General features: G+C 40.5%; 1 protein-coding gene across 2 annotated transcripts; it reads left to right on the forward strand.

Annotated features, from left to right (window-relative positions):
* The first annotated feature begins 7,056 nt into the window (after positions 1-7,056).
* Positions 7,057-112,402, forward strand: LOC143041741 (methylosome protein WDR77-like). Of its 2 annotated transcripts, none has more exons than XM_076213754.1 (9): positions 7,057-7,163; positions 7,285-7,435; positions 42,844-42,943; positions 58,612-58,793; positions 60,530-60,684; positions 79,936-80,108; positions 98,336-98,519; positions 110,442-110,519; positions 110,797-112,402. In XM_076213754.1, the coding sequence occupies exons 2-9, from the start codon at positions 7,361-7,363 to the stop codon at positions 110,903-110,905; spliced, it is 1,056 nt and encodes a 351-aa protein (XP_076069869.1). In that variant the 5' UTR covers positions 7,057-7,163; positions 7,285-7,360; the 3' UTR covers positions 110,906-112,402. The 2 variants fall into 2 exon arrangements, with proteins under 2 accessions (XP_076069869.1, XP_076069868.1); XM_076213753.1 differs by having other exon boundaries at positions 7,285-7,468; positions 110,797-112,401.
* Positions 112,403-144,179: the final 31,777 nt, after the last annotated feature.

Genomic DNA, 144,179 nt, shown 5'->3' on the forward strand with positions numbered 1-144,179 from the left:
TGTGGTGACATCTTAATACATAGAATTATAGGGAAAAAAGGGAGGTGATTCAATGTATGAGTGTGTGTGGCCTTGGCCATACACACTCATACATACATTAGATGTGCATACGTATACAATATACGTATGCACATCACTATGAATTCACCCTTCCGCAGTAGAACATATATAAAATTATAAAAAGGGGGGGTGATTCAATGTATGAGTATGTGTGGCCTTGGTCACACACATTCATACATACGTTAGATGTGCATACGTATGCAATATACGTATGCACATCGCTGTGAATTCACCCTTCCGGACAAGGTTGAAACATGTATATATATATTAAACGGGGGGCTGACACTCCACCAGCCGACGCAGTTCGAACGGACTTAAGTGGCTGCATAGGCGGCGCACAAGACCCTCAGATGTTGTCGGAGGCCCTCTCCTCAGAAAAGCAGTTGCGGGGCAATGCTTGAGGTAGTGTTCAAGGGTAGCTTCTGGGTGGCTGCAATGGCGGCATCTTCTTTCTTCAGGTGAAGGGTTGTTCTTTATTTGCCAGAAGCAACGGTCCTCCAGCCGCAGACGGAAGAGCAGAGTTTCCACTTTTCTAGGTGTGGAGCGAGGAAGTACAAGGGGCTCATAGTCTGTGACTGCCCTGTACCACCTCGCCCTCTCTGACTCCTCTGCCTCCAGTCTGTGCTGAAGGAACCGTTGCACCTGATTAAGAGCCCTGGTGCGTAGGCGCAACTGATTTCTGTTAAGAGGGACGACAACATCGACTTCGGGTCTTTGGCGCGCCGCTTGTGCTGCGGCGTCGGCTAGCTCGTTACCTTGGACACCTACGTGGCTTGGCACCCAGTTGAGCGTAACACTTCTGCCTTGTTGATGCAGCTTCAGCAGGAGTGCTAGGATGGAGGTCAGTAGGCGTACATTGTCACTGGGCTGTGTCGATTCTAAGCTGCCTAGCAGAGACTGTGAATCCGTGTGGATCACCACAGGACCAGCTCGAGATATTAGAGCATGCTCTAACGCTCCTTGTACCGCTATGGCCTCAGCTTGGAGAGTGGACGCATGATCGGATACTCTCCTGCCGTAGGTCAAACCATCCGTCACGAAAGCAGCCCCCGCACTGCGAGGCCTGTTGGGGTCTACGGAGCCATCCGTGTAATAGACCGCCGTTCCAGGTCTCGACAGTGCGCGGACACCTTGTAGGGCCTGCGCTCGTACTCTTTCCTGGTCACATAACTTCTTCTTACTGGGAAGCTTTGTGACAACGAAGGTAGCAGGTATCGACAGCCATGGTGGTGGGGGCTTGAACTCTGGGTGTGGAGAGTCCCTACCCTTCTCCAGGAGAGTGCTGGTGAGCTTGAAGGAGTCCAGGATCCCAGCCGCTTGTGACAGCCAGGTATCAGAGTGGATAAAAGTACCCACCCGTCCCAGAGCTGTCACAAGGTTCTGACTCAGCTCAGTTATCCTGGGGCTCTGGACCAACTTGGCAAGAAAGTCGACCTCCAGCCTTCTGACCCGTGATGTTAATGAAGGCAGTGAAGCCTCCATTTGGAGGTTAACGATCTTAGTCCAAGGTTGAGCTCCCAGGATAATCCTTGCTGCGGCATTTTGGCAAGGCTCCAGGTCTTCAAGCTTGGCAGTCGCCACATTTATGAGAGCTGGGGCAGCGTAGTCCACCAGACTGCGGACTGCGTGCACGTAGAATGTGCGAAGGACCCGATGCGTGGCACCGAGTGCCTTCCCCGTCATTGCTCTCATAACTGTGGTTCTTGCCTTCAGTCTCTCCTTGAGATAGGTAAGTTCCTTCTGAAAGGTAAGCCTCTCATCAATCCAGACCCCCAGGTACTGATACTGGGAAACCCAGTCCAGCCTAAGGTCCTGGATGGTGAGGTGCTTCCCTTCTTTCCAGAGTCTCAATGCCATGGCCTTCGATTTTGTAGGGGAGATCTTTAACCCTAACCTGCTACATTCCGTCGCCACCGTGCTTAAACAGCGCTGAGCCCTGTTGAAGCACTGCCGCTTTCCAGTAATTATGAGCGCAATGTCATCTGCATAGCAGATGACCTTGCACCCACGTGGTAGAGGTAGTTCCAGAATGTTGGAGACGAGCACATTGAACAAAGTGGGGCTGAGGACCCCTCCTTGTGGAGTGCCATTCTCCAGCATTCTGGCCTCTGATATATGACCTTGAAATCGCACTTTCGCAGACCGGTGACTGAGATAGTCAGCAATCCAAGAAAGCAGCTTGCCTTTTACGCCCTTGCGAGCAAGGGTGTCCAATATCACAAGTGGACTGGCCAGCTCAAACGCCTTTTCCAAATCCAAAAAGACCACGATGGACGGTGTGCCACTGACAGCATTTAGGAGTGTTGCTATACTGTTTGCTGTGCCAGTGCCCTTGCAATAAGCATGGATATGCTCATGCAATGGGCCCAGTTTCCACAGCAGCCTGTTTAGCACCATCCTCTCCGCTGTCTTTCCCATCCAGCTTGTCAGGCTGATGGGGCGGTAAGCACTAGGTTCCTTTGGCTTTAGAATTGGCGTTATGATTGCCGTCTTCCAGGCTGTCGGTAGCTTGCCAGTCCTCCAAGACGCGTTTATCACCCTTAGAAGTGCCTCGTCACCCGCTGGCCCAAGGTGAGCCAGCATGGAATAGGTGACGAGGTCCTCTCCAGGTGCCGTGTCTGAGCTGGTCTTGTGCGTGACCCGTAGCTCCTGAAGCGCAAAGCTAGCGTCACTATCATCCGTCCGACTCATCATGTCCTCAACACCGTGGCGCCTCACTCCTTGGAGGTCCTGCAGTGTGTCTTGAACACACTGCGGGAGTGAGGTGCTGCTGGAGCGAGAGACAAACTCCTGCACCAAACGCTTCGCCTCAGCATCAGGGGCATGATGAGTGCGTCGTGGTTGAGTCCTGCCAGTAGCCTTACGGAGCTTAGACCACAGCTCTGCTAGGGAGGTGTGAGCAGTAAAGCCCTCACACCATTCAAGAAATTTGGCTCTTCTGGCATCTGCAGCTATGACGTGAGCGTCATGAACTGCAGCGCGCAAGTTGGCTAAATTGGTCTGAGTTCGGCGCCGTCGGAAAACACGCCTAAGCATGTTCACCCGATGGTTGGCCTCTCTCACCTCGGGGGGTATAATACCAGCTGTTCTTATGTTCTCTGGGGGACTGGCGAGTCTTTGAGATGGCTCTGTTGGCAGCCACCTGAATGTCTGCAGAAAAGTCAGCTTCCAACGTTTCCACGTCCTGTGGTGGGACGTAGGATGCTGCCCATTCTTCAACAGACTTCTCAAACACTGGCCAGTTTGCCAAAGCGGTCTTCCACCTGGGAACAGGTAATACAGCCGGTATGGGTGGTGAATCCCGTATGTGCACAGAGACACCGAAGTGATCGCTAATGACAATAGGATGCACCTCCCAGGTTACCCTAGGGAGGAGAGTGGCCGTCGCCAAGGTCAGATCAAGTCGTCCACGTGCGTCGGATTTCCATCATTCAACAACGCAATGTCAGGGCATTCATCTAATACTAAACTTAAGTGGCGCCTAGCGACATTGGGCCCTTGGGACGACATCAAAATTTCATGGTGGGCGTTGAAGTCCCCTCCTGTGATGAGGAGCCTGTCCGCAGCAAGAGTACACACTTCTCCAAGGTCCAGTTCCGCTCTCAGGCCCCTGTATATGTTGTAGGTGGTGTACGTTTCGTGGGCCCGATGGAGTCGAACCGCAAGAACTTCTACACCATCCCCACATGATACAGGGTCCGTGATTTCACTGCAGGGGATGGATGATTTGACTAAGATCATGCACCCCCTAGCAGTGAGTGAGCGAGGGAGAGAGAAGATGCAATATCCCGGAAATCGCACCTCGTCGCTCACCAATGCCTCCTGGAGAAGCATGATATCGTATTCATGCTCTTGCGCAAGCGCAAGGAGATACGAGCTTTTACTGCGCAACCTGTTTACGTTCCACTGTAGCAACCTTAAGTGATTATTGAACAGGGCGATCGTCTTCCCTGTCACTTTCCATGATGGTCTCATCTTGTTGTCCCCGGTCAGACGACGAGATGGGTTGCGACTTTAGAACAGTGGACGCCTTTTCCTCCTCATCAGAAGAGGAGTCTTCAAGCCTCAATGCAAGTTGGCGTTGGGGCCTGGCAGAGGACACTCTCCTGTGCTTGGAAGAAGTGGGTGTGTCTTACCCAATGGTGAAGGCGGGTGTGGCAGGCTTGGGGGAAGTGGAAGGGGAGGAGGAGGAGGTTGAGATTGAGGAAGAGGTGGTGGAAGAGGCGGGGGAGGAGGCAGGAGAGGAGGAGGAGGTAGAGGGGGAGGGAGTCCTCTCCTTTCGCCTAAGGATCCTCTTCTCTTTTAGGAGCTTGAGCACATTCTTAACAGACCTGTTTACCAACTCCAGCTTCTTGCCTGTGTCATCCTCGCCAAAAGTCGTGGCGACAGCAGACACGACGCCAGTCACAATCAGCTCGATGTCATCCTCCCTGAGGGGGATGACATCGGACGGATATTCAGGTGGAGAGGACCGTCGGTCCTGTGCTCGTGGGGTTGGTACGGGGGGCGTGGGTTTGGCTTTAGATTTAGGGGTGGGATTAGAGGCAGGTGTGGATTTGGAGATGGGTGCAGGTTTAGAGGCGGGCACAGGTTTGGAGGTGGGAGCGGCCTTTTTGGGAGCTGGTTGTGTCTGTATGGGAGCTGTCTTCAGTGTTGGGAAGTGCGCCTGATTGTTCAAATCAGGAACACTGTGTGTAGGTGGTGGTGGTGCAGTGGCAGGAGAGTGTTTCCCGCTGCCCCATACAAATGTTCCTGGGGGGACAGGTATGAAGTCCTGCCGCTTCTCAGTCCTCTCCTTTGAGGCAATGGCCTGCACTTGACGCACTGCGCACCCGGTATTCCAGGCGTGGTGCTTCTTCCCGCTTTTCGGACACTTTGCAACAGTCTCAGTGCCAGCTTTGAACTTGTCGAGACAAGTCTCAGTGGCATGAGGCATGCTACAAATTCCGCACTTGTGCTGTTTAGCTGTGCACCTCGCCTGGTGATGACCGTAGCGCTGACACTTGAAACAGCGGAGAGGATCAGGGATGTACGTTCGTACATCATACCTGCCATACCAACCCAGGTCAATTGTGTTGAAAGGTTCGCCTTTCACGGTAATGAGGACCTGGCGTGTCGGACGCTTGTCCCACCGACGCATTCTCGTGGCCGCGATTACCTGAGGATGGTCCTCAATAACCTCGGTCGAGAAAGAGGGGTGGTAATCGTGTACCACGAGACGATGCTTTCGGTCTTCCGGGTTAAGCCGCTCCAAGTTCAACGGCTTACCATCGAGCATCTTAGTCCTCTCCAACTCCTCGACGACGTCATAACTGCTCGGTAACAGAAGCACGTTACCGTCGCCGAGGGGTCGAAGGGACAAGAGCTGACCGCGGAGAGGGCCCTTCTCCAGTGCTCTCACCACTTCAAAGGCAGTGTCGTACCCCTCCGAGGGTACGACCTTGAAGGTGGGGAGCTTGCCACCCTTAGTGCTAGCTGGGACCATCACTACGGCATGCTACTCGGTGGAGCCGGCGAACTCGGAGCGCAGCGACGCTTCTTAGACACGCAGGTCCATGAGTCAGTGTCCGCCCAGACTGGCCGTCACACAACTCGAGCTAGGTCTATATACTCGCTGTAGTTAGCAAGACGTCTCGGCCAGTTTCAGCCAGCAGCCAATCAGAAACTCGGGAAAGCCCTCCTGGGACCTTCGCTCTCAGCCCACGACACTTGAAGAAGCCCGGACCTTCCCTCTACGTGACCCTCGTCCGTGACCTCCGAACCTAGAATTCATTAAATCTTGTGTGCCTTAGTGTTATTGTGTTTTATTTCCCTGGCTTGTCCGGCCGAACCTAACCACAACACAGGCAATAAGTGTCAGAATTCCTGCTACAATGCCGAAAACTACTAATGAGAAGAACTGTGCTGTCGTAATTAATTGAACAAAACAGAACGTTAGAGAACTTACCTGTTTCAGTTCTCTAACAAATCGTTAGAACTGAATATAAGCTTGAGGCTTCGATGGCTGTAGATCCTTGCTGAGGTTTTATTGTCCTTCTGGTGACAGGGTTAAAGCTTGTCACTGGTACCAGGGTTGAAACTAGTCTGACGTACCGGGACTGAAAGTTAGTCCTGTTCGGCAGTTCTAACAAGCCTTCAAAAAACGGTTTCGAAGCCACGGGACAACTGATACTTCAAGTAAGTTCTCAAGTTCCCGATTTGTTAATCTAATTACAACATAAGCTTAAATAATTAATAAAGAGGGAGGGGAGTTTAATAATATAAATTAAAATTACGATAGTGTGGTACGAAGTCACAGGAAAGATTCCAGATTCGAAAATTAAACAAGCTTTCGGGAAATTGCCGTAGCTCAAGGTAAACAATGCCATTCCCGTAACAACAATTACCACAGTGCAGTGAATCCATAATTATAAGCTTTCTGAAAGCAAAGTAAACAGATAACAAACACATGAAAAATGTATCCAGTAGGCCTATAATAGAAGAAAATATAAAAAACAGGAGTAAAATGATCTATAGATTCTAGAGAAAAAATGTAGTTCGGTAAGTATTTAGGTAGTTAGAAATAAATCACATCCTAGAATTAAGATAGTTTCAGTTGTAAGGCCAGAATCTTTTAATGAATGTAATATTGATTACAGTCAGTTAATGAACTTGTAATTTGTAAATAACATATACAAATTGTAAAATTATTACAGTGAAAATAAGATACAAAACATGTTTTCTAAGATACTTAGATTATTAAAGGATGGCGGAAATGTATTTATTGAGTATCAACATAAAAGAAACATTAATAAAGATTAACGTGGTTTATAAGTATGACAGTGTGATTACTAGGGCATAAAAACAAAATGTAATTATATAGCTTCCTTTCATTCTCACTGCATGTAATATATAAGTAGTTATGTTTCACAAAATTTCCAGATGCATTGATTTTTTTTATCACTTAGCCTCTTGTATGTGACAACATGAAAAAATAAATATATGAATAAAACACCTGTTTTCGATCAAAACGCAGTAAAAACGGTGTGTTCTTATACTAGTTTTAAGTAAGGCCCGTGTCTCTTAGTTAGGAGCCGCTACACCACAACAAATACAAACAAGAGGTAAGCTGGCTTATATTAAATGGATATTTTTTACTTAATTGTTGTTTTTCATTAATGTAAAAACTAGATGAATTGGAAGTAGATTATGAAGTAATTTTTAATTATCTTCATTTCATGATAGGAAGTGGAAGCTCCAGAACGTATAGTGTGAAACTTTGTATAAATTGACCAAGGAACCACATTGGATCTCCACAACGATGTCGGATTTAGATTCTTGTAATGATGTCAATGACGGGGATGAATCTGCAGTAAAACTTGCAGAAGTTGAGATGGCAAGTTCCCATTTAAATGCCTCGATTCCTGTGGTGTGTATGCTTTTGTTTTGCTTTGTTAGAGTTTAATGTTAGAGGTGTTAATGTGCCCATGCCTACATTGTAGGCATGGGCACAAAATTAAAAAAGAAAAAAATTATCTCTTAAATTCTTGTTGCCTATGAAATATAATTTCAATAGGAACAATATACTTTTTAATTTTTTATAAATAGCTTGTAAAATAAGGGAGATACGATTTTTTTTATTCTTTTTTATCCCGAATTTTTTGCGAGACTACCGTAACAAAAGGTTAGAATTAAGGGTGGTAATTTGTAAAGATTTTGGTAAAGAAATACACATAAAACTCTAAACCGCTGGTCCAATTTTATTGAAATTTTGAATACTTGGGCTTTATCATTTTATGGGTCAACAAATTACCTGAGCATGTCAAAAACAATGTGGAACATCTCCTTCATATAGGTACAGGCACAAATTTTTCATTTTTTTTTTTTAACCCTTAAATTATTGTTGCATATGAAAGGCAATTTTATTAGAAACAAAATGCTTTTTAAATTTTTGGTAAATTTTTAGTTTTGACCATGGGCGCTACATAGCAATAGAAAATTAATTATTAATTTTATAAATTATAATGTATCAACGTGATATGCAATTTTGTGAGTGGAAGTAAAAAACAAAAAGGTACTAAAATAGATTTCGTAAATAACGAAGTTGTGTCAGACGAATGGTACGCCATGTTTGTTATGATAGATGCCAACGTCGAAGAAATGAAAGGATGATGAATTTGTCCAGCCTAAACTAAACTAACCTAAACTGGGTAAATCTTTAGTTTCGACCATGGGAGGAATATAGCAATAGAAAATTAAGTATTAATTTTGTAGATTAAAATGTATCAACGTAATATGCAATTTTGTGTGCGGAAATGAAAATAAAAATACCTTGCTATAAGCTAAATATGCTAATGAACGAAGTCGGCAGCATAGGATTGGGACGCCATGTTTGTTATGGTAGATGCCGACATCAAAGAAATGAAAGGATGATAGATTCGTCTAAGGTAAACAAAACTAAACTAACCTAACCTAACCGGTAAATCTTTAGTTTCGACCATGGAAGGAATATAGCAATAGAAAATCAAATATTGATTTGTATACTCCGCAAGCTGAGAGAGTGGTTGAAAAGCCCGGCAACATCTCTCACGATGACGACAACGAGGACGAGCCGAATGACATCTAATTTGCAGGTAATGATTTAAACATAGGTTAGATTAGTTTAGTTTAGTTTACCTTAGACGAATTTATCATCCTTTCATTTCTTCGACGTCGGCATCTACCATAACAAACATGGTGTACCATTTGTACAACTTCGTTACTTAACCACTTCCATACGGTGAAGCCTACGGAGGCGTCATGAGGAGCAAGTGGGTACGCGATGATGCCGACGTCGGCGTCTTGATTTTATTCATTGTAGTCGTACCTATGTAACCTCCATTCTCTCTAAACTGGCTTCATCATATTTTCTATGGTTATCAAAATTCACAGGTGAAAAAACGAACGATTGAGCACTTACTTTATTTTTTATAATGCGATTATTATTATGCAACATCGCACGTCGGGCAGCTAATGCTGCCAGACGTGCGATGTGCCCCGGAGTGAAGAGGTTAAGAAATCTGTTTTAGCACCTTTTTTGTTTTTCATTTCCACACATAAAATTGCATATTACGTTGATACATTTTAATTTACAAAATTAGTATTTAATTTTCTATTGCTATATTCCTCCCACGGTCGAAACTAAAGATTTACCCTAAACTGTGTTTAATAAATCATTACCTGCAAATTAAATGTCATCCGGCTCGTCCTCGTTGTCGTCGTCGTGAGAGACGTTGGCGGACTTCTCAACCACTCTCTTAGCTTGCAGGGTATACAAAGTTCTTGCAGCTTGAAGGAATGCATGTATCTACGCTCTATAACATTCCTTCAAGAAAATGTACCTGGCGAGGTACTGTCGGAAGTACCGAGGCCGTCAATTGACAGATGACAAGATGGCGTCCCGATCCTATGCTACCGACTTCGTTCATTAGCATATTTGCTTGTAGCAAGGTATTTTTTATTTTCATTTCCGCCCACAAAATTGCATATTACATTGATACATTTTAATTTACAAAATTAATGATTAATTTTCTATTGCTATATTGCGCCCATGGTCGAAACTAAAAAAATAAAAAAAAATTAAATAGCTTGAAAAATAAGGGAGATAGAATTTTTTTAATAAGTTTTTTAGCCCGCATTTTTGGCTTGACTTTATCATAACAAAATGTTAGAATTAAGTGTGGTAATTTGTATAGATTTTGGTAAAGAAATACGCATTAACTCTAAACCACAGGTCCAATTTTCTTAAAATTCGGAATACATAGTTTTTATGGATCAACAAATCACATGAGTATGTAAAAAACAATGTTAGACATCTACATCATACCATATTTGCCTTTTCATGGCAACCATGAAGTTGTCAATTTTCAGATTATCATCAATAAAATCCAAACCACTGGTTTTATGGGTCAATAAATCACCTGAGCATGTCAATAACATTGCAGGACCTTCTTAAACCATTCTTATTAACACCTATCATGTTGCCATGGCAACTGTTGTCAATTTAGAAATAATAAAATCCAAACCGTTGGCACTATGGACATGCAACTTGGCATATGAAGGTTTTATGGGTCAACAAATCACCTGAGCATGTTATTAACATTGCAGGACCTTCTTCTTATACCATTCTTACGAACACCTTTCATGTTGCCATGGCAACTGTTGTCAATTTAGAAATAATCAATAAAATCCAAACTGCTGGCCCAACTGACAAGCAACTTGGCATGTGAAGGTTCTATGGGTCAACAGATCACTGGAGCATGTCATTAACATTGCAGGACCTTCTTCTTATACCATTCTTACTAACACCTATCATGTTGCCATGGCAACTGTTGTCAATTTAGAAACAATTAAATCCAAACCGCTGGCCCAATTGACATGCAACTTGGCATGTGAAGGTTTTATGGGTCAACAAATCACCTGAGCATGTCATTAACATTGCGGGACCTTCCTCTTATACCATTCTTACTAACACCTACCATGTTGCCATGGCAACTATTGTCAATTTACATACATATACCAAGGCTTTTCCCCCTTACAAGGGAGGTAGCCAAAAAGGAAGAGGCATAAAATCATTCCCACCCATTCCATCCCTGAATACACTCCACACCCCTCCACCCTCCCTCTTATCTTAGCACCTCCTGGATGACGGGTCATCCCTGCACCTTGTCCACTGCCCTGGGTCAGAAGCAGTGTCACAAGACACAGCACATCCACAGCATGGCCGCTTCATTAAATCAGTGACCCCCCCTCTTGATCCCCCCATGCATAAAAGGAGAAGACGGGGAGAAATCCCTTTGGGCTACGTCAAATTTTGCTCACACATACTACCTCACCCCCCATCCCCCCGCCCATTCCACCTCATGCATCACAACATCATCCATATACGACCATTCTCCATTCACCCCTGTCTTCTATCCTCTCCCGTCCTTCCTCAACAGACATTCCCCTCTTCCCCAAAGCCCCCTTCACCCCATCCATCCACCTCATCCTAGGACGTCCCTTCATGTTCACTCCCTCCACATCTGCCTTCCATACCTCTTTTACTAGTCTTTCTTCACTCATTCTTTCCATGTGCCAAAACCATCCTAATACTCTTTCATCAACCCTATCTCCCAACTCCCTTTCCACCCCTATTCTCCTCCTCACCTCCTCATTTCTCACTCTATCTAGCCTAGTAACCCCCATCATACTTCTCAGACACCTCATCTCAAACACATTCAAACTCCTCTCTTATGTTCCATGTTTCTGTCCCATACAGTGCTGTTGGCACAATCACTCCTTCATACAGTCTCCTCTTAGCATCCATTCCCAAATGTCTATTCCTCATTACACTCTTTAATCCACCAAGGCATTTACTCGCTTCTCTCAATCTACATTCTACCTCCACCTTCACTCCACCTTTTCCTGCCACATTTGCACCCAAGTATCTAAAACTATCCACTTCCTCCAGTCGCTCTCCCTTAATGCTCACTTCCAGTCTACTGCCACTTTCACCCCTTGTACATCTCATCACCTTACATTTACCCACATTTATCTTTAGCTTTTTTCTATCACATACTCTCCCAAACTCTGTCACCAACTTCCTCAATCCCTCCTCCGATCCTGCCACAAGCGCAATGTCGTCCGCAAACAACAGCTGGCTCACCTCCCACTTTTCTCCATTTTCTTTAACCTTCTCCAATCCCTGACCCACTACCCTTGCATTTACCTCTCGCACTACCCCATCCATATATAAGTTGAACAGCCAGGGCGACATAACACATCCTTGATGAAGTCCCACCTTTACCTCGAACCCCTCACTCTCTCCATTTCTAATCCTGACACAAGCTCTACTACACTCATAAAAACTCTTGACAGCTCCTAGAAGCCTTCCTCCTATCCCATATATCTGCATAACCTCCCACAGTGCCTTTCTGTCTACCCTATCGTAAGCCTTTTCCAGATCCATAAAAGCCCAAAAAACATCCTTCCCCTTTCCTATAGCTTTCTCACATATCTGTCTTACCACAAAGATCCGATCTACACAAACTCTACCCATCCTAAATCCACACTATTCCTCACCAATTACTCCCTCTGTTCCTCTCCTAATCCTCTCAATCAAGATCCTCCCATAAGCCTTCCCAACTACACTTAACAAGCTAATCCCTCTGAAACTACTACATTCACACTTGTTCCCTTTTCTCTTGTAAAGTGCAACTATACAGGCACTCCTCCAGTCCTCCGGCACTCTACCCTCTCTCCAGCAAACATTGAATAACCTCACCAACCAGTCCACCATCACTGTACCTCCTTTTCTTAGACATGCTGCATGGCATCCATCCAGACCAGGTGCCTTACCTGCTTTCTCTTAACAACTGCCTTCACTTCATCCTTCCTTAATTCTCCTCCATTTTCCTCACTCATCACGGTCATTTTCTTAGCATTTCCCACTGCAACTATCTTCTCCCTCCCTATCCTCCTTCACATTTAGCAACTTCCTAAAATATTCTGCCCATCTTCCCCTTATTGCCTTCTCTTCCATTATCATCTCTCCATCTGCACCTTTTACCTTTTAATCTCTACTTAATTCGCCTCCTCTTCCTCTCTTAATTTCTTTCCAAAACATCTTTTTATTACTTTCAAAATTTTCTGTCATACTCTTACCCCACTTCACATCTGCTCTCCTCTTTGCCTCCTTTACCTTTTGCTTTACTTCTCTTTTCTTTTCTTTGTACCTCTCATATGACTCCCTCGTCCTATTTTGTAACCAATCTGTGAAAGCTCTCTTCTTCTCTTCTACAACCTTCTTTGTTTCCTCATCCCACCATTCACTACCCTTCCTTCTATTTCCTCCTGTCCTTCTTGTTCCACAGACCATCTTTGAACACTTTGTGACTCCCTCCTTGAACCATCCCCATTCCTCCTCCACACCTAGCTCTACTCTATCCTTCACTCCCTCCCACTCCTCCTTCAGCTTCTTCTTGTACTCCTTCTCCTTTTCCTTTTCATTTAAAGAGTTCACTCTAAGCCACCTCCCGACCTTTTGTCCCTTTCCTCTTTCTCCATCTGTCCTCCACTCTCAACTTACCTTCCACCAAAAAAATGATCTGATATTCCCCCACCCTCTCCCCTTAGCACATGTACATCCTTAACTCTTCCTATCATAATCCTATTTACCACTACATAATCCATCGATGCTCTATCTACCACCCTTCCATCCACCACCCTCTCCCATGTGTATTTATGCTTGACTTTCTTCCGAAACACTGTATTAGCTATCATCAACTCTCTTTCTAGACACATTTCCACCATCAACTCTCCACTACGATTCTTTCCTGGAACTCCACATTTCCCAACCACTCCATCAATTGGACCATTTCCTACCCTAGCATTAAGGTCTCCCAGTACTATTACATTGACATTTCTCCCTAAATCCTCTATGCACTCATTTTAATCTATCCAAAAGGCCTCCCTTTCTTCTACACTCTTCTCACTGCCAGGCCCATATGCACTTACAAAGACCCACATATCCTTTCTCAGTTTCACCTTCATCCACATTATCCTTGAGGAAACCTCCTTCCACTCCACTACACGTTTACCTATCTCTTCACTTACTAGAATAGCCACCCCTTCCCTTCCTCGCCCTCTCTTCACTCCTGATAACCTTCCACTTACACTCCCAAACTTACACTCACCCTTCCCTTTCAACTTAGTTTCACTCAAAGCCAACACATCCATCTTTCTTCTCACAAACATACTACCTATCTCTTCCCTTTTACTCTCATCTGTACCACATCCATGCACATTAAAAGACCCAAACCTTAGGGTGCTGGTCGGAAAACTCCCAGACCCTCACATGCCTTTACTTTTTCGTTTAGGAATGTCCCCTGTGGGGCTACAAGGAGAAGGATGCCTAGTCCCAATCCCTGTCCCTTTCTTCTCGCCTGTTACGATCCAAGTGGAAATACTTGGTGGCAGTATTCTTTTCCCCCCACCAAACCGCTGGCCCAATTGACATGCAAGTTGGCATGTGAAGGTTTTATGGGTCAATAAATCACCTGAGTATGTCAATAACATTGCAGGACCTTCTTATACCATTCTTACTAACACCTATCATGTTGCCATGGCAACTGTTGTCAATTTAGAAGTAATTAATAAAATCCAAACCGCTGGCCCAATTGACATGCAACTTGGTATGTGAAGGTTTTATCATAAAGCCCAATTCTTCAAAAGCAAACAAATATTCACCGATTCAAAAGCAAATTTGGTTATCAACCTCAGCAAATTAGTTTTCCGAGTAAAAATATTAAGATAAGGCACCAAGAAACCAATATTTTAATGTAAGAAAACAATTTTTTAACCTATTTTCTCCCGAATATGAGCAGCTCAAGATCGTTGGGTATTATACACTTGGTGATTTGTTGACCCCAAACCTTCACATGCCAAGTTGCATGTCAATTGGGCCAGTGGTTTGGATTTTATTGATTATTTCTAAATTGACAACAGTTGCCATGGCAACATGATAGGTGTTAGTAAGAATGGTATAAGAAGAAGGTCTTGCAATGTTAATGACATGTTCAGGTTCAGATGATTTATTGACCCATAAAATTTATGGGTCAGTAAATCACCTGAGCATGTCAGTAACCTTGCAGGACCTCCTTATACCATTCTTACTAACACCTATCATGTTGTCATGGCAACTGTTATCAATTTAGAAATAATAAAACCCAAACCACTGGCCCAATTGACATGCAACTTGGTTGATTGATTGATTTATGGAATTTTTGGCTTGAAGGCCAAGCGCCGGAGCTGGTAGGCCATTCAGCGCACATGCAACTTGGCATGTGAAGGTTTTGGGGTCAACAAATTACCAAGTGCATAATACCCAACGATCTTAAGCTGCTCATATCCGGGAGAAAATAGGTTGAAAAACAGTTTTCTTACATTAATATATTGTTTTCTTGTTGCCTTACCTTAATATTTTTACTTGAAAAACTAATTTGCCGAGGTTGATAACCAAATTTGCTTTTGAATCGGTGAATATTTGTTTGCTTTTGAAGAATTGGGCATACACTTGCACAACAACCAGATAATTTGAATATCCTGCGCATGCACTGAACGCTCAAAGCATTCAAACTAAGCCAAATGAAATCCAATGGGTTGCAAAATATGGCATTGTAAACAGTACCAGCGCGATGGTGGCGCTGCGCTTGTTTTCACGCGTATCTACATCATATCAAATTTGCCTTTTCATGGCAACTATTAAGTTGTCAATTTAGAGATGATCATCAGTAAAATCCAAACCCCTGGCCCAATTGACATGCAACTTGGCATGTGATGGTTTTATGGGTCAACAAATCATCTGAGCATGTGAAAAACAATGCAGGACCTTCCTTTTATACTATTCTTACTAACACCTTTCATGTTGCCATGGCAACTATTGTCAGTTTAGAGATATTCATCCATAAAATCTAAACCCCTGGCCCAATTGACCTGCAACTTGGCATAGGAAAGTTTTTTGGGTTAACAAATCACCAGAGAATGTCAAAAACAATGCAGGAGCTTCCTTTTGTACTATTCTTACTAACATCTATCATGTTGCCATGGCAACTATTATCAATTTCGAGATAATCATCCATAAATTTCAAATGCCTGGCCCAATTGACATACAACTTGGCATATGAAGGTTTTATGGGTCAACGAATCACCTGAGCATGTCAAAAACAATGTAGAACCTTCCTTATATACTATTCTTACTAACACCTATCATGTTACCTTAGCAACTATTGTCAATTTAGAGATAGTCATCAATAAAATCCAAACCCCTGGCCCAATTGACATGCAACTTGGCATGTGAAGGTTTTATGGGTCAACAAATCAACTGAGCATGTCAAAAACAATGTAGGACTTTCCTTTTATACTATTCTTACTAACACATTTCATGTTGCCATGGCAACTATTGTCAATTTAGAGTCATCAATAAAATCCAAACCCCTGCCCCAATTGTCATGCAACTTGGCATGTGAAGGTTTTATGGGCCAACAAATCACCTGAGCATGTCAAAAACAATGTAGGACCTTCCTTTTATACTATTCTTACTAACGCCTATCATGTTGCCATGGCAAATATTGTCAGTTTAGAGATAATCATCAATAAAATCCAAACCCCTGGCCCATTTGAGATGCAACTGGGCATGCGAAGGTTTTATGAGTCAACAAATCACCTGAGCATGTCAAAAACAATATAGGACCTTCCTTTTATACTATTCTTACTAACACCTACCATGTAACATGTTCCATCATTGTAATGTATGTGTTTATGTAATGTATGCACAGCCAAAAGAACTCTACCATCACATTGAAAAGTGCATATATAGGTTCCTTAGCCCTTCCCCTTAGATTGCCTCTCAGTACACTAACCAGTCAGTACTGCAACTGTCCTAATACCTATCTTAAATTCATGTTGAAATTGGAGAATTATTTTTTACACCAATTTACTGAAATAAAAAAATGAATTAAATCTTTTTACTTTCAAGGAATTATTTTGTTTAATCATGTTATCTATAATCATGATGATCTGAATAAACAGCCTTATTTCAACAGCTCATATGTGTTATCATCATGAAACTAAGAGGAAAATTTAAGTCTAGCCTCTAGACCTCTACTAGTCTTGAGGCTTCCCATGGTCATGGACATGGTCCATGAGATGGAATACTGTACTTACCATATTATTAATGGTTATTTCATATACTTGCTATTATAGCTATGGCCGGCTATGTAATAGGTATAGCATAGCCTGTCCATCTTAAAATTCATACCATAACAATGTAAGTATTATTTGTGAACAACACCCTCTACGACTACTACGCGAAGTATCTCCCGACATGTTATGTGTTACCAAACACGACTAAGTATTGGAGAACATGCCTACATGTTAACGATTGAGGGACATCAGTTTCATTATCAATGATCTTAAAATTTTTCGTTTCCAAGAGAAAATAGGCTAAAAAGTACAAATATTACATTTAAATATTCATATATAGGTGTCTTATCTTTAAATTTTTACTCAAAAACTAATTTGCAACGGCTAGTAGCTAATTTATTTAATTATTTTTTATTTATTTATATATATATATATCTTTTTTTTTTTTTTTTTAGAAATAGGCGTACAATTGCAGAACAGAAAGACAATTTGACAATTCTGTGCATGCGCTGAATGCTACAAGCATTCAAATTGATGCGTATCCATTCGAACGGGTCACAAAAAGATGATGGTGTAAACATTACATCTGCGATGATGGCGCAGACCATTCTCGCATACCTACTTACATGTGGCACGCTTAGGCTCAGCTGCGCAAACTTCCTATGATCTTAAGTTGCCCATTTTCAAGAGAAAAAAGGCTAAAAAACATGAAAACATTTACCTAGTTCTACGTAGATGCCTTACCTATATATTTTTACTCGGAAAACTAATTTGCCAAGGCAAATAACCAAATTTGGGTTTAAATCGGTGAAAAATTGTTTGCTTTAGAAGAATTGGGCACACACTTGCAGAACAACAATACAATTTGAATATCATGTGCATGCGCTGAGCGCTCCATGCATTCAAACTAAGCCAAACAAATTCCAACGGGCTGCAAAAGATGGTGATGTAAACAGTACAGCCGTGATAGTGGTGCCGCACTTGGAATAGTACCTACCTAGGTAATGTCATTGCATCAGACCAGTGTTTCATCCTCGATTCTATGATAGCGCGATCCTTTGACTTCAAAAGTCCATCACTCATTAACAAGGTATATAAATTGTTAGTTCGTCCACATTTGGAATATGCTGTTACTGTGTGGTCACCGAATCTCATTAAAGACATTGACAAACAGGGAAAAGTACAACGGCGAGCCACAAAAATGAATCCAAATATAAAAAATAAATTGTATGAAAATTGACTAAAACACCTGAATCTGTTTTCCCTTAAAAAGCGTACTCAGAGGTAACTTGATACAGGTCTTTAATATTCTAAAGGGAATTGACAACATCAAAAGTAACAAATTTTTTTTTACACTGAATGAGAATCAGACAAGAAACAATGGTCTCAAACTGTCCGTAAATAGATTCAATTTGGAAGTGGGTAGAAATAACTTCGCCAATTGTGTGGTTAATGAATGGAATAAACTTCCTGCAGAGGCAGTGCAATGTAGTTCAGTTCGAAGCTTTAAAAATCATTTAGATAAACACCTAAGTAAGATGCTGTAATGATTATCATTTATTTTATATACTGTACTTTGTTTTTGTTTTGTTATCATTTGTCTGATTCTCATTTATTATTAGTTATATGTCAATTTATTATTATTTACTATTTACCTGTTTGTTTATCATTTAACTATACCTATGCATTTATTTATGTATTTTATTTGTTATTTACATTATTATAGTTTTTATATATACATTTATTAATATGATTTTTTCGCATCCGACCTAGATATGGACCAAAAGGTCTCATATCAGCATGCTCCGCCTTTGTAATCCTTTGACTCTAGTATTTTGCTTTCCACCTTAGCATCTAGAATGGTTATTAAAAATTGCAAGAAAAGCAATGTAATCAGTTTACTAAAATGACCTGGTAATTAGGTTCTGTTTCAGTATTGGCTAATATTTCTCTCTCTCTCTCTGTGTGTGTCTCTCTTTAGTAGTTGAAAGATTTTTTTTTTTTGGGGGGGGGGGGTGACTCTAATTTGCATCCAATTGCGTCCAGCTGCATTCAACGATGAAAACATGCTTCATATAGACATTAAATGCTAAATTATAAACAATAAACTGTTTTTTTAATTACAGGAGTCCCTCAAATAATGCGGGGGTTAGGTTCCTGAAATTACCGCGTATGACCAAATCCGCATATGCTGACTTTCCATATTAAATACCGAGAACCATATGTATGTGTACATATGTGTATTTACCTAGTTGTATTTTGCGGGAAGGGGAGCTATGCTCGTGATGTCCCGCCTTTGTATCTCGCAGTGTCTAGTTTGTTTTTAAACTCATGAATGGTTTTTGCGCATACTATTTCATTGTCCAGTTTGTTCCAAGTGTCCAAAACTCTATGAGGAAAACTGTTTTTCTTCAGTTCTCTTCTATAGCTATGTTTTTTTATTTTCTTTCCATGTCCTCTTGTGTTTCTTTTGTCCCAGTTTAGTAAGTTCTCTCTATCGAGTACCTCTGTGCCTCTCATGATTCTGTAGATGGTCAATAGGTCACCTCTCTCTCTTCTTTGCTCCAGTGTCGGTAACTCCAGTTTAGCCAATCTCTCCTCGTATGATAGGTTTGCAAGTGCAGGTGCCATTTTTGTAGCTGCTCTTTGGATTCTTTCTATTTTCTTTATATTCTTTTTGGTACAGTGTTAACACAAAGTCTCTTCATACAATAATCAAGGCATTATCAATGAAACCAAAATTTTTTTCATCATGTCTTCGTCCAAGTATGTAAACGCCACTTTTATTGATCTTAGCAAGTTGTAAGTCTCCCCGACAATTTTGTTAATCTGTATATCATAGGACAAGTCGTTCGTGATAATTACTCCCAAATCTTTTTCGGATCCTACTTTCTTTTTTTTTTTTGTGTGTGTGTATTTACCTAGTTGTATTTACCTAGTTGTATTTTACGGGAAGGGGAGCTATGCTCGTGAGGTCCCGTCTTCATATCTCATTTTATCTAAACTATTTTTAAATTCATGTATTGTTTTTGCACACACCACTTTCTCATCTAACTTGTTCCAACTGTCTATTGCTCTGTGAGGAAAGCTGTTCTTTTTCAAATCTCTTCTATAGTTGTCTTTTTTTTATTTTCTTTCCGTGTCCTCTTGTATTTCTGTCATCCCATTTTATCAGATTCTCTCTATCAGTAATTTCTATGCCTTTCATGATTCTGTAAATAGCTATCAAATCTCCTCTCTCTCTTCTTTGCTCTAGTGTCTGTAGTTTAAGTTTTTGTAGTCTCTCTTCATATGATAGTTTTGAGAGTGTTGGTGCCAGTTTAGTAATTGCTCTTTGTATTCTTTCAAGTTTTTTTATACATTTTTTTTTACTTGGTGACCATATCGTTGCTGCATATTCCAATCTTGGTCTTATCAGGGTGATTAGGATTTTCCTCACCATTTCTTCATCCAGGTATGTAAATGCCACTTTGATTGTTCTTATTAAATTATAAGTTTCTCCAAAAATCTTATTTATATGTTTCTCAGGTGACATATTATTCATAACAATGACTCCCAGGTCCCTCTCATTTTCTACTCTTTTTATTCCTTCTTCTCCCAAATTATATGATCCTGTTATTCTGTTTTTGCTTTTTCCAAATTCCATTATACTACACTTTTTGGTATTGAACTCCATCTCCCACTTCCTACTCCATTCTTGTACTTTATTTAGATCTCTCTGTAGTGATTCACAATCCTCTTCAGTTTTCACTCTTTTCAGTAATTTTGCATCATCTGCAAAGAAGCTCATATAGCTTTCAATTCCCTCATCCATATCATTAATATATATAGCAAACATTATTGGGGCCAGAACTGTTCCCTGCGGGACACCGCTTATTACTTCATTCCATTTTGAGTGCTGATCTCTTATCACTACTCTCATTTTTCTTTCTTGCAAAAAGTCTTCCATCCAATTTAGCAATTTACCTTGTATTCCTCCTTCATATTCTAATTTCTTAAGCAACTTCTTATGTGGTACTTTGTCAAAAGCTTTTTTTAGGTCTAGAAATGCACAATCAGCCCATCCATCTCTTTCTTGTATTATATCTATTAGTCTTGAATAGAAACATATTAAATTGGTGACGCATGATCGTCCTTGTCTGAATCCAAATTGCCTTGGATTTAGTACGTTGTTTTTTTCCAAGTATTTTACCCATCTACTTTTGATAATTCTTTCACATATTTTTGCTATTGTACTTGTTAGAGAGACTGGTCTATAGTTGGTAGGTTCTTCTTTATTTCCTCCTTTATATATAGGTACTATATTTGCTTTTTTCCAATCTTCTGGAACTTTTCCTTCTTTTAAGGAACTGCTTATTATGCTATGTATTTTGTCTGCCAGTTCATTCCTACATTCTTTCAGAATCCAGTTTGCTATTTCATCTGGCCCATGCGATTTCCTGACATCAAAATTACCCAAGTGTGTCAATATTTCATTCTTCGTTACTTCTATTTCTTCCATAGGGGGGACTTTTTCCTTCCACTCAATCTCTTCAGGTTGTATATTTTCCCTTGTAAACACTGATTTAAAATGTTTGTTCATAATTTCTGCCATTTCCATTTCCTCAGTGTATTCAACTCCTCCTTGTCTTAATTTCTCCAAGTCTTGTTTGTTTTTCAGTTTATTGTTTACAAATCTGTAGAATAGTTTTGGTTGATCTTTACACTTTTCTATAACATCTTTTTCATATTTTCTTTTTTCCTCTCTGCACTTTTGTACATATTCATTTCTATAACCAGTATATATTTTCCATTTTTCAGGTCTTCTGTCTTTTTTCCATCTGGTCCAGGCTTTGTCTCTTTTGTCTTTTAACTCCCTACAACTTTTGTTGTACCAGCATTTTACATATTCTTTTTCTTGTTTTTGTCTTGGGACATACTTTTCCACTCCTTCTTTGTAAATTTTTGTCAAAATATTCCATTTCTCTTCCACTGATGTTTCTTCTTTGTATATTTCTTCCCAGTTTTCTTGTTGGAAGAATTCTCTTATTTTATCAAAGTTTGTTTTTTCATACATCATTCTTCCTTTTCTATATTGTTCATTTCTTTTCATATATTTTTCTTCATTAAGTTCCAGTTCAATCAATATGTGGTCACTTTTACCTATTGGTGTTTTATATTCAATCTTGTCCACTATTCTAGGTTCAGATGTAATTATTAAGTCTAGCCTCGATGGTTCTTCTTCATTTCTATACCTAGTGTTCTCTTGTATCCATTGTGTCATTGAATGGTCAGTAATCATCTCAAGTAGAGCATTTCCCCATGAGTCATCACCACTCTTTACTGTCATTTCTTCCCAGCAGATTTCTTTGCAATTAAAGTCGCCCATCATAACTATTCTTCCTCCGTCTTCCATTATTTTAGTTAATGCTATCTTTGTGTCCCCTAACATACTTTTATGTTCACTCTCCTCCCATGAGGCTGTTTTCGGAGGCACATAATTGATCACAAATTTTCTGCTCTTCTTATCTCGGTCTTCCAATTCTATCATAATCATCTCTACTGTATTCTTTCCATATATGACACCTTTCACGTTTATATCCTTCTTTGTCAGGAACATAACTCCACCCCCTTGTTTTTTCTCTCTGTTTCTAATCCAATAATTGTATGTATCATGTCCTACACTGTTGGGTGGTAGTGGGCCTTTTAATTTTGTTTCTACAATTCCCATTATGTCCGGTTCTTTTTCTTTCAAATAATCATTCAGTTCATTCAATCCTGTTATCAATCCATCTATATTTGTGTAAGACACTCTTAGTTTTCTGCCACTTCCATTGTGTTCTCTGTTTCCCTTATGTTTTTCTTTAGTATGTCGAACTGCTTTATTTTCATGTTCACTACTCTCCAATAGAATCTCTCTTTCTCTGACTCCGTTCTTTCCTCGTTTTTTGCCTTAGCTTCAATTCTTTTCTGCTTTTCTGCCTCTCTTTCCTCCTTATTCATTTCTCTTTTTATCCATACCTTTTTATATTGATCATTTGTTGCTAGTTTCCCTGTCTTGGATAGAATTTTCTCTGCCGTTGTTTGTGACCTGAATTTAATCTTAATTGGTCTGGTCTTATCTGTACTATATTTTCCGAGTCTGAATTTTTCCTCAATTTCCTTTATAATTTCTGGTTCATCTTCCTGGACTAATTTTAATAAACTGCTTACCCTTTCATTTTCCTCCTTGATTCTTGCGGTTCTATCTGGGTTATGTTTCTCTTCCATTCCTAATATAATTATACATTTCTTTTTGTCAGCTAATTCTCTTACTATATTCTCCTTCTGTCTCATCACTTTAATAACTGAGTCTTCATTATGTTCTTTCAATTGCTGTTTGACTATGTCAGTGAATGAAACCTTATTCCCTTCTTGAGTTATTCTCCAATTTTTAGCTTCTGTAGCTATTTTCTCACTGTTTTCATTACTATTCTTCTTCAATTTCTCATTCTCCTCCTTTACATTTCCTAACTGTCTTTTTAGGTCCTCTACTTCTTCAGTTAAGTTTCTGTTAGCCTTCTCTAGTTGTTCCAATCTTTCAATTCTCTGGAAGATGGAGTCTACCTTACCTAACTTACGTTCCAAGTCCTCGATCACCTTATCAACTCTCTCCTCTAGTCTTATCAGTCGGGGGGGGGGTTGTGTCCCCCCCACCCTCTTTAAATCCCTGGAACATATTCTCGTCACTTTCTACTGTATTTCTCCTCTCTATACTTCTAATCTTTACATTTTTATTTGCCATTTCGTCATCCGGTGGTCGTTTCATGTTGACCTTACGCCCGTCTGCCTGGGCCAAGTCCTCCACATCCTCATTTCCTTCCATTTCCCCAGCAATCCCTCCCCTTCTCCTCTTTTCCTACTTACCTACTGCCTCACGAGCAATTTCCCCCCCCCCCTGCAAATACAAAAAGGCACTTCTCTTTGCGTTGGGATCCACAATCGGCACTTTTCTTCAGAACGTTCTTCAAGCCGTCCGTTCGTTGAAAGTGTGTGTGCGCGCGTGTATGTGGTGTATGTATGTGGCGTTTGTGGCGTATGTATGTGTTTGTGTGTATATACATGTGTGTGTATGTGGTGTATATGCATATGTGGCATATATACATATACAGGTATGTGTGTATGTGGCGTATACACGTGTGTATGTGGCGTATACACGTGTGTATATGTGGCGTATACACGTGTGTGTATATGGCGTATGTATATGTGTGTGTGGCGTGCATGCGTGTATGCGTCTGTTCACATGTACAAGTAAGCATGTACGTGTGTGTGTCTGTGTTCGTATTTATGTGTACACGCACGCGCATTCACAACATACACTGGTTGTCTAACACGTGTCTGCGTGTGCGTCTCTACACGTGTGTAAGCGTGTATATGTGTTTTTGATCTCCCAAACCACCACCGCCAGTAACAATAAGAACCTCATAAGAGAAATTAAGACACGACAAGCGCAGTCATTATCAGACTTATTAGTTGTGTTCCAAACAAAAGAAACATTACACTTCAACAGGTTAGGGTGGTAAAATTTCACGATAGCACGGCGCAGGTGGTGGAAGCGACAAGCTAAAGCTTGTTGGCTATGACAAGGAGGAGTTGAATACACATAGGAAATAGAAATGGCAGAAATTATGAACAAGCATTTTAACCCCTTCCATACGGTGCCGCATACGTAGGCGTCATGAGGAGCAAGTGGATATGCGAGGCTGCCATATCGGCGTCTTGATTATATTTATTGTAGTCGCCCCTGCGTTTTGACATTCTCTATAAACTGCCCTTAATCACATTCTCTATGGTTTTCAGAATTCACGGGAAAGAGAGAACGATCGATATAAGCGGTGACTATATTTTATGATGCGAGTATTATTACGACACGTCGTACGGCTGGCATTGGCTGCTGCCCGCGAGATTTAAGGCCCGTACTGAAGAGGTTAAATCAGTGTTTACAAGGGAGAACATACAACCTAGTGATATCAAATGGGAGGAGAAAGTCTCCCCTATGAAAGAAATAAAAGTAACAAGGAATGAAATAATGAAACACTTGAGTAATTTTGATGTCAGAAAATCGCATGGACCAGATGAAATTGCAAACTGGATTTTGAGAGAATGCAGGAATGAACTGGCAGACAAAATACATAGCATAATAAACAGTTCATTGAAAGAAGGAAAAGTTCCAAAAGATTGGAGAAGAGCAAATATAGTACCTATATATAAAGGAGGAAACAAAGAAGACCCTCCAAACTATAGACCAGTCTCTAACAAGCACGATAGCAAAAAATTTGTGAAAGAATTATCAAAAGTAGATGGGTAAGGCATTTAGAAAAAAACAATGTACTAAATCCAAGGCAATTTGGATTCAGACAAGGACGATCATGCATCACAAAATTAATATGTTTCTATTCAAGGCTAATAGATATAATACAAGAAAGAGATGGATGGGCTGATTGTGCATTTCTAGACCTGAAAAAAGCTTTTGACAAGGTGCCACATAAGAAGTTGCTTAAGAAATTAGAAACTACAGGAGGAATACAGGGCAAACTGCTGAAATGGAAGACTTTGCAAGAAACAAAAATGAGAGTGGTGATAAGAGACAAACACTAATTGGGATGAAGTGATAAGTGGTGTCCCACAAGGAACAGTTCTGGCCCCAATAATATGTGCTATATATATTAATGATATGGATGAAGGCATTGAAAGTTATATGAGCTTCTTTGTGGATGATGCAAAACTGTTGAAAAAAGTGAACACTGAAGAAGATTGTGAGTCACTACAGAGTGACCTCAATGAAGTATGGGAATGGAGCAGGAAGTGGGAGATGGAGTTCAATACTAAGAAGTGTAGTATAATGGAATTTGGAAGAAGCAAAAAAAGAATAGTGAGATCATATAAATTGGGAGAAGAAGAAATAAAAAAGTAGAAAATGAGAAGGACCTGGGAGTCATTATTATGAATAATATGTCACCTGAGAAACATATAAACAAGATTTTTGGGGAAACTTATAATTTAATAAAAACAATCAAAGTGGCATTTACATACCTGGATGAAGAAATGGTGAAGAAAATACTAATCACTTTGATAAGACCAAGGTTGGAATATGCAGCAACAGTGTGGTCACCAGGTACAAAAAAATGTATAGCAAAACTTGAAAGAATACAAAGAGCAATTACAAAATTGGCACCAACACTCAAAACTATCATATGAAGAGAGACTAGCAAAACTTGAGCTACAGACATTAGAGCAAAGAAGAGAGAGAGATTTGATAACTATAGAATCATGAAAGGCATAGAAATTATTGATAGAGATGATCTAATAAAATGGGATGATAGAAATACAAGAGGACATGGTAAGAAAATCAAGAAAGACAGTTATAGAAGAGATCGGAAAAAGAACAGCTTTCCCCACAGAGTAATAGACAGTTGGAACAAGTTAGATGAGAAAGTGGTGTGTGCAAAAACAATACATGAATTTAAAAACAGTTTAGATAAAATGAGATATGAAGATGGGACACCACGAGCATAGCTCCCCTTCCCATGAAATACAACTAGGTAATACACAAAAAAACAAAAATCTTGTTGCATCTGAAAGACAATTTCTTCAGAAACAAAATACTTTTTAAAAATTTTGAAATAGCTTGGAAAATAAGGGAGTATGTATGAGAAATAAATGTATGCACTGTGAAAATACAGTAAATTTAGGATTAGCACACCCTACAGAGCCATTACCTTGGCAACCAGTAATGCTGTTTTATCTTATCCAACATGTAAGACATGAAATTCAAAGCTTTCACCATGTACACTATCGTGTCATGTAGTATATCAAATTAAAGGGCTTTTCTTCCACATTTTGAAAATCTAGGAAATTTTAGAATTTGCACACCCTATGGAGCTGTTACCATGGCAACCAGTAATGCCTTTTACCTCATCCAATGTGTACCATGTGACAAACAAAACTTTCACCATTTACATAATCCTTTCATGTAGTATATCAAATTAAAGGACTTTTCATCCACATATTAAAAATCTAAGAAGTTTTAGAATCAGCAAACCCTACAGACAACAGAGTTTCAGGAATAATACAGTTGCTGTTACCTTGGCAACATGACTGACAATCACAACTGTCCCAGGAAAGAATCACTTGTACTCAGAGGGTTAAACTAGACTGTTCAGCATCAGAAAAGAAAATATTTCTCAGTTAAAGACATTTAAATTATTCTAGACCTCAGATCTCAAAGGGTTGTCTGTTCAGCATCAATGAAGAAAATATTTCTCAGTTAAGGGCACTTAGATTATTCTAGACCTCAGGCCTCAAAGGGTTAAAGGCACTAAAGTCATTCCAACCCTTAGTCCTGAAAGGGTTAAGCTAGACTAGCAACATCAGCTCTTAAGCATCAACGAAGAAAATATTTCTCAGTTAAGGGCACCTCAGGCCTCAAAGGGTTATTTCAACCCTTAGTCCTGAAAGGGTTAAACTAGACTAGCAACATCTGCTGTTCAGCATCAAAGGAGAAAATATTTCTTGGTGAAAGGCCATTGAATCATTTTAGGCCTTAAAGGGTTAAAGACACTTTAAATCCATTCTAGCCCTTAATTCTCTGGGTTAACTAGACTAGCAAGATCAGCTGTTCAGAATCAATACCTTCTAAATTACACGACTTAAACATTCTTTGAAGTGTCTATACAATCAAAATATGCTGACAAATTGCCAAAAAACGATATTTTTTTCTCATTTTAGAAGATGCTTCTGGTAGCGTTGCTATTCTAAAAATAAAACGCCAATGATGTAGGCTGATGAATCAGTGTGATATTCTAATCACGTGATCTTCCTGGCGGCCGCTTTTGTGACATTGGTCTGGCTCAGGTCACCTCGATCAAAACATGAGAGAAACTTCCAACAGCCACATGCAGCGGTAAATCATCATTGATTTCTACAAAATGTACCTCAGAATGATCGTTATAGTCTTACCTTTACTCTGATCTAGTCACATTTTTGAAAAACGGGGATTTCAGTGGGCTAGAATTGGAAAGGTTCAGCTGAATGTATCCCCAGTTACCTATATCCTAGAAAGATTGTTTTTGCACCGTAGTGGAGCTTAGGTCGAGCTCTGATTGGTCAGAAAATTTCAAAATATTCCTGTGCAACCACTGTGCATTTTTAATGAAAGACCTGCTCCAGCCTGTGACACTGCCAAAGTTGATCGGGATGCTAATTAGCATTCACAAGACAATGAAAGAACGGGACATTTGACTTCTAACGATAAGAAATGTGCTTTATTGATACTTTCATGGGGTAATATTTACATCAAAATGGAGCTTATTTCAAGACCTGTTCAGAGATATTATTAATGGAATTAATGAGACATATTCTTGCCGCAACGTTACGTTGCATCATGACTAATGCGCACTTGATGAGTGGGCTTTGCCAACAGTGGTAGCCTTGCTAGTAAGTCTTCTATCAAGGACTTCTATACCTCTCAAAAATCTGTAGATTGTCAACAAGTCACCTCTATCTCTTCTTTGTCAGTCAGTAATACCAGTTTTCACAATCTGTCTTCATATGACATTTTTGATAATGTTGGGGCCATCTTTGTAGTTGCTCTCTGGATTCTCCCAGTTGTCCTTATATTCCTTTTAGTACTGGGTGACCAGTGTTGCTGTGTACTCCAATAGTGGCCTTATCAGTGTGACTAGTATTTTCTTTACCATTTCTTCATCCAAGAAAGTAAAAGCCACTTTTATTGATCTCAGCAAGTTATAGGTTTTGCCAACAGTTTTGTTTATCTGTTTGTCAGTGGACATATCCTTTGTGATGATTACTTCCCATACCCTGTTCAGATCTCTCTGCAGAGAGTCACAGTCTGTTTCAGTACTCACTTTCTTTATCAGTTTTGTGTCATCTGCAAAGAATCTCATCTAATATTCCACAGCCTCGTCCATGTCATTTACATAGCAAACATTATTGTAGCCAATACTGATCCTTGTGGAACAACACAAATCACCTCTTCCCAAGTAGAACTCAAATCTCTGAGCACTACCCTCATTTTTCTTCCATACAAAAAGTCCTCCATCCATTTCAGTAATTTACCTTGTATCCCTTCTAGGGTGTCCAGTTTTCTTATAGTTTTTTGTGTGGGACTTTATCAAAAGCTTTTTGTAGCTCTAGGAAAGCACAATCAGCCCATCCATCCCTTTCCTATATTATATCTAGTAATCTTGAGTAAAACACATCATATTTGTGGTACATGATCTTCCCTGTCTAAATCCGAATTGTCTCAGATTTAGTATATTGTTCTCCGGATTTTTGTCCATTTACTTTATACAACTTTTTCACAAATTTTTGGCTACTGTGCTTGTAAGGGAAACCAGTCTGTAATTTGTTGAGTCTTCCTTATTTCTGCCTTGATAAATTGATATGATTTCAGCATTTTTCCAGTCTTCTGTTTTTTTTCCTTCTTTGAGTGAGCTACTTATTATGTTATATATTTTGTCTATTAATTTTTCTTTACATAATATTAATATCCAGTTTGCTATTCCATCTGGGCCATGTGATTTCCTGATATCAAGGTTCATTATTTGGACCATTATTTCTTTCCGTGTTACTATTATTTCCCTCATGGAGTGTGGGGTTCAATTCTCTTCCTTCATCCCAGTGTTGTACATTTTCTCTAGTGAAAACCGACTTGAAGTGTTTGCTCATGACTTCAGCCATTTCTGTATCTTCTTTGTATTCTATATTCCCTTGGCATAGTTTCACTATTTCCTGTTTTTTAGTTTACCATTTACATATCTACAGAATAATTTTGGCTGATCCTTACATTTTTCTATTACCGGTATGTCTTTTTCATAGTTTCTTTTTTCTTCTCTGCGTATTTTTACATATTCATTCCTTTGAATGAATATTAGGTGATGTGTCTGAGAAGTTTGATAGGGTTACTAGGCTGGATAGAGTGAAAAATGAAGTGAAGAGAACGGGGATGGAAAGGGAGTTCGGAGATAGGGATGGAGAAAGAGTATTGGATGGTTTGGACACATGAAAAGAATGAGTGAAGAATGATTAGTAAAAGAAATGTGGAAGGCAGCAGGATTGCGGAGTCGGATGGTTAAGGTCCGACTCCTTTGATTCCTCGGACTCCGACTCCGACTCCTTTGATTCCTCCGACTCCTTAACTCCTTGACCCCTATGTGGAAATCTATTCTGCAGATCCATATACCAGCCTCCCACACCTATTCAGCAAGCATTTTATAAATATTTTTCATGTATATTATTTTTTACGTGGAACATTCACTTGTATGATAAATATACTCACATATACACTCAACCAGCTTTATATATATATATATGCACACAAGCACATATATTCGTATAAACATATATTAAATATATAATGGTATTTATGCTCATGATCATCTACCAGCTTAGCACTTTCAAATCTGTCATGGCAGAGTTGCCACTTCAAGCTATATATTTTCTTTTTCCTTTGTGCCCCCCCCCCAAAAAAAAAATCTGTTATTTCATTTGTCCAATCTCATAAACCTATCACAATATTAGGAAAAAATGTGACAAATCATGATGAGGAAAGGTTAATGGAGGATGCCCTACCTAGTACTTACTGCAGATTAAATGAAGCGGCCTTGCTGTGGATGTACTGTGTCCTGCGACACTGCTTCTGACCCAGGGCGGTGGGCAGGGTGCAGGGATGACCCGTCATCCAGGAGGTGCTCAGATGAGAGGAAGGGTGGGAGGGGTGTGGAGTGTATTTAGGGATGAAATGGGTGGGAGTGTTTTTATGCCTTTCCCTTTTTGGCTACCTCCCTTGGAAGGGGGAAAAAGCCTTGGTATATGTATGTATGTATCATAAAAACCAGGAATCAGTTCAGGAAAGAGAGAGACAACCTTCCCCTGTGCACACTGTTCATAGCTGCTGTTGTTCCTCCCCTTTTCAGTCATCACCAAATGCTGTGACATATACTCTAATGTCATTCCTATATGGCCTCTGAGACTGGTCAAAGTTTATCTCAGGGCATTATCCCAGCATGACATAGCTCATACAAAACAGTAAACCACACAAAAACACTTCCATTGACTTTTACATACATGAAGACGTACGTGCATAGTGCATATGTAGTGGATATATACTATTGTCTACACTGTCATGTATGTGTGTACATGATGGAGTTCTAGATGTTAACAAAATTTGAATTAATTAGACTGTCAACAAAGGTAAAGTAGCTAGTTTAAATTATTTAAAGATAAAAATCATCTCTGTCACTTGACAGTTGACAAATTATTCAGGAATTTGAATTAATAATTATATTTATTGAGTATTTATTAAAAATAGAAATACATTCCACTGGCTATAACTCCCATAGTATAGAATGAATGAAACATTAATACAAACTACATTCTGGAAACTTCTATAAATGGTATATATCCTGTAACTAGCTATAAAACTATTCTACACTGGATGGTTATTAAATTTTCTCAACACAAAACATATCAAATTTTTTAGATTTTTTAAACTTGGAATAATGAGACCTACTACTTTCTATTTGCACAATAGCAACAAATTATTTCACAGTGCACATCTATAGACAGTACCAGTATTTTACAGCTTTTGTTGGCTTGCCAATTACTGTAATGGTAAAAATGCAGACAAAGCTTTCAAGAATATAACAAAATATATGTACTGTACCTTGAATAAACCCATATTATTATGTTAATAACTAGGTTAGAAATTCAATCTATAAAAATTTCTTATAATAAAATATTTTATATGTTCCTTGAATCTACCAGCATTATTACGTTAATAACGAGCTTAAAGCTTAAATCTATATAAATTTCTTATTTGTAAACAAAAAATAGGCTTTATTCATAATTATAGAGCTTATAGACTACTCAATTGAAATTTGCAAATAAAAAAAAAAATAGTAGTTTGTACTTTATATAAGTAGGGTAAACTGATATCTTAATGTGATGAAATGGTTGGTTAGACTAGCCTATGAGAAATATAGGTTAGACTCCTAGACTACCCTATGAATAGAGGCAGCCTATAGTCTAGGAAAAACAAATTCGACCCTACAATTTATGGTAAAAAGAAAGGTATATGTGGATTATAAGGTTATTTTGGGATTATCCTTTTCTTTTTTTCTTTTTTGATAAAAAACGAAATAAAACAACAAAAAATTATAAAAAAAAAAATTATTATTGCATTATTTTTATTTTTTATTTTCTTTATTTTCATTTTTTCTATTTTTTTTTTTTTTTAAGAACCCGATAATCAACATGTACCAAAAGAAATAGGTTTTATCTGTGTATATATATATACATATATATATATATATATATATATATATATATATACTGTATATACACACTCATCAAAATTTTAAAAATAATACAAACTGCTAATGATTGGCTAGGTTAGCCTATGGAGATTGCCTAGGCCAACAAACTGAGAGGCTAGTTTAGTCTATCTCATAATCAGCATTAATCATACAACAGGTAGGACCTTACAAGTAGCCTAGGCTACATCACTGGTAAAAGTTGGAAACTTTGGCAAAGTAATCTAAATTGTTCTTGCATCCAATGCTTATTGTTTACCAATTCCTACAAAAAATAAATAAATAAATAAATAAATAAAACATAGCCAAATCATGCAAACTGTATATCTTGTAGGTAATATTTTAGGTCCAGTAGTCACTCAATAGGCTACTATCAATAGTAGGGTTTTCCAGACTATTCCGTATACCAGTATATCAACATTTGTCTTTACCAAGGTCACATTACACAATGTACAAGATTTGGCCTAAATATTTTCTTTTTAATATTATTAAAAGATTAAAAGAAGAAGGGAAGTTGATTCAAGTAGGGAAGAAAAGGTAAAAAGGCAAAGATGATAATGAAAGAGGAAGCGATAAGGGGAAGATGGGCAGAATATTTCAGGGAACTGTTGAATGTAGAGGAGGAGGGAGGGAATGGTGATAGCAGTGGGAGGCGCAAAGAAAATGACAGTGATGGGTGAGGAGAAATAAGAAGAAATGAGGTGGAAGTAGCGATTAAAATGATGAGAGCAGGTAAGGCACCTGGGTCAGATGGGTGTCATGTGGAGTGTCTGAAGAAGGGAGGTAAAGCAATAACAGACTGGTTAGTGAGGTTGTTTAATGTGTGTCTAAGGGAGGGTAGAGTACCAGAGGACTAGAGGAGTGCATGTATAGTTCTGCTTTTCAAAGGAAAAGGGATCAAGTGTGAATGTAGTAGTTTCAGAGGGATCAGTTTGTTGAGTGTAGTTTGGAAGGCGTATGAGAGAGTTATAATTGAGAGAATTAGAAGAGGAACAGAGGAAGTAATTGGTGAGGAACAGTGTGGGTGTAGGAGAGGTAGGGGCTGTGTGGATCAGATTTTTGTGATAAGACAGATTTGTGAGAAAGCTTTAGGAAAGGGTAAGGATGTCTTTTGGGCCTTTATGGATTTGGAAAAGGCTTATGATAGGGTAGACAGGAAGGCACTGAGGGAGGTTTTGCAGATATATGGTATTGGGGGAAAGCTGTTATGAGCAGTCAAGAGTTTTTATGAGAGTAGTAGAGCCTGTGTTAGAATCAGAAATGGAGAGAGTGAATGGTTTGAGGTAAAGATGGGACTACGTCAGGGATGTGTCATGTCGCCATGGCTGTTCAATGTGTATATGGATGGGATGGTACAGGAGGTAAATGCAAGAGTAATGGGCAGGGGACTGGAGTTGGTTGAGGAAAATGGAGAAAAGTGTGAGGTAAGTCAGTTGTTGTTTGCTGATGACACTGCACTTGTGGCAGGGTCAGAGGAGGCATTGGGAGAGTTAGTGACTGAGTTTGGGAGGGTGTGTGATAGGAGAAAGTTGAAGGTGAATGTGGGTAAAAGTAAGGTGATGAGGTGTACAAAAGGAGAGGATGGTGGAGAGTTGGAAGTCTTAAAGGGGAGAGGCTGGAGGAAGTGGATAGTTTTAGGTACTAGGGGTCATATGTGGCTGCAAAGGGAGGAGTAGAGGTAAGCTGTAGATTGACAGAAGCAAATAAATGCCTTGGGGGATTTAAAAAAGTAATGAGAAATAGACATTTGGGAATTAGTGCAAAGAGGAGATTGTATGAAGGGGTGATTGTGCCGACAGTGCTGTGTGGGGCAGAGACATGGAATTTGAGAGAGGCAGAGAGGAAGAGTTTAAATGTGTTTGAGATGAAATGTCTGAGAAGTATAGTGAGGGTTACAAGGCTGGATAGAGTGAGAAGGAGAGCTGGGGTGGAAAAGGAGTTGGCTGAGAGGGCTGATGAAAGACTATTAGGATGGTTTGGATAAATGGAAAGAATGGATGAAGGAAGACTAGTGAAAGGGGTATGGAAGGCAGAGATGGAGGGAGTGAATTTGAGAGGACGACCGAGGATGAGATGGATGGATGGGGTGACAGGGGCGTTGAGCAAGAGGAGAATGTCTGTGGAGCAGGGAAGGGAGGTGGCAGAAGATAAGGATGAGTGGAGAAGGGCTGTGTATAGATGATACTGTGATGAAAAGAAAGGGAAGGGATGGGGGGTTAGGGGAGTGGGGAAAGTGTGAATGATACTTTGACGCAGCCTGAAGGGACTTCTCCCCGTCCTCCATTTTCTATGTGAGGGGACGGAGAGGGGGTCGCCAATTAAGTGAAGCGGCCTTGCTATGGATGTGCTGTGTCCTGCTGCATTGCTTCTGGCCTAGGGTGGTGGGCGGGATGTAGGGATGACATGTCATCCACGAGGAGCTAAGATGTGAGGGTGGAAGGGATGATGGGTGGGAGTGGGTTTATGCCTTTTGACTTGGCTACCTCCCTGATAAGGGGGAAAAAGCCTTTTGTATATAGATAGAATTATGGTTATGGGTTAAAGCATAAATATCTGGTACACTTAGGCCTAATTTGCAATTGTCTTATAACATAATCAGTTTTAAATTAGATTAAAATGGTTCGTGATTTTCTTTACTCTGATTTCTATTTTTCATTGCTTCACTTGTAGGCCTATCGTATTCACTAGTAACCATGATCAGTAGCCTGTTTCTATTTCGTATATTTCAAACCACTAAATTTCTTTGATAAATGTATGATTTTCATATTCTGAAGTAGCTTTATCATAATCTAGCATATTTCTATTAAAGGAAAATGTGATAAAACTACTGAAAATGAAGTAAAAGAAAATTCACTGGGAGACACTGCTTCATGCAGAATCTGCAGCTGTTATTTGTTTACATTAGTTAGTATTAGTAGCACACCATGCTGTCACATGGTGGCAGCACGAATTGATGTTTATTTATGTTGAAGTAGAAGCATTGCAGTATAGTACAAAATATGATATATATATATACAGTATATATATAGTTTCACTCTCCTTACAGGAAACAACTACAAATACATGACCACAAACACTTCTACCCAGACTGACAACGATAGCTTGTCAGTATTGTGTATTTATTTTTTTTTATTTTTTATTGATGGGTTGTTTTTTGTTTCCATCTGGAGAGACCACTTAGTGTACATATACACTGCACACACTCACTATTGCCTCCAAAAGTAAAAGCAAAACTGCTGAATTGTGCAACTGGTAAAACCAAACAGGGAAACCATGTTAAAGAAATAATTTTATTGAACTTAAGGAGTCGGAGATGGATAAAAAAATTCCGACTCCGATTCCGACTCCTAGTACTCTTAGAAATCCAACTTTGACTCCAGCTAAAACCTCCGACTCCCTCCGACTCTGACTCCGACTCTGCAACCCTGGAAGGCAGAGGTAGGAGTGAACATGAGGGGACGACCAAAGATGAGATGGATGGATGGGGTATAAGGAGCATTGGGAAAGAGGAAGGATGGGAGAAGACAGAAGATATGGGTGAATGGAGAATGGTTGTGTATGGATGATACTGTGATGCATGAGAGGGAGTGGGTTGGGGGATGGGAGGTGAGGGAGCATGTGTGAAAAAATAATTTGACACACCCCAAAGGGATTTCTCCCTGTCTTCTCTTTTTCTGCATGAGGGGATGGAGAGGGGAAGTTCCCAATTTAATGAAGTGACCTTGCTGTGGGTGTGCTGTGTCTTGCAACACTGCTTCTGACCCAAGGTAGAGGGCAAGATGCAGGGATGTCTTGTCATCCAGGAGGAGCCAAGATAAGAGGGAGGGAGGGGGATAAATGGGAGTAGAGTATGTAGGGATAGAATGGGTTGGAGTGGATTTTATGTCTTTGTTTTTTGTCTACCCCCCCTTGTAAGGGGGGAAAAAGCGTTTGGCATATGTATGTATAATTTGATGATGATATGGTTTAACATCACAATACTCTCCCTATGAGGATGTATAGGTAAGATTACAATATCTATGGTGGTGCATTTTATTCTGAATACTTCATTAATGAGGCAGTGTTCATGTTTTTAAAGGAATAGGAAAGTTTTAATGATTTAGTATTGAGGAAAGCATTGTCATCCGTAATTCTAGTTTATTGATGTATATAAGGGGGGAAAAGCTTTGGTATATGTATGTATATATATATATATATATATATATATATATATATATATATATATATATATATATATATATATACACACACACACACACACTTGCAGAAACCACTTGGAAAATAAGAGAATTAGATACCAAACGTTTTCGTCTATTCAAGACATCATCAAGGTACAAAGAATACAGAAAATGACCAAAGGTCATGCTGAATATACAGGGTCTAACAGATAAATCCGTACAACTTCTTATCACATGTTTTAAGATTAATATCTCGGGTTATGATAAACAGAGTTATGAAATTTTCAGTATATTTAGAAAAGGCAAAAAGAACAATGATTTCATTCAATGTAACCACCTTCAGCTGTTATGACGCTTTCAACGCGTTTACGAAACTAGGATACATCGTTGATGATCACAGACTTTGATCATGACCCCACAGCCTTCTTTATGTCTGACTACACGGTTGTTATACTTCTGTGTGGATTTTCACATGCCTTGGCCTCAATTCGCGCCCAAAAATAATAATTAAAGGGTTTAGGTCTGGCGAATTTGAGGGCCACAACTCTTTGTTCCAGAACTGCACATTTGACCCTTCGAGAAGGTTGGTGGTCCTCTTCGCTGTGTGGGCTGGAGCCGAGTCTTGTTGGAAGACAAACTGGTTGCCACTAGCCTTATCTTTCATCCAGGGTATTATTTTCTCTTCTAGAACTTTGCAATAGACAACGGCATTGACTTTCTCCTTGTTGTTGAAGAAGTGAGTGAAGACGTCCCCCTCAGTTGACACCACACAGAGCACCATGACACTTGCTGGTTTCTTCGTCGTTGTCTTGTGTTGAACCTCTGAGGATGAGGAGGCTATCCAGCGATCATTCCGCTTATTGAAAGTCGCATCAACCGTGAAAATCTTCTCGTCGGAAAAAAACTTGATGACTGAGCCATTCGACTTCTTCCAGTTCAACAGCTTTTGGCACCTGGTCAAGCGGATTTCTTTCATTTTTTGTGTCAAAAGATGTCTTTTTCCTTGTGAGAATGAGGTTAATCCCAATTTCTTTAATGCTCTGTGAATTGTCATTGTGCTGACACCTCTCTTCTTTGCCAATGTCGATAATGGTAAGGCTGGATTTGCATTGACACTTCTCTTGAGACCAGCTAAAAAGCGAGGTGTTAGAATTCTGCCCCTTCTGGGCTTGTGAGCAGCTCGTTGGTCTTCGCCGGTCTCATCAAAACGTTTACAAACATCGTAAACAGTTTGTCTGGAGTATTTTAGCATCCTTATTATGGCGCTAGGAGTGTGACCCGTGCGACGAAGTTCGCATATGGCTGAACGTTTGGCTTGTTCCATTGCTTAATGTTTATTGCACCGGTGCTAGTATACAACTGGCTAAATTATTAGACAAATGGAAGTATCTGGAAACAATCAGAATTGCCATATGTTACTTTTTAAGTGCTTAAAACCTCTTCAAAGTTTGTACGGATTTATCTGTTAGACCCTGTATATTGGCAGAGAAACTAGGAAAGGTCCAATGTTACCCAACTCCAGAAGAATTATTTACAATCATAAAGTATGTGATTTTGAATACATAGGCCAAACAGGAAAAGACTTAATCAAAAGGATTAGTCAACATAAATACAATATAAGAACAAGTCAAATGTCAAGTGGACTTTTCGTCCACCAAAAAGAGTTTTCCCATAATATTGATTGGCAAAACACAAAACTTATTGCATCCTGTCACAACATTGTAGAAAGAAACATAATTGAATCATGATACATCAAAAATAATTTTGAAAATACATACATACATATACCTAGGGAGGTAGCCAAAAAGGGAAAGGCATAAAATCATTTCCACCCATTCCATCCCTGAATACTCTCCACACCCCTCCACCCTCCCTCTTATCTGAGCACCTCCTGGATGACGGGTCATCCCTGCACCTTGTCCACTGCCCTGGGTCAGAAGCAGTGTCGCAAGACACAGCACATCCACAGCAAGGCCGCTTCATTAAATTGGCAACCCCCCCTCTCCGTCCCCCCATTGCATAAAAGGAGAGGACGGGGAGAAATCCCTTCGGTCTGCGTCAAATTTTGCTCACACATACTACCTCACCCCCCATCCCCCACCCATTCCACCTCATGCAATCACAACATCATCCATATACGACCATTCTCCATTCACCCCTGTCTTCTATCCTCTCCCGTCCTTCCTCAACAGACATTCCCCTCTTCCCCAAAGCCCCCTTCACCCCATCCATCCACCTCATCCTAGGACGTCCCCTCATGTTCACTCCCTCCACATCTGCCTTCCATACCTCTTTTACTGGTCTTTCTTCACTCATTCTTTCCATATGTCCAAACCATCCTAATATTCTTTCATCAACCCTATCTCCCAACTCCTTTTCCACCCCTGTTCTCCTCCTCACCTCCTCGTTTCTCACTCTATCTAGCCTAGTAACCCCCATGATACTTCTCAGACACCTCATCTCAAACACATTCAAACTCCTCTCTTCCTCTCTTATGTTCCATGTTTCTGCCCCATACAGTGCTGTTGGCACAATCACTCCTTCATACAGTCTCCTCTTAGCATCCATTCCCAAATGTCTATTCCTCATTACACTCTTTAATCCACCAAGGCATTTACTTGCTTCTCTCAATCTACATTCTACCTCCACCTTCACTCCACCTTTTCCTGCCACATTTGCACCCAAGTATCTAAAACTATCCACTTCCTCCAATCGCTCTCCCTTAATGCTCACTTCCAGTCTACTGCCACTTTCACCCATTGTACATCTCATCACCTTACTTTTACCCACATTTATCTTTTGCTTTCTTCTATCACATACTCTCCCAAACTCTGTCACCAACTTCCTCAATCCCTCCTCCGATCCTGCCACAAGCGCAGTGTCGTCCGCAAACAACAGCTGGCTCACCTCCCACTTTTCTCCATTTTCTTTAACCATCTCCAATCCATTGCCCACTACCCTTGCATTTACCTCTCGCCCCACCCCATCCATGTATAAGTTGAACAGCCAGGGCGACATAACGCATCCTTGACGAAGTCCCACCTTCACCTCGAACCACTCACTCTCTCCATTTCCAATCCTGACACGAGCTCTACTACTCTCATAAAAACTCTTGACAGCTCCCAGAAGCTTTCCTCCTATCCCATATATCTGCATAACCTCCCACAGTGCCTTTCTGTCTACCCTATCATAAGCCTTTTCCAGATCAAAAAAATCCTTCCCCTTTCCTATAGCTTTCTCACATATCTGTCTTACCACAAAAATATGATCTACACAACCTCTACCTGTCCTAAATCCACACTGTTCCTCACCAATTACTCCTGTTCCTCTCCTAATCCTCTCAATCAAGATCCTCCCATAAGCCTTCCCAACTACACTTAACAAGCTAATCCCTCTGAAACTACTACATTCACACTTGTCCCCTTTTCCCTTGTAAAGAGGAACTATACAGGCACTCCTCCAGTCCTCCGGCACTCTACCCTCTCTCCAGCAAACATTAAATAACCTCACCAGCCATTCCACCATCACTGTACCTCCTTTTTTTAGACATTCTGCATGGCATCCATCCAGACCAGGTGCCTTACCTGCTTTCATCATCTTAACAACTGCCTTCACCTCATCCTTCCTTATCTCTCCTCCATTCTCCTCACTCATCACTCTCATTTTCTTCGCATTTCCCACTGCAGCTATCTTTCCTTCCCTATCCTCCTTCACATTTAGCAACTCCCTAAAATACTCTGCCCATCGTCCCCTTACAAAGGATTACAAAGGCGGAGCATGCCGACAGGAGACCTTTTTATCCATATCTAGGTCGGATGCAAAAAAAAAAAAAAAATTAATAAAATAATAAATATAAACTATAATAATGTAAATAACAAATAAAATACATAAATAGATGCATAGGTATAGTTAAAATAATAAACAAACAGGTAAATAGTAAATAATAAATTAACATATAACTAATAATAAATGAAAATCAGACAGACAAATTATAACAAAACAAAAACAAATAATATAAGATAAATTATAATCATTACAGCATCTTACTTAAGTATTTATCTAAATGATTCTTAAAGCTTCGAACTGAACTACATTGCACTACCTGTGCAGGAAGTTTATTCCATTCATTAACTACACGGTTGGCAAAGTTGTTTCTACCTACTTCCAAATTGAATCTATTTCCGGACAGTTTGAGACCATTGTTTCTTGTCTGATTCTCATTCAATGTGAAAATTTTGTCACTTTTGATGTTGTCAATTCCCTTTAAAATCTTAAAGACCTGTATCAAGTCACCTCTGAGTCTACGCTTTTTTTAGGGAAAACAAATTCATGTGCTTTAGTCGATTTTCGTACGATTTATTTTTGATATTTGGAATCAGTTTTGTGGCTCGCCATTGTACTTTTTCCAGTCTGTCAATGTCTTTAATGAGATTCGGTGACCATACGGAAACAGCATATTCCAAATGTGGACGAACTAACGATTTATATAGCTTGTTAATGAGTGATGGACTTTTGAAATCAAAAGATCGCGCAATGAGTCCCAGAATCTTATTTGCTTTCTCAGAGGCTGAAATACATTGCTTGGATGATTTGAGGTCGTTACTGATAATTACGCCGAGATCTTTTTCATTATCCACTTTTGTTAACGAATTTCCAAATAAATTGTAATCGTACTTACTGTTATTTTTACCTATGTGCATTACCTTGCATTTACTTGTGTTAAATTTCATTAGCCACTTTTCAGACCATTGCTGTAATTGATCTAAATCTTCTTGAATATCTAATTGGTTTGAGTGATCATTTGCCACTCCGCACAGTTTTGTATCATCAGCAAATTTGGAAACAGTAGATTTTAGTCCATGGTCTATATCATTTATATATACTATGAATAGAAGTGGCCCAAGAACGGAACCCTGAGGAACTCCACTTGCAACACTTTTCCATCCAGAAGTTTTTCCATTTAAAACAACTCTCTGTTTTCGACCATTCAACCAATTACTAGACCATTCAACCAATTACTAGTCCAACCACTATCATCTCTCCATCTGCACCTTTTACCTCTTCTTCTCTATGGGGATTGGGACTAGGCATCCTTCTCCTTGTAGCCCGACAGGGGACATTCCTAAAAAAAAAAATTAATTTAAGCTTAGGTTTGTATAAGTTAGGTAACTTTATTATTAAAAATATTATAAATAATTCTTCTGGAGTCGGGTGTCGCAAGACACAGGACATCCACAGCAAGGCCGCTTCATAAATTCGGTACACATAAAACTAAAAGATAGTCATCTGGGAATATACATAAAAATTAATATTCCTCTGAAATTGGCATTATACATCATAAAGTTAGTTAATGGTTATGCCACTACCAATAATTTTCCATGCTCTTTGTATGTTAAGGTTAGCAAACTGTCTAAGCTGTTTTTTGTTTTTATTACTAATCTTACACTGTTAAAATAAGTGAATTGGTCTTCACAATTTTATGTAGCATTTGTTTCTGAATTATCAGCCCCTTCAGTAGTGACTCCTGTAGGGGTGTTCTCATTAATAGGAGGCAGTTTTATTCAGCCAAAAGTATAACTTTGTACTGAAGTAGTCAAGGGTGTTTCAGTTAACCTTTTCACTATGGATTGAATTCTGAATGAAACAAGTTACCTTTTGCTGTGTGTAATGAAAATTTCTCACTATTGAATATCATCTGACAGCAGCCCAAATAGAATTGTTGTGTCACCATACTCTATCAAATAATGTTCAACTTGAAATATGTGACTACACAACTAATTATGTTTCTGTAAGAGGATATTTGTTTCTGTATCACTTTACTGGCCAATGACAGGTACCTTCAAGTGGTGGTCTTCCAAGACAGATGTCAAGGGAGGATTATCTCTATCCTACCTGTCTTTAAAACCTGTCAGCATCCTCATCTCCATCAAGGGGGACAGCCTCTTGCCTCCCCAGACTGGGCTCAGGGTTTGTCAACTTGAACTGTATTTCCACTACCTTTTCACCTTAAAACAAGTATACCAAGGTATCAACTCAATCATTTGACCTTGAGTTTCACTGATTGGAAACCCGGAGCCCCACAGCAGCTGGCAATGGTCCTCATGCCCTCCCATAATTCTCTGGAAAGAATTTGGGACTATGTTGTATTAGTGTGGTACCATTTCTCCTCTATCACTGGGTAAAAGTAGTAGTAGAGGAGTAGTTGCCATTTGTCAGCCCTCCTTATGTTTAAAATTGGAAATGCAAATTTAATCAAGAAAGATCTTGGCCCCAGTCCAAAGACTGTCATCAACTCAGGGCTGCATCTGTAAATGGATATGAGGAAGTTGATGAAGTTGGAAGGTGGGTGGCTGAAAGATGACTTTTAATGCCTTTCCTGTTGGACCACCTTGTATCAGTACCTATCATCAGCCCCTCCCAAAATATGGAGGGGATTAATTAAGATGTATTTAAGTCTTTCATTGCCAGGAGTAAAACAAAAAGTACCCTTCAGTTTGGAAGGGTAAAGAGGTTTGATAGTGCACCCTTGCTGATCTTCTTCATTTCAACAGGGAAATGGAACAGTAGAGGAGACAGAGGAAGGCGAGGAGCCAGACTACTCTGTTCCTGCCCAGGTGGAGCGGCATTTGGATTTCCTCACATGCAATTCAGGTTGTGTTTTTTTCTTTTCTTTTTTTTCTTTTTTTGTATGGGTGTGAGCAGAAGGAAGAGTAGTGAATGGTGGAATAAAGAGGTGATTGCAGTAGTGGCAGTAGATGGGTACAGGCAAGGAATGGCTGCAAAGAACAAACAAGGAAACATGTGAGAAATAAGAAGTGAAGAGGCTGAAAGGTGGGGAAAGCCAAGAGAAGAGTAGTTGTTAAGTGAAGTAATGCAGCCATCCATACTAACGGTGGACAAAATCCAACAATGTCTGCTTAGCATCGGCCACATGACTGAAGTCCTCCCCTGGTTCCTACATATTTATCTCACATCCTTGTATATCTACATGTCTTTTGAACTGAACTCCATATGCTGAAAAGGATCACAGATAGTGATTGAAATATACGGAACTCTCTACTTTCATCTCTTTTCCGAAAGTGAGTTTCGAGTCTAATTTTACTAAAGTGCTATGACATTACTTTATTGATATATATATATATATATATATATATAATGTATATGTATATATAAATATATAATTATATAAATATATATATGTATATATACATATATATATATATATATGTATATATACATATATATATATACATATACATACATACATATATGAGGGGATGGGGGGTAGCCAATTAAGTGAAGAAGCTTTACTGTTGATGTACTGTGTCTTGCTGCATTGCTTCTGACCCAGGGCAGTGGGCAGGAAACAAGGATGACCCTTCATCCATGAGGAGCTAAGATGAGAGGAAAGGGTGATGGATGGGAGTGGGTAGGTATCTTTTGACTTGGCTATCTCCCTTATAAGGGGGGAAAACCCATGGTTTGTGTTTGTGTGTATTGTTATGGGAGTAGTGGCCAGGTCTATATGGGGTGGAAACTGAAGGCATGAAGCAGCCATAACAAAAGTATGTTCACAATGGCTCTCGGATTAAATTTTTACACACGTAAAGGCAAGTCGAGAAGTCTTAATACCATAAAAATATTTAATATTCACCATCACCAATACATTTAAATATCCCGAGGGATGACATATTAGGTACATAGATACAATGTAACAAAACATATAAAAGAAAGAAACACTAGGGAAATATTCCCCAAAAACACAGTAAATACATAACTAGAAAAGACAAATAGAAAAGGGGGAGGATTCCACTTCTACCAGGTACAAGAGTAGGGGGTACTTATACAAGTTGTAGACGGAATGAGGCTTGTCTTGGGAGAGAAGGCTGGTGGTCGGACGGCTGGTGAAACAGGCTGGAACAGAGTGTATGGAGACCTTGAAGCCATGGTTCTTGGGTATCAGAGGGAGTCTCGGGGAGCGAGTCTGGGTTCCGATGGGGGTGACCGCCCTTAAGTAGTGGGTCAAAGTGGGCAGAGCTATGATGTGGCCTCGTCCTCATCGAGTCTGGCTTGAAACAGGATCGAACCAACAACCCATCGAAGCTGGTAGCAACTTGTTGACTTGGATGAGGGAAGGGGTTGATAGGTTGTTTAAGAGAGCCTTTGAATTGTGGTGGTTTGGGTGGTTGACAGAAGAAAGTAACAGTGGTGACCAGAGACTATAACACCCCCCCTTCCAGAAGTCCAGCGTAAAGGGGTGGAGGGCTAGAGGTCCTTTAGTCACTGGGAGCTGTCATCATTTTTGGAGGAAATTTCCTATCCCTTCTCCGGAGGCGTTTATTTGGAGGACGAAGGGGCGTGAGTAGTTGGGAGTCCTAAGTACGGGCTCGGTGCTCAGGAAACATTGGAGGGCTTCAAAGAAGTCTTGGCAGGCAGGGGACCAGACAAAGGATTACAAAGGTAGAGTATACCAACAGGAGATCTTTTGGTCCATATGTAGGTCGGATGCAAAAAAAATCATAATAATAAATTAATAAATAGAAACTATAATAATGTAAATAACAAATAAAAAATAAATAAATGCATAGGTATAGTTAGATAATAAACATACAGGTAAATGGTAAATAATAAATTGACATATAACTAATAATAAATGAAAATCAAACAGACAAATGATAACAAAACAAAAACAAATAATATAAAATGAATTATAATCATTACAGCATCTTGCTTACGTGTTTAGGGCTGGTCAGGGCTGTGAGGGGGGCCACTATTGCCAAGAAGTTGCAGCAAAAGCGACGGTAGCACCCTGCCATTCCCAGGAACCTTTGGAGCGATTTCCGGTTGACTGGGACAGGGAAGTTGAGGATGGCCTGGATATTGGCCATCTTGGGTCGGCACAGCCCGCGGCCAACCACCTGCCGTAGGTAGGTGATTGTAGCTCAGCCGAACTCTGATTTGGATAAGTTGACTACAAATCCTGCTGTGGAGAGGCGATCTAGAAGGGAGTTTAGTCTGGTGAGGTGGTCTTCCCACGAATCTGCCAAAACAAGAAGATCGTCAAGATAGGCAAAAGTGTTGTCTAATCCAGAGATGGTATGATTGATGGCCCGCTGAAAGGTGGCAGGAGCGTTACACAGGCCAAAAGGGAGGACCAGGTTCTTATATAGGCCAAGAGGGGTTACAGGAGGAGAGAGTTTGGGCTTCAGGAGTCAGTTTGATCTGGTGGTACCCCTTGATTAGGTCTATCTTGGAGATGAAACGGGAATTCCCTACCCGGTCGACTAGAGTGTCGATACAGGGTAAGGGTTCTTCACTGTAGTGGAGTTCAGTCTACGATAGTCCACACAGAGTCTCCAACTTCCATCTTTGAGGACCAGCAGAGCAGGGGATGCCCAGGGAGAGGAGCTTGGTTTTGCTAGATGATGTTCCACCAGGTAGTCCACCTCAGCTTTCATAATTTTGAGTTTATGGGGGTTGAGACGATAAGGGGCCTGGTGAATAGGAGGTCTTAGGAAGAAGTTTTATGTCGTGTTCAACAGTAGTACACAACCCTGGGTGGTCTGCGAAGACTGTAGGGTGTTTTTGGAGTAGAAGGGTTAGATCCTCCTGTTGTTTTTGGTTTAAGTGGGAAAGGATTGGGGATGGGTTAGAGAGGAGGGAGGAGTCAAGCTGGAGAATGGTAGGATCGTTATTTTGTACTGGGAGAATTGATTCGCCTTCTGAGTTTTGGTTACAATGGATAGGTCTCGGGGAGTCATCAGCAGGTTGTCTCCGTAGGTATTCTTTCGTCAGATTTACATGAACAAGTCTGGAGTCTTTTCGCCTGTCAGGAGTAAGAACAACGTAGTTGAGTTTATTAAGGTGGTGAGAAACTATATAGGGACCTTGAAACTTGTGGGTGAGGCAGGTATGGGCAGATACAGGAGTACTTTGTCACTGGGTTTAAAGGTTCGAACCTTGGCTTTCTGGTCAAAATGGGTTTTCATTTTGGCTTGAGACGCAGCTAAGGTCTCTAAGGCAATGTTTCAGGCTACTTTCAGTCTGTGTTTTAATTTATCAATATATTGGTTCACTGTCTGTTTGGGATGTTGAGGGGCCTCTTGATACCACTGTTCCTTAAAGATCTTAAGGGGTCCTCTTATTTGGCAACCGTACAGCAGTTCGAAGGGAGAGAACCCTAACGAGGACTGTATGGTTTCCCTTACAGCAAATAACATTAGGGGTAGTCCCTCACCCCAATCAGGTGAATTTAAGCAAAATTTTCGAAGCATGGCCTTGAGTGTCTGATGGAACCGTTCAAGAGCGCCCTGAGTTTCAGGATGATAAATGGTGGATAGGGTTTGGGTAATGCCTAATTTTTCTAGTACATTGGTGAAGTTGTTCCTATGTCAGATTGGATCTCTTTGGGTAGACCCACTTGAGTGAAAAAGTTTAACGGTGTTTGCTGTGACTCGAGCATTAATTTTCTTCAGAGGAAAAGCTTCAGGGTACCTAATTACCGGACACATTACAGTGAGGATATATTGGTTTCCTTTCTTTGTCTTGGGCCATGGCCCCACACAATCGATGATTACCTTTTCAAATGGTTCACCAGAGATGGGGATGGGGCTCAGAGGAGCTTGTGGGATTTTCTGGTTGGGTTTTCCCACCATCTGGTAACTATGGCAGCTCCTAACATAATCAGTGACGGTTTTCTTTAGACAGGGCCAGAAAAAGTGCTCATTGATTCGATCATAGGTCTTGCAAATACCTAGGTGTCTTTCAAAACTATCATGAGCAATCTGGATGATACTGGGTTGGATAGAACAAGGGATGACAATTTGGTATTGTTCGGCCCAAGTATCGAGATTAGAACGGGAAGGGAATTTGGTTATTCTCATTAGGGCTCCCTTTTGGCAGTAGAATCCAGCGAAGTGGTCAACTTGTTCTTGGGAACTGGCTGCTACTCTATGGAAGTTTTGGAGGGTGTTATCCTCAAGTTGAGCTCTTGATAGGTTTTCAGAGGATATGATTTGGGGAAGATCAAATGTACTGGGCAGTGGGGGTCTACAGGACGATTTTGTGAGCGGGTGACTGCACACACAGGAAAAATTTCAGGATGCAAGTGGTCTTCTACCAGAGTAGGGCCTAGGTCACAGGAAGGATTTACTATTTTGGGCGGAGGGACTACTAGGGAGCCAGCGAGATCGTTACCAAGGATGAGATCAACGCCTGGAATAGGAAGGGGTTTGTGCCAGATACTCCACTTCCTTTTGAAAGAATTTACTCTTGAGGAATACATTGATCAGTTCTATGGACTGAACCGAGGACAGATCACTTATGGTTACTTTGGGTCCAGTGATTCTGGTCCCAATGTCGGGTTGAGCAGAATTTATGATAATGGACTGAGCGGTACCAGTGTCTCTAAGAATAGTAATGGGGAGTAAAGGACCATTTCATGAGAGGGCGATTCCACCTTGAGTTTTGAAATCTTGGAAAGGATCTCTCTGGGACTGAGAACCAGCCTTTACAATATGGGACATGGGTCTTGGAGGGTCTTGTGAGTCAGACTTTTCCTTGAGGAGGATTTACTTTGACATTTATATGATTCTTTTTGCTGGTTAGTGAATGAGGAGGTTCTACAGCCTGGAGTTGGACATCAAGAAATATGGTGACCAGGTTTCTTACAGTAGCTACTGGTATCGGAGGAAGGAGAGTTATAAGAGGACTTATCCCTAAACCACTTATCATCCTGAGACGCGAGGGAATCTACTGATGACTTTACACATGGATGCTCGCGTTTCGATCCCAACCTGTGCACCACCGTAAATTGATCAGCCAACAGGGCAGCCTCATTCAAATCTAGTACATCCTTGTCAGTGATATACATCATTACTTGGAATGGAATTCATTGTTTGAACTTCTCAATGACCATCAAGTTTACCAATTGATCATGTGTTAATTTTACAGGAGAGCCATCGCTTGAAGAGCTTTAGCTTTTCAGCAGCAAATTCTACATAAGTTGAAGTTTAAGCTTTTAACAAGTTTCTAAATTTTTGCCTATAGGATTCTGGGGTAACTTGATAGGCATTAAGGATACTGGTTTTGACTCTGTTATAAGAGGTATACTCCTCAAGACTGTTAAAGACCTTGGCGGCGGTTCCTAATAGTTTACTTTGAATAAGCCATATCCGTTGTTCCTCAGGCCACTTGAGATGTACTGCGAATCTTTCGAACTGTCGAAAGAAGTACTCTGGTTCTGACTCGTCAAAAGGGCGGATAGAGGCTATGTTGTGGTGTTGTTGAAAGGAAATCTTTGTGTCTATTATATTGAGCTAATTCTACCTCATGTCTCTGTTCACATTCTTTCATCTCACATTCAAATTCTTTCATCTCACGTTCATGTTCTCTCATCTCATGTTCATGTTCATTTCATCTCACGTTCATGTTCGCGCTGATGTTTATGCTCTTGTCACTCATATTCAATTCTCTTTCTAACTTAAGTCTTTATAGTTCTAAGGAAACTATTGATCTATTTGTGTAGTCAGGGGTAGGGCAGATAATACTAGGATCTGGTGAGGGTTTTTAGTGTTTGGTAGTGTGTGGCTGTCTCTGCTGTTTCTACTTCTGTGTCTGATTCTACATTACATCCTGTGGTCCCACTAGCGCCGGGAAGTAATTGATAGGCGTCAACATCTAAGACTTCCATGTCATTGAGGCGATTTATGACAATGCTTTTAAGATCTGTTTTGTTAAGAGAATGAGGGACATTTATATGATAAGTTTGGGCCAAAGCTTGCCAGTCTCTTAGCTTGAGATCATCTGCTAGTTGATCCACAGAGGGATTCTCTGTGAAAGTGCCAATTTTGAATACCATTTTGAATGGTGGGTTAATTGATTATTTAGGAGAATGATCAAGAATTCCACTCCAATGAATTATGTTAACCAACTCTTGAATTTAACAAGGAATAAACGGGACATTATTCAGTGTTTGATTAGAAGTGGAATCAGTGGGTTTGAAGTACCCAGGTCAGAAAATAATTGTTCTGATGACTGTATGCTAGTTAGGATACCAGTGCTCAGGACTACCCAACCGAAACTACAGATAGCCTGCATAGAGAGAGTTCGCTTTAAACAAGGGTCGTGGGGGTGAACAATGGGTCTGGATTCTAATTAGCACGACTTACAGTGTGAGTATAGAAAACTTTGGAAATTGCTAGGAGCTAACAAACTCCTTATACAAATACTAGGAAGGTTTCTACAAGAGTCATAAGATTTGACTGAGGGCTTACAGTTAACTCGAGGATTGGGAGTTGAATACCGAGTGAATGGGTGAGTTATAGTGGTGCCAAGAATTGCCAGTTCTCCTTTGGAACCATAAAATAAAGAGGTGGCTTGATCGGACATATGAATGTTGAGTAGTCTGGAGGGGAGGGGGGAGGGAGGAGTAAGAGGTCTCACACTTCACAGATCCTGTTTTCTTTCACCACAAAAGAAAATAGCAATAAATTAGTTATTGTAGAAAATTGGTAACTTGTTGGAATGACAAGCGCGATGATATTGATCTGTATCATGATGGTTACTATGAGAAGAAATTGATAGACTTCTGAGAAAATAGAGAAAAAATTCCAAGTTCATATACATATGGTAAACTAATCCGTAGACAGGCCCCCATTTTTGCTACGGGCTTGCTTAAAATGTGCTTAAGTACTCCAGGACTCAGGAGTAGTGGCCAGGTCTATATGGGGTGGAAACTGAAGGCACAAAGCAGCCATAACAAAGGTATGTTCACAATGGCTCTCGGATTAAATTTTTACACATGTAGAGGCAAGTCGAGAAGTCTTATACCATAAAAACATCTAATATTCACCATCACCAATACATTTAAATATCCTGAGGGATATCATATTAGGTGCATAGATACAATGGAACAAAACATATACATAAAAGAAAGAAACACCAGGGAAATGTTCCCCAGAATTTTGGTGGCACCCTCATTTGATCTCATGGCACTCTTTGGTGCTGCGGCACACTTATTGGGAAACACTGAAGTAAAGAGGACAGAAGTAAAGCATAAGGTAAAGGAGGCAAAGAGGAGAGCAGATGTGAAATGGGGTAAGAGTATGACAGAAAATTTTGAAAGTTATAAGAAGATGTTTTGGAAAGAAATTAAGAGAGGAAGAAGAGGCAAATCAAGTAGAGAAGAAAAGGTAAAAGGTGCAGATGGAGTGATGATAATAGAAGAGAAGGTAGTGAGAGGAAGGTGGGCAGAGTATTTTAGGGAGTTGCTAAATGTGAAGGAAGATATGGAGGAAAAGGTAGTTGCAGTGGGAAGCGCAAAGAAAATGACCGTGGTGAGTGAGAAAAATGGAGGAGAAATAAGGAAAGATGAAGTGAAGGCAGCTGTTAAGATGATGAGAGCAGGTAAGGCACCTGGGTTGGATGGATGCCATGCAGAATGTCTGAAAAAAGGAGGTACAGTGATGGTGGACTGGCAGGTGAGGTTATTTAACCCCTTCACTCCGGGCCAAAATCTCGCGGTCAGCATTAGCTGCCAGACGTGTGATGTTGCGTCATGATACTCGTATTATAAAAGATAAAGTTACTGCTGTATTTAGCTCGTTCTCTTTCACCTGTGAATTTTGATAACCATAGAAAATATGATGAAGCCAGTTTATAGAGTAAGGGGGTCACGCAGGTACAACTACAATAAATATAATCAAGACGCCAACATCAGCATCCTTGCGTACCCACTTGCTCCTCATGACGCCTATGTCGGCATCATCGTATCAAAGGGGTTAATGTTTGTTTAAGAGAGGGTAGAGTGCCGGAGGACTGGAGGAGTGCCTGTATAGTTCCACTTTACAAGGGAAAAGGGGACAAGTGTGAGTGAAGCAGTTTTAGAGGGATCAGCTTGTTGAGTGTAGTTGGGAAGGCTTATGGGAGGGTCTTGATTGAGAGGATTAGGAGAGGAACAGAGGAAGTAATTGGTGAGGAACAGTGTGGATTTAGGACAGGTAGGGGTTGTGTAGATCAGTTTTTTGTGGAAACACAGATATGTGAGAAAGCTATAGGAAAAGGTAAGGATGTTTTTTTGGCTTTTATGGATTTGGAAAAGGCTTACGACATGGTAGACAGGAAGGGACTGTGGGAGGTACCGCAGATATATGGGATAGGAGGAAAGCTGTTAAGAGCAGTCAAGAGTTTTTACGAGTAGTAGAGCTTGTGTTAGGATTAGAAATGGAGAGAATGAATGGTTTGAGGTAAAGGTGGGACTTCGTCAGGGATGTGTTGTCACCCTGACTGTTCAATCTATACATGGATGGGGTGGTGTGAGACGTGAATGCAAGGGTAGTGGGTCAGGGGTTGGAGATGGTTAAAGAAAATGGGGAAAATTGGAAATAAGGCAGTTGTTGTTTGCTGACGACACTGCGCTTGTAGCAAGGTCAGAGGAGGGATTGATGAAGTTAGTGACAGAGTTTGAGAAGGTGTGTGAAAGAAGGAACCTGAAGATAAATGTGGGCAAAAGTAAGGTGATGAGATGTACAAAGGGAGAGAGTGACAGCAGGCTGGAAGTGAGTATTAAGGGAGAGAGACTGGAAGAAGTGGATTGTTTTAGTTATTGGGTGCGAATGTGGCAGGAAAGGGAGGAGTGGGGGTGGAGGTAGAATGTAAATTGAGAGAAGCGAGGAAATGCCTTGGTGGATTAAAAAGTGTAATGAGAAATAGACATTTGGGAATGGATGCTAAGAGGAGACTATATGAAGGAGTGATTGTGCCAACAGCACTCTACCGGGCAGAAACATAGATCATAAGAGAGGAGTTTGAATGTGTTTTGATGAAATAATAGGGGTTATTAGGCTAGATAGAGTGAAAAATGAGGAGGTGAGGATGAGAACAGGGGTGGAAAGGGAGCTGGGATATAGGGTTGATGAAAGAGTATTAGGATGGTTTGGACACATGGAAAGAATGAGTGAAGAAAGATTAGTAAAAGAGGTATGGAAGGCAGAGGTGGAAGGAGTGAATATGAGGAGGCGTCCTAGGATGAGATGAATGAATAGATGTGGTAAAAGGGGCATTACAAAAGAGAGGAATGTCTGTTGAGGAAGGACGGGAGAGGACAGAAGATAGGGGTGAATGGGGAAGGGTTGTTTATGGATGATGCTGTGATGCATGAGGGGGAGTGGGTGGAGGATGGGGGGTGAGGAAGTATGTATGAGAAATAATTTGATGCAGCCCGAAGGGATTTCTCCCCATCTTCTTTTCTGCATGAGGGGACGGAGAGGGGGGGGGTCGCTGAATTTATAAAGCGGACTTGCTGTGGATGTGCCGTGTCTTACGACACTGCATCTGACCCAGGGCAGTGGACAGGATGCAGGTATGACCCATCATCCAGGAGGTGCCAAGATGAGAGGGAGGGTGGAGGGGAGTGGAATATGCAGGGGATGGAATGGGTCGGAGTAGTTTCTATACCTCTTTCTTTTTGGCTACCCCCCGTGTAAGGAGGAAAAAAGCCTTTAGTATATGTAGGTATGATATTGATGTGAACTACAATCACTCTCTTGTACAAGAGTGTGTGGTATTACCAACTGATTCACTGGGCCCCTAGAAATCTCTATCCCACTTACAACTGTTTTTCTATACAAAAGTCCATTAGTCACATGAAATTCTTCTATCTTATAACATTTGGTAGTTTTGGAGGATTACCTCTTGGGTTCATCAAATATTGGGCTGCTGTTTCCCAAGTCTTATGTTTTCTTTGTTCCATTGTTATCATTTCCTCATCTAAGGTTACTAGCTCATCTATACTACAGACATAATTGATCAATCCTGTCATTGGTTTGCTAATATTTCTAGATAGTTCATCTGCTGCAACGTTTTTTTTCTACCCATGATATATTCAAACTTAACCTCAAAACACTGAAATAGCAAACCATCTGGCTAGTCTGCCCCTAAGATTTTCATGTTTAAATAAGTTCTGAATAGCTGTATGATCAGTCCACACTAATTGGATATCCCAGTATCATATCTAAAACTCTAATGAATATATCACTGCTAAGGTTCCTCTTTCTGTTATAGAGTAGTTTCTCGCTGCATGATTGCAAAGTACATGTAAGCTATTGGTTTCAAAGTTCCATTTCTCCCTTGCATCAGTATGCCCTCTAACACTATGTCAGATGCATTAGTACAAAGAATAAACTCTCTTATATCTGGAAATATGAGAACTGGAGAACTAGTAAGTTTATCTTTCAACTTGTCAGAAGCTTGCTGTGCAGGTCCCCACATAAACTTTGAATCTTTCCTCAACAAATAACTTAACCCCTTTGATACGATGACACCTATGTAGGCGTCATGAGGAGCAAGTAGGTACGCGAGGATGCCGATGTCAGCGTCTTGATTATATATACTGGCAGTGTTTCCTAACAACCCATCTAGAACTGTATTCATTAATTGCATGTAAGTTAATGGACTATTACATAACCCAAATGGCATTCTTTTGAATCTTTAGTGTACTGTTGGAATAGAAAATGCTGTGAATTCTTGTAATTCTTCATGCAACTCTAATCTGCCAGAAAGTAGACTTGATATCTATAGTGCTAAAGTACCTATTCTCAGTTCCTAAACTTCTAAGAATTTCCCCTGTTACCAGTAATGGTAATCGGTGGGGTATGCTCTGTTTATTCAATTCCCTATAATGAATAACTAGACAGATGGTACCATCTGATTTTGGCACCAGATTCAGAGGGAAGTTCCACTCACTTTTACTATGTTCAATAATATCCTGTGATAATATTTCAGTGATCAATTGATTAACAATGGCCAGTTTGGAATGTGGTAATCTGTGGGCCGGTATATAGATAGGTTGTGTCCCTGGTTTTAATTTGATCTGATGTTTTAAAACTGTTGTTTTGCCCAAGGTGTCCCCCGGCAAAGCAATTGCTTTATTGTGCTTCAAGAGCAAAGCAACTGAGCTTTCATCCAACTCAGGACAACTAATAGGTTCTAGTTTGTTCTTGTATTTCTCTCCCAAATCTGTTTCTCCCTAAACGGAACAGATTGATGAAATTGGTGATTCCACCTCCTCCGTACTCTCTTTTAAAATCTTAATTGGTTTTGTACAAACTTGAAAACATCCTATTTGTGTCACATTTTCTTAAGATGTCTTTATTCAAAGTACTAATCACTAATATTTCTACCATGTTTTTGTCTTATAAATCCCTGAATGCAATTTCAAACCTTTTAATCTAATTCATTCTGGGATGGTTAACCCCTTCCATACGGTGCCGCATAGAAGGCGGTATGAGGAGCAAGTGGATACGCGAGGCTGCCACATCGGCATCTTGATTATATTTATTGTAGTTGCCCCTGCGTAATGACATACTCTCTAAACTGTCTTCATCACATTTTCTATGGTTATCAAAATTCACGGGTGAAAGAGAGAACGATCGATATAAGCGGTGACTATATTTTATGATGCGAGTATTATTACGACACATCGTACGTCTGGCAGCTAATGCTGCCCGCGAGATTTTGGCCCGTACTGAAGAGTTTAAGAATTCAGAGTATACAGTGACTCCTTTCAATTTCACTGCTACCCTGTTAATTGCTCTGGTGTGTAATAACATCGACTTTATTACGCCACCTTCCTCAATTAGCAAAGCTTCATTTGAAGTTAATGAATTAGTAATTTCTGGGATTTCTTGAACATCTGAGTTGGGTTCACTATATGAGACTTTATTTTCTGTTTGTCTGGACCACTCTGCCCCGCTATCTAAACGACCATTGTTATCTTCCCTATCAATTTCAAGAGATTCTCTGATTACTGTTACTGGCTCTAGGTCTGGTTGATTTAAAAATGGGATTAAGTGTGATTTCATTAAGATCCCTAACTCAGCAAGACATATGACCATGCTCTCTTTATTCATAGTTGCAAATCTTATCAATAAATCTGGAAAAACAGATTTTTCTACAACTATCACTGGAGTGTGCAAATGCTCATTTTTATATAAGATGACCTCTAATTCAAACTTACCTAATGTTTTTAACAGACTTCCAGTTACACCTTGCAATAATGGATTGATTCTAAGATTTTCACTCCAGGTTTCAACTGGTTTAAAACTCTACTAGCTATAACATTAACTACAGATCCTGTATTAATATATATTTGAATAGGTTTATTAAACACTATCCTCAATGAGAGGTCCTACATAAGTCCTTCCAATTGTTATAGTCAATTTACAACTTTGATGTGTTTTCTTTCACCCTTCTTTCACTCTTGTCCCTACTCAGTACTGTCTATGTGTCTTTCTATGGATATCTTTGTAGTGTCATTTTGTGTCTGGGGTTTCCTCTTGTTTCTGGGTGAATACAAAATTTTGGTTTTGTTCTAAGCTCTTGTGTTCTGTGCCCTATCCTCTGATGATACAAACAGAAAAGTGGGTTTCTACAATTATATTCATCATGACCCTCATATTTGCAATTTCTACAAATAGTTTCATAATAACACTCTTGTGCTTTATGCCCCCAGGTATTGCAATTGTAACATTCAATTCTAGCATTCCTTGATGTGTTTCTAACTTTATGTTCAGATCCTCTATTTCTGTAATCACTTCTAGAGTTTCTAGATTCTGTTGCATTCCCACTGTCATCACATATGGACTAATTGCTTTAGTTTCACTATAACCTTGAAGAAGGTAATCTAACTCCTCTAAATCTATTGTTTAAGATCTTTATACAGCTTTTCTGGCATTGTTTATCAAATGCCCAACTCATAAAAATTAAATTCTTGCCACCTACTCCTCTGTCTACCTTACTTGTCTACCTTTATGAGCCTCATCAACAAGCCTCTTACAAAGATGGAGTAATTGGGTAAAAAGAGTAATGTGGGTTTAGGGGCATGACAGGTGAATATGTTATTGTTTCCTGATGGCACAGCACTTATGGCTCATGGTGAGGATAGACTGAAGCAGTTGGTAACTGAATTTGGAAGGGTGTGTGAGAGGAAGAAGTAGAGGCTGGATGTGGGCAAAATAAAGTGATATACAAGGAGTGAGGGTGGTGGCTGGTTGGGTGTGAGAGGCTGAAGGAACTGGAGAGTTTTAGATAGATGAAGTTGTATGTGGCAGTGAATTGGAGGAGAGGCTGTGGAGGTGAATTATAGTGTAAAGGAGACAAGTAAATGTCTGGGTAGAATGAAAAGTTTTATGAGAAATAGGTATCTAAGGATGAATGTGCACAAAAAGATGCTTTACAAAGGAGTGATATCACCCATAGCATTGAATAAAATAGAGACTCAGAATTGAAGGAAGGCAGAAGAGCTTAAATATGTTTGAAATTAGATATTTCAGTAGTATGGACATTGTAAGGATGTATAAAATGAGAAATGTGGAGGCAAGAAGAGTGGTGGGGAAGAGAATTGTTGGATACAGTAGATCAAAGAGCTGTCTGGTTTGGACATGTGGAAAGGATGAATAAGGAAAGACTAGCCAAAAGAATTTGGAAAGCAGAAGTAGGAGGGAATGAACTCAAGAGGAAGATCAGCAATGAAATGGATGGATGAGGTGAAGGAGACATTGAATGCACATGGAATGCGAGTTACCCAAGAAGAAAAAATGCAAAAGATAATAATGAATGGAGAGATTGTGAATGAATGAAGAAATGACATGGTGCAAAGGGATGTTTTTGTCTGTCCTATGAAATTTTTTGGAGTGGATGACTGGAGTTACCATGTAATGAAGTGGTGCATACATATACCAAGGGGTTTTCCCCCTTCACAAGGGAGGTAGCCAAAGGCATAAATGTACTCCCACCCATTCCATTCCCATTTCCATTCATAACCCCTCCCTCTTTTCTTGGCTCCTGGATGACAGGTCATCCCTGCATCCCTCCCACTGCCCTGAGTCAGAGGCACTGCAGCAAGACAGCACATCCACAGCAAGGCTGCTTCATTTAATCAGTGACCCCCTTCTCTGTCCCCTCATGCAGAAAGAGAATATGAGGAGAAATCCCTTCAGGCTGCGTCAAAATGTCATTCAAATATAATCCCTCCCCCCATCCCCCACCCATTCCCTTGCATGCATCACAGCATCATCCATACACAACCATTCTCCACTCATTCCTATCTTCTGTCATCTCCCTTCCTTCCTCAATAGACATCCCCTCTTTCCCAATGCCCCTTTTACCCCATCCATCTCATCCTTGGTTGCTCCCTCATGTTCACTCCATCCTCTGTCTTCCACACACCTTTTACTAATCTTTCTTCACTCATTCTTTCCATGTGTCCAAACCATCCCAATACTCTTTCATCAATCCTGTCTCCCAATTTCCTTTCCACCCCTACTCTCCTCCTCATCACCTCGTTTCCCACTCTAACCAGCCTAGTAACCCGTACCATACTTCTCAGGTATTTTATCTTCACATTCAATATAAGCTCTTCCTCTCTGATGTTCCATGTTTCTGCCCCATACAGTGCTGTTGGCACAGTCACCACTTCATACAATCTCCTCTTACCATCCATTCTTAAATGTCTTTTTCTCATTACACTTTTTAATCCCCCAAGGAATTTACTAGCTTCTCTAAGCCTACATTCCCTTTTGTGCCACATGCTCCCTCAAATATCTAATGCTATCCATTTCTTCCAGTCTCCCTTAATACTCACTTCCAGTTTACTGGCACTTTCTCCCCTTGTACATCTCATCACCTTACTTTTACTCACATTTATCTTCAACTTCCTCCTTTTGCACACCTTCTCAACCTCCATCATTAACCCCTTCCATACGGTGCCGCACACGTAGGCGTCATGGGGAGCGAGTGTATTCGCGAGGCTGCCATATCGGCGTCTTGATTATATTTATTGTAGTCGCCCCTCCATAATGACATTCTTTCTAATTCTTTTGTAATCGCATTTTCTATGGTTATCAAAATTCACAGGTGAAGAGAGAACGATCGATATAAGCGGTGACTATATTTTATGATGCGAGTATTATTACGACACGTCGTACGGCTGGCATTGGCTGCTGCCACCGAGATCTAAGTCCATGACGCCTACGTGTGCGGCACCGTATGGAAGGGGTTAACTTCCTTAATCCCTCCTCTGATCCTGCCACAAGTGCAGTGTTGTCAGCAAACAACAACTGGCTTATCTCCCATTTTTCTCAATTTTCTTTAACTATCTCTAATTCCTGCCTCATTACCCTTGCATTTACCTCTCACACCACCCCATCCATGTATAAATTGAACAGCCATTGTGGTTTGACTTAACCACCCCCTTATAAAGAGAAAAAGGTCTTTGGTATATATGTTATTTATTAACTTTTTACTCTTTGTTTTTCCTCAAGAGGGCCACCTGTTGATGGGCAGTAGCAATCTGACTGGAAGGTACTGGATTGGATCTATTTGGTACTATGAGGACCCAAGTCTGGCACCATGTGTGGAAAAGAGCACAACAGGATTTGAATGTTCCACAGGAGTAGCTGATGGTATTTTCTTGGAGGATCAGAAGACCATGATGATTGGACAGGTACTGTTGCAGATATTCAAAACTGACGAATGCAAATATATGGTCAGTTATTTTTGCATTAATATAATTTTGTGATCTAAGTTGTAATCACAAAACAAACACTCCACAGTAGAGCGCCAGAGGAATCACTCTCAAGACAAATTTTGCATTAGCATGCTTACATTCAGGGCACTACCCTACATTGAAATGGTACCAACATGGGATAAGTCTGGCAAGACTGTTGACCAAGATGCAGCCACCAAAGAGTAGACCCAGAGCAACTATAGTACACTCTCCAACGCCTAACCTTACCAAACAGCAACACAAAATATCTTCATTGCATTACTAGGGACCATTGACCATGGCCAGTTTCCTCAGGGATGCAGGTCTCATACAAAAAATAACTGGGGTTAGGAATTGACTGTTAGGTATAGTTTTGTTTACAGGAAGAAAAAGGTTAAAGAACAGCTATAGGTAGAATCATTAAATACTCAACAGTGAAAGATATATTTGCCTTGTCTTGATATATCTTGGGTTAGGTTAAGGTGTTCACAACTGTAAATTCGTGTTGCATGATTTTATTTTGACATTGGGAACCTGTATGTTGTGGTCTTGAAAGGATCATGTCCCACCCACTTTCTCTAAAGAATATCAACACTATTACCTTCATTAGTGCTCAATCTCCAGATCAGGTAATGTCTGGTGATAAACTGTGCTTCTACCATCTAACATAAGGAGAATCAACAGCTGACAACTGCTCCCCTTCTCTAATTAATTGGTGATATAGAAGCAATCCTGTTTTCATGCAGCATGAAGATGTCCAATGTATCATCTTGGTTACATGTATAGTGGGGCACAAGGACTTTGGGCACTTGCTAATTTCAGGTATGAGAAGCTTGAGGTAATAAGTTGGAATGAGCAGGGCCCATACATCTCATAGGTAAGATCAGGGGCCATTCTTGGGGAGAATTGTTAGCCTATATGTAGATATTTTAATTTGAACAAGGGCCAGTCAATCAGTAGGTTGCTCAGATCTCTCTTGCAGGAGACCCATAGCTCCCAGGTAACCAGCAGTAGCCACTGTATATAAGTCACTCAAGAAGGAGATATTGTGTTTTCTGGACTAAGGCTATGGTGGGGAAGTGTAAGATTGAGTATTCAATGTCCTTTGTGTAATGATTGCTTCTGGGGAAGTTTGTTTTCAGTGGCCAGGCCCATTCTGTATTGGTATTGATGACCTGAATGTAGTTGCACTAGTGTGTTTTCGTTTGTTATGAATTTGGATTTTTCTGTCACTGGCTGGTAGGAGGAGAGGAGGGCAGGGGAGGGGAGGAGTTGTCAGTTGTCAGCTCCTTATGTGAAAAAGTGTTGGAAAGATAATCCAGGTTGTTGGAGATCTTGAGCCCAGTCAGGAGATGGAGTGCAAGGGGAGGTGAAGATCTTGATGTGATTTGAAAACAGTGAGTAGAGAATACATTTTTATCCAACATTCATTTTGCAGGACCCTGACAAGCAGGTCTATCTATAGACCAAGGGCCTCTTCCCCTTATAAGGGAGGTAGCCAAGCCAAGGCACACTCCCACCCCTACCCATTCCACTCCCATCCACCACCCATTGTTTCCCTCTTATTTAACTCCTGGATGAAGGGTCATCTCTGTATCCTGCCCTTTCTACTGTCTTCAGCAGGTTGTTTGTTTTATATGTGTGTCGTGAGTCAACAAAGGCCATGTTTAATTTTGTTTGTTTGAATCTTCCAGGATGGAGGCTATGTTGAATTCCTGACAATTGTACAGGATGGCACAAAGACCAGAATCAACAGTGTGACACAATGTCATGAACACAATGACTCTGTGGTCTGCATTTCACACATGGCGGAGAAAAAGAAAATACTCACGGGTTCCCTGGACATGAGGTGGGGTGGTGGTTCTTTGTTAAATGTCAGGTAACATGTGCACACACACACGTACACACACACTTCATCGGATGGACGGTGTAGAGGATGTTCTGAAGAAAAAGTGAAATTTTCGTGGATCCCAAAGCAAAGGAAGTACCTATTGTATTTACAGAGCTCGTGGTGTAGTGGGAAAGTGAGGGAAAGGGAGAAGGGGAGGGATTACTGAGGGAAATGGAAGGAAATGAGGAAGGAGAGGACTTGGTCCAGGCAGGCAGACGCCATGTAAACAAAAGAGGGCCGGACCAATTTAGTGACGACGAAGGGTCTAACAAAAATGTAAAGATTAGAAACATAGATATGAGTAGCACAATAGAAGGTGAGGATAATAATTTCCATGGATTTAAGGAGGGGGGGGGGAGGATACCAACCTCCCCCGACTGGCAAGACTCGAAGAAAAACTTGAACAAATGACTGAAGATTGGGAGAGTAGGTTCGGTAGAATGTCATAAATGGCTGAAAGGGTTGAAAGATTGGAAGCATTAGAGAAGGCAAACAAAAACTTAACTAAGGAAATAGAAGAACTAAAAAGACAGTTAAAAGAAGTAAAAGAGGAGAATGAAGAATTAAAGAGGAATAATAAAGAAAACAAAGAGGCCATAGCTAAAGAAGCTAAGGGTTGGAAGACAATCCAAGAAAACAGTAAAGTTGCATTTACTGACATAATTAAACAGCAAATGAAAGAACAAACTGAAGACTCAGTTATTAAAGTGATGAGACAAAAGGAGAATATAGTAAGAGACTTAGCAGATGAAAAGAAATGTATAATTATATTAGGAATGGAAGAGAAACACAACCCAGATAGAACCACAAGAATCAAAGAGGAAAATGAAAAAGTAAGCAGATTACTAGAATTAGTTCAGGAAGATGAACCTGAAATTATGAAACAAATTGAAGAGAAGTTTAGACTCGGAAAGTATAGTACAGATAAGTCCAGACCAATTAAGATTAAATTCAGGTCACAAACGACGGCAGAGAATATCTTATCCAAAACAGGGAAACTAGCAGAAAGTGAACAATATAAAAAGGTATGGATAAAAAAGGAAATGAATAAAGAGGAAAGAGAGGAGAAAAAATGAAAAGACAACAAGCTAAGGAAAAAAATGAGAACAGAACGGAGTCAGAAAAAGAGAGATTCTATTGGAGAGTAGTGAATATGAAATTAAGGAAATTCGAAATACTAGAGAAAAACAAAAGGGAAACAGAGAACACAATGGAAGTGGCAGAAAACTAAGAGTGTCTTACACAAATATAGATGGATTAATTACAGGATTGAATGAACTGAATGATTATCTGAAGGAAAAAGAACCGGACATAATGGGAATTGTAGAAACAAAATTAAAAGGTCCACTACCACCCAACAGTGTAGGAAATGACACATATAATTATTGGATTAGAAACAGAGACACAAAGCAAGGGGGTGGAGTTATGTTCCTGACTAAGAAGGATATAAACGTGAGGTGTGTCACATATGGAAAGAATACAGTAGAGATGATTATGATCGAAGTGGAAGACAGAGATAAGAAGAGCAGAAAGTTTGTGATAGATTTTGTGCCTCCAAAAACAGCCTCGTGGGAAGAGAGTGAACATAAAAGTATGTTAGAGGACACAAAGATAACATTGAATAAGATAATGGAAGATGGAGGAAGAATAGTTATGATGGGCGACTTTAATTGCAAAGAAATCTGCTGGGAAGAGATGACAGTAAAGGGTGGAGACGCTCATGGGGAAATGTTCTACTTGAGATGATTACTGACCATACAATGACGCAATGGATACAGAACACTAGGTATAGAAATGAAGAAGAAACATCAAGACTAGACCTAATAATCACATCTGAACCTAGAATAGTATAAAAGATTGAATATAAAACACCATATACTGATTGAACTGGAACTAAATGAGGAAAAATACATGAAAAGAAATGAACAATATAGAAAAGGAAGAATGATGTATGAAAAAACAAACTTTGATAGAATAAGAGAATTCTTTCAAAAAGAAAACTGGGAAGGAATATACAAAGAAGAAACAACAGTGGAAGAGAAATGGAATATTTTGAGAAAAATTTATAAAAATAAAAAATAAAAAGAGTGGAAAAGTATGTCCCAAGACAAAAACAAGAAAAAGAATATGTAAAGTGCTGGTACAACAAAAGTTGTAGGGAGTTAAAAGACAAAAGAGACAAAGCTTGGACCAGATGGAAAAAAGACAGACCTGAAAAATGGAAAATATATACTTGTTATAGAAATGAATATGTACAAGCGTGCAGAGAGGAAAAGAGAAAATATGAAAAAGATGTCATAGAAAAATGTAAAGATCAACCAAAACTATTTTACAGATTTGTAAACAGCAAACTGAAAAACAAACAAGATTTGGAGAAATTAAGACAAGGAGGAGTTGAATACACAGAGGAAATTGAAATGGCGGAAATTATGAACAAGCATTTTAAATCAGTGTTTACAAGAGAGAACATACAACCTGAAGAGATCAAATGGAAAGAGAAAGTCCCCCCCCATGAAAGAAATAGAAGTAACAAAGAATGAAATATTGAAACACTTGAGTAATCTTGATGTCAGAAAATCGCATGGACCAGATGAAATAGCAAACTGGATTTTGAAAGAATGCAGGAATGAACTGGCAGACAAAGTACATAGCATAATAAACAGTTCCTTGAAAGAAGGAAAAGTCCCAGAAGATAGGAAAAAAGCAAATATAGTACCTATATATAAAGGGGGAAATAAAGAAGACCCTACCAACTACAGACCAGTCTCTCTAACAAGTACAATAGCAAATATATGTGAAAGAATTGTCAAAAGTAGATGGGTAAAATATTTAGAAAAAACTGTGTTAAATCCAAGGCAATTTGGATTCAGACAAGGACGATCATGCGTCACCAATTTAATATGTTTCTATTCAAGGCTAATAGATATAATACAAGAAAGAGATGGATGGGCTGATTGTGCATTTCTAGACCTAAAAAATGCTTTTGACAAAGTACCACATAAGAAATTGATTAAGAAATTAGAAACTGAAGGAGGAATACAGGGCAAACTGCTTAATTGGATGGAAGACTTTTTGCAAGAAAGAAAAATGAGAGTAGTGATAAGAGACAAACACTCAAAATGGATGAAGTAATAAGCGGTGTTCCACAAGGAACAGTTCAACACTAAAAAGTGTAGTATAATGGAATTTGGAAAAAGCAAAAACAGAATAACAGGATCATATAAATTGGGAGAAGGAATAAAAAAAGTAGAAAACGAGAAGGACCTGAGAGTCATTGTTATGAACAATATGTCACCTGAGAAACATATAAAGATTTTTGGAGAAACTTATAACTTAATAAGAACAATCAAAGTTGCATTTACATACCTGGATGAAGAAATGGTGAAGAAAATTCTAATCACTCTGATAAGACCAAGATTGGAATATGCAGCAACGATATGGTCACCAAGTACAAAAAAATGTATAAAAAAAACTTGAAAGAATACAAAGAGCAATTACAAAATTGGCACCAACACCCTCAAAACTATCATATAAAGAGAGACTAGCAAAACTTGAACTACAGACACTAGAGCAAAGAAGAGAGAGAGGAGATTTGATAGCTATTTACAGAATCATGAAAGGCATAGAAATTACTGATAGAGATAATCTGATAAAATGGGATGATAGAAATACAAGAGGACACGGAAAGAAAATCAAGAAAGACAGCTATAGAAGAGATCTCAAAAAGAACAGCTTTCCTCACAGAGTAATAGACAGTTGGAACAAGTTAGATGAGAAAGTGGTGTGTGCAAAAACAATACATGAATTTAAAAATAGTTCAGATAAAATGAGATATGAAGACGGGACACCACGAGCATAGCTCCCCTTCCCGTAAAATACAACTAGGTGAATACACACACACACACACTTTCGTCGGATGGACGGCGAAAATTGGAATTCTGAAGAAAAAGGAAAATCTACGTGGATCTCAAAGTCAAGGAAGTACCTTATTTTATTTATAGGGAAGGGGAAAGATCGTGGTGTAGTGGGAAAGTGATAAAAAAGGAGAAGGGGAGGGATTGTTGAGGAAAATGGAAGGAAATGAGGAAGAGGGTGACATGGCCCAGGAGGCCAGGCGTCTTGTAAACAAAAGACGGACCGATGATGACGATGATTTCAGTGATGACAGGATCAGCAAAAATGTAAAGATTAGAAATATAGATAAGAGCAGCACAGTGGAAGGTGATGATAATAGTTTCCAGGTATTTAAAGAGGGTGGGGGGGGAATACCAACCTCCCCCGATTAGCAAGACTAGAGGAAAAACTTGATAAAATGACCGAGCACTGGGAAAATAGGTTCGGTAATGTAGCCAAGATTGCGCAGAGAGTTGAAAGATTGGAAGAACTAGAGAAGGCGAACAAAAACTTAACTTTAGAAATAGAAGAATTAAAAAGACAGTTAAAAGAAGTTAAAGAAGAGAATGAGGAATTAAAGAGGAATAATAAAGACAATAAAGAGGCCATAGCAAAGGAAGGACAGGGCTGGAAAAAAATCCAAGAAAACAGTAAAGTTGCATTTACTGACATAATTAAGCAACAAATGAAAGAACAAACTGAAGACTCAGTTATTAAAGTGATGAGACAGAAGGAGAATATAGTAAGAGACTTAGCAGACAAAAAGAAATGTATAATTATATTAGGAATGGAAGAGAAATTTAACCATAATAGAACCACAAGAATTAAAGAGGAAAAAGAAAAAGTAAACAGTTTACTAGAATTAGTTCAGGAAGATGAACCTGAAATGAAACAGATTGAAGAGATGTTTAGACTCGGAAAATATAGTACAGATAAATCCAGACCAATTAAGATTAAATTCAGGTCACAAACAACAGCAGAGAATATCTTAGCAAAAACAGGGAAACTAGCAGCAAGTGAACAATATAAAAAGGTATGGATAAAAAGAGAAATGAATAAAGAGGAAAGAGAGGAAGAAAAAATGAAAAGGCAAGAAGCTAAAGAAAAAAACGAGAACAGAACGGAGTCAGAAAAAGAAGAATTCTATTGGAGAGTAGTGAATATGAAAGTGAGGAAATGGACCATAACAGAGAGAAACAAAAAAGAAACGGATAATAGAATGGAAATAACAGAAAGTTAAGAGTGTCCTACACAAATATAGATGGATTGATAATTCAGTCCTATTATAATAGGACTGAATGAGTATCTGAAGGAAAAAGAACCGGACATAATGGGAATTGTAGAGACAAAATCAAAAGGTCCACTACCACCCAACAGCATAGGACACAATGCATATAATTATTGGATGAGAAACAGAGGGATAAAACAAGGGGGTAGAGTTATGTTCCTGACTAAGAAGGATATAAACGTGAAGAGTGTCACATATGGAAAGAATAGAGATGATTATGATAGAAGTAGAAGACAGAGATAAGAGCAGAATTTTTTTTAATAAAGTACGTGCCCCCAAAAACAGCCTCGTGGGAAGAGGGTGAACATAAAAGTATGTAAGAAGACACAAGAATAACATTAAACTAGATAATGGAAGATGGAGGAAGAATAGTTATGATGGGCGACTTTAATTGCAAAGAAGTCTGCTGGGAAGAGATGACAGTAAAGGGTGGAGAAGACTCAAGGGGAAATGTTCTACTTGAGATGATTATTGACTACACAATGACACAATGGATTCAAGAGAACACTAGGTATAGAAATGAAGAACCATCGAGACTAGACCTAATAATCACATCAGAACCTGAAATAGTGGAAAAGATAGAATACCAGGCACCAATAAGTAAAAGTGACCACATATTGATAGAACTAGAACTAAATGAGGAAAAATACATGAAAAGAAATGAACAATATAGAAAAGGAAGATTGATGTATGAAAAGACAAATTTTGATAAGATAAGAGAATTCTTTCAAAATGAAAACTGGGAAAGAATACACAAAGAAGATACAACGGTAGAAGAGAAATGGAATATTTTGACAAAAATTTATAAAAAAGGAGTGGAAAAGTATGTCCCAAGACAAAAACAAGAAAAAGAATATGTAAAGTGCTGGTACAACGCAGCCCGAAGGGATTTCTCCCCGTCCTCTCCTTATATGCAAAGGGGGACGGAGAGGGGGGGGGTCGCCGATTAAATGAAGCGGCCTTGCTGTGGATGTACTGTGTCTTGCGACACTGCTTCTGACCCAGGGCGGTGGGCAGGGTGCAGGGATGACCCGTCATCCAGGAGGTGCTCAGATGAGAGGAAGGGTGGGAGGGGTGTGGAGTGTATGTAGGGATGAAATGGGTGGGAGTGTTTTTGTGCCTTTCCCTTTTTGGCTACCCCCCTTGGAAGGGGGAAAAAGCCTTGGTATATGTATGTATGTACAACAAAAGTTGTAAGGAGTTAAAAGACAAAAGAGACAAAGCTTGGACCAAATTTAAGAAAGACAGAAGACCTGAAAAATGGAAAATAAACACTAGTTATAGAAACGAATATGTACAAGCGTGAAGAGATGAAAAAAGAAAATGTAAAAAAGATGTCATAGAAAACTATAAAGACCTAAAAAAGCTTTTGACAAAGTACCACATAAGAAGTTACTTAAGAAATTAGAAACTGAAGGAGGAATACAGGGCAAACTGCTTAAATGGATGGAAGACTTTTTGCAAGAAAGAAAAATGAGAATGATAAGAGACAAACACTCTAACTGGGATGAAGTAATAATCAGTGTTCCCCAAGGAACAGTTTTGGCCCCAATAATGTTTGCTATATATATTAATGATATGGATAAAGAAATTGAAAGTTACATGAGCTTCTTTGCAGATGACGCAAAACTGTTAAAAAAAAGTGAACACGGAAGACGATTGTGAGTCACTACAGAGTGATCTCAATAAAGTATGGGAATGGAGTAGGAAGTGGGAGATGGAGTTCAATACCAAAAAGTGTAGTATAATGGAATTTGGAAAAAGCAAAAAAAAAAAGAATAGAAGGATCATATAAATTGGGAGAAGGAATAAAAAAGTAGAAAATGAGAAGGACCTGGCAGTCATTATTATGAATAATATGTCACCTGAGAAACATATAAACAAGATTTTTGGAGAAACTTATAATTTAATAAGAACAATCAAAGTGGCTTTCACATACCTGGATGAAGAAATGGTGAAAAAAATACTAATCATTTTGATAAGACCAAGATTGGAATATGCAGCAACGTTGTGGTCACCAAATACAAAAAAATGTATAACAAAACTTGAAAGAATACAAAGAGCAATTACAAAATTGGCACCAACACTTAAAACTATCATATGAAGAGAGACTAGCAAAACTTGAACTACAGACACTAGAGCAAAGAAGAGAGAGAGGAGATTTGATAACTATTTACAGAATCATGAAAGGCATAGAAATTATTAATAGGATCTAATAAAATGAGATGAAAGAAATACAAGAGGATACGGAAAGAAAATCAAGAAAGACAGCTATAGAAGAGATCTGAAAAAGAACAGCTTTCCTCACAGAGTAATAGACATTTGGAACAAGTTAGATGAGAAAGTAGTGTGTGCAAAAACAATACATGAATTTAAAAATAGTTTAGATAAAATGAGATATAAAGACGGGACACCACGAGCATAACTCCCCTTCCCATAAAATACAACTAGGTAAATACACACATACACACACACACTAATAATAAAAATATTAGTTACATTGATTAGACCAAAACTGGAATACACAGCGACACTATGGACACCCAGTACTAAAAAGAATATAAGGAAACTAGAAAGAATACAGAGAGCAACGACAAAGTTGGCACCGGCTCTTTCCAAATTAACATACAAACAATGATTATCGAATTTGGAACTACCAACACTGGAGCAGAGAAGAGAAAGAGGTGATCTACTGACTATAGAATCATGAAAGGAATGGAAATCCTAGATAGGAATGATTTACTAAATAAAATGACAATGGAAAAACAAGAGGTCATGAAAAGAAACTTTAAAAGGATAACTATAGAAGAGATCGGAAAAAGAATAGCTTCCCACACAGAGTACTGGATATCTGGAATAACTTAGATAAAGGAACAGTGTGTGCAAATACTATTCAAGATTTTAAGAAAAAACGATGCTGAAATATACAAAGACGAGTCACCACGAACATAGCTTCCTTCCCATATAATACAACAAACAAACACCAGCAAATTGTACAAAACACTCAACAGCATCACACTATCCAACACTAACACTACACGCTCTCACGCAGCAATAATCACAACAACAGATAATCTACCCTCAAACAGACAACAAGCAAACGCACTCATACGTCATTTTGCACAGATGAGCCATCTTACATCTCACCCTGATGACCGACGCACCATTCGACGTAAGAAAGACTTCCCCACAGACTCAGACTATACACCCTTCATAGACAGTCAGACAAAACTCATAATGCATAATCTCAAGCACTCATCTGCCTGTGGCCCTGATAACATAAGCAACATCCACCTAAAACACATTGGACCACAAGGTATACACACACTCACAAACATTGCAAACTACAGCTATTCACACAACACTATACCCGACATCTGGAAGCATGGTAAAATAATCACCATTCCAAACCCAAACAAAGACCCAACATCGCACCGTCCAATCACACTTCTCTGCACCCCCTCTAAAGTCATTGAACGCCTAATACTTAAACTTGTCACACCATATATTCCCCTTGCTGACTCACAACACGGTTTTAGGCCACTACACTCCACAAACACTCTTCTGACAAACCTCACACAAAGAATTTTGGATGGCATCAATTCAGATAGGCCCCACCACAGAACACTTCTTATAACATTGGACATTAGTAAAGCTTTTGATGCTATCCCCCGCCACAACCTAACAAATAAAATATATAACACAGACATGCACAATAACACCAAAAGATGGCTGGCCAATTATCTGGCAGGCAGGAATGCTCATGTGTCATATAATGGCCAATCATCGCACATCAGAAACATTAAGAACGGAGTACCACAGGGCTCAGTTCTATCCCCCACATTATTTAATCTATACATGCATGACTTACCCACACCAGACACCTCAGAAATACAAATCTCTTCCTACGCAGATGACGTAACAATCACATGCACACATCGTAACACAGACAAAGCTGCAGAAATAATCCAGCCTTACCTTGACACACTCAACACATGGTTCATCACAAACAGACTCAAAATAGCTCCAACCAAATCTACAGCAACACTTCTCACCAACTGGACAAAAGAACACAAATACATACCTCATCTCTACATCAACAACACTCTAATACCACACACAAACACACCGAAAATTCTTGGTGTAACATACGATACATCCATGTCTTTCAAACAACACCTCACAAACATAAAAAACAAATGCATACCTAGACTTAACGCACTTAAATCAATCACTGGAACAACATTTGGACAAAACAAAGAAACTAATATAACAATATACAAACAATGCATACGCTCAGTGATGAATTATGCGAGTCCTGCATGGGCTCCTAATCTCAGTGAGACACACCACAACACCCTTCAAATCATACAAAACAAAGCCCTAAAAACAATTACAGGCTGCACAAATACAACACCTACAGACCATTTACACCATGAAACAAAAGTCCTCAAAGTCAAGGATCACCTCGACATGAGAGGCACACACCCACACACACCAAGAAACATTAAAACTACACCCAAAGACCTTTATTATGCACAGATACTCTCTTCTCTTCCTCCGCAACCACCAAATACCAGCCTCCGGAAACATATTCATAATCATATCACTCACCGCTCCATTAACCCCTTCCATACGGTGCCGCATAAGTAGGCGTCATGGGGAGCGAGTGTATTCGCGAGGCTGCCATATCGGCGTCTTGATTATATTTATTGTAGTCGCCCCTCCATAATGACATTCTTTCTAATTCTTTTGTAATCGCATTTTCTATGGTTATCAAAATTCACGGGTGAAGAGAGAACGATCGATATAAGCGGTGACTATATTTTATGATGCGAGTATTATTACGACACGTCGTACGGCTGGCATTGGCTGCTGCCACCGAGATCTAAGTCCATGACGCCTACGTGTGCGGCACCGTATGGAAGGGGTTAACACACTGAAAGACAACACACTGCTGCATGCCAGACCCCCTGATATCCACCCTTCTGAATCCTCTCTCCCACGAAAGGACAGAGTCCACTTGGCCAGACTGCGATGCGGTCACCACCCAGCACTTCTAAGCTACCAGAAGAGGCTGGACGACCGTGTTGTGAACAGCTGCCCAGGATGTAACACTTCACCCCATACCATACAACACATAATGGAAGACTGCATTATACACAATCATGCACGCAAACAACACAACATACACTCTATAAAGGATTTGTGGGAAAACCCAGTTTCGGCTGTGGCCTTCCTTGGGGAGACGGGACTGCTCGGACAGACAGTCTAGGGAACAACAACAACAACAACTAGTTAAATACACACACATTGGACTAACAGCAAAGATTGGAACTCCGGAAAGAAACACAATTTTCGTGGATTACAGTGATGACAGAGTACCTGTGTTGTATTAATAAGGAAGGGGAAAGCACGTGGTGTAGTGGGCAGGTGAAGAAAAAGGAGAAAGGGAGACATTATTGAGGAAAATGGAAGGTAATGTGGAAGGGGATGAACGGGCCCCGGACCTCAGAAGGGGTGTCAACAAAAGGTGTGCAGAACACACAAGGTAGGACAGGGGAGCAGAGGTATCAAAAGCAGAAATATAGATAATAGTAGCTCAATGGAAAGAGAAGATAACTACTTTTATGGATTTAATGAGGGATGAGATGACAACCTCCCCCAACTAGTAAATCTAGAGGAGAAACTGAAAAAAATGAACGAAGCATGTGAGGTTAGGTTTAACCGTTTAACAGTAGTAACACAAAGAGTTGATAAACTGGAAGAACTAAAGGAGAATCAAAACCTAACTAAAGAAATAGAAGAATTAAAAAGACAGTTAAGAGAAGTAAAGGATGAGAATGAGGAATTAAAGAGGAATAATAAAGAGAATAAAGAGTCCATAGCAAAAGAGGTAAGTGGTTGGAAAAAAAGTACAAGAGAACAAAATTGAATTTAGAGATATAGTGAAACAATAGATGAAAGAACAAGCTAAGAACACAGTTATTAAAGTGATGAGGGAGAAGGAGAATATAGTAAGAGACTTAGGAGATAAAAAGAAATATATAATTATATCAGGGATGGAAGAAAAGCATAATCCAAATAGGAATACAAGAGTAAAGGAGAAGGAAAAGGTAAATAAGATATTAGAAGTAGTTCTGGAAGATGAACCAGAAACAGGGAAAGAAATTGAAGAAATATATTGACTAGGGAAATACAATACAGATAAGACCAGACCAGTTAAGGTTAAATTCAGGTCACAAATGACAGCAGAGAATATCTTGGCAAAAACAGGGAAACTAGCAAAAAGTGATCAGTATCAACAGGTATGGATAATAAGATGAATAAAGAGGAAAGAGAGGATGAGAAAGCAAAAAGACTAGAAGCTAAGGGGAAAAAATGAGAACTGAACAGTGTCAGACAAAGAAAAATTCTATTGGAGAGTAGTGGATATGAAAGTGAGGAAATGGTTCATAGCAGAGAAAAATGGAAGGGAAACAGAAAACAGAGTGGAAGTAGCAGAAAATTAAAAGTGTCTTACACAAATGTAGATGGCCTAATAACAGGCTTGAATGATTACCTGAAGGAAAAAGAACCAGACATTGGAATTGTAGAGACAAAATTGAAAGGTTCACAACCACCCAACAGTGTAGGACATGGTGCATATAATTATTGGATCAGAAACAGAGGTAAAACAAGGTGGTGGAGTTGTGTTCCTGACTAAGAAAGATAAAATGTGAGGAATGTCACATATGGAAAAAATAGAGTTGAGATGATTATGATGGAAGTGGAGGACAGGGATGGGAAAAGCAGGAAGTTTGTGGTAAATTATATGCCTCCTAAGACAGCTTCATGGGAAGAGAGAGAACACAAAAATATGTAAGAAGACACAAGGGTAACACTAAATAAGGTAATGGAAGATGGAGGAAGAATAGTTATAATGGGTGACTTTAATTGTAAAGAAATCTGCTGGGAAGAGATGACAGTGAAGGGTGGAGATGACCTATGGGGAAATTTACTACTTGATATGATTATAGAACATACAATGATGCAATGAATACAAGAGAATACTAGGTATAGAAACGAGGAAGAACCATTGAGACTGGACCTAATAATCACATCAGAAACTGAAATAGTGGACAAGATTGAATATAAGACGCCAATAAGTAAAAGTGACCACACATTGGTTGAACTGGAACTAAATGAGGAAAAATATATGGAAAAACAAATTTTGATAAAATAAGAGAATTCTTTAAAAAAGCAGACTGGGAAAGGATACACAAGGAGGAAACAACAGTGGAAGAGAAATGGAATATTTTGACAAAAAATTATAAAGGAGTGGAAAAGTATGTTCCACGACAAAAACAAAAGGATATGTAAAGTGTTGGTACAACAAAAGATGCAGGGAGTTATAAGACAAAAGGTATAATGCTTGGATAAAATGGAAGAAAGACGAAAGACCTGAAAAATGGAAAATATATACTAGTTAAAGAAATGAATATGTGCAAGTGTGCAGAGAAGAAAAGAAAAAATATAGAAAAGATATAGAAAAATGTAAAGATCAACCAAAACTATTTTATAGATTTATAAACAATGACCTGAAAAACAAACAAGAATTAGAGAAACTACGACAAGGAGGAGTTGAATACACAGAGGAAATAGAAATGACAGAAATTATGAACAAGCATTTTAAATCGGTGTTCACAAGGGAGAACATACAACTTAGAGATGTTGAGTATCAAGGAAAGAAATAATGAATCACTTGAGTAATCTCGATGTCAGGAAATCACATGTACAATGCATACATATACCAAAGGCTTTTTCCCCCTTGGTATGGAAGGCAGATGTGGAGGGAGTGAACATGAGGGGACGTCCTAGGATGAGGTGGATGGATGGGGTGAAGGGGGTTTTGGGGAAGAGGGGAATATGTTGGGGAAGGACGGGAGAGGACAGAAGACAGGGGTGAATGGAAAATGGTTGTATATGGATGTTTGTGATGCACGAGGTGGAATGGACGGGGATGGGGGGTGAAGTAGTTTGTGTGAGCAAAATTTGACGCAGCCCGAAGGGATTTCTCCCCGTCTTCTCCTTTTATGCAATGGGGGGATGGAGAGGGGGGGTCACCGATTTAATGAAGCGGCCTTGCTGTGGATGTGCTGTGTCTTGTGACACTGCTTCTGACCCAGGGCAGTGGACAAGGTACAGGGATGACCCATCATCCAGGAGGTGCTAAGATAAGAGGGAGAGTGGCGGGGTGTGGAGTGTATTCAGGGATGGAATGGGTGGGAATTATTTTGTGCCTTTTCCTTTTTGGCTACCTCCCTTGTAAGTGGGAAAAAGCCTTGGTATATGTATGTATGTACAAGGGAGGTAGCCAAAAAACAAAGGCATCTTTTCCAGGGCAGTGGACAAGATGCAGGGATGACCCATCATCCAGGAGGTGCCAAGATAAGAGGGAGGGTAGAGGGTGGAGGGGAGTGGAGTGTATAAGGAATGGAATGGGTGGGAATGGTTTTTATGCCTTTGTTTTTTGGCTACCTCCCTTTTAAGGGGGAAAAAGCCTTTGGTATATGTATTTACCTAGTTGTTTTAAATTCTTGAATAGTATTTGCACACACAGTTTCTTTATCTAAGTCATTCCAGATATCCAGTACTCTGTGTGGAAAACTATTCTTTTTCTGATCTCTTCTATAGTTATCCTTTTTGAGTTCTTTTCATGACCTCTTGTTTTTCCATTGTCATTTTTTAGTAAATCATTCCTATCAAGGATTTCCATTCCTTTCATGATTCTAAATACAGTCAGTAGATCACCTCTTTCTCTTCTCTGCTCCAGTGTTGGTAGTTCCAATTTCAATCATCTTTGTTCGTATGTTAATTTGGAAAGAGCCGGTGCCAACTTTGTTGTTGCTCTCTGTATTCTTTCTAGTTTCCTCATATTCTTTTTAGTACTGGGTGTCCATAATGATGCTGTGTATTCCAGTTTTGGTCTAATCAATGTAACTAATTTTTTTTTTAAATCATTTCATCCAAGTAATCAAAAGCCATTTTCATTGACCTTAATAGGTTGAAGGTTTCTCTGACTGTTTTGTTTATATGTTTATCCAGTGTCATGTCTTTGCTGATTATTACTGCAAGGTCCCTACCGAGTGCACTTTTTTGATTTCTTCTTCACCAATTTTATAATTTTTTGAAATTCTATTTTTACTTTTTCCAAACTTCATTATGCTACACTTCTTGATATTGAAGTTCACTTCCCACTTTGAGTCCATTTCCAGATTTTGTCCAGGTCTGATTGTAATGAATCACAGTCCTCTTCAGTTCTTACTTTCTTCAATATTTTTGCGTCATCTGTGAAGAAATTCATATAACATTCAACACCTTCATCCATGTCGTTTAATTATATGGCAAACATAATTGGAGCCAGCACCAACCCTTGTGGAACACCACTCATCATTTCTTCCCATTTCGAATATTTGTCTCTAACTACTACCCTCATTTTTCTCCCAGTCAGGAAGTCTTTCATCCATTCTAATAATTTACCTGTGATGCCACCTATTGATTCTAATTTTCTTATTAATTTCTTGTGTGGTACTTTGTCAAATGCCTTTTGTAGGTCAAGATAGGCACAGTCTGCCCATCCATCCCTCTCTTCTATTATATCTATTAGCCTCAAGTAGAAGCAGATCAGGTTTGTTGTACATGATCTTGTATAAATCCAAATTGGTTTGGGTTTAGTATAAGAGGGTCTGGGAGTTTTCCGACCAGCACCCTAAGGTTTGGGTCTTTTAATGTGCGTGGATTTGGTACAGATGAGAGTAAAAGGGAAGAGATAAGTAGTATGTTTGTGAGAAGAAAGATGGATGTGTTGGCTTTGAGTGAAACTAAGCTGAAAGGGAAGGGCGAGTGTAAGTTTGGGAGTGTAAGTGGGAGGTTATCAGGAGTGAAGAGAGGGCGAGGGAGAGAAGGGGTGTCTATACTAGTAAGTGAAGAGATAGGTAAACATGTAGTGGAGTGGAAGGAGGTTTCCTCAAGGATAATGTGGATGAAGGTGAAACTGGGAAAGGAGATGTGCATATGGACCTGGCAGTGAGAAGAGCGTAGAAGAAAGGGAGGCTTTTTGGATAGATTTAAATGAGTGCATAGAGGATTTAGGGAGAAATATCAATGTAATAGTACTGGGAGACCTTAATGCTAGGGTAGGAAATGATCCAATTGATGAAGTGGTTGGGAAATGTGGAGTTCCAGGAAAGAATTGTAGTGGAGAATTGATGGTGGAAATGTGTCTAGAAAGAGAGTTGATGATAGCAAATACAGTGTTTCGGAAGAAAGTCAAGCATAAGTACACATGGGAGAGGGTAGTGGAGGGAAGGGTGGTAGATAGAGCGTTAATTGACTATGTAGTGGTAAATAGGATTATGATAGGAAGAGTTAAGGATGTACATGTGCTAAGGGGAGAGGGTAGGGGAATATCAGATAATTTTTTGGTGGAAGGTAAGTTGAGAGTGGAGGATAGATGGAGGAAGAGGAAAGGGACAAAAGGTAGGGAGGTGCTTAGAGTGAACACTTTAAATGAAAAGGAGAAGGAGTACAAGAAGAAGCTGAAGGAGTAGTGGGAGGGAGTGAAGGATAGAGTAGAGCTAGGTGTGGAGGAGGAATGGGGATGGTTCAAGGAGGGAGTCACAAAATGTGCAAAGATGGTGTGTGGAACAAGAAGGACAGGAGGAAATAGAAGAAAGGGTAGTGAATGGTGGGATGAGGAAACAAAGAAGGTTGTAGAAGAGAAGAAGCGAGCTTTCACAGATTGGTTACAAAATAGGACAAGGGAGTCATATGAGAGGTACAAAGAAAAGAAAAGAGAAGTAAAGCAAAAGGTAAAGGAGGCAAAGAGGAGAGCAGATGTGAAATGGGGTAAGAGTATGACAGAAAATTTTGAAAGTAATAAAAAGATGTTTTGGAAAGAAATTAAGAGAGGAAGAGGAGACGAATCAAGTAGAGAAGAAAAGGTAAAAGGTGCAGATGGAGGGATGATGATGGAAGAGAGGGCAGTGAGGGGAAGATGGGCAGAATATTTTAGGGAGTTGCTAAATGTGAAGGAGGATAGGGAGGGAAAGATAGCTGCAGTGGGAAATGCTAAGAAAATGAGAGTGATGAGTGAGGAAAATGGAGGAGAAATAAGTAAGGATGAAGTGAAGGCAGTTGTTAAGATGATGAAAGCAGGTAAGGCACCTGGTCTGGATAGGTGCCATGCAGAATGTCTAAAAAAAAGGAGGTACAGTGATGGTGGACTGGCTGGTGAGGTTATTTAATGTTTGCTGGAGAGAGGGTAGAGTGCCTGTATAATTCCACTTTACAAGGGAAAAGGGGACAAGTGTGAATGTAGTAGTTTCAGAGGGATTAGCTTGTTAAGTGTAGTTGGGAAGGCTTATGGGAGGATCTTGATTGAGAGGATTAGGAGAGGAACAGAGGGAGTAATTGGTGAGGAACAGTGTGGATTTAGGAAGGGGAGAGGTTGTGTAGATCAGATTTTTGTGGTAAGACAGATATGTGAGAAAGCTATAGGAAAGGGGAAGGATGTTTTTTGGGCCTATATGGACCTGGAAAAGGCTTATGATAGGGTAGACAGAAAGGCACTGTGGGAGGTTTTGCGGATATACAGGTTAGAAGGAAAGCTTCTAGGAGCTGTCAAGAGTTTTTATGAGAGTAGTAGAGCTTGTGTCAGGATTAGAAATGGAGAGAGTGAGTGGTTCGAGTTAAAGGTGGGACTTCGTCAAGGATATGTTATGTCGCCCTGGCTGTTCAACTTATACATGGATGGGGTAGTGCGAGAGGTAAATGCAAGGGTGGTGGGTCAGGGATTGGAGATGGTTAAAGAAAATGAAGAAAAGTGGGAGGTGAGCCAGCTGTTGTTTGCGGACGACACTGCGCTTGTGGCAGGATCGGAGGAGGGATTGAGGAAGTTGGTGACAGAGTTTGGGAGAGTGTGTGATAGAAGAAAGCTAAAGCTAAATGTGGGTAAAAGTATGGTGATGAGATGTACAAGAGGTGAAAGTGGCAGTAGTCTGGAAGTGAGCATTAAGGGAGAGTGACTGGAGGAAGTGGATAGTTTTAGATACTTGGGTGCAAATGTGGCAGGAAAAGGTGGAGTGAAGGTGGAGGTAGAATGTAGATTGAGAGAAGCGAGTAAATGCCTTGGTGGATTAAAGAGTGTAATGAGGAATAGACATTTGGGAATGGATGCTAAGAGGAGACTATATGAAGGAGTGATTGTGCCAACAGCACTGTATGGGGCAGAAACATGGAACATAAGAGAAGAAGAGAGAAGGAGTTTGAATGTGTTTGAGATGAGGTGTCTGAGAAGTATGATGGGGGTTACTAGGCTTGATAGAGTGAGCAATGAGGAGGTGAGGAGGAGAACAGGGGTGGAAAGGGGGTTGGGAGATAGGGTTGATGAAAGAGTATTAGGATGGTTTGGACACATGGAAAGAATGAGTGAAGAAAGACTAGTAAAAGAGGTATGGAAGGGAGATGTGGAGTGAGTGAACATGAGGGGACGTCCTAGGATGAGGTGGATGTATGGGGTGAAGGGGGCTTTGGGGAAGAGGGGAATGTCTGTTGAGGAAGGACGGGAGAGGACAGAAGACAGGAGTGAATGGAGAATGGTTGTATATGGATGATGTTGCGATGCATGAGGTGGAATGGGGGGTGAGGTAGTATGTGTGAGCTTTTTTTGACGCAGCCCGAAGGGATTTCTCCCCATCTCCTTTATGCATGGGGGGACGGAGAGGGGGGGTCGCCGATTTAATGAAGCGGCCTTGCTGTGGATGTGCTGTGTCTTGTGACACTGCTTCTGACCCAGGGCAATGTACAAGGTGCAGGGATGACCCGTCATCCGGGAGGTGCTAAGATGAGAGGGAGGGTGGAGGGGTGTGGAGTGTATTCAGGGATGGAATGGGTAGGATTGATTTTATGCCTTTTCCGTTTTGGCTACCTCCCTTGTAAGGGGGGAAAAGCCTTGGTATATGTATGTATGTTTAACCCATCTACTTTTGATCACTTTTCACATATTTTAGGTACTGTGGTTGTTAGGGAGACTGATATGGAGTTAGTTGGATTTTCCTTGTTTCCTCCTTTATATATTGGTACAATGTTTGCATTTTTCCAGAGTTGTGGTACCCTTCCTTCTTTGAGCGAACATGTGATTATAGTGTGTATTTTATCTGTTAATTCTTCTACGCATTCTTTCAGTATCCACTTTATAATTCCATCCAGACCATGCGATTTTCTGACATCAAGGTTTTTTATTTGGTCGCTGATTTCCTTCTTTGTTACAATTATTTCCTTCGGGGGGGGGGGGGGATTTCCGTCTGTCTATTCCCTCACAGTTAGGTGTGTTCTCAACTGTATGTATGTATGTATCCTCTGCGAATTAAGTTTTACTTTGAGAGGTCTATTCTTCTCTTCAGAATATTTGGAACATACTAGATGAAGCAATAGTGTGTGTAAAAACAATGCAAAAATTTAAGAGCAAATTAGATATGGTGAGATACAGAGACAGGACACCATGAGCATAGCTTCCCTTCCCATAAGATACAGCTAGTTAAACACACATACACACCTACCAGGCCCTCCTCTAGATCTCATTGGGAGGAAATTGGACTTTTGTCTGTTTTGTATAAGTAGGGCTGTTTATCTGTCACCAAGGAGAACAGACACCTGTTGTCAGTTCTTCTTGTATGGTGGAAGTGAAGTTGAAGTTGATATAGCAAGATCTTAGGCCTAGTCAGAAGACCCTTAAGGCTGTACCATACCTTAAGGTTGAGGTGAGGGGGTTGACAGGTTTTGAAAATGAGCAACATGGAGATGATTCTTTCAGCTGTTCATCTTTTAGGACCATCACTAGTCCCACACTGACATTTAACTCAGGAATACATTGTTATTTTGCATTTTATTTCATGTTGTTTGAGTTTCAAATAATTTTTTGATAGTAAAGAATGATGACATGGCTTCCATCAATGCATACATATATATGGTTACTGTATTTTCAGCGTTCGCCTCTGGGACTGTCAAACAATGACTGTATCTCGAGTGTTTAGTCCTGCACATCCTGATATCATCACAGGTGTTTCAGGCCACCCCAAGGATGACTCACTCTTCCTTTCTTCAGGTGGTGATGGGAATGTGCTCATGTGGGATCTACGATGTGAAAAACCAGCATCTTGTAAGTGTATGGTGAATTGTTTCTCAGCATTAGCCTGATAATTGTTGTTATTACAGCGATGAAGTGCAATCTTTACATGGTAGAAAGAGAATAAGATGGATGGGCAACCCTTGCCACATGTGCAAAACCTTGCACATTTTCAACTTTTTTTCCAGTATGCAAAACCCAGAGTTCACCTTAACCTCTTCAGTACGGGCCAAAATCTCGCGGGCAGCATTACCTGCCAGACGTATGATGTGTCGTAATAATACTTGCATCATAAAATATAGTCACCGCTTATAGCGATCGTTCTCTCTTTCACCCGTGAATTTTGATAACCATAGAAAATGTGATGAAGACAGTTTAGAGAGTATGTCATTACGCAGGGGCAACTACAGTAAATATAATCAAGATGCCGATATGGCAGCCTCGCGTATCCACTTGCTCCTCATGACGCCTACGTATGCGGCACCATATGGAAGGGGTTAAAATAACAATAATAATAATAATAATATATATTATTTATATATATATATATATATATATATATATATATATATACATACATATATACAGTCAAACCTTGAAAGCCCAGACTAATTGAGGGGAAGGGTGGTCTGGTCATGCCAAACGTCCAGTCATCGAAAATATCGCCCTAACACCCGTAGATTTTCATAGCGGTATACGTATAGGTAATGTATATGGCATAGAAATACATACATACATATGCCAAGGCTTTTTCCCCCTTACAAGGGAGGTAGCCAAAAAGGGAAAGGCATAAAATCATTTCCACCCATTCCATCCCTGGATACACTCCACACCCCTCCCCCCTCTTATCTGAGCACCTCCTGGATGACGAGATCCCTGCACCTTGTCCACTGCCCTGGGTCAGAAGCAGTGTCGCAAGACACAGCACATCCACAGCAAGGCCGCTTCATTAAATCAGCGACCCCCCCCTCTCCGTCCCCCCATTGCATAAAAGGAGAAGATGGGGAGAAATCCCTTCGGTCATACTACCTCACCCCCCCATCCCCCTGCCCATTCCACCTCATGCAATCACAACATCATCCATATACAACCATTCTCCATTCACCCCTGTCTTCTGTCCTCTCCCGTCCTTCCTCAACAGACATTCCCCTCTTCCCCAAAGCCCCCTTCACCCCATCCATCCACCTCATCCTAGGACGTCCCCTCATGTTCACTCCCTCCACATCTGCCTTCCATACCTCTTTCTTCACTCATTCTTTCCATGTGTCCAAACCATCCTAATATTCTTTCATCAACCCTATCTCCCAACTCCTTTTCCACCCCTGTTCTCCTCCTCACCTCCTCATTTCTCACTCCATCTAGCCTAGTAACCCCCATCATACTTCTCAGACACCTCATCTCAAACACATTCAAACTCCTCTCTTCTTCTCATATGTTCCATGTTTCTGCCCCATACAGTGCTGTTGGCACAATCACTCCTTCATACAGTCTCCTCTTAGCATCCATTCCCAAATGTCTATTCCTCATTACACTCTTTAATCCACCAAGGCATTTACTTGCTTCTCTCAATCTACATTCTACCTCCACCTTCACTCCACCTTTTCCTGCCACATTTGCACCCAAGTATCTAAAACTATCCACTTCCTCCAGTCACTCTCCCTTAATGCTCACTTCCAGACTACTGCCACTTTCACCCCTTGTACATTTCATCACCTTACTTTTACCCACATTTATCTTTAGCTTTTTTCTATCACATACTCTCCCAAACTCTGTCACCAACTTCCTCAATCCCTCCTCCGATCCTGCCACAAGCGCAGTGTCGTCCGCAAACAACAGCTGGCTCACCTCCCACTTTTCTCCATTTTCTTTAACCATCTCCAATCCCTGACCCACCACCCTTGCATTTACCTCTCACACCACCCCATCCATGTACAAGTTGAACAGCCAGGGCGACATAACACATCCCTGACGAAGTCCCACCTTTACCTCGAACCACTCACTCTCTCCATTTCTAATCCTGTCACAAGCTCTACTACAAACGTAAAAACTCTTGACAGCTCCTAAAAGCTTTCCTCCTGTCCCATATATCCGCAAAACCTCCCACAGTGCCTTTCTGTCTATCCTATCATAAGCCTTTTCCAGATCCATAAAAGCCCAAAAAACATCCCTCCCCTTTCTTATAGTTTTCTCACATATCTGTCTTACCACAAAAATCTGATCTACACAACCTCTACCCATCCTAAATCCACACTGTTCCTCACCAATTACTCCCTCTGTTCCTCTCCTAATCCTCTTAATCCAGATTCGCCCATAAGCCTTCACAGCTACACTTAATTCCTTCCATACGGTGCCGCATACATAGGCGGCATGAGGAGCAAGTGGATACGCAAGGCTGCCATATCGGTGTCTTGATTATATTTATTGTAGTTGCCCCTGCTCTCTCTCATACTCTCTAAACTGTCTTCATCACATTTTCTATGGTTATCAAAATTCACGGGTGAAAGAGAGAATGTTCGATATAAGCGGTGACTATGTGGTGCCGTCGATTGATTTAGTGTTTAACCAAGAGCACCTCCAATGGGAGTGATCAGAGATACCCACATAATAACGATTTGGGAAATAAAAAAAATCAAGGTATACGCTGCCACCACCCAATCGTCTATATGGATATATCTGACCATAAATGGAAACTGCTCCTTGTTATTCACGTCTGACTCCGTCCCCTTTCCTCAGGTCGTTCGGGGTTGGTTCTGGGTAGCGAAAAGGCCTATGCCCAAGTGGGGGTAGTAAAAGAAAATAAGCGAAGGTCTGCTATGTGTTAATTATTACACTGAAGCAAAAATATAGTAAGGAAATACAAAAGTATATTGTGGTTTTCTCCAACTAATCTATTGATCCTTACAATATGAAAAATATATGGGTATGCGAGACATTTAATAACACAGTTTTTTCTTTCTTATGGGCATCATAAGTAAGGTCACAGGCACGTGGAAAAACGTAGTTATTTACGCTCCAACCTTCCGGTCACTGTATAAGTCTACTTATAATATTGTGTCTCCCTTCAAGCACTGTGTCTACCTTCAACCCCGTATTCTTATTAGAGAACGATCACAGACGGAATTGTACTCTAAGGATTACACTCTCATAGCTAATGTATATACGCAAAGTGTTTGTGAAGTACACTCCCTTAAACCCCTTTTTCCATATCTGTTATCGGAATCATTTTTGGCATCAGATTCAAAACTTAATAATAATAATAACTATCTACCTACTATATCTGCACTATATCATTTAACTCACATATTGACATTTGTTTTCATTAATCTTACAGAACGTGTTCATACCTGTTATCGGAATCATTTTTGGCATCAGATTAAAATTTTAGCTGCGCACAAAGAGAACGAGACGGCTATGTGTTCGTATCTATGGGTAAACTACTAACCTCCCTGTTGTATTATTTCGTAAAACTTCATTTCGCTTCTCAACAGAGCCCCTAGCTGCTACAATCTCTCCCTAAACTATTTCTCTAGTGGAATCCTGAACTGAAAGTTGGGAATTTTTCCTATTACTCTTAAAATTAATGGCCTTAGCTTACGCCTCTGTCCGAACGTTTAGTGACGTCACGGGTGGGCGGAGCTACGGCGCCCCCGCTATGTTCGAGAACATTCTAATGTCGCGTCGAAACTCAGTTTAACCAAAATCAGCTGAAATATATTTGTAGCTATCTCCTATTGTATGTTCTTCTTCAATGATTATAGTAAGGCTCTTTGCCAACACATCTTGATAGGCAGACATAGAATAGAATAAATTCATGGTCTATTAAGGCTCTATTTTCTACTTTGCTTCTTGGTTGAGTAAAACCGTTACGACGTCCATAATACCCAGTCTCTCAAATCAACACTCAAATAAATAAATAGATAAATAAAACGAAATTCCAAAAATAATATCCCTTCAAAATTCCTGTCCTTACATGGCTCTACGCCCCCCCGTAAGAAAAATTCCGCAACATCACGTGAAGGATTCTATTTGGTGTGGTCCAAATCCCTCTGCAAAAGAAAAAAAAATCCATCCTGCATCAGAGAGCGATTATCCTTTTGATAGCTTGACGAGGCACTCTCTCCTCAGCACACTCGTAGGTGTACGAATCTCAGGTGACCCGGGGGTACACCAATTTACTGTGGATGTCTCCGTGGACTTTTCCATCAGTCTTCGTATTGGCTGGATTCCCCAATTGACCTCTTACATACTACTTGACTGGACATGCATAGCCGCTACGACCGAGCTAAGCCACGACTCTCTCTTGTGGATTCGCCCCATGGGTGGCACACTACTTCCCCTTCTGTGGGCTCACCTCTGGGCAATCGGCGATTGTCCACCAGGTCCTGAAGTCCTACACCCCTGTCAAGCGGGCAATTGTGAATTGAGTTGGGTTCATGATCCCAACTCGAGCTAAAGAATTTCCCCATTTTCCAATACTACTCCGAATGAAAGTGCTCGCTAACCATCGTTTGTAGTCCCTCTCCTAGGCTAATATTGACTTCTTTATCCCCCCCCCCTAAGTTGACATTTAGTTCCTTCACCTGGCTGTTGCTGAAATTTCCTTTTACAACATATGAAATATATGCATCCTTAATCCTAGGACATCTCAACCTTACACATGTATAAAAGTATAGGTGGGTTACATTTAAGCTTTTATGGTCCAATATATAGGAACATTGAGGCATCTTTGCATTAATTTGCACGAGCATTCGTTTTTCTTTGGACATATACTGGCACGATATGATCCCTACATTTCCTATTGCAGTTAACTACTGACATCTTAGCACCTTAAATCACTAGATATGGGACCAACTGGTCGGGTTGCTCCAGTTGATTTCTTCAGCATTCCTCGATGAGCCGTCTTGGTGCACGACGCATCCTTGGTGGTAGTATTTCCACTTCCGGGTCTGGGTGGAACTCTTTTGCAACAGGCTCCACCAACCACTCTTCGGAACCAAAGTAAGGTTTCACTTGAGCAGCAGCTCTCCTTGTCTCCTTTCCTGTGAAGGGATTTCTTAGTCCATATACACTATGTCCTGCTACCACCTCTACCACTGTATAGGGTCCTTCCCACTTGGGATTCAGCTTGCGGCAGGTACCCGGCATCGTAGTTTCTTTCCGGATCCATACTAAAGCTCCCACTTCCACTTTTTGCTCGCCTCTCCTGCGGTTAGCCACATTCTGGTACTCCGTTGTCATCTTGTGGTGGGTCTCTCGGATGATTCGATGAGCGATCTCTGCTTCATCTTCCGTTCCATCCACACCGGGGAGTCTGTGTCCGGCTAATCTGGGTGGATGTCTTCCGAAGAAGGCGAAGTAGGGAGTATGTCCAGTGGAGGTGTGTGTGGCTCCATTCATCTTCCTCTGACAGGCCTGCAGTAGACCCGGCCATTGGTTCGGGTGGCCCTGGCAGAGAGTTGCCAGGATGCTCTTCAATGTTCGATGCATCCGCTCCACCATTCCATTCGCTTGGGGATGGTATGGGGTAGTGTAGAGCAGGGTGATTTGCTGTTCTCCACACAACTTCTTGTAAGCCGTGTTGGTGAATTCTGCTCCATTATCTGTTATGATGCTCTCTGGGGTGCCGTAATCTGCGAAGAACTGGGTTAGGGAGTGTAGTATGTGTTGGTGGTGTTTTGTTCTCAATGGGAAAAACCTAACGAACCTACTGTAGTGATCGATTATGGTCAAAATATACCTATATCCCTGCGACCCGGATACCATATCCGTTAGGTCTATGCCTATTCTCTCCATTGCCTTTGTAGCAGGGGGAACCTCTTTGTATTGCTGTGACAACCCTTGTGTACCCTTGAACCTCTGACAAGTAATGCATTTCTTTACAAAATTACATACATCTACCTTTAAATTTGGCCAATAGAACAGCTCCTCGGCTTGTTTAATTGTTTTCTTTTGCCCTAAATGACCTGTTAACTCATGTGCATGTTTTATTGCTTCCTGAATCAAATTGTGAGGGATTATGAGTGCGTAGTGAACGCTTCCATCTGATTTCTCTCTAGCATAATATAAGATGTCGTCTATCAATGCAAACTGATCTAGGGTCGTCTTCCTTAAGCGTCTACTTGGTAATGTGCCTCCTTCTAAGTAGCTGGCTAACTCTAACCATGTGGAACTCTCTCTCTGTTTATCCTTGAAAGTGGGACTATCGTATCCCAGCCAAGTGGCTTCTGGTACTCTCGTGATCATTCTAACTGGCCTTGACAGTTGGTCGGCTACAACGTTTTCTTTCCCTTTTACATACTGGATCTCATACTGGTATTCTCTCATCTCTAGGATCCACCTATTCATGCGTGGAGACTTGGTCTTTCTTTTGAATACACTGGTTAGGGGCTGGTGATCTGTTATAATGGTGAACTTCGTCCCCCATAAGTGATGGTGAAAGTTTCTGCAAGCTAGCACTATTGCAAGTGCCTCCTTATCTGTAATTGCGTACCGCGTTTCGCATGGGTTTAACTTCTTTGAGAAATATCCTATGGGTTTAATGCCTCCTTCTGGCTGCACTTGGCTCAGTACTGCCCCCACGTGTGTGTTGCTGGCATCAGTAGTTAGTAGGAATGATTGGTCATTCCGTACTTTCGCTAGTATGGGTGCACTGGTTAGCTTCTCCTTCAGGTGCTCAAATGCCTCCTGGCGATTGCTGTTCCATACATATTCAGAATCTGACTTTGTAAGATTAGTGAGTGGTACCGCGATTTTTGCGAAATCTGGTATGTACTTCCTATAAAATCCACACATCCCTAGGAATCTCCTCACTTCCTTTACATTCTTTGGTGCTTTCATCATTAGTATGGCATCCACGTTTTTCGGTAATGGCTTACTACCTTTTGCTGATACTACATGTCCTAGAAATGTAACCTGTTTTAGTCCGAAGAGACATTTGCTTAAATTTAATTTGACTCCATTTTGTTCCAGTACTGAGAATAATTCACCTAGTCGTTTCACTAGTTCTGTGAAGGTGGGTGCCCATAGAATAAGGTCATCCAGATAATTCCTGACCCAACCTTTCCGTAACAGGGGCTTCAATACCTCAGTCATGCGCCTCGAAAATATAGCAGGAGCACAATTCAGTCCGAAAGGCAATCTTCTAAATCTATATAATGATACACCATCACTGAAGGTAGTGAGGTCTCTGCTTTCCTTGTCTAACATGACTTGGAAGTACGCATCCTTCATATCTAATGTTACATAATATTCATGACCACTGGCTTGTTCTACTAATTCATCTAGTCTTGGCAAAGGGTAGACATCTGCTGTCAGTTTTTCATTCACACGCCTATAGTCCAGGCACATCCTTTTGCTGCCATCGGGTTTGTTCACCAGGACTATTGGAGATAACCAGGCTGCCGTTGATTTCTCAATAATCCCCTTTTCCTCCATATCCGTTAGCATATCTGAGATAATTGTCTTTGCCTGTTCAGGATAACGGTATATAGGAGCTCTACTGGGCTGAGGGTTATTTACCTGTATATGAGCGGGTGGACCTTCAATTAACCCCAGATCATCGCTTCCCAGTATAAATAGCCGTTCGTGCTCTAGGATCAGTTCGTTCAGCTCTCTCTGCTCCCTGTTAGTAAGATGGTCCCAGTTTTGTTCCCTTATTTTCTCTTCCAACTTCTCTACCCTAGTACCTTCTAACTTTGCTGACTCATAATTAGGTAGTAGATCATTGTGTATTTCCCTGGTCACATTAATTCTAAGAGGGGGTATGTTCCTAGTCAGCTCATATGAACCTATTATAGTCCCTTTCTGGTACTTCAGCCTTTTCTTAGAATTGTTAACCAGTGGTACGTATATTGAACTCCCTTCGCTAACATCTACTAAATATGGGTGACCGTTATGGCTGTAACTTGCTTGGGGATACACTATAAGACATGTGCCCGGTTTTTCTCTCACTGGGACTGTTATAAATCTAGTCTGATATGGCTCTAAGAATACTGGAGCCTCCAAACCTACTTGTAAGTGATGCTTCGGATTTCCATTTAGCGTAATGGGGCTCTCTCGTACCTGTCGGACCTCCCCCCGTTGACTCTTGACGGTGTTAAATGGATACGATACCTTACCCCAGCATAGAGTTCTCTTCCTGGCGTTCCAATGATAATCTGCTTGATTCAAGATATCACATCCCAATAGTATGTCAGTAGCTAGGTATGAGTCTGGTACTATAGGAATCCATTGTGTAACTACCTTTGTATTACCCACATTAACCTTTGTTTTTATCATTCCAATTATCCTAAGCGGGTTCCCTGTGACCCCTTGTAATCTTGGAGGATTCCTCCGCAAGTTGAGTTCTCCTTCAATCATCTTAGATGCTTTCTCCGACACCAATGTGTGATCACTCCCTGTGTCTACTAATGCCCTTAGTTGCTGGCCCCCTACTTCTGTAGTGATCACCGGGGTTGATTTTCTGTTATCCAGTCATTTTGAACCTTTGGAGTTTGAGCGGTATTGGCTCTTCATCGAGGCTGGGCAATTCGGGTCTCCCCTCCTGCAACTTAGCTTTCCACAATCAAAACAATGGCCAGGGGGTGGTTTCCTCCAACAGTCTTTTAACCAATGGGAGGCTGTTTGACAGTACTGACAGTATCTGAGACGGTCGCTACCTTCTTGTGCATTCCTCCCCTTCTCCTGCTCTAACTGAACCTCTAGTTTGCGGATCCTATACATGAGTTCATCGACATCGACATCACCTCGGGTACAGCTGTTTTTCCTCTCCTTGGCATGTAACACGTTCACCGGCGAGTCCCTTTGAATCATCAAGAACTGCCTCTCGTTCTCTAATCTATTTAGGAAGTGATTAAGTGGGTACCCATCATTTAAGAATCCCTCAATCCTTTCCTTTGATCCTGTGGGTAACCCATTCCACAGCTTCCTTTTGATGGTCTGGTCCCGGTTTGGTAAGCTTTCACTTGGGATTCTCGTCTCGAGTACTGCATGATGGTACTTAAACTTATGTATGAATGTTTCTGGTGACTCTATCCAGTCATATCTCATGTTCTCTAAGTCCTGCCATGCTCGATCTAGGTTAACTTCGATGCCGAATTCCTTCTGTAGCCCCGTCTTAAAAGACTCCCATGAGTGGATGGTTCCCCTCTTTTGATTGTTGTATATGACTACGGCTAATTCCGGGCTGGCCCTACTCTTTGCAATCAGGATTCTTTCCTGGTCATCGTCGCTACATCGCTCCACCAACTCAATGAACAATTGGAACTTGGCTATGGCATCAAGTCCCCGTAACTCTTCCAACTTTAGTATGGGAATGCCGTTTGGGTCTGCGAGTATCCTTGGTTTTTCCTCCTTTATTGGGGTTTTGGGTGTGCATTGGGCATTCTGTGCCTGTATGTCTATTACGTTCCTCAACGTACCTATTATCTCTAATAGCTCTCCACTGACTCTCTGTTCATTTGTAGCACCTGTTTCTTTGCCTCCTCCTGGGTTAGATTCCCATTCAGGTCTATCTTCCATCCTCGTTCTCGTCTCTTCTTCCTCTCCCGAATTGGATTCCCATTCCGTTTTATTGTTCATTTTTACCTGACTGCCTTTAATTATGTGTAGTTCCATCAAAGCTATACACCTTAACACGTCACTTCCCCACACAATCACATCCGCTATTTCTATACTCTTAGTGACTGCCGAGGATCTATTCTGTCTCTGATTACTGTACTGCCAATCCACAGGGTACACAAGCTTTGTCTAAGTCGACACACCGATAAGTGAGCTTCAGGTTGGTTAATAGCGTAAATCCCACCGCTCGGCCACCAATAATGTGGTGCCGTCGATTGATTTAGTGTTTAACCAAGAGCACCTCCAATGGGAGTGATCAGAGATACCCACATAATAACGATTTGGGAAATAAAAAAAATCAAGGTATACGCTGCCACCACCCAATCGTCTATATGGATATATCTGACCATAAATGGAAACTGCTCCTTGTTATTCACGTCTGACTCCGTCCCCTTTCCTCAGGTCGTTCGGGGTTGGTTCTGGGTAGCGAAAAGGCCTATGCCCAAGTGGGGGTAGTAAAAGAAAATAAGCGAAGGTCTGCTATGTGTTAATTATTACACTGAAGCAAAAATATAGTAAGGAAATACAAAAGTATATTGTGGTTTTCTCCAACTAATCTATTGATCCTTACAATATGAAAAATATATGGGTATGCGAGACATTTAATAACACAGTTTTTTCTTTCTTATGGGCATCATAAGTAAGGTCACAGGCACGTGGAAAAACGTAGTTATTTACGCTCCAACCTTCCGGTCACTGTATAAGTCTACTTATAATATTGTGTCTACCTTCAAGCACTGTGTCTACCTTCAACCCCGTATTCTTATTAGAGAACGATCACAGACGGAATTGTACTCTAAGGATTACACTCTCATAGCTAATGTATATACGCAAAGTGTTTGTGAAGTACACTCCCTTAAACCCCTTTTTCCATATCTGTTATCGGAATCATTTTTGGCATCAGATTCAAAACTTAATAATAATAATAACTATCTACCTACTATATCTGCACTATATCATTTAACTCACATATTGACATTTGTTTTCATTAATCTTACAGAACGTGTTCATACCTGTTATCGGAATCATTTTTGGCATCAGATTAAAATTTTAGCTGCGCACAAAGAGAACGAGACGGCTATGTGTTCGTATCTATGGGTAAACTACTAACCTCCCTGTTGTATTATTTCGTAAAACTTCATTTCGCTTCTCAACAGAGCCCCTAGCTGCTACAATCTCTCCCTAAACTATTTCTCTAGTGGAATCCTGAACTGAAAGTTGGGAATTTTTCCTATTACTCTTAAAATTAATGGCCTTAGCTTACGCCTCTGTCCGAACGTTTAGTGACGTCACGGGTGGGCGGAGCTACGGCGCCCCCGCTATGTTCGAGAACATTCTAATGTCGCGTCGAAACTCAGTTTAACCAAAATCAGCTGAAATATATTTGTAGCTATCTCCTATTGTATGTTCTTCAATGATTATAGTAAGGCTCTTTGCCAACACATCTTGATAGGCAGACATAGAATAGAATAAATTCATGGTCTATTAAGGCTCTATTTTCTACTTTGCTTCTTGGTTGAGTAAAACCGTTACGACGTCCATAATACCCAGTCTCTCAAATCAACACTCAAATAAATAAATAGATAAATAAAACGAAATTCCAAAAATAATATCCCTTCAAAATTCCTGTCCTTACAACTATATTTTATGATGCGAGTATTATTACGACACATCGTATATCTGGCAGCTAATGCTGCCCGCGAGATTTTGAACAGTACTGAAGAGGTTAACAAGCTAATCCCTCTGAAACTATTACACTAACACTTGTCCCCTTTTCTCTTGTAAAGCGAAACTATACAGGCACTCCTCCAGTCCTCCGGCATTCTACCCTCTCTCCAGCAAACATTAGATAACCTCACCAGCCAGTCCACCATCATTGTACCTAAGTTTTTTAGACATTCTGCATTGCATCCATCCAGACCAGGTGCCTTACCTACTTTCATCATCTTAAACACTGCCTTCACTTCATCCTTCCTTATTTCTCCTCCATTTTCCTCACTCATCACAGTAATTTTCTTAGCATTTCCTACTGCATCTATCTTTCCCTCCCTATCCTCCTTCACATTTAGCAACTCTGCCCATCTTCCCCTTACTGCCTTCTCCATTATCATCTCTCCATCTGCACCTTTTACCTTTTCTCCTCTACTTGATTTGCCTCCTCTTCCTCTCTTAATTTCTTTCCAAAACATCTTTTTATTGCTTTCAAAATTTTCTGTCATACTCTTACCCCATTTCACATCTGCTCTCCTCTTTGCCTCCTTTACCTTGTGCTTTACTTCTCTTTTCTTTTCTTTGTACCCTTAGAAAGGGCTAAATGTGATAAAGACGACAGAAAGGCAAAGAAATTATCACAAAGTTAAATAGCAGTAGGAAAGGAGAAAGTTTATGGTAGTATATGTGCCCCCAAAAACAAAGGCTTGGTCTGATAGCGATCACTCAGAATTACTGGAAGACACAAAGAATGAATTATCCAAGATACTGATAAATGGAGGAAACATAATTATGGGTGACTTTAATGCAAAGGAAATAAATTGGGAAGAATTGACAATAAAAGGTGGAGAGGAATTCTGGGGCAACATTCTACTGGATTTGACCATTGATTATACATTGACTCAATGGGTCAAGGAAAACACTGTATATAGAAATTAGGAAGAACCATCAAGACTAGATTTGATATTCACTTCTGAGCCTGATATTGTGGACAAAATGAATTATAAGACACCAATGGGGAAGAGTGACCACATAATGATAGAGTTTGAACTCGTGGAACAAAATGAAGTGAGAAGAAATGAGAAACACAGAGAAGGGAGATTAATGTACAACAAAACTGACTTTGTAAAACTTAGAAAAAAAAATTCTAAACGCTAACTGGGAAATATTTTCAGATAATGAAACAAAGATGGAAGAGAAATTATACATACTTAAGGAAAAATACAAGGAGGGAACAGATAAATATGTACCTAGAAAGAAACAAAAAAGGGTTTACATAAAGTGTTGGTATAACAAGAAGTGTAGTGATGCTAAAGATAGAAGAGACAAAGCCTAAAGATGGGAAAAAAAATTAACAAATGGCAAATATATATCAAACTGAGAAATGAATATGTAGATATACGTAGAGGAAAAAATAAACTACGAAAAAGATATAATAGACTAATGCAAAGACCAGCCTAAACTATTTTACAGATATGTAAATGACAAAACTAAAAGACAAACATGAAATAATGAAAATGTGCAAAGGAAACAAAGAATATACAGAAGATGTAGAAATGGCTGAAGTAATGACCAGGCATTTTAGGTCTGTATTTACAATTGAAAGCCCACAAATTTGAGATGAAGGACAGCGAGAAAGATCCTCTGCAATGAAAGAAATAACGGTGACACAGAAGGAAAAAGGGACCAAATAAAGAATCTTCATGTCAGAAAGTCATATGGGACCGATGGAATAGCGAACTGGATATTGAAAGAATGTATAGATAACTTAGACAAAATACACAAGATAATTGACTTCTCACTCAAAGAAGGAAAGGTACCACAGGATTGGAAAAATGTAAATATTGTACCAATATATGAAGGAGGAGACAAAAAAAAATCCAACAAATTATTGTCTGGTATCCCTTACAAGCAAAATTGCAAAAATATGCAAAAAAGTTATTAAAAATAAATGGATTAAACATTTGGAAGAGAACAATATACAAAACAACAATTTGGATTTAGAAGTGGAAGATCATGTACTACAAACTTAATATGCTTTTACTCAAGATTAATAGAAATAATACAAGAAAGAGATGGGCAGATTGTGCCTTCTTGGACTTACAAAAGGCATTTGACAAAGTACCACACAAAAAGCTAAGAAAAATTGAAACAATAGGTGGAATACAAGGAAAATTATTGGGATTTATGAAAGATTTCTTGAACGGAAGAAAAATGAGGGTGGTACTTAGAGACAAGAATTCAAATTGGGAAGATATACGCGGAGTCCCCCAATGCTCTATTGGCTCCGATAATGTTTGCTATTTATATAAGTAATGTGGATGAAGGTGTGGAATGTTATATGATCTTCTTTGCAGATGATGTGGAACTATTAACCCCTTCCATACGGTGCCGCACACGTAGGCGTCATGGACTTAGATCTCGGTGGCAGCAGCCAATGCCAGCCGTACGACGTGTCGTAATAATACTCGCATCATAAAATATAGTCACCGCTTATATCGATCGTTCTCTCTTCACCCGTGAATTTTGATAACCATAGAAAATGCGATTACAAAAGAATTAGAAAGAATGTCATTATGGAGGGGCGACTACAATAAATATAATCAAGACGCCGATATGGCAGCCTCGCGAATACACTCGCTCCCCATGACGCCTACTTGTGCAGCACCGTATGGAAGGGGTTAAAGAGAATGAATACAGAGGAAGATTGCAAATCTTTTCAAGAAGACCTGGACAAAGTCTGGAAATGGAGTCAAAAGAGTGAAGTGAATTTTAACATTAAGAAATGCAGTATAATGGAATTTAGAAAAAGCAAAAATAGAATCTCGGTTCAATATAAAATTGGTACAAAGTAAAAACTAAAGTAAATGCAGAAAGGGGCCTAGGAGTAACTATCTCAAATGACATGACACCAGACAAACATGTCAACAAATTAGTCAGAGAAACTTTTAACTTATTAAGATCAATGAATGTGGCCTTTGACTACATGGATGAAGAGATGGTAAAGAAAATACTAGTTACACTGATAAGACCAAAATTGGAATACGCAGCATCACTGGACATCTAGTACCAAAAAAAAACATAAACTAGAAAGAATTAAAAGAGCAATGACAAAGATGGCACCAACAATTTGCAATTTGACATACAAACAAAGATTGGACAAACTAAATTTACCAACCCTAGAACAACAAAGAGAAAGAGGTGATTTGATAACCATTTACAGAATACTGAAAGGGATGGAAATTCTTGATAGGGATGACCTACTTTAAAATGGGACATAAGAGCTACAGGAGGACACAGGAAGAAACTTAAGAAGGACAGTTACAGAAGAGATCTGAAAAAGAATAGCTTTCCACACAGAGTAATAGATATCTGGAACAAACTGAAAGAGGAAACAGTGTTAAAACTATACATTACATGACTTTAAGAAAAAACTGGATGCGGATAGATACAGCAGTGGATCACTACAAGCACAGCTCTCCTCCCGCAAGATACAACTAGGTAAATACACACACACTTTTTCTGTTGTAAAGGAAGAGACATAGGCAGTTTTCTTGTTCTCTTTCATCAGTTGTGGTTGACAAACCACAGAAAATGCAATCAAGCCTGTTCATAGTAAACTCTCTCCTACATACAAAAATGAATAGTTCATAAAATGAGGGTGGGGCATGATGAAGAATGTCCATATGATCATTCATATCTTTCTGTACATGAAAAAAACGTTACATGCATATACCAAAGGCTCTTTCCCCCGAACAAGGGAGGTATCCACAAAAAAAGTTAAAAAATATATATATATATATATATGCATATGCATACATCCATGAATTGGTATCACCAACTCATGCCTCAGCACCAACTGCCAAATGTATGACAACCCAACACTTGCGACTCATACCACCCACATAGGTGTCATCATACCAGAATGGTTAAAAAGAATGCCCACCCGTGGAATAGGATGTCTCCTTTCCCTTGCTAAGACACCTCACTTTATGGATTACAGTTGTTTTGGGTGTGTGTGTACTTACCTAGTTGTATCTTACAGGAAGGGGAGCTATGCTTGTGGTGTCCTGCCTGTATCTTGCCATATCTAATTTGTACTTAAATTCTTGTATTGTTTTTGCACACACTATTGTTTCATCTAGTATTTTCCATACATCCACCACTGTGGGGAAGCTGTTTTTTCTATAACTGTCCTTTTTTAAGTTTCTTTCCATATCCCCCTGTTTTTCTTATCTCAATGTAGTAAGTCGTCTCTGTCAAAGACTTCACCTTCTATAATTCTGTAGATGGTCAACAAGTCATCTCTTTCTCTTCTTTGTTCCATAGTCGGTAGTTCTAGTTTTGACAATCTTCAAATGATATTTTTGATAGTGTTGGGGCCATCTTCATAATGTGTGTATGTTAGGGTGGAGGTAGTGGAGTAATCTCTGGACTTATGTGAGGAATAGTCAAATTAAAGCAAATACTATTCAAGAATTTAAGAACAAACGTGATGCTGAAAGATACAATGACAAGTCATTACGAGCATAGCTCCCTTCCTGTATACAATTAGGTAAATAACCACCATACATATACCACACCCAATAAAAAAGAAAAAAAAATCCCTTCCATCCTAACTCCTCATGGATAAAGGGTCATCCCTGTACCCTGCTACATTGCTTAAGTCAGAGGCAGTTTAGCAAAACCAACACCTCCACAATAGGGCGAGACAGCTGAAGCTGGTTTACTTCCATTTTTTCATTACTTGGCAACCCCTCTCCCAACATCCACTCAAGAAATATTCAAAGCAGACAAGAAAAAATACCTTTGGACCATGTCAGTTTCTCGTGTATTTGCCAGCTAAGATGAAAGGGAAACAAATGGGGGATGGGATGGGTAGGGGTGGGTGCATGGCTTGGCTGGCTACTTTCCTTATAAGGGGAAAGAAGCATTTGGTATATAGATATATGACCAATTTCTACTTAAATCAGTTTAAGCTTTATGAGACTTCTATAATTCTCTCCAGGTATATCCATACATACATATACCAATGGCTTTTACCCCCATACAAGAGAGGTAGTCAAAGCCATAAATCCACTCCCACCCATTTCATCCCCACATACTTCACTCCCATTTAATCGGCAACCCCCCTCCCCTCTGTCCCCTCATGCAGAAAAAGAGATGGGGAGAAATTCCTTCGGGCTGCATCAAAATATTATTCACACATACTCCCTCACCCCCACCCACTCCCATGCATCACAGCATCATCCATACACAGCCATTCTCCACTCACCTCTATCTTCTGTCTTCTATCTTCCTTCCTCAACAGACATTCCCCTCTTTCCCAATGCCCCATTTGCCTCATCCATCTCATCCTTGGTTGCCCCCTCATGTTCACTCCCTCCACCTCTGCCTTCCACACCTCTTTTACTAATTTTTCATTACTCATTCTTTCCATGTGCCCAAACCATCCCAATATTCTTTTCATCAATCCCATCTCCCAACTCCCTTTCTACTCCTACTCTTCTCCTCACCTTGTTTCTCACTCTGCCGAACCTAGTAACCCCCACCATACTTCTCAGGCCTTTCATCTCAAACCCATTTAAACTCCTCTCTTCCTCTCTTATGTTCATGTTTCTACCCCATATAGTGCTGTCAGCACAATCACTCCCTCATATAGTCTCCTCATAGCATCCATTCCCAAATGTCTATTTCTCATTACACTTTTTAATTACGCAAGGCATTATTTGCTTCTCTCAACCTACATTCTACCTCCACTTCTACTCCTCCCTTTCCTGCCATATTAGCACCCAAGTATCTAAAGCTATCCACTTCCACCAGCCTCTTTCCCTTAATACTCACTTCCAATTTCTGTCATCCTCTCTCCTGCATCTCATCACCTTACTTTTACCCACATTTATCTTCAACTATCTTCTTTTGCACACCTTCCCAAACTCCATCACTAACTTCCTTAATCCCTCCTCTGATCCTGCTACAATCACAGTGTGATCAGCCAACCGCAACTGGTGGCTTATCTCCCACTTTTCTCCATTTCATTTAACCATCTCCAATCCCTGGTCCATTGCCCTTGCATTTACCTCTTGCACTATCCCATCCATGTACACATTAGATAGCCATGGGGACATAACGCATTCCTGGGAAAGTCCCACCTTTACCTCAAACCACTCACTCTCACCACTTCTAATTCTAACACTGGCTCTACTACTCCTGTAAAAACTCTTGATTGCTCTTAACAGCTTTCCTCCTATCCCATATATCTATGATACCTCCCATAGTGCCTTTTTGTCTACCCTGTCATAAGTCTTTTCTAAATCCATAAAGGCCCAAAAAACATCCTTACCTTTTCCTAAAGCTCACATATCTGCCTTACCACAAAAATCTGATATACACAGCCCCTACCTGTCTTAAACCCACACCGTTCCACACCAATCCCTCTGTTCCTTTCTTAATATTCTGTCAAAAAGTCCCATAAGCCTTCCCAGCTACACTCAAACTGATCCCTCTGAAACTGTTATACTCACACTTGACCCCTTTTCCTTTGTAAAATGGAACTATACAGGCACTCCACCTGTCCTTCAGCACTCTACCCTCTTTTAGACAAACATTAAACAACCTCACCAGCCAGTCCACAATCACTGTATCTACCATTTTTTGACACTGCATGACACCAGTCTAACCCAGGTGCTTTTAACTGCTCTTATCATTTTAATAGCTGCTTTCACCTCAGTTTTCCTTATTTCTCCTCAATGTGCCTCATTCATCAATATCGTTTTCTTACTGCTTCCCACTGCAACTACCTTTCCCTCCCTATCCTCCTTCACATTTACCAACTCCCTAAAATACTCTGCCCATCTTCTTCTTACTGCCTTCTCTTCCATTATCATCTCTCCATCTGCACCTTTTACCTTTTTTTCTCTACTTAATTCCAGGTATATACAGGGACATAAATGATAAGCCAGAATGCATTACCTACATTGGCGATGGCAGCCAATACGTTGTAGGCACCCAATCAGGATCAGTATTTCTGCGAGAGACCAGAAGCATCACCCACAGCATTGCTTCAGGACAATTCTTCAATCGGTCTCTGTTCAGATTATCGGCTAGTCCACACAAGTAAGTCTTTTATATATATATATATATTTTTGTGTGTGTGTGTGTGTATTTACCTAGTTGTATTTTACGAGAAGGGGAGCTATGCTCGTGGTGTCCCATCTTCATATCTCATTTTATCTAAACTATTTTTAAATTCATGTATTGTTTTTGCACACACCACTTTCTCATCTAACTTGTTCCAACTGTCTATTACTCTGTGAGGAAAGCTGTTCTTTTTCAGATCTCTTCTATAGCTGTCTTTCTTGATTTTCTTTCCGTGTCCTCTTGTATTTCTATCATCCTATTTTATCAGATTCTCTCTATCAGTAATTTCTATGCCTTTCATGATTCTGTAAATAGCTATCAAATCTCTTCTCTTCTTTGCTCTAGTGTCTGTAGTTCAAGTTTTGCTAGTCTCTCTTCATATGATAGTTTTGAGAGTGTTGGTGCCAATTTTGTAATTGCTCTTTGTATTCTTTCAAGTTTTTTTATACATTTTTTTGTACTTGGTGACCATATCGTTGCTGCATATTCCAGTCTTGGTCTTATCAGGGTGATTAGAATTTTCTTCACCATTTCTTCATCCAGGTATGTAAATGCAACTTTGATTGTTGTTATTAAATTATAAGTTTCTCCAAAAATCTTATTTATATGTTTCTCAGGTGACATATTATTCATAACAATGACTCCCAGGTCCTTCTCATTTTCTACTTTTTTTATTCCTTCTTCTCCCAATTTATATGATCCTGTTATTCTGTTTTTGCCTTTTCCAAATTCCATTATTACTACACTTTTTTGTATTGAACTCCATCTCCCACTTCCTACTCCATTCCTGTACTTTATTTAGATTACTCTGTAGTGATTCACAATCTTCTTCCGTGTTCACTCTTTTCAGTAGTTTTGCATCATCTGCAAAGAAGCTCGTATAGCTTTCAATTCCTTCATCCATATCATTAATATATATACCAAACATTATTGGGGCCAGAACTGTTCCTTGCGGAACACCGCTTATTACTTCATCCCATTTTGAGTGTTTATCTCTTAAAACTACTCTCATTTTCCTTTCTTGCAAAAAGTCTTCCATCCAATTAAGCAGTTTGCCCTGTATTCCTCCTTCAGTTTCTAATTTCTTAAGCAACTTCTTATGTGGTACTTTGTCAAAAGCTTTTTTTAGGTCTAGAAATGCACAATCAGCCCATCCATCTCTTTCTTGTATTATATCTATTAGCCTTAAATAGAAACATATTAAATTGGTGATGCATGATCGTCCTTGTCTGAATCCAAATTGCCTTGGATTTAACACAGTTTTTTTTTTTCTAAATATTTTACCCATCTACTTTTGACAATTCTTTCACAAAGTTTTGCTATTGTACTTGTTAGAGAGACTGGTCTATAGTTGGTAGGGTCTTCTTTATTTCCTCCTTTATATATAGGTACTATATTTGCTTTTTTCCTATCTTCTGGGACTTTTCCTTCTTTCAAGGAACTGTTTATTATGCTATGTATTTTGTCTGCCAGTTCATTCCTGCATTGTTTCAAAATCCAGTTTGCTATTTCATCTGGTCCATGCGATTTTCTGACATCAAGATTACTCAAGTGTTTCAATATTTTGTTCTTTGTTACTTCTATTTCTTTCATGGGAGGGACTTTCTCTTTCCATTCGATCTCTCCAGGTTGTAAGTTCTCCCTTGTAAACACCGATTAAAAAAGCTTGTTCATAATTTCTGCCCTTTCTATTTCCTCTGCGTATTCAACTTCTTGTCGTAGTTTCTCTAATTCTTGTTTGTTTTTGAGTTTGTTGTTTACAAATCTGTAAAATAGTTTTGGTTGATCTTTACATTTTTCTGACATCTTTTTCATATTTTCTCTTTTCCTCTCTGCACACTTGTACATATTCATTTCTATAACAAGTATATATTTTCCATTTTTCAGGTCTTTTGTCTTTCTTTGGTCCAAGCTTTAACTCTTTTGCTTTTAACTCCCTACAACTTTTGTTTTACCAGCACTTTACATATTCTTTTTCTTGCTTTTTTCTTGGGACATGCTTTTCCACTCCTTTTTTATAAATTTTTCTCAAAATATTCCATTTCTCTTCCACTGTTGTTTCCTCTTTGTATATTATTTCCCACTTTCTGAAAGAATTCTCTTATTTTATCAAAATTTGTTTTTGCGTACATCATTCTTCCTTTGGTATATTGTTCATTTCTTTTCATGTATTTTTCCTCATTTAGTTCTAGTTCAATCAATATGTGGTCACTTTTACTTATTGGTGTCTTATATTCAATCTTTTCCACTATTTCAGGTTCTGATGTGATTATTAAGTCTAGTCTCGATGGTTCCTCATTTCTATACCTAGTGTTCTCTTGAATCCATTGTGTCATTGTATGGTCAATAATCATCTCAAGTAGAACATTTCCCCATGAGTCGTCTCCACCCTTTACTGTCATCTCTTCCGAGCAGACTTCTTTGCAATTATAGCCGCCCATCATAACCATTCTTCCTCCATCTTCCATTATCTTATTTAATGTTATCCTTGTGTCTTCTAACATACTTTTATGTTCACTCTCTTCCCATGAGGCTGTTTTTGGAGGCACATAATTTATTACAAACTTTCTGCTCTTCTTATCTCTGTCTTCCATTTTGATCATAGTCATCTCTACTGTATTCTTTCCATCTGTAACACTCCTCACGTTTATATCCTTCTTAGTCAGGAACATAACTCCATCCCCTTGTTTTGTCTCTGTTTCTAATCCAATGATTATATGCATCATGTCCTACACTGTTGGTTGGTAGTGGACCTTTTAATTTTGTCTCTACAATTTCCATTATGTCCGGTTCTTTTTCCTTCAAATAATCATTCAGTTCATTCAATCCTGTTATTAATCCATCTATATTTGTGTAAGACACTCTTAGTTTTCTGCTACTTCCATTGTATTTTCTGTTTCCCTTTTGTTTTTCTCTGGTATGGCCCATTTCCTCACTTTCATATTCACTACTCTCCAATAGAATTCCTCTTTTTCTGACTGTTCTGTTCTCATTTTTTTCCTTAGCTTCTTGTCTTTTCATTTTTTCCTTTCTCTTTCCTCTTTATTCATTTTTCTCTTTATCCATACCTTTTTATATTGTTCACAGTTTGCTAGTTTCCCTGTTTTTGCTAAGATATTCTCTGCTGTCATTTGTGACCTGAATTTAACCTTAATTGGTCTGATCTTATCTGCACTATATTTCCCGAGCTATACATTTCTTTAATTTGTTTCGCGATTTCAGGTTCATCTTCCTGAACTAATTCTAGTAAACTGCTTTTTCTTTTTCCTCTTTGATTCTTGTGTTTTTATTTAGACTATACTTCTCTTCCATTCCTAATATAATTATAAATTCTTTATCTGCTAAGTCTCTTACTATATTCTCCTTCTGTCTTATCACTTTAATAACTGTGTCTTCAGTTTGTTCTTTCATCTGTTGTATTACTATATTATTAAATGCAATTTTGCTGTTCTCTTGGATTTTTTTCCAACCCTGTGCTTCTTTTGCTATGGACTCTTTATTCTCTTTATTCTTCTTTAATTCCTCATTCTCATCTTCTACTTCTTTTAATTGTCTTTTTAATACTTCTATTTGTTTAGTTAGTTTTTGGTTCACCTTCTCTAATTCTTCCAATTTTTCAACTCTTGTGTGATCTTCGTGAGTTCACCGAACCTATCCTCCCAATGTTTGACAATTTTCTCAAGTTTTTCCTCTAGGCTTGCTAATCGGGGAGGGTTGGCTTCCCCCCCACATTAAATCCTTGGAAATTGTTATCTTCACCTTCCTTTGTGCTGCTCTTATCTATATTTCTAATCTTTACATTTTTGTTAGTCCCTTCATCGCCACGAAATTGATCTGGCCTGCGTTTGTTTATATGGCATCTGCCTGCCTGGACCAAGTCCTCCCCTTCCTCATTTCCTTCCATTTCCCTCAGTGATCCCTCCCCATCTCCTTTTCCATCACCTTCCCACTACACCACAAGCTTTCCCCTTCCCTATAAATACAACACAGGTACTTCCTTGTTGTGATACTCGAAATTCTTGGATAACTCCAGTGTGTGAACTTCGCTGTCTCTTTGACCAACGTATGTGTGTGTATTTACCTAGTTGTATTTATAAACCTAGTTGTATTTTACGGGAAGGGGAGCTATGCTCGTGGTGACCCGTCTTCATATCTCATTTTATCTAGACTGTTTTTAAATTCGTATATTGTTTTTGCACACCACATTTTCATGTAACTTGTTCCAAATGCCTATTACCCTGTGGGGAAAGCTGTTCTTTTTCAGGTCTCTTCTATAATTGTATTTTTTTCTTTCTTTTTGTGTCCTTGTGTATCTCTACTAGCCCATTTTATTAGATCCTCTCAATCAATAATTTCTATGCCTTTCATGATTTTATAAGTAGCAAGTTTCCTCTCTCTTCTTTGCTCTAATGTCTGTAGCTCAAGTTTTGCCAGTGTCTCCTCATATGATAGTTCTGAGAGCATTGGTGCCAATTTCGTAATTGCTCTTTGTATTCTTTCAAGTTTCTTATATATATTTTTTTTGTACTTGGTGACCACGTCATTGCTGCATATTCCAATCTTGGTCTTATCAAAGTGACTAGTATTTTCTTCACCATTTCCTTGTCCAGGTATTATGCCACTTTGATTGTTCTTATTAGATTACAAGTTTCTCAAAAAATTTTGTTTATATGTTTCTCGGGACATATTCATAACAATGACTCTCAGGTACTTCTCATTTTCTACTTTTTTTAATTTCTTCCTCTCCCAATTTATATGATCCCACTATTCTTTTTTTGCTTCTTCCAGATTCCATTATATTACACTTCTTGATATTGAATTCCATCTCCCACTTCCTACTCCATTCCCATACTTTATTGAAATCACTCTACAGCAACTCACAATCTTCTACAGTGTTCACTTTTTTCAACAATTTTGCATCGTTCACAAAGGTCATTCATTTTTCAATTCCTTTATCCATATCATTAATATATATATACATACATATACCAAAGGCCTTTCCCCCCTTACAAGGGAGGTAGCCACAAAACAAAGGCATAAAATCCATTCCCACCCATTCCAACCCTAATACACTCCGCTCCCCTCCACCCTCTACCCTCCCTCTCATCTTGGCACTTCCTGGATAATGGGTTATCCCTGCATCTTCTTCACTGTCCTGGATCAGCAGTGACTCAAGACACAGCACATCCACAGCAAGGCCGCTTCATTAAATCAGCGACCCCTCATCTCTGTCCCCTCATGCAGAAAAGGAGAAGATGGGGGGGAAATCCCATCCATTCCACCTCATGCATCTCAACATCATCCATGTACAACCATTTTCCATTCACCCCTGTCTTCTGTCCTCTCCCATCCTTCCTCAACAGACATTCCCCTCTTCCCCAAAACCCCTTTCGCCCCATCCATCCATCTCATCCTAGGTCACCCCCTCATGTTCACTCCCTCCACATCTGCCTTCCATACCTCTTTTATTAGTCTTTCTTCACTCATTCTTTCCATGTGTCCAAACCATCCTAATATTCTTTCATCAACCCTATCTCCCAGCTCCTTTTCCACCCCTGTTCTCCTCCTCACCTCCTCATTTCTCACTCTATCTAGCCTAGTAACCCCCATCATACTTCTCAGACACCTCATCTCAAACACATTCAAACTCCTCCTCTCTTCCTCTCTTATGTTCCATGTTTCTGCCCCATACAGTAGTGTCAGCACAATCACTCCTTCATACAATCTCCTCTTAGCATCCATTCCCAAATGTCTATTTCTCATGACACTTTTTAATCCACCAAGGCATTTACTCGCTTCTCTCAATCTACATTGTACCTCCACTCCTCCCTTTCCTGCCACATTTGCATCCAAGTATCTAAAACTATCCACTTCCTCCAGTCGCTCTCCCTTAATCACTTCCAAACAGTGACGCCTACGTAGGCGGCATGAGGAGCAAGTGGGTACGCGATGATGCCGACGTTGGCATCTTGATTATATTTATTGTAGTCGTACCTACGTAACCTCCATTCTCTCTAAACTGGTTTCATCATATTTTCTATGGTTATCAAAATTCATGGGTGAAAGAGAACGAACTATTGAGCACTGACTTTATTTTTTATAATGCAATTATTATAACGCAACATCGCACGTCGGGCAGCTAATGCTGCCAGATGTGCGATGTGCCCCGGAGTGAAGAGGTTAATGCTCACTTCCAGTTTGCTGCCACTTTCACCCCTTGTACATCTCATCACCTTAGTTTTACCCGCATTAATCTTCAACTTTCTTTTTTCGCACACTCCCCCAAACTCCGTCACTAACTTCCTCAATCCCTCCACTGATCCTGCTACAAGCACAGTGTCATTGACAAACAACAGCTGGCTCACCTCCCACTTTTCTCCATTTTCTTTAACCATCTCCAATCCCTGACCCACCACCCTTGCATTTACCTCTCGCACCACCCCATCCATGTAAAGATTGAACAGCCAGGGCAACATAACTCATCCCAGACAAAGTCCCACCTTTACCTCGAACCACTCACTCTCTCCTGACACAAGCTCTACTACTCTCATAAAAACTCCTGAGAGCTCCTAAAAGCTTTCCTCCTATCCCGTATATCTACAAAACCTCCCACAGTGCCTTCCTGTCTACCCTGTCATAAACCTTTTCCAGATCCATAAAAGCCCAAGTATACTTGGTTGCGAATGTGGCAAGAAAGGGAGTGGGGGTGGAGTTAGAATGTAAGTACATACATATACCAAAGGCTTTTTCCCCCTTACACGGATAGTAGCCAAAAAGAAAAATGCCTAGAAATCACTCTCACCCATTTCATTTCCCATATATTCCACTCCCCTCCTCCCTCCCTCCTATCTTGGCACCTCCTGGATGACAGGTCATCCCTGCATCCTGTCCACTGCCCTGGGTCAGAAGCAATGTCGCAAGACACTGCACATCCACAGCAAGGCCGCTTCATAAATTCGGCAACCCCCCTTCTCTGTCCCCTTATGCAGGAAGGGAGAAGACGGGGAGAAATCCCCTCGGGCTGTGTCAAAAATTTTCTCATACATACTTCCTCACCCCCCATCCCCCACCCACTACCCCTCATACATCACAGCCTCATCTATACACAACCCTTCTCCATTCACCCCTATCTTCTGTCCTCTCCCGTCCTTCCTCTACAGACATTCCTCTCTTTTGTAATGCCCCTTTTACCCCATCCATCCATCTCATCCTAGGACACCCCCTCATATTCACTCCTTCCACCTCTGCCTTCCACACTTCTTTTACTAATCTTTCTTCCCTCATTCTTTCCATGTGTCCAAACCATCCTAATACTCTTTCATCAACCCTGTCTCCCAGCTCCCTTTCCACCCCTGTTCTCCTCCTCACCTCATTTCTCACTCTATCTAGCCTAGTAACCCCTATCATACTTCTCAGACATTTCATCTCAAACACATTCAAACTCCTTCTCTCTTCCTCTCTCATGTTCCATGTTTCTGCCCCGTACATTGGTGTTGGCACAATCACTCCTTCATATAACCTCCTCTTAGCATCCATTCCCAGATGTCTATTTCTCATGACACTTTTTAATCCACCAAGGCATTTACTCGTTTCTCTCAATCTACATTCTACCTCCACCCCCCACTTCTCCCTTTCCTGTCACATTTGCACCCAAGTATCTAAAACTATCCACTTCTTCCAGTTTCTCACCCTTAATACTCACTTCCAGCCTACTGTCACTCTCTCCCCTTGTACATTTCATCACCTTACGTTTGCCCATATTTATCTTCAGCTTCCTTCTTTCACACACCTTCTCAAACTCTGTCACTAACTTCCTCAATCCTTCCTCTGATCCAGATACAAGGACAGTGTTGTCAGCAAACAACAGCTGGCTCACTGCCCACTTTTCTCCATTTTCTTAAATCATCTCCAACCCCTGACACCCTACCCTTGCATTCACCTCTCACACCACCCCATCCATGTAAAGATTGAACAGCCAGGGCGACATAACATCCCCTGATGAATCCCACCTTTACCTCAAACCATTCACTCTCTCCATTTCTAATCCTAACACAAGCTCTACTACTCTCATAAAAACTCTTGACTGCTCTTAGCAGCTTTCCTCCTATCCCATATATCTGCAATACCTCCCACAGTGCCTTTCTGTCTACCCTGTTGTAAGCCTTTTCCAGATTCATAAAAGCCAAAAAGACTTCCTTACTTTTTCCTATAGCTTTCTCACATATCTGTCTTACCACAAAAATCTGATCTACACATCCCCTACCTGTCCTAAAACCACACTGTTCCTCACCAATTACTCCCTCTGTTCCTCTCCTAATCCTCTCAATCAAGACTCTCCCATAAGCCTTCCCAACTACACTCAACAAGCTGATCCCTCTGTAACACTACACTCACACTTGTCCCCCTTTCCTTTGTAAAACGGAACTATACAGGCACTCCTCCAGTCCTCTGGCACTCAACCCTCTCTTAAACAAACATTAAATAACCTCACCAGCCAGTCCACCATAACTGTACCTTCTTTCTTCAGACATTCTGCATGGCATCCATCCAATCCAGGTGCCTTACCTGCTCTCATCATCTTAACAGCTGCTTTCACTTCATCCTTCCCTATTTCTCCACCATTTTCCTCACTCATCACTCTCATTTTCTTAGCTCTTCCCACTGCAACTACCTTTCCCTCCCTGTCCTCCTTCACATTTAGTAACTCCTTAAAATACTCTACCCACCCTCCTCTCACTGCCTTCTCTTCCATTATCATCTCTCCATCTTCACCTTTTACCTTTTCTTCTCTACTTGATTCGCCTCCTCTTCCTCTTTTAACTTCCAAAACATCTTTTTATTGCTTTCAAAATTTTCTGTCATACTCTTACCCCATTTCACATCTGCTCTCCTCTTTGCTTCCTTTATCTTATGCTTAACTTCCTTTCTCTTTACTTTGTACCTCTCATACGATTCCCTCGTCCTAATTTGTAGCAAATCTATGAATGCCTGCTTCTTCTCTTCTACACCCTTCTTTGCTTCCTCATCCCACCATTCACTACTCTTCCTTCTATTTCCTCCTGCCCTCCTTGTTCCACCCACCATCTTTGCACACCTTATGACTCCCTCCTTGAACCATCCCCATTGCTCCTCCACTCCTAGTTCTACTCTATCTTTTACTCTGTCCCACCACTCAACTTCCTATACTCATTCTGCTTTTTTTTCTTATTTAAACAGTTCACTCTAAATACCTCCCTACCTTCTGCCCTTTTCCACCTATTCTCCACTCTCAATTTACCTTCCACCAGGAAATGATCTGATATTCCCCCACTCTCTCCCCTTAGAACATGTACATGCTTAACTCTTCCTACTATACTCCTGGTCACCACTATATAGTCCATTAAAGCTCTATCTGCCACCCTTCCATCCACCACCCTCTCCCATGTGTACTTATGCTTGACTTTCTTCTTAAACACTGTATTTGCTATCTTTAACTCTTCTAAGACACATCTATACCATCAACTCTCTCCTATTCTCCACTCTCAATTTACCTTCCACCAGGAAATGATCTGATATTCCCCCACTCTCTCCCCTTAGAACATGTACATGCTTAACTTTTCCTACTATACTCATGGTCACCACTATATAGTCCATTAACGCTCTATCTGCCACCCTTCCATCCACCACCCTCTCCCATGTGTACTTATGCTTGACTTTCTTCTTAAACACTGTATTTGCTATCATCAACTCTTTCAAGACACATCTCCACCATCAACTCTCTCCTATTCTCCACTCTCAATTTACCTTCCACCAGGAAATGATCTGATATTCCCCCACTCTCTCCCCTTAGAACATGTACATCCTTAACTCTTCCTACCATACTCCTGGTCACCACTATATAGTCCATTAATGCTCTATCTGCCACCCTTCCATCCACCACCCTCTCCCATGTGTACTTATGCTTGACTTTCTTCTTAAACACTGTATTTGCTATCATCAACTCTTTCAAGACACATCTCCACTATGATTTTTGCCTCGAACTCCATACTTCCCAATCACTCTGTCAGTTGGTTCATTTCCTACCCTAGAATTTAGGTCTCCCAATACAACTACATTGACATTTCTCCCTAATCCCTCTGTACACTCATTTATATCTACCCAAAATGCCTCCCTTTCCTCTACGTTCTTCTCACTACCAGGCCCATACGCACTTACAAAAACCCATATCTCCCTTCCCAGCTTCACCTTCATCCACATCAACCTTGATGACACCTCCTTCCACTCCACTACCCGCTTACTTATCCCTCTTCACTTACTAGTATAGCCACCCCTTCTCTCCCTCATCCCCTCTTCACTCCTGAGTACCTCCCAGCTACACTCCCAAACTCACAGTTGCCCTTTCCTTTCATTTTAGTTTCACTCAAAGCCAGTACATCCATCTTTCTTCTCACAAACATACTACCTATCTCATCCCTTTTACTCTCATCTGTACCACATCCACACGCATTAAAAGACCCAAACCCTAGGGTACTGGTTGGAAAGCTCCCAGACCCTCTTATGCCTTTACTTTCTTTTTTAGGAATGTCCCCTTTCTGGGCTACAGGTAATAGGACTCATAATCCCATCCCCATCCCTTTTTTGTCGCCTTCTACGACTCAAGTGGAAATATTTGGTGGCAGTATTCTTTTCCCCCACCACAGGGTAGGTAGGCAAAAAAAGGAAATGAATATTCAGAGAAATTGTACAGGACAGTAACAAGGGGTTGGGGGACAGCATATGGAGGGACAGTCGTAGTATAAAAGTGTCATCATTTTTCTATGTAGAGAGTTTTCCTCCATCACAGACAAAATGATGTTTGGCTCTGGTCCGTAGGGGTGCCCCATATAGACCCTAAAGTATCAACTGCATGCTACTTTGCCACAATAACATGCAGCCAATACCCCAGACGGGGTTGAATGTAGATTGAGAAAAGCGAGTGAATGTCTTGGTGGATTAAAAAGTGTAATGAGAAATAGACATCTGGGAATGGATGCTAAGAGGAGGTTATATGAAGGAGTGATTGTGCCAACAGCACTGTACGGGGCAGAAACATGGAACATAAGAGAAGAAGAGAGAAGGAGTTTGAATGTGTTTGAGATGAAATATCTGAGAAGTATGATAGGGGTTACTAGGCTAGATAGAGTGAGAAATGAGGAGGTGAGGAGGAGAACAGGGGTGGAAAGGGAGCTGGGAGATAGGGTTGATGAAAGTGTATTGGGATGGTTTGGACACATGGAAAGAATGAGTGAAGAAATATCAGTAAAAGAGGTGTGGAAGGAGTGAATATGAGGGGGCGTCCTAGGATGAGATGAATGGACGGGGTGAAAGGGGCATCACAAAAGAGAGGAATGTCTGTTGAGGAAGGACAGGAGAGGACAGAAGATAGGGGTGAATGGAGAAGGGTTGTGTATGGATGATGCTGTGATGCATGAGGGGGAGTGGGTGGGGGATGGGGGGTGAGGAAGTATGTATGAGAACAAGTTTGATGCAGCCCAAAGGGATTTCTCCCTGTCTTCTCTTTTTCTGCATGAGGGGGCAGAGAGGGGGGGTCGCCGAATTTATGAAGCGGCCTTGCTGTGGATGTGCTGTGTCTTGCGACACTGCTTCTGACCCAGGGCAGTGGACAGGATGCAGGGATGACCCATCATCCAGGAGGTGCCAAGATAAGAGGGAGGGAGGAGGGTGGAGGGGAGTGAAATATATAAGAAATGGAATGGGTGGGAGTGGTTTCTATGCCTTTTTCTTTTTGGCTATCCCCTGTGTAAGGGGGAAAAAGCCTTTGGTATATGTATGTATGTATTTTGTGTTCCAGAATAAGAAACGGTAAAGTTATACATGAAAAGATGACCACCGGACTTATTCAATTTTCCATCTTTACAGACCTAACCATGTAGCAGCCATTGCCAATGAAAGTAGAGTCCTTGTGCTGTGCACAAACAGTGATAAGCTTGAAGTACGGTAAGTTGCAAACAGTCAATCAGTCTGTCTATCTGTTGCCCTTGGACTTGCAGAAGACCCATGGCCCCTGGGTGGGTCTGTAAGTCACTCAGGGAAGATGTTTTGTTGTGTAGTGAATGCTGTGGAGCACTGTAATATGAGGTGCTCTGTGATATAACTGCTTAGTCCACAAATACACATAATATTCTTGTTGAAAATCAAATAGATGTTTAGATAAATGCCATTTCATGTAGAAATTTATTCTGCTGTTTCATAGCCCTTTTTTTTCTCATTTCAGCTATGAAGATGACCGTCACAGTGATTTTGTTCGTGGCCTCACGTGGACAGATGCGAACACTTTGGTGACTTGTGGATGGGATAAAGACGTCTTTATGCATACAATATAGACTGTAATAGTAAATTAACCCTTTTGTTAAAAGGCTGTTGGTACATATATACAGCTACCAGGGAGGTGGTGGCTTGTTTCCCCAATCCTCACCCTCAGCCAAATAAGATCTAGTAGAAGCTAGAGTAAAAGTAATAGCACTCAACTGCCATGTTTCACTGACTGGACAGCTACAGCTCCACAGTAATCGGCAACAGTCCTTAGGCCCTTCCATAGATCCCTCAGGGAAGAAATATTGGACTGCTGTCTGTGATGCATTAAATTGGGTCTAACTCTGTTAGGTATAAACAACAGAATGGAGCAAAAGGGTTAATGGTAATGAAATATATTAAGACTTTGAAATAAGTGTGAAGTAGCTACTGCAATCTGTAAGTTCTTCCATACTAGCTGACAATATATCTTATTTTGGCAGCTCCTGGGCTATGTTATTTCCCATGGCATCTCCTATGTAGGAAAAGGGTTAAACATGATAGTACGTACATACACCAAAAGGCCCTTTCCCCTTTATGAGAGGGGTGGCCCAGCCAAGGCACATCCTTCACCCTTCCCATATCCATCCAAAACCCATTTGTTGTCCATTTTATCTTGGCTCCTTATGGATGAGAGGTCATCTTTGTGTCCTGTCCACTGCTCAGTTCAGGAGCAGTATCTGTCTATATACCAAAAGGTTTCTTGCCCCATAAGGGGGAGGTCAGTCAAGGATTTTATAAAGGGTTCTGGTTGGAGTTCTCCCAGACCCTCTTATGCTTTGACGTCTCATAGAATGAACATAAAGAGAGCAGGATTCCTAGTTCCATCATGACATTACTGAAATACTTTGGAATTTTGTTTTGTGAATACAGATAGTTTTTAATTTATGTGATATGTAAGGACTGAGAGGCATCATGTAAATAAAAATATTACCTAAATAAGTTGGGGGGAGGGCGGGTGAGTAGAAGGGCACCAAGTTATCTACCACATAAAACCTTTTTTGTGCTCCAGTAGAAATATTGTTTATTATACTAAATCAAGAACAATTATACATGGTGGTCTTTGCATTTTCTGTTTTTCTTTGCTCATACTGTACATTCTAGAGATGAACAGCTTATGGTATATTTCTGGATTTCAAAAAAATTAACCCAACTTAATTTAGAAAAAAGTGTATAATTTTAATTTAATGTATTATTTTATGAGTCATGTTAAACCAAATTTACATAAGATAAACTCGTAAATTGGGAACTACCTGTTGAGTACCAAATCACCCATGCCATGGAGATTACAAAATGGCCTGATAGAAGCCAGAAGAGGTGGACTACTTCTCAGTACATCTGGAGGTTAAGATTTTAGAAACAAAATACATAGCAGACCTTGAACTTTCATTTCATATGTGGATGTAGTAAACATGATATTGAAATGTACATAATACTGAATCTGAGGAAATGTTTTACCAATGACGTTCCGTTTTCAACAATCCTTAACATCCCTCAGAAAATAAACTACTTCATATTATAAAGACTTTCTTACCCTATATCTTGTAGGAAAAATACTGTTATTCTCTTGAAGCACATGAAGAATTGAACTTCAAATCCATTAAATCAGTCTGTTCATTGCTTTGGTTCTCTCATGCAGGAGGCCCAGTCCATGAACCCTAGGAAACCAGCCATAGCTGCTGGATGAGCCCATAAGTATTTCAGTAGTAGTGGTATTGGGAGATCTCAATGCTAGGGTAGGAGACAAACCAATAGATTGATTGGGAAGTGTGGAGATTTGTCTAAAGAGTTGATGATAGCGAATACAGTGTATAGGAAGAAAGTCAAGTATGCATGGAAGAGGGTGGTGGATGGAAGGATGATAGGGCTTTAACCTCTTCAGTACGGGCCAAAATCTCGCGGGCAGCATTAGCTGCCAGACGTACGATGTGTCATAATAATACTCGCATCATACAATATAGTCACCGCTTATATCGATCGTTCTCTCTTTCACCCGTGAATTTTGATAACCATAGAAAATGTGATGAAGACAGTTTAGAGAGTATGTCATTACGCAGGGGCAACTACAATAAATATAATCAAGACGCCGATATGGCAGCCTTGCATATCCACTTGCGGCACCGTATGGAAGGGGTTAATGGACTACAGTGGTAACCAGGAGAAGAGTAGGAATGGTTTTGGATGTACAGTGCTCAACAAGGAAGTACGAATGGTTAGTGAGAATGAGTGATGAGGAGAATGAATGAGTCATAAATCAATAAACAAAAGCTCACTTCGTACCTCTAATACTTTGATGGGTGGCCTTTATGTGCAATGATCTCACGAAGGCGGTTTGGAATGGAAGTGGCGTACTTGGCAAGATATGCAGGGGTTATACTAGCCCAGGATTGGCGAATGGCTGCCTCGAGCTTGGGCACAGAGCTCATATCTTTACCGTGCAGGTCTTGTTTAATGTGGTTCCACGGGTTTTCTATTGGGTTTATGTCAGGACTAGTGCCTGGCCAGTCTGCTATGTAAGGTGACAGTCTTTAAGCCACTGAGTAACACTACGAGCAGTGTGGGCTGGGGCGTGATCTTGTTGAAAGATGTTAGCACCTGAGCTATTAAAAGAATCCTCCAGGTGGTCATTTAAGAGTTCATAATAAACATATTGGTTCACTTTTACATTTTTCGGTAGTACAACAAGGCTCTGAATTCCTCTTCCACTAAAACTTCCCCAATAGAAAACCTGTGGAACCACATTAAACAAGACCTGCAGGGTAAAGATACGAGCTCTGTGCCCAAGCTCGAGGCAGCCATTTGCCAATCCTGGGCTAGTATAACCCCTGCACATCTTGCCAAATACGCCACTTCCATTCCAAACCGCCTTCGTGAGATCATTGCACATAAAGGCCACCCATCAAAGTATTAGAGGTACGAAGTGAGCTTTTGTTTATTGATTTTATGACTCATTCATTCTCCTCATCACTCATTCTCGCTAACCATTTGTACTCCCTTGTCAAGCACTGTATGTTCTAAGGTATATCAGATTTTTTGATGGAAGGTAAATTGAGAGTGGATGATAGATGGGGAAGAGGATAAGGACAGAAGGTAGGGAGAAACTTAGAGTAAACTGTTTAAATGAGAAAGAAAAGGAGAACAAGAAGCTGAAAGAAGAGTGGGAGGGAGTGAAGGATAGTAGAACTAGGAGTGGAGGAGGAATAGGGATGTTTCAAGGAGGGAGTCACAAGGTGTGCAAAGATGGTGTGTGGAACAAGGAGGAAGTAAAAGGAAGGGTAGTGAGTGATGGGATGATAAAGCAGTGAAGATTGTAGAAGAAAAAGCATTCACAGATTGGTTACAAAATAGGATGAGAGAATCATATGAGAAGTACTAAGAAAAAAGAGAAGCAGTTACCTAGTTATATCTGATGGGAAGGGAATCTACACTCATGGTGTCCCATCTCTGTATCTCACCATATCTAATTTGCTCTTAATTTTTTTTTATTGTTTTTGCACACACTATTGTTTCATCAAGTATGTTCCATAAATCCACCACTTTTTTTTTTTCTTTTTTTTTTTTTTTTTCCTTTCCTCTCTTCTATAACTGTCCTTCTTGAGTTTCCTTCCATGTCCTCTTGTGTTTCTCTTATCCCAGTTTAGTAAGTCATCTCTATCAAGGACTTCCACACCTCACATAATTCTGTAGATGGTCAACAGGTCACCTCTTTCTCTTTGTTCCAGAGTCAGTAGTTCTAGTTTTGACAATCTTCATATGACATTTTTGATAGTGCTGGGGCCATCTTCATAGTTGCGCTCTGGATTCTCTCAATCTTCCTTATATTCTTCTTAGTCAAGGAGAGCAGATGTAAAATTGGGTAAGAGTATGACAAAATTTGAAAGTAATAAAAAGATGTTTTGGTAGGAAATTAAGAGGGGAAGGGGAGGTGAATCAAGTAGAGAAAAAAAGGTAAAAGGTACAAATGGAGAGATGGTAATGGAAGACACAACAGTAAGAGGAAGATGGGCAGAGTATTTTAAGGAGTTGGTTAAATGTGAAGGAGGATAGGGAGGGAAAGGTAGTTGCAGTGGGAAGCACTAAGAAAATGACAATGATGAGTGAGGAGAAATAAGAAAAGATGAGGTGAAAGCTATTATTAAGATGATAAGAGCAGGTAAGGCACCTGGGTTAGAATGGTGTCATGCAGTGTCTAAAAAAGGGAGATACAGTGATTGTGGACTGGCTGGTGAGGCTATCTTATGTTTGTCGAAAAGAATGCCTGTATAGTTCTGCTTTATAAAGGAAAAGGGGATAAATGTGAATATAGTAGTTTCAGAGGGAATTTATTGAGTTCAGTTGGGAAGGCTTATGGGGCAGTTTTGATTGAGAGTATTAAGAAAGGAACAAAGAAGTAATTGATGAAGAACATTGTGGGTTTAGAATAGGTTGAGGTTGTATGGATCAGATTTTTACTTAGTTTTACCTAGTTTTATTATACAGGAATGGAGCTATACTCTTGGTGACCCATCTTTGTATCTTTCAGCATCAAGTTTTTTCTTAAAATCTTGAATAGTGTTTGCACACACTGTTTCCTTATCTAATTCATTCCAGATATCCAGCACTCTATGTGGGAAGCTTTTTTTAGATCTCTTCCATAGTTATCTTTTTTGAGTTTCTTTTCATGTCTTGTTTTTTCATTGTCCCATTTTAATAAATCATCCCTATCTAGGATTTCCATTCCTTTTATGATTCTGTAGATAGTCAGCAGATCTCCTCTTTCTCTTCTTTGTTCCAGAGTTGGTAGTTCCGATTTGGACAACATTTGTCCGTATGATAATTTGGGGGGGGTCTCTATTCCCTCACAGTCCTGTGAACTTTCATTTGTGAATACCGATTTGAAATGATTGTTCGTAATTTCAGCCATTTCTACTTCTGTATATTCATAATTTCCCTGGCGCAGCTTTTCCATTTTTTTTTTTTTTTTTTTTTTTTTTTTTTTTAAGTTTACCATTTACATACCTGTAAAATAGTTTAGGTTGTTCCTTGCATTTTTCTATTATATCTCTTCCATAGTTTCTCTTTTCATCTGTATTTTTACATAATCATTTCTTAGTTTGATATATGTTTGCCATTTACTCTTTTCTTTTTTCCATTTTTTTTTCCAAGCTTTGTCTCCTATCCTTAGCCTCACTACATTTTTTGTTGTACCAGCTTTTTATGTATACTCTTGCTTTTGTTGTACATATTTTTTCACTCCCTCATTATGAATTTCTTTTAATATATCCCATTTCTCTTCCATCTTTGTTTCTTCATTTAGGAATTTATCCCAGTTTGTGTTTCGAAAGAATTTTTTGAGTTTCTCAAAATTAGTTTTGTTGTCCATTAGTCTTCCTTTTCTATGTTACTCATTTCATCTTAAGTCCATTTACTCTTTTCGAATTCTATTAGTACATGGTCACTCTTCCCTATTGGAGTTTTGTAATCAATTCTGTCCACAATTTCAGGTTCTGACATAAGTATTATATCTAGTCTTGATGGTTCCTCATTGTTTCTGTATGTGGTATTTTCTTTTATCCACTGAGTCATTTTGTATTCAATGGTCATATCAAGTATGCCCCAGAGGTCTTCACCCTTCACTGTCATTTCTTCCCAACATATTTCTTTTGAATTAAAATCACCCATAATTACTATATTTTCTCTTTCAGCATATTAGTTCATATTTTGTGTCTTCCAACAGTTTGGAATGATTGCTTTCTGTCTAGGACTATGTTTTAGGGAGTTTGAAGGTGTAGGATATGTACGATATGTTGGGCCGATATATCGGCAACGCGCAAGCCGTACTCGGCGCTGCCGCGCATGATCGGGCCCAGTACACTGTAGACCATGTTATATTAAAGTCTATTATACGTGGCGCAGTGATAGATCAAACCTACGCTACCCACCATGGCTGGAAGTGCGACATGGACATGTCCACAGCAGCGTTCCGGTCGTGGAGATGTTCGATGCAGTGCTGGCTGGACCTGAATGGGTGGGCACCGACGGAGGCCGTCCTGTACATCCGCCTCCATTGCACGCCTCCTCTGCAACGCTCCTTGGATGCCAGTTTCACCGCAGCCGAGTGGACCGTTAAGGAAACCTTGGACTCGATCAGTGGCATCGCCCTCCAGGCGACCAACCAGGCAGCCGACTGGTGCAGGTTCTTCACCGCTCGCCAGGAACGCAACGAGTCCATAAGTGAGTACTTTACTCGGTCTGCTCAGTGTGCGGCGGATTGCGAATTTAAGTGCCCCCATTGTGACAGTAGCTTGTCTGAGTACATGCTGCTCCGTAAGCTAGTGAGTGGTTTGGAGAGTGTTGGGTTAAAGGAGGAGGTGTTTCGCAAGTGTGATTCGTTTAAGGATACAGATTCCTTGCGTAAGTTTTGTGTGGCGTTCGAGGCGGCTCACAAGGACGCCGCTCCCCCAGGTCAGGACGGTAATTTTGGACGGGAGACGCTAACGCCAACGGCGGCGGTGACTCAGCTGCCAGGCGCACCGCAAGAGGATCTCCAGCCTCAGGTCGCTGGGACCCGCCCGCCACCCCACAAGCCCCGCTGTGGCAACTGTGGGGGCAAACACAAGCCAGGGAAAGGCATGTGTCCTGCGGAGACGCTGACATGCTACGGGTGCGGCAAGACCGGTCATCTACGTCGCCTGTGCAGGAAGAGTAAAAAAGCAGCTGCGACGGAGGAGGGGGAAGCCTCCGGTATAGTAATTGCAGCCGCAGGGAAAGCCCAGAGCCAGCCGTGTATCAGGGTGACCGTCAGCGACACACGGAAGGAGAAGACATCGGCCAGGATCCGAGTGGTACCGGACACAGGAACCCAGGTGTGTGTTGCGGGACCAGGCCTGCTAGCCGCCCTGGGCGTTGATACGACATCGCTAGTGAGCCGGGGCAGCCTGCGTGACGTGGCGAATGTGAGCCTGAAACCCATGGGCGCAGTCACCTGTCGCATGCAACATGGCAGCAGGTTCACGACGCAAGATTTCTTCGTCGTGAAGACCGCCTCCCGGTGCTACATTTCCTTACAGAAAATGTGCCACAGCTAGAGAACTGGCTTCTCCGCCATTTTTCTGGGTCAACGTTCAACACTGACAGGAGCCCTCTGCCAGTAATGGAAGGTGAGCCACATGTCATCCACCTGCTTCCGGACGCCAAGCCCTACGCCTGCCATACACCGGCTTCGGTGCCGAAACACTGGGAGGCGGTGGTGAAGAAGCATCTGGACGAGGACGTGAGGAAGGGGATCTTGGAGCCGGTACCAGTTGGAGAGGCAACAGAATGGTGCGCAAGGATGGTGGTGGTAGCGAAGAAGTCGGGCCAACCGAGACGCACCATCGACTACCAGAAACTCAATGCTGCCTGCAGGAGAGAGGCCCACCACACTCCTACACCGTTTGACATGGTATCTGGCATCCCACGCCACACCTACAAGACTACAGCAGATGCTCACTGGGGCTTCCATCAGGTAGAGCTGCAGGAAGCCAGCAGAAGGCTCACTACCTTCATCACACCTTGGGGCAGGTATAGGTACTGTCGAACCCCCATGGGCCACTGTGCTGCTCCGGATGCCTATACCAGAAGGTACGACGACGCCATCGCTGGGATCCCAAGAAAATTCAAGTGTGTGGACGATACCCTGCTGTACGACGCCAGCGTGGAAGACGCCTTCTGGCACACGTATGATTTTCTGGAGACGTGTGCCATGAAAGGTGTGACCCTGAAACCAGAAAAATTCAGGTTTTGTAGAAGACAGGTGGACTTTGTGGGCTTTCATGTCGGCTGGGACGCCTACAAGCCCACAGAAGAAAGACTGGCCGCCATCAGGAACTTTGACATGCCTGCCGAACCATCTATAACAGACATACGCTCCTGGCATGGGTTCGTCAACCAGCTGGCACCTTTCCTAGCCACCGCACCAGTCATGGAGCCATTCCGGGAGTTACTACGGAGACCACAGGGGAGGAAAATCTACTGGGACGAAAACCTACAGGAAAAGTTCCGGCAAGCCAAAGAAGTAGTCTGCAAGCTCGCCAAAGAGGGCCTAACATATTACGACAAGGACAGAGCTACGGTGGTAGTGACGGACTGGAGCAAGGTGGGCATTGGCTTTGTTATTCTACAGCAATACTGTCCCTGCCCCCTGAGAGAGGCTCCCTTCTGTTGCAAGAGCGGGTGGCGCTTGGCGCTGTGTGGCAGCCGTCACCTAACACCCGCGTAGGCAGGTTACGCACCGGTGGAGGGCGAAGCTCTGGATGTCGCATGGTGCCTCCGTAAAGCTCACCTTTTCCTGCTTGGATGCCCCAATCTCCTCATAATCACCGACCACCGTCCGCTAGTGAAGCTCCTGGGGGACAGAGAGCTGAAAGACGTAGTGAACCCGAGACTGTTTGCCCTGAAGGAGAAAACGCTGCAGTATAGGTTCCAGATCAAGTACCTCCCAGGTAAGCGCAACTCTGCAGCCGATTTCTTGTCTCGTTACCCGGCGCTCTGTGCACCACCGGACGTCATAGATGAAGAGCTGGCCAACGACATGGAAGCTGCTGTGGCGGCCGCAACAGTGGCGGTGCTCGACAGCGGTGACCAAATAGCCCTGGATAACTCAGCAGTGGTGCAGGCCGCCGCCGATGACCCAGAGTATCAGCTACTCATCGCTAAAGTGACAGCAGGAGATTGGCACCCACAACGGGCTCAAGAGCTGACCTGCCTGCGCCAGTTCTATGGAATCAGGGACAGGCTGGCGGCATCGCAAGGGCTGGTGACATACACCTACCAACAAGGAGCGGCCCGTTTAGTGGTACCTGCAGCATTGAGACACCTCCACGCAAGCCATCAAGGTTTAGACGGGATGCTACGAAGGGCGAGACAGGCTGTGTACTGGCCTGGCATGGAGGGTGACCTACAGCACCACAGAGACACCTGTGCCAGCTGTAACACGCACTCACCCTCGCAAGCCGCCGAACCCCTCACCCTGACACCCCCATCCCAGTACCCATTCCAACACACCGTGGCAGACCTGTTCCAGCTCGACGGACGAGTATATTTAGCGTACACAGACATTCTCACGGGCTGGCTGGAAATAGCGCACTTGACCAGTGGAGCTACATCAAGCAAGCTCTCGTCAATACTTCGACAGTACTTCCATCGGTGGGGCGCACCAGAGTCAATCTCGACAGACGGTGGAACCAACCTAACCAGCGAGGAGATGCGCAACTTCTTTGGGAAATGGGGAGTGAGGGGAAGAGTCGCCTCTGCCCACTTCCCACTGTCGAACGGGCGTGCAGAGGCAGCAGTCAAGTCTGCCAAGAGGCTACTTCGCGACAACACAGGCGTCGGAGGGAGCCTCGACACCGACAGAGCAGCGATGGCGTTACTGCAGTATTTAAACACACCTCTACGCTGGGTGAACAAGTCACCAGCGCAGCTAACCATGGGCAGGCAGCTGCGGGACGGTGTTCCAGTCCACAGGCAACACCACAAAGTGGACATCCACTGGCGACACGCCCTCCGGACAAGGGAGCGTGAGGCAGTACGGCAACAGGAAGCATGGGCTGAGAAACAAGGCACACCCAGATCGCTGCCCCCACTAACGCTTGGTACCCGTGTGTTTGTGCAAGACCAGTTCACGAAGCTGTGGGACAGACGAGGCGTGGTCAGTGAAATACTGCCGCATCGTCAATATACAGTCAAATTCGAGGGAAGTGGACGACTGACGCTGCGCAACTGCAGGCATCTGCGAGCCGTAAGAGGCTCATCTCAACTCACAACACGGACAAATCCAAGCTCTCTTTCTCCACCAACACCTCGTCTCGACACACAACAAGAGACGTTGGATCGCTCACGGCATCGTGTCAAACAACCGGCATGGATGGCAGATTTTATTACCACACCCTCACATTAGATATATGCGTGTATACCTGTGTTTGTATACACATATGTGGGTATTCGTGTGTGTAAGCGTACATGTGTTTGTATTTACGTATGCATTTTGTACAACAACAGTGTTTTTTCCCTTGGTTCATCTTATACCCTGTAAGATACCGTGATTAAATTTACGTTCCTTTATGTTTATATTCGTGAGTTTGTTCCTGCAGTCAGATACTACACTGTCCATATATTATGAATACCATGTACATGTATTATCTTGGGGGGGGAGATGTAAGATATGTACGATATGTTGGGCCGACATATCGACAACGCGCAAGCCGTACTCGGCGCTGCCGCGCATGATCGGGCCCAGTACACTGTAGACCATGTTATAATAAAGTCTATTATACAGAAGGGGAAGGAAATATTATGCATAGAGGGTTAGAAATGGATAGAGCTCAGGTATAGAAATATAATGAGAAAGAGATATTAATGACATTTTGGATGAATTAATAGAGCTCAAAAGTGAGTATAAAATAATGTACAAAGAAGTAGCTATGCTAAGGAAAGCCAATGAGGAGAATAATAGGGAGATAGATGACTTAAAAAAGGAATTAAATTAAAGGGAGACAATGAAAGGTTGAAAAGTGAACATATAAATAGGAATGAGGCATTAAAACAGGAGATAAAAGATCAAATGCAAGCAGTGACTGAAAAGGTGAACGAAAAAATCAAAGAAAATTACAGGAAATAAAGAAACAGTGGAAAGTTGAACAGGAATGTCAAAAAGTATCCTTAAAGAAATAGTAGAGCAACAGGTTGGTGTTGTTTTTCCTGAAGTTGATTTGATAGTGCATTGTGGAAGGACCAGAATGATAAACTTCCAGTGCAATCCTGTGTTTTCTTACTTGTCCTACGAGTCTATACACGAACCGAGAGTTCTGAAGCAGGCAGTGGTGGTCCGCACCTAGTTTCAGAACTAAAGGACCTAATTGGTCCTTTACATGTTTTATCCCACAATCCAGCCAGAGTGGGACAGGATTCATGTAGACTACAGAACTCTTCAGGGTTGAAGGGCAGGCATCTGAAGAGGATGAACTCTCTTCATCTTGGACCTGCGAGTCTCGACAGCGTTGATCTGGAAAGTGGACTCTTGAGTTAATGTAGGAGGTGGGACCGTCTTCGTGATAGGGGCAGCGGCGGTAATGGACGTTTGCATGCCTGTAGGAAGAGTTGAATGTGTCTAAAGAGCTAGCATGGGGTTTGAAAGGAGAGGGGTCAGGTTTACTAGGATCCCGTGCCCCAGGAACGTTGCCGATCAAGACGCTTGCGCACTTCATAGGGGCTCTGACTGCGTCAACCCATCCCTCGTAGTATGGACAGTGTATATAGCAGCGGATAACAGGAAACTCGTTAACTCGTCCCAAAAAGTCTGCTACAGATACCTTTGGGCACAGGGACACATCTGCGTCTGGGACAGCTTCTTCGGAGACCAGGACACAGTTGCATCTATGGTAGAAGTCCAAGAGCCATTGATAGTTCCTGCAACGGTGAAACATGGGGTGGTCCTGTTACTCATGCAAAATCCTACCTTGAATTGAGATTGGGCTTCTTTGTCTTTGAATGCACGGGAATTCTTTGGACAACGAGAACGATGATGTCCTCCTTCACCGCAGTTGAAACACCTCATGGGCGTACGGAAGGCACCGCCATTTGTATCTTGATGGGTTGAGCCATGGCTAGGAGGTAAAGATTCGACCACATTAGTTTTTCTACGAGGAAAAGAAGTCTTACCGGAAGCATAGTTAGTATTCGGCTTTGGATAGGCCTTATGGGCGGAGGCCCAATCATCCGCCTTTGCCACCGCCGATTCTAGGGAAGTTACACTCTGTTCCTTGATGAAGAGGCGTATATCTGGAATTAGAGAAGCAAGGAACTGATCTAAGACAACAAATTGTCTTAGAGCTTCGAATGTCTGGGGGACCTTGCACGCCTCCAGCCAGTTGTCGAATAGCTGTCGTAGACGGGTAGCAAATTGTCGGTAATTTTCCCCGACGCGAATCTTGTCGTTCCTGAAGTCCAATCTATAGCGTTCGGGAGGCTTGTCAAATCCTGTGAGCAATGCATGCTTAAGGAGGGAAAACTTGCTTATCGTTGCCAAATCGAACGTAGAATACAATTCAGCAGCCCAGCCTGTGCTGCCCAACCTGTGATGCCCAACCTGGCGGCAAGCAAATCTTCCTCAACTTGGAGCAGATTTGCCAGCCTTTCGAACCTGGAGAGGTACGAGGCTATGTCTTCTCCTTGGTACGTGGGGAGGTCGGGCCGCTTGACGAAGATGTCCTGGCTAGAAGGATGGTTACGGGAGTCGGGTGCAAGTTTGGCAAGCTCAATTTCCTTTTCATGTTGTAATTTAGCCATCTTTTCTTCGTGTTCTCGCTGTTCCCTCTTTTCTTTCTCTTCGTGTTCTCGCTGTTCCCTCTTTTCTTTCTCTTCATGTTTTCGCTGTTCCCTCTTTTCTTTCTCTTCGTGTTCTCGCTGTTCCCTCTTTTCTTTCTCTTCGTGTTCTCGCTGTTCCCTTTCGTGTTCTCGCTGTTCCCTTTCGTGTTCTCGCTGTTCCCTTTCGTGTTCTCGCTGTTCCTTATCCCGTTCTCGCTCGCGTTCTTTTGTTCTTTCATCCCTTTCAAAGGCCTGTTGATTTAAAAGAAAGCGGCCAACATCGTCACCTTTAAAACCGATGGATTCGGCCTGGGCCTTGAGTTCTTCGATAGAAGTAAACTTAGACATTCTTGGGAGTATGGCTACTATTAACAAAATACTAAGACAATAAATAAACAGCACAAATTAAGGTCAAGTACAGAGGAAAAGTTGTGTAACTAAAGTTAACGAAAAATATAAATACACCAAAATTTCAATACGGAACAAACTGGTCGTTCAGCTGACGAAAGGACTAATTGTCCTAAACACCCTACTGACTAAAAAAAATGACGTAGTAACTGGAGCCTTTTGCTTCCGTTGCTACCGTACTACGTAGTCTGACCAAGTGGCGGGGGGTACCGCACCTAACCCACGGTTACACGACCACAGTCGAGCGAAGTGCCTAGAATCACTCTGAAAGACAAACAACTTAAATGGACAGTTTGCACGCTCAAAGTGCCACAACCATAGTCGAGCAAAATGCCAAGATGGCAGAAACCACTCGAAACGAAAAATTAAATGGACAATTTGCACGCTCAAGGTGTCTCGACCACAGTCGAGCAAGTGTCAAGACGACAGAAATCACTAAACAAATTCAAATGAACGGTCTGCACGCTCAAGGTGCCAACAGACAAATCACCAACCTTACGAGTCGTTACGAGTCTACAGTCCTGGCAAGGTCGCCACATGTAAAGGACCAATTAGGTCCTTTAGTTCTGAAACTAGGTGCGGACCACCACTGCCTGCTTCAGAACTCTCGGTTCGTGTATAGACTCGTAGGACAAGTAAGAAAACACAGGATTGCACTGGAAGTTTATAATTCTGGTCCTTCCACAATGCACTATCAAATCAACTTCAGGAAAAACAACACCAACTATTTCACCTTAGGCCAGTTCGGTCGTAGCTCACTCGGATTGACACCACTGTAAACACTTGAATTACTCGTCGAAAGCTTCGGTAGAAGATCGGGGTTTTGGAGCTGAGCGATGACGACTCTGGCAGAGCGGAAGACGAAGTTGGAGACAAACGACGTCCAGTCGATGTAACACGCCAGTTTTAGAGTGGAGAGAGGGGAGGGGCGAGTAGTGGACTAGGTGCAGTCACCAAGTTCTCTCTGATAAAACCATGTCTGTCCGGGACGCACGTAACCTCGGTCGTCATACGTGGCAGCTCGTTTCAAGGAAGGCTTCGAAGCGCACTCGAATAGTGCGTAATTTAAGAGGGCTGGTTGTTTAGAAGATTAAGTGGCGATTTTCCCTTACAACAGGTCAAGGAGAATGCCAAGGAAACGGTGATCCAAGTAATTAAAGAGAAAGGCAACTTAGGGACACAGTGGATGAAAAAAGATGCATTGTAATCTATGGCATTAAAGAGAACCATGATGTACCTTGATATCAGATGGAAAAGGAGGAGAAAGAGATCGCTAAGGAAATTCTGAAAGAATTACAGGTGGAAGGACAAGGTTTGGATAGGGAAATCGAGGAGACCTATAGGATGGGTAGATACTCTAAAGAAAAACAATACAGGCCACTGAAAGTAAAGCTTAGATCACAAACAATTGCAGAAGAAGGACTATCCAGAACGAAATGAGCAAATAGTGAACAATACAAACATATGGATAAAAAATGAAATGAGTGAAAAAGAAAAATAACTTAGAAACGAAGCGAATAAAAAAAAAAAACGAAAAAAACGAAAAAAGAACTGGTACCCGATTTTTTTTTTTTTTTTTTTTTTTCTTTTTTTAATGAGTAGTGGACCTAAGGCTGAGAAAATGGTATATAAGGAAAAAGGAAACAAATCAGACAAAAAGACAAGGAGAAAGGAAATTAAGAATATCTTATACAATATTGATGGAATAACTTCAGGAATGAATTAAATGATTATCTGGCCTTAGAAAAAACAGACATAATGAGAATAGTGGAAACTAAATCAAAGTGTACTCTACTACCCAACACCGTGGGACAAGGTTTATACAATTGTCGGACAAAGAATAGAAAGGATAAACAGGGTGGCGGAGTATTAATTTTGACTAATAAAGATTTAAATGTAACAAAAATAACTGAAGGAGAAAATAATGTGGAATCAATTACGATACAAGTTGAAAGCAAATATATGAAGAGTAGAATATTTGTAGTGGTGTATGTGCCCCCTAAAACACAGTCCTGGACAGAAAGTGATAATTCCAAAATATTAGAAGATACAAAATACGAATTAACTAATATACTGAAGGACAGAGGAAATGTAATTATGGGTGATTTTAATTCAAAAGAAATGTGTTGGGAGGAAATGACAGTGAAGGGTGTAGAGGAACTGTGGGGCAACGTCCTGCTCGACATGACCATCGAATACACAATGACTCAGTGAATAAGGGAAAATACCAGATACAGAGGTAGCGAAGAACCATCAAGGCTGGATTTAATTCTTACGACAGACCCTGAAATTGTCGACAAAATTTATTTCAAAACTCCAATAGGAAATAGTGACCATGTACTAATAGAATTTGAGTTGAAAGAGCAAATGGATCAAAGCAGAAATGATAAACATAGAATAGGAAGACTAAAGTACAACAACAAATTTTGAGAAACTCAAAAAATTCTTTCGCAATGCGAACTGGGAAAAATTCCTAAATGAAGAAATAGGAATGGAAGAGAAATTGAATATACTAATAGAAATTTATGAGGAAGTGAATTAATACGTACCACAACAAAAAAGGAAAGAACGTAAATACAAAGCTGGTACAACAAAAGGTGTAGTGAGGCTAAGGAGAAAAGAGACAAAGCTTGTAAGAAATGGAAAAAAGACAAGAAAACAAGCAAATGGCTAATGTACATCAAACTAAGAAATTATCATGTAAAAATACGCAGAGATGAAAAGAGAGAAAAAAAAAAATAATAATAATAGACAAATGCAAGGAAGAACCCAAACTATTTTACAGGTATGTAAATGGCAAACTAAAGAATAAACAAGAAATAGAAAAGCTGCAGCAAGATAAATACGAATATACAGGAGAACTGGAAATGGCTGAAATTATGAACAACCACTTCAAATCAGTATTCACAATAGAAAACTCGCCTAACTGTGAGGAAATAGAGAGATATCCCCCTCAATGAAAGAAATAATTGTAACACAGAAGGAAATCAGCGACCAAATCAAAACCCTTGACGTCAGGAAATCGCATGGTCCAGACGGAATTGCAAATTAGATACTGAAAGAATGCATGGAGGAATTAACAGATAGAATATACAATATAATTAAATTCTCACTTCAAGAAGGAAAGGTGCCACAGGACTGGTAGAATACAAACATTGTACCAATTTATAATGGAGGAAACAAGGAAGATCCATCAAATTACAGACCGGTCTCCCTGACAAGCACAGTAGCAAAAATCTGTGAAAAGGTCATCAAAAATAGATGGGTTAAACATTTGGAAGAAAAAATTATACTAAATCCAAATCAATTTGGATTCAGACACGGAAGATCATGTACAACAAACTTGATCTGCTTCTACTCGAGATTAATAGACATAATACAAGAGAGAGATGGTTGGGCAGACTGTGCCTGTCTGGACCTACAAAAGACATTTGATAAGGTACCACACAAGAAACTAATAAAGGAAATAGAGTCAATAGGTGGCATCAGAGGAAAATTATTGGAATGGATGAAAGGTTTCCTGACTGAGAGGAAAATGAGAGTAGTAGAGATAAATTCTCAAATTGGGAAGAAATGATAAGTGGTGTCCCGCAGGGATCAGTACTGGCCCCGATCATGTTTGCCATATGCATAAATGACATGGATGAAATAGAGTGTTATATGAATTTCTTCGCAGACGACGCAAAAATACAAAAAAGTAAGAACTGAGGAAGATTGCAACTCATTACAACAAGATTTGGACAAGATCTGGAAATGGACTCAAAAGTGGGAAGTGAAACTCAATATCAAGAAATGTAGTATAATGGAATTTGGAAAAAGTTAAAAACAGAATATCAAGAGATAATAAAATTGGTGAAGAAGAGGTCAAAAAAGTAAACTTGGAAAAAGACCTTGGAGTGATAATCAGCAAAGACATGACACCGGACAAGCATATTGATGAAATAGTCGGAGAAACCTACAATTTATTGAGGTCAATAAAAGTGGCATTTGTCTATATGGACGAGGAAATGATAAAAAAAAAACTGACTACACTAATAAGACCAAAACTCGAGTACGCAGCAATACTATGGACACCCAGTACCAAAAATAATGAAAAATACAAAAAATAAAGATGAAATAGAAAGAATACAAAGAGCAACAGCAAAACTGGCACCAACTCTTTCCAAAATGACATATGAACAAAGACTTTCCAAATTAGAATGACCAACTCTGGAAGAAAGAAGGGAAAGAGGAGGCCTACTAACTATATATAGAATTATGAAAGGAATGGAAATCTTAGATAAGAATGATTTATTGAAATGGGACAATGGAAAAAAAGAGGACACGAAAAGAAACTAAAAAAGATCATTACAGAAGAGATCTGAAAAAATAGCTTCCCACACAGAGTGATAGATACTTGGAACAAATTAGACAAAGAAACGGTGTGTGTGCACAATATTCAAGATTTTAAGAAAAAAAATTATGCTGAAAGATACAAAGACGGGTCACCACGAGCATAGCTCCCTTCCCGTATAATACAACTAGGTAAATACAGTACTACAAAGTTTCTACTTTTCATGTAACTGCTTTCATCTTTTATCATAATTGATTCTACATTGTTTTTCCTTGTTATCTTTGTCACATTTAAGTCTTTCCTAGTGAAACATGATGCTCCCCCACCCTGTTTTTCTTTTCTATTCTTCATCCAACAGTTGTATAGATCTTGTTCCACAGAATTTGGTGGTAGAGGACTTTTTAATTTCGTATCTACAATTCCCATTATGTCTGGTTTTTCTAATGCCAGATAGTCATTTAATTCATTCAGTGCTAAAACCATTCCGACTATGTTGGTATAGGCTATCTTTGATTTTTTTTTTCTTTCTTGTCCTTTTCTGTCTAGTTTGTACCTTTTTCCTGATATACCATTTTCTCAGCCTCAGGTCCACTACCCTCCAAAAAAATACAGTGGAACCTCGCTATTCGTACACAATCCGTTCCAGGAGGCTGTTCGAATGGTGATTTGTACGAATGGCGAATCATTTTTTCCCATAAGATATAATGTAAATTGGATTAATCCGTTCCAGACCCACAGATTATTGCTTATTGTAATAATATTTTAAACATAGAATACATAAAAACTATGAAAAGCAATGAATATACAGTACTGTACAGTAGGCTACATGAAATAAAAAAAAATCAAACTGGACTTTACCTGTACTGAGGTGAGCTGATGGCATAAGTGGAAGGTGTAGAGGAGGAGGAGGGATGTTGATGTTATTGTTTGGAAGGGGAGTCACCTTCCATATAAACATCAGGTAACATCCTTTCAGGTGTTTTCTCTCTTTCTGGTGTTCTTTCTTTTTTCTGTCTTTTTGCACTAAAAGAATCTTGGGATTCTTTATTTAGAGCCCTGTCCAATGTTGTTTGCCTTTGACGATTTCTCAGAATTTTTCTAAGATGGTCAATAACATTGTTATTGAACAAATTGATGCTCCTGTTGACCACAGCAGTGTTAGGATGCCCTTTTTCCACCACTCTCTGTGTTTTCTCCCAGTGATAACACAGTTCTTTAATTTCTGCAGTGGAAATGCTTCCCTTACTACTTTCCTCCTCCTCTGAAGAAAGTTCTTCAACCACTTCTTGCTGCTCCCTATGCAGTTCTTGGATTTCTTCAGTTGTCAGCTCATTTCTATGGTCTTTGACCAACTCCTCCACATCATCACTGTCTACATCCAATCCCATGGACTTCCCCAGGGACACAATATCATCCACCACTACAGGCGCCGTGTCAAAGCCTTCAAAGTCTCTGGCTGCCAAAGTCTTGCCACAGATTCTTCCAGGCAGAGTTCAGTGTCCTGAAAGAAACTTCCCCCCAGGCTTTGTCTATTATCCTCAAACAATGAAGGATATTGAAATGGTTCTTCCAAAAGTCCCTGAGGGTTAGTTCTGTGTCAGAGGTCACTTCAAAGCACCTTTGAAAAAGTGCTTTTGTGTAAAGCTTTTTGAAGTTTGAAATGACCTGCTGATCCATGGGCTGGATTAGAGGAGTGGTATTAGGGGGCAAAAACCTCACTTGGATGAAGCTGTATTCACCCACCAGATCTTCCTCCAAGCCTGGAGGGTGAGCAGGAGCATTGTCCATTACCAGAAGGGCCTTGAGTGGTAAATTTTTCTGCTCTAGATATTTTTTCACACTCGGGGCAAACACTTCATATATCCACTCGGTGAAGAACTGCCTTGTTACCCAAGCCTTACTATTAGCCCTCCACATTACACTGAGTTTACGTTTTATAACATTATTTTTCTTGAAGACTCTTGGGTTTTCTGAGTAGTAGACAAGTAAAGGTTTAAATTTGAGGTCCCCACTAGCATTAGCACACAACAAGAGTGTAAGCCTGTCTTTCATAGGCTTGTGTCCTGGCAGTGATTCCTCCTCTTTTGTGATGTAGGTCCTCTTAGGCATCTTCTTCCAGAAGAGGCCAGTGTCGTCACAATTAAAAACTTGGTGAGGAGTAAATCTCTCACTCTCTACAAAGTCTTTAAATTCCCCAACAAACTTTTCAGCAGCATCTTTGTTTGCACTGGCAGCCTCCCCACACCTAACAACACTGTGAATGCCACTTCGTTTCTTAAATCGATCAAACCACCCCCTACTTGCTTTAAATTCATCACTTTGTGCACTGGTTCCAGAGCTGTCTCGCTTAAGGTCATCATGCAACCGCTTTGCTTTTTCACAAATTATTGTTTCAGAAATGCTGTCACCAGCAAGTTGTTTTTCGTTAATCCAAACTAACAAAAGTTTTTCCACTTGTTCAATTATAGGTGACCTGTTCACAGCAAGAACGGTCACTCCTTTTGCCACATTAGCCTCTTTTATTATGTCTTTATTTTTCAGTATAGACGATATGGTTGATTTCGCCATGCCATACTGAGTTGCCAGGTCAGAGATACTAGCTCCACTTTCAAACTTCGCAATGAGTTATTTTTTCAATTCAATTGTCGTTCTCACTGCTTTCCTTTTAGGCTTGGTTGAATCACTAATCATTTTTGTTCCCATGGCTGCACTATCTTTAATAAAGATAATAAAGAATAGTAATAAAGTAGCACAAAGTCTCACGAAGCATGCGTGGATGATACGTAGTTTACGGAAGCTAGCACGAGACTATGCTGAAGTGATCGCATGGCGCAACCAGTAACAAGGTGACGCTGTCCGAATTGCGGGGCAAGTACGAATGATGAGTTGAATTTTACCTTGAACAAGTTGGACGAATAACGAGTTGCACGAATAGAGAGGCGGACGAATGGCGGGGTTCCACTGTAATTCTTTTCAGTCTCAGTTCTCTTTTCATTTTTTTCATTTGCTTCATTTCTAAGTTCCTTTTCTTTCTCTTTTTCATCATTCATTTCTTTTTATCCGTACATTTTTTGTAATGTTAACTATTTGCTAGTTTTATTGTTCTAAATAGTACTTCCTCAGCTATCACTTGAGACCTAAGCTTTACTTTTAGTGGCCTATATTGTTTTTCTTTTGGGCATTTTCTTATTCTATATGTTTCCTCAATTTCTTTATATTTTGTCCTTCCTCTTGAATCTCTTTCAGAATTTCTTCAGTGATCTCTTTTACTTTTTCTCTCTGATATCTAGGAACATCATATTTCTCTTTAATACCATAGATTACAATACATCTTTTTTATCCACCGTGTCCCTGACCAAATTTCCTTTCTCCCTAATTACTTTAATTACCACCTCCTTAGCATTTTCCTCGACTTGTTGCTCCACTATTTTTAAAGGATAATTTCTCTACTTTCCTGTTCTACTTTCCACTTTTTTTTATCATTTATTATTTTTTTAATATATATATTTTTTTATCTCTTCCAGTTTCTCGGTCAATGCCTGTATTTGATCCTTCATTTCTTTTTTTAATGCCTTGTTTTCATTTATATCTTCATTTTTCAATCTTTCATTTTCTCCCTTTATCCTATTTAATTCCTTTTTCAAATCATCTATCTCCTTGTTATTCTCTTCATTTGCTCTCCTTAGCAGGGCTACCTCTTTGTACATCACCTTATACTCACTTTTGAGTTCAATTTTTTCATCTAATAAGTCGTTGATCTCTCTATTTCTCATTATATATTTGATAAATGCAAATAAAAATAAAGTAATGATAGTGGCGAGAGAGAAAGATGATATTGAGATAAAAATAGATGGAATACAATTGAAACAAGTGGAAGACTTTCAGTACTTGGGAGTTCAAATAAATGAGAGGTGTTATATGGAGAAAGAAGTAACAAGCAGAATCGAAAAATATACAAATAATCTAAGATTAATGTATCCACTACTAAAAGACAGACTCATACCATCAAAAGTTAAAGTCATCATATATAAAACGATACTAAGACCAGTATTAACATATGGCTCAGAGACCTGGACACTAACAATGAGATTAAAGAGCAAGATACAGGCAGCAGAGATGAGAATGTTGCGATTAATAAAGGGAGTAACAAGAAGAGATCGCTTAAGAAATGAGGATATCAGAGATGAACTGGACATCGAATAAATATTAGAATTTGTAGAAAGAAGTAAACTGAGATGGTATGGACACATCATGAGGATGAGTCAAAAAAGGTACCCTGCTAAATATTATCGATGGAATCCAAGAGTGAAGAGGCCGGTAGGAAGACCCAGAAAGAGATGGAGAGATGGAGTGAGGGAAGCAATTGAAGCGAGAGGATCAACAATAGAGAGTGTGGAAGAAGAGGAACTTTACGTGGATCGTACCTGGTGGAGAAGTTTCGTGAGGCAACACAACTGACAGGGCACTGGCCCTACCTGGTGTATGGTGAGAAGAAGGAAGTTCTCTATTTCTATCCCTCTATACATAATTCCACCCTCCGTGTCAAAACCGGAAAATATATATATATATTTTTTCAAACCTTTGGTACGTCTTTTGGGTTTCATTCAGGCAATACATTGAGGCAAATACAGGAATTTGCCTCAATGTATTTAAGAGCTTTTCGTATTTGTAGTCCTGAATTTATTGATGAAGAAATCAGAAATGTTTTTAACATTGGGCTAGAATTAAAATACCCTAAGCAATTCCTTGATATTGCTTACAATTTTGCAAGGAAATCAATTTTAACTCCTCAGCCTAAATCACCTTTCAATTATCATAATGTTTTAATTTTACCATTTCAAGAAAATTTGTTAAGTATCAAAGAATTATTAAAAAGATTTAACGTAAAGGTAGTTTTTAAACATGATAGTACAGTAAAACATAAACTCATCAACAATAGTATTGAAATTAAAAAAGGATGCATTTATAGAATTCCTTGCAAAATGTGTAATCAATTTTACATAGGTCAAACTGCCAAACCCTTAAACATTAGAATTGAACAACACAAGAAAAATGTTAGGGATGGCAATCATTCTAGTGGTATATTCAAGCATATTGAATTAAATAATCATCCAGTTGATTGGGGTAATGCCCAGGCAATCTATTATACCAACAACATAATAGCAAGAAATTTAATAGAGTGCAGTTTGATTCATACCACCAGTTATCAAAATACCAACCTACATAAAGGCTTGTACAAACTTGATAATTTCATTTGTCAAGAAATTAGTAAGATAATATCAGGTAAAATGTAATCCAACGAATTGACTTAATGTCGCCCTATATAATTAGTAGAAACAGTGACCCTTGGCGACTGTGACCTGATGTCGCCCGACCATCGTAAGATAATTGACAATGACCTTTCGCTCTCCAGGGGGTAATTGGTCGCTACGCTTATTCAAACTGTCCTTGTTCCTTTGTATCATGTATATATTGTCTATGTATTCCTATCACTATGTACTTCTTGCACTGAAGATGTAATATACGAAAGCGCTCTGCTTCGTTAGTTTCTTTTTCCAAGTGGTCCACTTTGCGTAAGTGAACACACGTACCCGTGTTCTTATTAGCATATATGTATATATATATAGATATACACATATGTCTATATATATATATATACATACATATGTATATGTATATATATATATATATATACATATATATATATATATATATATATATATATATATATATATGGGAAGACGGACCCATATGGGAAGACGGACCCCTGGGGTGAGATGGACCCCCCCTCTAATTTGAATTAGAAAGGGCATGGTTAAGATTGTTGCCACTAGATGTCCTTCACATCAACTGTAACAGTGTAACTCACGGAAGCCAGGTCCAGTACCGCATTGGCGCTCGAGGAGGAGGTTTGTGTTTTTTGATAGTGCTGATATTATTTGGAGAAGGGAAGATAATTTTTTTTTTTTTGTATTGATGTACTGGCTGTAATGATTTGGTATTTATGCTGCATATAGCCAATCGTGTGTGCATTATAGGTATGTACCATAACATGATATATAAAAGATAGATGTTCTATAAAAAAAAAAAATAATACGAATATTTACGTATGGGGTGAGATGGACCCCGAGGGTTCCATCTCACCCCTTACTCTAAATATTTTACAAACAGCATTTTCTTTCCTTTTTCCTTGCAGATGCCCCGGAAATACGTGAGAATAAGTAATAGAGGGGGATGAAATACAGAAGCACTGCTGAATGCAATATCTGCAGTTAAAGAAAAAAAGATGGGTGTGAAAGCAGCCTCCAAGGAATTTAGTGTCCCCAAGACTACTCTACGTCGCCGCGTTAAAGAGAAAAATAAGATAGCAACCGGTTCGACAAAGGTAAGGAACTGTTTAGCATCTTCAAAACTTAACTATCTTGTGTAACATTTCCTGAAAGCCTATTTTTTTTTATATCTATGAATTTGTTCCTTCCTTTTGGCTCGTTGTCCTGCAATATTATGTAGCCTATTAAATCCCGTTTTTGTTTCTAACTTCTAACATATTATGTCTTCCTCTATTTCCAGATGCTTGGTCCTCTCACGACGGTATTCAGTAATGAACAAGAAGAGTTGGTTGCTCACATTTTATCGATGGAAGATCGATTCTTTGGACTTACTACAAGGGATGTTCGCTACATTGCATTCCAAGCAGCGGAGAGGAATAACTTGGACCACAAATTTAACAAAACGGTGAGATCTTTCTACAGAACAGGTTTCTTACTTTCATACTTAGTTTACATCCTGGTTTGATGCATATTGAAGTTTGATTTTATTCCAGCTACATTTTATTTGTTGTTTCTGTCTTTTACCAGGTTTGACTTGCAGGTAAAGACTGGTTATTGGGCTTCCTACGGCGCCACCCACAACTTTCAATTCGGACCCCAGTAGTTGACATATCGGAAAACTCATGTGCTGTTCCTGTTCCTGAAAAACCAAGTCTGTTCAGGCCAGGTAGTTCACCCAAGGAAATTGTTCCCTTGCCAAAGGTGGCCATAGCGACACAAAAGAAAAGACCTAGAGCGCAAGGGAGACCCCTCAACATGACAGGATTCTCATACAAGAATGAGTTCGAGACAGAAATTCAGAAGTAAAAAGAAAAAGAGGACAGTCTAGTAAAGAAGCAAAAAGAAAGAGAAGCAAAAAATAAAACAGTAATCATACCAAAGCAACTACGACGTGAAAAAAGGAAGATAAAACCAAAAACACAACAAGCAAAAGCTGGACCATCCTGGCTTCATGAAAGCAACAGCGAGAGTGAAGAGGGAGATGGAACTGTCTGCCTGTATTACAGTGACACCTTTGGAAATTCTTCAAAAGGTGAAGGGTGGGTTTGTTGTGCCAATTGTAAAAAAAAAAAAAAAAAAAAAAAAAATGGGCACACGAGCAATGTGCAGGGATACTGGATGATGAGGATGATATTGAGTGCTTTGTTTGTGATCTATACAAGGAATGATCAGGCAATTTGGCATAATATAGTACTATAAAGTATCCCTGCAGGTGTAAAATGGACACAGAAGCAAATGTATGTGGGTAAAGGATGCCGAAAGAAGGGTTTTCTTTGTAATTTTTTCAAGGAAGGATCTGTTTTCATTGTTTTTTTGGTCGAGGGTTATGATGAACCCTCAGGAAGTACCCGAAAAAATGACGGGGTAAGACGGACCCCAGGGAACCCGTCTTACCCCCGTCATTTTTTTCGGGTGCAATACAAGTTACTTTTTTAATTTAATCATAGTTTCAATTTTTCCCAAGGTTGTGTATTGGAATCATAAGACCCCAAAGTACCACCACAATCCCTAAAACATTAAAAAGCTATCAAAATGTGGCTTCTAGACCCATTCATTTCTTAAGGGGTCCGTCTTAACCCACCTTCCCATATGTATATATACATATATATATATATATATATATATATATATTTATATATATATATATATATATACATATATATATATACATATATATATATATATATATACATATATATATATATATATATATAGATATATATATATCCACTGTAGTACCTTCAAATTAAACAATCATAACTAATCGAATTTATAATTGAGTGTACTTTCCTTACAACGCCATCTACACCATGTTCGAGGGTGGGAAGCAACTCGTGTCCATTCAATAATGACAGCAGGTTGAGTTTTGGTTGGCGTGTAGCCCTCTTTACTTATGCTGTTGGCGACGCCTCTCTCTCCCCCTTTCCTCTTCCTCCCCCTTTCCCCCTCCTCATCCCGACCACTGCCGGCATGTGCTACAAGGTTACAAGTGTCGTTGAGAGTTGTTGGCGAGAGTAAAACTTGTGAGAGCTGTTCGAGAGAGTCGTGAGAGTTGTTAGAGTAGTTCCCGTGAGAATTGTTCAAGAGAGTATCTTTCGTAAGAGTTGCTATAAAGAGAGTAGCTTTTCTGAGAGTTATGCGAGATAGTAATTCGTGAAGGTTATTCGAGGGAGCAGCTCTTGTGACAGTTGTTCGAGAGAATAGCCCTCACGAGAGCTGTTAGAGTAATTCTCGTTAAGGTTGATGGAGAGAGTAATTCGTGAGAGCTGTTCCAGGGAGTCGCTCTCACGAGGGTTGTAACTAGCTAGATTTACTTGTGGGAGTAACTCTCATGAGAGCTCTTGCGAGTGCATTCAGTCTTCCCAGTCTGTAGGCGAGGGCGAGGGGTGGCGGGGGAGTTGTCTCTACCGCCTCCTCCTCCTCCTCCTCCTCCAACTTCTCCCATCCTTCCTCTCCCCTTCCTTACCAGACGTTACTTCTCCATTTATTTCAACTACCGCTAGACGAATGGAGTCGGGGCGAAGATATTGTCTTTCTCTCCCCCTTACTTCTTCCCCTTTCCTATCCTCTCCCCTTCGCTTTCCTCCTTCTCCTCCGCCTTCGCCTCTCCCTTTCCATCTCTCACCTCTCCCTTGGGACAGAAGCGCTGGTAAAGCTACAGCTGTCCATGGCGACAACTCACATCCCTCTCCACCTCCCCGTAGATTTATGTAATCAATATATCAGGGACTTTAGTGACATCCCTACGGATCAGAGTTACGCAGTATTCTTTTATGGCTGGAAACTAATCTTCTTTCAGTAAAGAAGAATGTTGATCACTTTTTGCTGATCAAATCCCCGAGGATAGACGCCTGATTATATTGATGAGCATACACATACTCTCCACGCCATCCTTCCTCTTCCTCTTCCTTTCATCAACCCTACTCCTGTTCTCTCGTCTTCTATCATCCCCTTTCCTCTCCTCCTCCTCTTTCTCCTCCTCCTCCTCCTACTCTACCTCCCCACCTCCACCTCCCCTCTTTCTCCTCCTCCTTCTCTACCTTCCCCCTTTCCTCTCCTGTTCAACTACCTCTCCCTGTCCTGTCCTCTTCCTCCTCCTCCATCTCCTTCTCCTCTCTCACTTTCCTTCTCCCTTCAAGTCATCGTCATAATCATCTGCCCCAACCATATTTACTCTCATTCGAAATGTGACAAATCATCAACCAATGTCGTTTATTTTTCTTTTTCTTTTTTTTTTTCTTTTTTTTTTCTTTTGGTGGGAGGGTGGGGTGGTGCTACCACAAGACGATTTATTCCGGGACTGAAGGTCCCGCTCCCTCCCGAAATCATCTTATTCTGAGGAACTTTTAATATACAAGGACTTCCCCTTTACCCCCTTTCCCTCCCACACACATACCTTCTCCCTCTCCCTTTCCCTCTCCCTCTCCCTCCCCCTCCCCAATCTCTCTTCCTCCTCCTTCCTCCACTCATTCATACATTCGTTAACTCATTCATTCTTTGTGACTGTGTGTTTGACTTGCCAAGGTCATGAATCACGTGCTGAACTCTTGATGGATATTTGTTACCATCCGGGTAAGAGCTTACATATAAAACGGTCTTTGGGCAAGGCTGTGACTTAACACACGCACACGCACACAGTGGTGGTGTCATCACACAAAATGAAAGATATAAGAAAAACAGGAAAAGAATAAAGGATGGCAGCTAGAATGATCCTTAGCCTGGCTGACAAAATGCATAAGAAGAATGCAATAGAAAAAAAAAGAGGAAAATGTGATATTATAGCCATCTTTAGAATGGTGAAAGAAGTGGGGAGAAACTTATAGCAAGTATAGGAAGAAAGGACATGAATAACTTAGAAAAAAAGAAGACATTGCTTGAAGGATGTAAAAAAATGTCTCTCTATGCAGGCGAGTTAGATTTGAAATAGATTAAAAGAAACAATCCTGGTGGACAACATAAATTAATTTAAAGCAAATTTTGATTGGAGAGATACAGGACCCCATGGCCATATCTTCAATCATGTATATTACAGATGATTAATTAGGTAAACACACACACACAAACACGCACACACACACACACACACACACACACACACACACACACACACACACACACACACACACACACACACACACACACACACACACACACACACACACACACACACACACACACACACACACATACACATATGGTAAGCGTCCGAATGGTTAGGCTATTGGCTAAAACACATAGAATGTGTTGGCTCTTTTATTATGCAGCACAGAATATGAATGTGTTGCGGAGGCTGAATGGGGGAGAGAACTATCGGCACAAAATAGAATACCACACTTACTCTTTGTCCTGTAACCACCACCTGCTTGAACCACGTCCGTCTACTAGCGTAGTCAGAGAGAATCTCTTTTGTCTGGCCGCGGGCTAGTCGCCTCAAGCGTCGGCCTAGCACGTCTGTCAATCAGCTGCTAGCATCTGCGTCACGTGTCATACTACGTCACAATAATAGTCACCTCTAGGTCGCGTCCGAATGACGCTGACCTATCGCGAGATGCTATGAGAGCACGTGACCTACACTGACCTATCGCGGGACGTCATGAGCGCACGTGACCTACCGTGAACGCTCAAACAAATAGTAACGCCAATCTCGGCTTTGCCTTTACTCATGCGACATCCCTCCCCCCGCCAACAAAAGTCGGCGACAGCCTACCGAAACACAATACAATTCAGCGTGAGGGAAAAACCGATGTGTATGACGTCAAGTGGTGGCCCACCACGATGGGTCCCCTAGTGACGTCAAGCACTACGATGAAAAAACCCTCCGCGGCAAAATGCCAACGAAAAAAAAGGGAAATAAAGATACAAGGGCTCCTGCCCCTCTGCAGGCGATGGTGTTGTCATGAGAAGGGCTGGTGTCCTTCACTTGGCGGTGCTTAGCCCTCTTGTCATCTGAGAGGTGTTCTACGTCCCTCGTCCGGCAGAAACGGGTAACCTGTAAAAGGCAACAACAGCAGAATTTTGTCCCAGAGTGGGGGGGGGGGTTGCAGTCCTGCAACCGAGGTAGGTTGTGAAGGAATTATATTGATATTGTTACAAATGGGGAATGTGAGCACAGCTGAAAAGGGAAAGAAAGAAAAAAAATGGACATGACAAGTAATAGTAGTATCATCACTACTGGCAGGTATAGGTTCCAACTTACGTGTATGTCGTACACGGAGAGGTCACATGGCTGTGTCTAATCCATTGTCTTCCCGTCAACCTGGTGCGTTTGCGTGCAAGTGCTGGTTCACCCGGTCAACGCGCTGCGGAGCTCCAACCGCTCCAAGCCACAAGGCTACACTGATCTACACTGACCTATCGCGGGACGTCAAGAGCGCACGTGACCTAGCATGAACGCTCAAACAAATAGTAACGCAAATCTCGGCGTTGCCTTTACTCATGCGACACACACACACACACACACACACACACACACACACACACACACACACACACACACACACACACACACACACACACACACACACACACACACACACAGACACACACACACGCGCACACACACACATACACACACACACACACACACACACACACACACACACACACACACACACACACACACACACACACACACACACACACACACACACACACACACACACACACACACACACACTCACACACACACTGTGACGCCTATGGGAAGGGCCAGGTTAAAAAACTAGAGTTCTGCTTAAGAATGATTATTTCCTTCAAAAGAAACAAATAAACAAGATCGAAAAATAGAAGTCGCCAAAACTAGCGAAAAGTACAATGTCCGAAACACGTAAATTCACAGACAAATAAATACTAGACAATGGGTTTCTAGAACATAAAAGGCTAAGATTGCCAAGACACACACACACATATATATAAGTGTCGATCAAATATCGACATTCAAAAAAAAAAAAAAAAAAAGTCTTAAAGACAATATGTGGTAAGGTCGAGAAATTTCGACCCACAGAATGGAAACTGAGTCCTACGTAATATTTTACGTAAAAATTACAAAGTCGAGAAAATTCTACGACTAAAAGTCTAAGTCCAACAAAGTGGACGAGTTCTAGCAAAGCTAGACTAAGATATGAGATTAGTGCAATGGGACTCTGGTTTAAGCAGAGACCAGCCTGGCCGTTACAAGTACTGATATATATATACTCTTCTCCGTAAGATCCGGAGAGATGCCAAGTGTCGCTAGACGCGACGATTAACAAGAGTGTTTAGGAATACTTCCTAGTACATACACGGATATTCTTTACATCAATGAATAGATAATAATATTTGATAAAGTTACCTTGTCAATCTTAGATAAGCAGAAACTTAATAGTTTTTATATGAAAATCTATACGTACGTAAATGTAAGTTAGGGACGCAGTTGCCAAAATATTGGTTCACACGCAATTTCTCCAGAACGCATGTAAGCTACGAATCCTCACACCGGCGTTTCGGCGTCCGAGAACGACGGCGATATGCAAATTTCTCTAATCTTACGTAAATCAATTCCTAAGATTGACAAGATAGATCTACAAGGTAATACACATACATAAATTTATATGCAAAGTATGGAATAGTTTTGTCAAAGCACAAAAAAGAACGAAATACGTCCGATGAATAGAATTCATCACTTTGAGAGTCTCCATACGTCGATTTACCGCACGTAGGCACAGATCTTTCTCACCGACGTCCGAAGACTAAGAGAATATCTAATTTCTCTAACCTTACGTAAATCAATTCGTAAGATTGACAAGATAGATCCACAAGATAATATACATACATAAATCTATATGCAATGTATAGAATGTTTGACAGAACACAAAAAGGATGGAATACATCATAAATATATAATTCATCACTTTAACAGTCTTCATACGTCGATTACCGACGGTTTGATGCCGAGAGTCCACCAAGCCTACCGTGGGAACGGCCGGCATATACCAAGGTACACATACGCACATGTGCGCATGTGCGTCTGAATGAAATCTTCACTACGATGAGCCTGTAGTCGTAACTACACACAGACACACACACACACACACACACACACACACACACACACACACACACACACACACACACACACACACACACACACACACACACACACACGTCGGTCGAAGTGACAACGAAGTTTGGAACTCCAGAGAAGACGGCAAATTTCGAGGATCACAACGACAAGGAAGTACCTGTGTTGTATTAATAGGGAAGGGGAAAGCTCGTGGTGTAGTGAGAAGGTGCAGAAAAATGAGAAGGGGAGGGATTACTGAGGAAAATGGAAGGGAATGAGGAAGGGGACGAACGGGCCCAGGATCTTATGAGAAGCGTAAACAAACGGTGGGCAGAATATACAGACGAACAACAAGGAAGCGGAGGTGTGAAGAGCAGAAATATAGATAATAGCAGCACAATGGAAAGAGATGATAACTGCTTTTATGGATTTAAAGAAGGAGGAGGGGACAACCTCCCCCGACTAGTAAACTAAAAAAAAAAAAAAAAAAAAATTGGAAGGTTCAGTTTGACCAATTAACTCTAGTTGCCGAGAAACTTGATAAACTGGAAGAACTAAGAAAAGAGAATCAAAATATAACTAAAGAAGTAGAATTAAAAAGACATTTAAGAGAAGTAAAGGAAGAGAATATGAGGAATTAAAGAGGAATAACAAAGAAAATAAAGAGTCTATAACAAAAGAAGTAAGTGGTTGGAAAAAGGTTAAGAAGAACAAAATTGAATTTAGAGATATAGTGAAACAACAGATGAAGGAACAGATTGGAGGCACAGTTATTAAAGTGATGAGAGAGAAGGAGAATATTGTAAGAGACTTAGCAGATAAAAAGAAATATATAATTATATTAGGGATGGAAAAGAAGTATAATCTAAATAGGCCTACAAGAATAAAGGTGGAAAAAGAAAAAGTAAATAGTATATTAGAAGTAGTTAAAGAATATGAAGCAGAAATAGAGAAACAAATGGAAGAAATGTATAGGCTCGGGAAATACAATACTAATAAGACCAGACCAATTAAGGTTAAATTCAGGTCACAAACGACAACAGAAAATATCTTAGCAAAAACAGGGAAACTAGCAGACAGTGAGCAATTTAAACAGGTATGGATAAAAAGAGAAATGAATAAAGAGGGAAGAGAGGATGAGAAAGCATAAAGACTGGAAGCTAAGAAAAAAAACGAGAACAGAACAGAGACAGAAAAAATATAAATTCTATTGGAGTGTAGTGAATATGAAAGTGAGGAAATGGTTCATAGCAGAGAAAAACGGAAGGGAACAGAAAAAGCGATGAAAGTAGCAGAAAGTTAAAAGTGTCTTACACAAATATAGATGGATTAATAACAGGCTTGAATGAACTGAATGATTATCTGAAGGAAAAAGAACCAGACATAAAGGGAATTGTAGCTACAAAATTGAAAGGTCCACTTCCACCCAACAGTGTAGGACATGGTGCATATAATTGTTGTATTAGAAACAGAAAGGTAGAACAAGGGGGTGGAGTTATGTTCCTGACTAAGAAGGATATAAATGTGAGGACTGTCACATATGGAAAGAATAGATGATTACGATGAAAGTGGAGGACAAGGATAAGAAGAGCAGGAAGTTTGTAATAAATTATATGCCTCCTAAAACGGCTTCTTGGGAAGAGAGAGAACACAAAAATATGTTAGAAGACAGCAGGATACCACTAAGTAAGATAATGGAAGATGGAGGAAGAATAATTATAATGGGTGACTTTAATTGTAAAGAAATCTGCTGGGAAAAGATGACAGTGAAGGGTGGAGATAACCTATGGGGAACTGTACTACTTGATATGGTTATTGAACATACAATAACGCAATGGATACAAGAGAATACTAGGTATAGAAATGAGGAAGAACCATCGAGACTGGACCTAATAATTACACCAGAATCCGAAATAGTGGACAAGATCGAATATAAAACACCAATAAGTAAAAGTGACCGCATATTGATTGAACTGGAACTAAACGAGGAAAAATACACGAAAAAAACGAACAATATAGAAAGGGAAGATTGATGTATGGAAAAGCAAATTTTGACAAAATTAAAGAATTCTTTCAAAAATCTGACTGGGAAAGAATACACAAGGAGGAAACAACAGTAGAAGAGAAATGGAATATTTTGAGAAAATTTTATAGAGGAGTGGAAAAGTATGCGCCAAGACAAAAGCAAGGAAAAGGATACGTAAAGTGCTGGTACAACAAAAGATGTAGGGAGTTAAAAGACAAAAGGGATAAAGCTTGGATAAAATGGAAAAAAGACAAAATATCTGAAAAATGGAAAATATATACTAGTGCGCAGAGAAGAAAAGAGAAAATACGAAAAAGATGTCATGGAAAAATGTAAAGATCAACCAAAACTATTTTACAGATTTGTAAACAACAAACTGAAAAGCAAACAAGAATTAGAGAAACTACGACAAGGAGGAGTCGAATACAAAGAGAAAATAGAAATATCAGAAATTATGAATAAGCATTTTAAATCGGTGTTTACAAGGGAGAACATGCAACCTAGAGATATCGAATGGGAAGAGAGAGTTCCCCCTATGAAAGAGATAGAAGTATCAAGAAATGGAATAGTGAAACACTTTAGTTAACTCGATGTCAGAAAACCGCATGGGCCAGATGAAATGGCAAACTGGATTTTGAAAGAATGCAGGAACGAACTAACAGACAAAATACATAGCCTAATAAACAGTTAATTGAAAGACGGAAAAGAGCAAATATAGTACCTATATATAAAGGGGGAAACAAGGAAGACCCTACTAACTATAGACTGGTCTCTCTTACAAGTACGATAGCTAAAATCTGTGAAAGATTTATGAAAACTAGATGGGTAAAGCATTTGGAAAAAA

This window comes from Oratosquilla oratoria, chromosome 32 (assembly GCF_046742065.1).
Source record: "Oratosquilla oratoria isolate Oo_2021 chromosome 32, ASM4674206v1, whole genome shotgun sequence".
Classification (NCBI taxonomy): Eukaryota; Metazoa; Arthropoda; class Malacostraca; order Stomatopoda; family Squillidae; genus Oratosquilla; species Oratosquilla oratoria.

Bases quoted from the DNA above. Each gene is read 5' to 3' on its own strand.
- LOC143041741 (XM_076213753.1), top strand. From the start codon at position 7,361: ATGTCGGATTTAGATTCTTGTAATGATGTCAATGACGGGGATGAATCT. The intron at 7,469-42,843 runs GTGTGTATGCTT...TCATTTCAACAG, and splicing joins TAAATGCCTCGATTCCTGTG to GGAAATGGAACAGTAGAGGA. The intron at 60,685-79,935 runs GTGGGGTGGTGG...CTGTATTTTCAG, and splicing joins ACGGGTTCCCTGGACATGAG to CGTTCGCCTCTGGGACTGTC.